The sequence below is a fragment of the Lacerta agilis genome, chromosome 6 (assembly GCF_009819535.1).
Source record: "Lacerta agilis isolate rLacAgi1 chromosome 6, rLacAgi1.pri, whole genome shotgun sequence".
Classification (NCBI taxonomy): domain Eukaryota; kingdom Metazoa; phylum Chordata; class Lepidosauria; order Squamata; family Lacertidae; genus Lacerta; species Lacerta agilis.
Window position 1 is genome coordinate 1,431,162 of NC_046317.1, and position 134,183 is coordinate 1,565,344.

At 44.7% G+C, this 134,183-nt stretch overlaps 2 protein-coding genes across 2 annotated transcripts; one reads left to right on the plus strand and one right to left on the minus strand.

Moving 5' to 3' along the window:
• Positions 1-22,575: 22,575 nt before the first annotated feature.
• NMNAT2 (nicotinamide nucleotide adenylyltransferase 2) lies at positions 22,576-83,121 on the plus strand. The gene is made up of 11 exons (XM_033151177.1): positions 22,576-22,727; positions 57,183-57,271; positions 61,115-61,182; positions 66,506-66,584; positions 70,572-70,698; positions 72,718-72,798; positions 73,411-73,455; positions 75,770-75,846; positions 79,897-79,998; positions 80,629-80,696; positions 82,674-83,121. Exons 1-11 carry the CDS (start codon positions 22,643-22,645, stop codon positions 82,774-82,776), a joined length of 924 nt encoding a protein of 307 aa, XP_033007068.1. The 5' UTR covers positions 22,576-22,642; the 3' UTR covers positions 82,777-83,121.
• Positions 83,122-100,526: 17,405 nt separating this feature from the next.
• LOC117047933 (laminin subunit gamma-1-like) lies at positions 100,527-113,409 on the minus strand. The gene is made up of 10 exons (XM_033151180.1): positions 113,397-113,409; positions 112,870-112,949; positions 110,901-111,038; positions 109,294-109,438; positions 107,396-107,545; positions 106,021-106,135; positions 105,177-105,376; positions 103,942-104,100; positions 102,512-102,611; positions 100,527-101,110 (listed from the first exon to the last, which is right to left on the minus strand). Exons 2-10 carry the CDS (start codon positions 112,908-112,910, stop codon positions 100,854-100,856), a joined length of 1,305 nt encoding a protein of 434 aa, XP_033007071.1. The 5' UTR covers positions 112,911-112,949; positions 113,397-113,409; the 3' UTR covers positions 100,527-100,853.
• Positions 113,410-134,183: the final 20,774 nt, after the last annotated feature.

Below are 134,183 nucleotides of genomic sequence, written 5' to 3' on the forward strand. Positions count from 1 at the left end.
ATCCTAATCTCACAGAGGGAAGGGTGGTTCTTTGTTTTGCTCCACATGGCAAAGCTATGCACAAGGCTGCGAATGATGTCTTTGGCCAGCAGTAGCCATGGTTGGTCTGGAGTGCCTGCTGTTTGCCAACTGTTTGCCAATCCTTGGGGGTGGAATTGAGGTGTCAGCCCACTTAATCCTTCTGCTATGTGCTTTCCTGGCATGCTCTTTTTTGGCCCTCCAGCAACATTGTCATGCTGTGCTATTGCCATGCCATGCTAATTTACTATTTCCTATGCCTGAAACACTGTTGCCTTGTGTGATGTCACCTGAGAGCCAGTTTGGTGTAGTGGTTAAGAGCAGCAGACTCGTAATCTGGTGAACCGGGTTTGCGTTTCCGCTCCTCCACATGCAGCTGCTGGGTGACCTTGGGCTAGTCACACTTCTCTGAAGTCTCTCAGCCCCACTCACCTCACAGAGTGTTTGTTGTGGGGGAGGAAGGGAAAGGAGAATGTTAGCCACTTTGAGACTCCTTCGGGTAGTAAAAAGCGGGATATCAAATCCAAACTCTTCTTCTTCTTCTTCTCTCTTTGGCTGCATGCACACCATACATTCAAAGTGCATTTAGCACCCCCACCCCCAAAGAATTCATTTTTAAGGGTTCTGGGAATTGTAACTCTTTAAGGAGTGAACTACAGTTTCCAGGCTTGTTGGTGTGTGTGTGTGTGTGTGTGTGTGTGTGTGTGCTTGTATGGTGTACATGCAGCCTCTTTCTTACTTTGAAGCCTTCCTCAAAATTCACATTTTTCCTGAAGCCTATTTTAACCCATATTCCTTAAGTATGTGTAACTGCACTTGCTGACATTCATACTCCTCATTCTCCCTGTCCTCGCACCTGCTTTTCTTCCCCTCTGCTGTAACGTAGATTGTAAGCACCCTGGGATGGGGACTTGCCTTTTTTTGCAGATAAAACTCAGTAGAAAACAATGTACTATGTATATGTGTAAAAATAAATGCTAGCAATAATAAATTATAGCAATTTCAAAGGTGTTTTTTTTTAAGGGAATTCATTGTGGATATTTGAGGGGAGGAAATGGTAGACCTATGATAAAAGCAAGAGGCATCCCAAAGTTTCAGGATTTTGTTTTTCTACTTATGGCCTTCTCGCCCTTGAAACTAAAAATGCAAGCAGTATGAGTAGAATACCAGAGGCGGATATGGCTGTCCTGTGCTGTCAAAAAGACTTATTGAGCACAATGACATAAGTTTTAACCATGCATATTTAAAAAGTAAACCAAAGGGCTTTGGGGTGCCACATAGTCTAGGGGGGCGGGCTTGCCAATCTAGAAGGTCGGCGGCTCGAATCCCCGTGATGCGGTGAGCTCCCGTTGCTCAGTCCCTGCTCCTGCCAACCTAGCAGTTCAAAAGCACATCAAAGTGCAAGTAGATAAATAGATACCGCTCCGGCGGGAAGGTAAACGGCGTTTCCGTGCGCTGCTCTGGTTCGCCAGAAGCCGCTTAGTCATGCTGGCCACATGACCCGGAAGCAGTCTGCAGACAAACGTCGGCTCCCTTGGCCTATAGAGCGAGATGAGCACGCAACCCCAGAGTTGTTCGCGACTGGACCTAACGGTCAGGGGTCCCTTTGCCTTTACCTATAAATAGTCTAAATGCTCATGAAAGTTGTTGTTTCTGCACACATGCAAAAAGCTCATCTGATGCAATGTTGGAAAATATGCACCTTATTCAGGTAGTTAATAGAATCACAGGCTCTAAAACTATTAGAAGCATATCCATAAAATCAGATGAGTTGCAGTCCCATTTACAGAGCCACCCGAAAGAAGCAAGCACTGTATTCCTCACAGTCAGAGGCTTTGTACTAAAATATTAATTTCTTCTCTGGAGCCAATCAATTTAATACAGGTTAGAGACCTAGGCAAGTGTGTTCCACTCACCCTCCCTTTCCCTCAGTGTTCCCATTTCTTAACCAGCAGCATATTTTATTTTTCGGGGGGGGGGGGGAAGCACCTCATCCAGTTCTCAGAGTGAAAGTTATATGCTTTGATTTTGCACTTATTTTTCAAAGTTACCAGGATTGCTCTTAAAAAAACAAAATGGAAAGGTTATAATGGGTCTTCCATTTATGCTCGGAAGAGGAAGTGATAGTACAGCTTCCACTGTGCCACTAAAATAGCTCAGCTCTTCCCAGAACAGATGGGATGCTTGGTTTGGCCTTCTATACCCAATGTCCCAGAAACAGATTCTTCTATCTTCTACCAAACCAGCCTTCTGGTCTGTCTAACCTAGTATTGTCTATATTGGCTGGCATCATCACTCTAAAAAGTAGGGCTGAAGAAATTTCCATCCTGAGGGCCACTTTCCCTTCTGGGCAATGTTCTGGAGGCCACATGCTAATGATGGGCAGGGCCAGAAGCAAAAGTAGGCAGAGGTATGAATCCTCCACCCTTTGTACTGTAGACTAGCATACCCTCCAACATTTCCCTTATGAAAATAGGGACATCCTAAGGAAAAGCAGGACATTCCAGGGTCAAATAAAAAACTGGGATGGCTTCTGTAAATCCGGGACTGTCCCTGGAAAACAGGGACACTTGGAGGGTCTGGGCTAGCTCTGTAAGGGGAATGGGGGCCTCTCAGCATCCTTAGCAAATGACCCTTCCCAGGATTTCTTGGGGGAAGCCATGACTGTTAAGCATTTCTACTGCTTTAAATGTATAGTGCAGATGGAGACTTATTCTGACTAAGCATGTATAAGGTGGGACTAGAAGAGTCATACTAGGGTTCCCATCCTTTCCTCTGAGGGACTTTAGCCTGGCAGGCGGAAATTCAGTATGTGCACATTTCTCTATAGCTGCATTTCAGCAGGGAGCAATCTGTTCCGAAATAACATTTAAGTCTCCATTGGAGGGAGAACTCTGCCAACTGAAGGCACACTTTGCATGCACCCTTTTCTACACAGGGCCAAGCAAAATGTGGTGCTAATCTGGAAGTCCATGTCTCTCTCTCTCTCCCCCCCCCCTCTCTAAATAGCTGTGGGGTGTATGTGGCATGATCAGGATCTGGGACTAGGTGCAGAAGGAGGGAGCCAGATGGCCATGTGTATTACATCAACTGTTTAGCACACAATTAACATTTCTCTCCCCCCCCACCCCCGCTATTCCATGCTTTACAACTGCTTCTGTATTCCTAATATAGCTGTAATTAAAAAGAAAGTTCTGTTATAGTTTACACAATATCACATAATCCTGTATGAAGACAGCTTTAATTATTTCTAGTGAAAATTCATAAGATGGCATAAGAATGTGCTGATCAGGCATCAGTTGCTGAACGTGGGCAATATCGGTACAGAGGTTTATTATTGCTGGTTGTTCTCAAACCCTTAAGTAATCTAGAAAGCCTGTTAAATTCCAGCTGTGATTTTGGAACTTGGTTGTGCCACTAAAAAGGGAAGAATTTCTGAAATGTTGAAATGTGCTATTCCATTACCTGAAGTCAGATCTTCAGAAGGACTGTGAGTATATATCAGAGAAAATGTAAACCTAGGGCCACTGAACTTTGGAACATCATGCAATAAAATTTCCCCCATCAATGCACTCTAAAGGTTTCTATCACCAGTTCAACTCCAGCGGTCTACACATGGGGATCCATGCCCACTGGAATGTGTTTTATGACCCAGTAGCAATTTACTGAGCAACAGTGCATAATTTTAGAGCCCTTTAGCTTCTGTTTTGCTATGCTATGGAGATTGGTCCCAGTTTGAAGCCTGCATCCACACCAGGGGAATAATAGGTAAAGGTAAAGGTACCTCTGACCATTAGGTCCAGTCGCGGACGACTCTGGGGTTGTGGCGCTCATTTCGCGTTACTGGCCAAGGGAGCCGGTGTACAGCTTCCGGGTCACGTGGCCAGCATGACTAAGCTGCTTCTGGCGAACCAGAGCAGCGCACAGAAACGCCGTTTACCTTCCCGCTGGAGTGGTACCTATTTATCTACTTGCACTTTGTGCTTTCGAACTGCTAGGTTGGCAGGAGCTGGGACAGAGCAACAGGAGCTGACCCTGTTGCGGGGATTCGAACCGCCGACCTTCTGATCGGCAAGCCCTAGGCTCAGTGGTTTAGACCACAGCGCCACCCGCATCCCTAGGGGAATAATAATGACTCCCATTTATTGTACATTTTGCAGGGTGGTCCTGTACCATACCTTACAGATGATAAGCCTTTTTGAAGGGCTGTGAGAGCAGAGTCTCTATTCTTCCAATACTATTCCCAATGTAGTTTATGGCTAATCTTTTTCAAAGGATGCGAACTGTACAATTCTGAAATGAACAAAATAAAATTAATGTGTAAATGCATATTAAAAACCAATGTTAGTATTTTTCAGTAGCATCTCCCATAATAGATTCAGGTAGGTAGCCGTGTTGGTCTGATGCAGTCGAAATAAATATCAATCAATTTACTTTTTGCATTAGCCATATGGCCATAGCACATAGTAAAAGACCAGGCAGTGGCCTGGTGCGAATATACAAAGAATGCTACAGGTACAGTTAAAACATTGGAGGTAAAATCGCGCTGGATAATACAAATAAAATAGAGAATAATTGCAGGGCATGACGACAGTGTCCACGTAAATAAAATAAATAAAATAAAAAATGTCCAGTAGCACCTTAGAGACCCGGTAAGTTTGTTCTGGGTATAAGCTTTCATGTGCATGCACACTTCCTCAGATACACTGAAACAGAAGTCACCAGACCCTTATATAACAGTCGTCAACAGGTTTACCATACCCATTGAGTCAATCACCCATCCCTTCTGAGAAAAACCCCACCCCACCCTCTCACTATATACAGGTATAAGGGTCTGGTGGCTTCTGTTTCAGGGTATCTGAAGAAGGTTGCATGCACATGAAAGCTTATACCCAGAACAAACAATTGGTCTCTAAGGTGCTACTGGACAATTTTTTAATTTTGTAAATTTATCTCCCATAATATGAGTCTCAGTCACTTAATACATACTGTATGATTTCAGATAGGCTCTGGTAGGTATGGTAAAAATAACGTACTTCACACAACACAATTAACTCAAAGAATTCAGAATGTGTGTGGCTTTTAAATAAAATATTTTAAAAGAATTCAATACATTAATGGACCATAAGCATATGAATGGCTATTAGCCATGATAGCTATGTGGAATCTCATGTTCAGAAGCTGTATACATCTGAATATTAAGTGTGGGACCAAAGAACAGGAGCTTTTAGCTCACCATTGATGAAAATACTGGACTAGTTCCTGTTGGAATATTATTATACTGGCACAAGCCTGTAAAGCATCAAATTAATCAGCCAAGGGCAGAACCTGGCAGCATTCCTAAAGTCAAAGCAATAATTTTAGCTCATATTTAATGTTTGCTCTTTCACTCAATGACAAATAAGTAAAAGTGGATATTAGTAATAATTAGTGCTTTAGGGTTTTCTCCTATAATGATGAAACACACACCTTTTCCCCCCTAATACTGTACAAAGGTTGGTGGAGAAGCTCACCACCTATTACAGGTGTTAAATGGAAAAGAGGTTGGAAAACAGCAACCCACTGCTTGAAGCTAAAGTCATGAGTCAGCGAGGCTTTGTTCAAACAAGTCTGATAACAGTACTTCTGACTCGCAGTTAGGGAGACCGTACGTGAATGTGTCCAGGGATTTTTACTTTCTGACTCCACTGTTACAGCTTGGAAATGTCAGGAAAGTAGGAGGGTGGTAAGATTCCCAATAACAAATGGGCAAGAAAGGTCAGTTTCCACAAACCACTATGCAGCCAGCGGCTGAAAATGACATGACTCATTCTCCCCATCTTTCCAGAAAGGTTTAGGATCACTCGCTCCATGTTGTGGTATCCAGGGTTCTACAAATCCACTCATCAGGTTGACAGCACAGCAACTGTCCTTCCCCTAAGTTTTCTGTGAATTGAAGAGAATGCTACGAAGGAGACTGCCATATTTCACACTGTCTTTGGCTGTGCCAAAGGTTTTGAGCTTGAGCAGGACGCTGCTTTTCCTACAAATCTCCTGCATGTTCCAAAGGGCTTGCTGTTGCTGCATAAGGGATAACCAGTCTCATATAACCAACATGCTTAAGTCTAATGCACGAAGGGGTTAATGCCATAGAGTCCGCTGTCCTGCCAGGCTTAGCTAGGTCACTCCCCTTCACCTTGGGGGGAAGGTAATCTATTGTTGTTGTTCCAGCTCAGACCACGTGGCTCTTACAAGCCACTCTTGAGCTCCTAGAACAACGATTTAGGAACTTCCACCACTGTAACTAGGCTAAGTTTTACTTGCCTATGCAACTTTTTCTGAATGGAAAAGCACACAATTCTGACCTTTGGTAGGTTTGTAAGCCTTATGTCTGGAGTTTGGATCCTAGAATAATAGGCTGGGAGGGTTTTAGAATGTTGCATCTGATTGGCTGTTGGACAATCCAATCAGGCTCCAGAAGGGAAGTTTGAACTAGCCTATCAGGTGTGACCTAGGGTGTGATTACAGGATATAGGCTATAGCCTGGGTCTGGGAGGGGCCCACAACTGAGATGCATTTGATGACTGACTGATTTTATATGACAACACTGAAATAAACTACTGTACATGAAACTGATGACTTTTCTCTGAGTTTATTTCAGTAAGTAAACCATTTTAAACTAACCAAACATGTGGTCTTGGTGCTATGGAAAGAGAGGAACTTTGAAAGGAACTTAGAAGTGCACATTTTAAAGGTATAACAGCCTAGATTTCCACACTCTGCTTTGCTTTATGTTTTGTGATTTCAAATCTCTGCTGGGGCTCCCTCACCAAAGAGTAGCTGCCTCAAGCTTGGATCTTGGGAGTTAGTAATTTTGTTTTCTATACATACCTATTTCCCCCCCTTGAACCAGCACAGCCTTCGTCTAATCCAGCTTTGCAGGAGTCAAGCATCTCCCCTTAGCTCCCAGGCACATGCCGAAAACAAACAAACGCTAGTGAGCTAAGCCAAAATTGCATTAGTAATTAGTAATTGTATTGTAAGTTGGTAGTGTTATAATGAGGATATTATTGGATTGTAACTGAAAATAAAAATTATTATTACAAAAAGTCAAAATTGGTGGACTCCTAGTGGCTTCGATATTTTGTGTATTTCCCTGACAATATCAGCCAACATAGTGGAGCGAACATTGGGAAGTTCACAAAAGGATGGCACAAGGTACGTTGATAAATAAGTAAACATTTGTCTTTCACCTGCATTTCAGTTACCGTGTTGGTAGCCGTGTTGGTCTGCCATAGTCAAAACAAAATAAAATAAAAATTTCCTTCCAGTAGCACCTTAGAGACCAACTAAGTTTGTTCTTGGTATGAGCTTTCGTGTGCATGCACACTTCTTCAGATACCTGCATTTCAGTTACCCACCCCTGCCAAGTGATGTGTAGAAATTAAAATACAGAAGCAAGTTTTTTCCTTAAAACGAACAGGAAGATAAAACCACCACCATATCAAAAGTAATCAGTTATCATAAAAAGGCCAGAAGAAGAAGATGGTGGTTTTCACTATTCACCGAGAAGAGGAAAACAGGCCAACTACGGTGAAGGCCCAATCCGTCAAACCCACCAAGCTAACATCTGTTACTGGTACACAGATCAGAGCCTCCTATGAAGATCTCAACTGGTGGGCCATGTCTCACGGGAGGAAGTGCTTTTCAGGTGCCCTTGGTCCAAGCCATTTAGGACTCTAAAGGTCAAAAGCAACACTTTTATCTGAGCTTGGAAACAAATTGGGAGCAAATGCAATTTTAAAAGAGCAAGAATCATGTTTTCCACAAAACTGCCCCCCCCAACACCACCTTGACAGCAGCATTGTGTCGCAAGTGCAGCTTCTGAAACACCTTCAATGGCAGAACCACAGAGTGTGTTTTGTAGTAGTCAAGCTTGGATATGACCTAAGCATGTGCGATAGTGACCAGATCTGCTTTCTCCAGCTGCTCAAAAAAAGTTCTGGCCTCCATCAAATCATCCAGGAGGAAAGCCAGGCAACCCCCCCCCCCAATAACATGCACCTGATCTTTAAGGGGGAGTGCTACTTTATTCAGGACAGGAACTCACATCCAGATCCTACTGACCAACAGCTCCTCTGCCTTGTCTCAGTTTCTTAGACTACATCACAGTTGCTTTAAGCTGATTAAGAGTTTTCATTGCCTCATTGGAATTTAACATAAAAGATAATTAGAACTGGGTGCTATGTTACACCTTGAATTTTTTTACCTAATAGAAACCAGGCTATAAATATTGGGAAACAAACAAATAAGACCCAGCCCAAAAGATCTAATAATATTTAGAGTAATCAATACAATCCCCTTGTGAGGAAAGGAAATGGGTATTACTATTATTATTTTAAAAACTGAATTATACTCTGAGTGGAGTGCAAACTGAGACTGACTATAGCTCTAATATGGCACACTGAGCTCATATTTTAATAAGGCTCTTTCAACCACATTGGGCTGCCAGGGACTAAATGCTCCCAGCCATGTCCTCCATTCAATACTCGGGAGACATCTATATACTAATAAGGAACTCCGCCAGTTTCCATGTGGCACAGGGGTGTAGTCAGGATTTTTGTTAGGGGGCCAGAACCGATGTGATTGGTCAGTTAGTTAAGTATTTCTATTGTTTTAATTGATCTAGGGGGGCAGCTTTCCCTCCCTTGCCCCCCCCCCCGGCTATGCCTATTATGTGGCAGGATGTTAGCATATTTGCTGTGTTTGTAGACACAGTTCTAGATTTGGATCACACCAGACACGATTCAGTTGCATACAATGGACTGTGTGTCTCATCCATCAGCAAAATTCACCTCCCTCCATTTATTATTCTAATAAGAAAAAAGGTTGTAATGGTACTGGACTGCTTGGGTGGCTGTAGATTTCACACATTATGCTGCTCATTGCAACCATGTAAAATGGGAATGGCAGGGAACATATGAGCCTAAGGGGGTGCTTCTTGGAAAGCACCAAACAGTGGCCAGAATAGACTGGAGTGGACAAGAGGCAGGAGAGAGAAGGAACCCAAACTGAAGTGTAACTTAAGGTGTTTATCAACACATGGGTGTAGCCAAGGGGGGATGGGGAGGGGCAGCTGCCCCCCCAGTCAATAAAAATCAATATAAATACATAGCTAACTGAGGCTCTACCCCACCCCCAACAAAAGTCCTGGGTCAACAGCTGCTTTCTTCCTAATACATAACTGAACAAAGCCCAGATAATTGGTGCAGGTCTGCACCTGATTCTGGCATCAATCCTCTGCATGTTTAATGGGCAGCAGCAGGTAGGCAGGCTGAGGTGGAAGCCTCCAGGTAATTGATTTTGGGTGTCATGAAAAGGGCAGAAAAGTGTTGGTTCTCTCACTGATTACCCTTGTATTTTTATTTGCAGGGAGAGGCACTTATAAGACCTTCTACCTGGGGTGTTTAAGTAACTTTGCCAGCCTTGGATTCATTGGGAGGGGTTCAGCTCATGCACAGAACAAGGTCCACTACCACAATGGGACTTCCTTCCTCCCCTCCCCCCATGTTCATCTATATCTGCTCTGGAGGGTTGAGGAAAACTCCAGAACAGGTTTAGGGAGCGCGCAGGGGGCTTGCAGAGGGAGGAGAGAAGTTGAAGGTCCCATTGCACAAGCAGACTTTGTTCCACATACACATACCTCACTGGGCACTACCTTGAATTCCACCCTATGAGTCGTATTCAATGTTAGTTCTAATCAGAGTAGACTCATTGATATGAATGGTCCTAAGCTAGCCATTTCAATGGTTCTGGTCGGCATCCGTCTGTCTCTGGAGACAATGGAGGAGTGCACCTTTGAGGGTGAGATCAAGCTGTTGGACGACTGCAACTCCTGCTGTGGCTGTAGAGACCGATGCGGAAGAGACATGTTTAGTTGAATGTGGCCGGTTGTGCCGCTGCAGATGCATCATGGCGTTTCTTCTCTCTGCGCTCCTCCCAGCGGTCATGTCTCCTTTGGTCACTGCTATGGATACACTACTTGACTGGATCTACTAACATGTGAGTAGAACAAACACTGGAGACAATGCACCTTGACCGGGTAAGGGAGAGTACCTGCTGTTCTACCTCAGACGGCAAAATATATTGGGCTGACCAGTGGTGTGTGGTCAGTGTGGACTAGGTGAATAGGCCACTCCTCTAAACAGTCCCAGTAAATTAGAGTCTTAAAGTATTAAAGCCTGGAGCCTCTTCCCAAAGCCCTGGAGGCTTTTGCCTGGCTTAGAGAGGGAGGCGCAATGCTCATGGGCACAACGTTGTGACATCATGACATCATGACATCACACACACACACCCCAATTGCCCTCAAAAGCTGGTGCCTCTGGCCCTAACTATTCCCCTATGAAAAAATTCACCACACGCTGCTGGGGCTGACTCTGAAAAGGGGAAGAGTGGCCACTGAGAGTCTCCTATTCTGTAAAACCTGAACTGGCACTGCCTGGGAGATGGTCAAGTGAGCCACAACAGGTGCCTTCTCACACACCAAGTTATTTGTTTCTACAAATCTGTGGCCAGGTTTTATTTTGTGCTTCTGCGTGCGTTGTGTAAGAAGAGCTAAATTTTCTTAAACAAATAAATAAATCAGGGCCATCTGGCAATCATAGAATCATAGAGTTGGAAGAGACCACCAGGGCCATCCAGTCCAACCCCCTGCCAAGCAGGAAACACCATCCAAGCATTCCTGACAGATGGCTGTCAAGCCTCCGCTTAAAGACCTCCAAAGAAGGAGACTCCACCACACTCCTTGGTAGCAAATTCCACTGTTGAACAGCTCTCACTGTCAGGAAGTTCTTCCTAATGTTTAGGTGGAATCTTCTTTCTTGTAGTTTGAATCCATTGCTCCGTGTCCGCTTCTCTGGAGCAGCAGAAAACAACCTTTCACCCTCCTCTATATGACATCCTTTGATATATTTGAACATGGCTATCATATCACCCCTTAACCTTCTCTTCTCCAGGCTAAACATACCCAGCTCCCTAAGCCGTTCCTCATAAGGCATTGTATGCAGCACCACATGTGTGTGAATCTGAAACAGCAAACTAAACATGTGATTGTTGTCTTCTGATTGTAGCCCTGCAGGTGGCCCCAGGACCTAAGGGCAGCACTTGTTTCCTCCTTCTTCATCCCCCAAATGCATATGGCCGGGTTTGAGTTTGTTTCCTGGCTTGGGGAAAATAGGAAGGATGTTGGTGGGCAAAATTGCAGTGGCAGATCTAAGACCTAGATTTATGCTATGTGTTTGTATTTGTGCTTGTGCTTGCCAGAAAGTCAAGAAAGTTCAGCTGTGATCGAATACAAGCATGCTACTGTACCAGCATTCTGTCAACACGTTGCAAGGGAACATGTTTGTATGGAAACAATATACTGCTTGGGCATAATAAGTTACAGTATACTCAACGGAGTATACTGGGACAAAGGGCCACTGGGATATTGTCCCTCCTGTATCTCCCAGGAAAAGAACCGTCCCAAGGCATCTTGCACCGGGGGAGTTTCCTGGAGAGAGCATTCAACAAGTGGGGAGCCACTGCAGTAAAGACCCTTTGTCATGTTGTCTCCCTCTGGACTTCTCATGGAGGGGGTACACATAGATCGGCCTCAGGTGTTGGTCACAGGGTCTGGGTCAGTTCATAATGGGGAGAGATGGTCCTTGAGGTATTGTGGTCCTGGGCCATTTAAGGCTTTATAGGTGAAAACTCTCACTTTGAATTGCTGCTCTTCCTTGGCCACAATGGATGGGTAGCTGTATGCTGGGAACCAGCTTTGGCTGGCATAGCTAGATCCAATGGCCATTGTTTTCACAGCCTCATTCGGCAGGGATTGGGGTGGCTCGTAACATTTCCTAATATGTGAAATAAATAAATATAGAGCTGTCTCTGCTTTACTCCTGACAGTGATGTAGGGTGTTGTTCACCAGTAGTATAGAGGTCCAGGCCTTGTTTTTAAAGATTAAATCGGAAAAAGTAATTAGATGACCTACATAGCATTAGACTGTGAACTTCAGGTCCCCTTTTCAGGTTACAAGACCATCACGTTTCTTTCTGTTTCACTGCTTTTGGTCTCATTTGCCCTTTGCTCCTATTCAATTTGCTATTCGACTTGGGCTGAAAGTCCTGGGCTCATTTGAGTACAAAACCATTTAGCAATGTACATGTTCAGTCGTTGCTCAGAAGAAGCTCATATGGAATACGGCAGGGGTCAGCAACCTTTTTCAGCCGTGGGCCAGTCCACCGTCCCTCAGACCATGTGGTGGGCCGGACTATACTGTATTTTGAAAACAAATATGAATGAATTCCTACGCCCCACAAATAACCCAGAGATGCATTTTAAATAAAAGCACACATTCTACTCATGTAAAAACACGCTGATTCCCAGACCATCCATGGGCCGGACTGAGAAGGTAATTGGGCCACATCCGGCCCACGGGCCTTAGGTTGCCTACCCCTGGAATATGGTATGTGTGAACTATATTTTTTAATGAAGATGCATATGAATGGTGTGTTAAACAATCACATGGTTCCATTTTCTCTGCAGGGAAGGGGAAAGAGCAGCATGGTCAGTAGTCAGGAATTGTGAGATTTGAAGTCCAACATTTGGAGAGCCACATATTTCTCATTCCTGGTCTAAGGGTACCCTGGTTATATTCCATTCATCACAGGTAAATTCAGCTCCCCATAGAATCAGAATTCCCCACTAGCCTGTCTTCTCTCTTTCAGCTTTCATCTGATTCTCCGCAACCATTGTTCCCCACATCAAACGGGGTGCGCATTTTGCATGGTCACGCGCAGCCCCCTTTGATCCCAGGGCAGCACATGGTAGTTCGGGCTGGCACCACCTTTCCAGGTCAGATACCTGTGGTCTCTGCCTACCCAGCCAGCCATCCAATCTGCCCTGGGGAGGTGTTGCCAGGGGGATTGGCCAGGTAGGAGGAGGGACCACACAGTGCACACAATGGAAGGTGAGACATACCTGAGACATACCTGGGAAGCGGCAGTCTGCTCCAGAGCTTCCCCACCCTCCACTCCCTCAATTAACGCTTACTTTGCAGGTTAATCTTTTCTTTTCCACAGCCCTCACAGGTGTCAAGGCCGCTGTTGAAGGGCTGGAAAGGAATTTCCTTGCATTGGCAGGTTTTGCCTTTCCCGTAGCAATTCATCACAACTTTGGTGGTTGCAGGCCTTGGGCGCAATCCTTTAGTCATCTACCTAAATGGGGGGGCATGGGGTGGTGACCCCACGCCTCCATTGCGGTGGCGATACCAGGGTTCCCGTTAGAGGGGTCTTAGGGGGAGGCAATGGCCATACGCTCAGAGGTTGTCATTGCCCTCCTCCTCCAGCGGCAGCGAACAGGGGGGCGGGCTATCTGCTTGAACATATGTTCTCCAGAGCTAGCCCAACCTCCACACGTGCTGGATAACCCTGAATTTACCCATTTCCCCAGCTGGGGGGCTGGGAAGGATAAACGCCCAATGCCTGAGCCAAGGTCTCCCTACATCTGAATCTTAATAAAGTTGTGGCCAATTTTAATCCCACAGAACTTTGTCTTGTGTCATTATTCCGCTCAGGGGCTGACTGGGGGTTTGGGCACAGAGGGGTGCCTCCATGAGGCAACACCGCCCCAGGCACGCAAGAGGCTTCCTACGCCTCTGGGTTTGGGGGACTCCGCCTGACCACGCAAAATGTTTAGCCTCTTGAAATGCACAAAATATTATCGTGATCTCATGTTTTCGACTTTGAATATGTAGGCTTTCAGCATTTAGTGTTTGAATGTGCTTCTTTGTGTGCCTTGCAACGTTTGTCTTTGCCTATGGATCCACGCCCACCCCCATGAGAGACCAACAGATATTTATAACCCTAATTTCACTGCTGTTCCTGAGTGTTTTGTAAATTCCCCTCCAATCAAGCTTAGTTTAAATGCCTCATTTATAAGAGGCCAGGCTGATGCTTACAAACAGCTTGCTGTGCTTTGCATGTACAAGAGCTTTGTGTATCAGTTCTCATCTTTTAATTTTGGTAAACTAGAAATATGCAAAGTATTTCACAACTCTCTGTCAACCTACAGAGTTTATTCAAGCAAGGCTAGGGAACCATCAGGCACCACTAAGTTTTCTGAAGAAGCTTGTGAGGGAGACAGTATGAATCCCAGCTCGTAAAGGGCCCCTATTCTTCAGTATTTTCTATACTGCAGAAGAATGAGTCGGGAAGCAAAGAAAGAAAACTTGTACATATCCCCGCCCCCCCCGACAACTGAAGGAGGACAGGATAGAGCTACATAGTCATAGGTGGCATACAGAGACTGAATTGAGAACGTTATTTACCCATTTAAATTTTTTTGAAGATGGATTTGAATGGTTTTTAAAATTTATTTATTAAATTTGTCAGTCACTTTTTATTGCCCAGGGCAACTAAAAGCAATTTACAACTAAACAAATAGACATTAAACCCCACATAGATAACAATAAAACCAAGAGTAAAGAGAAATATATTAAAAATATCCCGCTAACTTCTAAAACGCCATAGATAGTGAAAGGTCAAAGGCCTGGTTATAGAGGAAAGTTTTTGCCTGGTGCCTAAAGAGATATTATGATGTTGCCAGGCAAGCCACCCAGAGGAGAGCATTTCACAAACAGGGAGGGAGACCCCTCAGAAAAGGCCCATTCTTGTGTTGCTGCCCTCTGGACCCCTCATGGAGCTTTTTCTCTTTGTGCTTCCTGAAAGAATAAAAGCAGGAGTCATGTGGCTTTGGCTCCCAGCTCAGCTGATCCTGCAAGTGAACTAAATCTCTCTAAAAATTGAGATTCTACAACCTCCATCTGTAAAAGATTGCCTGATCTTTTGGTAAGAAAACCAAGTGCTTTACTCTTTAAGCCATTTGGAACATTTTTCTTCTTCATTTTATTGCTAGTAAATGGAGACTTGTTTGTCGTCACTTCTGGAAACTGTGAGTAAAACATTCACTTATTTGTAAAGTTAGGTGTCTGTGATTTATTCCAGCCTAAGTATTTTAGTAGGCGTGCCTGGTGTGCTCTGGTCCATGGGGTCACGAAGAGTCGGACACGACTGAACGACTGAACAACAACAACAAGTATTTTAGTGGGGAACATTTATTTAAAGGTGGATTAGGGCAGATGCAAATCTACCCAAGTTTAAATTGGTAGATAGGGGTGATATGATAGCCATGTTCAAATATATAAAAGGATGTCATATAGAGGAGGGAGAAAGGTTGTTTTCTGGTGCTCCAGAGAAGCGGACACGGGGCAATGGATTCAAACTACAAGAAAGAAGATTCCACCTAAACATTAGGAAGAACTTCCTGACAGTAAGAGCTGTTGGACAGTGGAATTTGCTGCCAAGGAGTGTAGTGGAGTCTCCTTCTTTGGAGGTCTTTAAGCAGAGGCTTGACAGCCATCTGTCAGGAAGAAGAAGAAGAAGAAGAGAAGAGTTTGGATTTGATATCCCGCTTTATCACTACCCGAAGGAGTCTCAAAGCGGCTAACATTCTCCTTTCCCTTCCTCCCCCACAGCAAACACTCTGTGAGGTGAGTGGGGCTGAGAGACTTCAGAGAAGTGTGACTAGCCCAAGGTCACCCAGCAGCTGCATGTGGAGGAGCGGAAACGCAAACCCGGTTCACCAGATTACGAGTCTACCACTCTTAACCACTACACCACACTGGAATGCTTTGATGGTGTTTCCTGCTTGGCAGGGGGTCTCTTTCTAGGATTCTATGAAATGTGCTTGGAGCAATTGCCATTGTGCTTAACTCTGCTGCTGGTTAGTATGAATCTCTCTTCCAAGTCTCTCTCTCCAACCATTTTTTAGTATATATGATTGATGCATTGTTTGAATAATTGCTTTAAATAATTTTTTTCTTGATAATTTAGATGACACCTTTAGATTTTGTAATTAAGTTATTGTTATTTAGTGATAGTATTACAGATGGACTGTAAGCTTGTTTTTGTATGTGTTTGCTCTCTAAATACACACCCAAACACGTACTGAAACGTGTGTGTGTGTGTGTGTGTGTGCTTTCCAATACCAGAGTTCATGCAGACTACAGATTCTGCCTGGCAGCATGCTATGGTGTCAGTTATTTGGCAGTATCTTCGGTGAAGCTGTAGATTAGGGTCAACCAGGGTGAAGCTGTAGTTTGGGATCAGCTGGCTTGAGGCAGCAAAATCACAATGCTGCAGCAGGTGCTGTAATCGTAGCATGCACAGCTCCAATTGCAGCTGCAGTATTGCTTCAACAAGGCTAGGCCTCTGATGTTATTTCAGCTGAGCAAGTATAATGATTTGCAAAGGTCCACTCCCGAAACTGAAGATGCAAGGGTTGGGAGGAGGTGTTTCATTTGCAATTGCATATTGTGAGGCTGTTAGATAGCCGCACATTGTACCTATTCCGAGTGAGCAGACAGGCTTCGATGGACTGGCCATGCAGCTGGGTCTCCAGACGGATGGAAAGATCTCAACCACAACCAGGAACAGGTTCGATGTTTGCCAACCTGTCCTCTTCCTCTGAGGGAACTTCAGATGGTGGTTTAAGTGCTATAAGCTTTCTTGAAGGAAAATGCTTCCTTGCTGAAACAGCCATGCAACCAAACATAGATTGCCCCATATTGGCCGACAAACATAACTGTAGCCAAAGAGCTTCATGTATGCAATTCATGCACACAATTATTAACTCAGTGGGGCATGTGTTTATGTAAATGCCATCAGGGTTGAGTTGTAAAACGTATCAGGCAAAACAATGGACAGATAATAGGGAGAACAGGGTGGAACTCTGCAATGAATGAAACCTGACTAGTTCAGGACATTTACATTGGTTTCCAGAAGAAGAGGTTGTCTTATGTTCCCCAAAACTCAGTTAAGTTTGAAGCAAAATGGCCAACAGAACTGCCTCCAGAAAAGAGAGGATGGATTTGGAGCATGCATTGTTTACAGGTTCCTGAGAGAGGATATATAATATGATGTTTTCCCAAGTGTTATTGTCACTGCCCTCCTGTTTTAATTATTGCTACTGTTTCATTCTTGCAAGGATCGCTGCTTCTGTGATGGGACTCCCCTTCCTCTCCCTCCAGCTTGTGCCCTCCAAATCTGTCCTGGGGTTTCCCTGACTCTACAGAGCAGGTTTGGGGAGAGTGCAGAGAGGAGGATGGTTAGTTCTGTTGCGCAAACAGAAGTCTTGCCTTTGTTGGCTATACAACCCTATAATTTTATCATTTTGCTTTGCTATATTGTAATCAATCCATTAATCAAACGCATTTCCAGATTTCTAATTTTAGTTAAGTCCCTAAATGGTATGCAAAAATATGCTAGTTTATGTAGTTGTTGTTTAGTTGTGTCTGACTCTTCGTGACCCCATGGACCAGAGCACACCAGGCACTCCTGTCTTCCACTGCCTCTCGCAGTTTGGTCAGACTCATGTTGGCAGCTTCGAGAACAATGTCCAACCATCTCATCCTCTGTCGTCCCCTTCTCCTTGTGCCCTCCATCTTTCCCAACATCAGGGTCTTTTCCAGGGAGTCTTCTCTTCTCATGAGGTGGCCAAAGTATTGGAGCCTCAGCTTCAGGATCTGTCCTTCCAGTGAGCACTCAGGGCTGATTTCCTTGGGAACGGATAGGTTTGATCTTCTTGCAGTCCATGGGACTCTCAAGAGTCTCCTCCAGCACCATAATTCAAAAGCAGTACTTGATTGCAAGCTGCGTTGGTTATTATTCTATTAGAAAAGTTGGGGGTTGGACTAATGAGCCTCAGGAGTCCCTTCCATCTCTACAGTTCTGTATATTAGCTAAACTACATAGCACTGTATTATATGGAAGCCCATATACCGGTAATAGCTGCCGCTTTCTAGAACCTGTCAGATGCAGCTCCTGTGATGAGTGGGACTGAACTGAAGGCAAGGGCAGTCTGTAACAGGGAATAGTAAGGCAGGGGCGTAGCAAGGTAAATTGGTACCCGGGGGCAAAAAAAATTGTCACACCCCCCCAGAGGCGTAGGAAGGTCAGGTGGTACCCGGTGTGGAAAATCTATTGTCACCACCCCCCATTGATTCCCCCCCTGCAAAAATGGTTTTACGTTATTTCATATTTTCTTACAAAGGAATAATAACTAGTAATAATAATAAAAATAAATTATTTATATCTCGCCCTCCCCAGCCGAAGTCGGGCTCAGGGTGGCTAACATCAGATACATAACATTGGTATAAAATCAAACAATAATTAAATTACCTCCTAAAAACATCTCAAAATCAAATTAAAGTCTAATTAGATGGCTTTCCACAGGGTTAGGGTTGGGAACAGTAAAGTGTTCTCTGAACTGAAATTTCAGCCTTCACGACATAGGAAAACAGCCAAGTAAACAGCTATTCTGGTGGAGGAGGGCCAAGATATTAACCGATATGCATGAAATTTCATATATAGCTATATAATCCCCAGTAAAGTAAGATAAGACCTTTGGAGCAGGCATTAAAAAAAGTTTTTTTTAATGAACTGCCCTAGTAGGGCAGTAATTGTTCCTTGATAATTTGTCACTCCCTCCATTATGGAACGTGGGGTGCCCCCCCCTTGCTACGCCCCTGTAGTAAGGTCCTGTGTTGTTCACACCAGGGAGCAAGCTTCACAAATAGATTTTCAGGGGTTAAGCAGTGCCCTGTGCCCTGTAGCTCTTGAGAAGCTTCATTGGTAAGTCTGGCTGTTATTCCAGGAGTTCTCTTTGCAGACGAGAGAGCTTGGTGGCGGAACACAGGATAAATCCCTGCATGGAGCCCCTTGGATTCAGGATCTACTAAACTTTCTCGAACCCCGACACAATCTAGAAATAAAAACCATGTTGGTGGATGTCTTCCTTCATCTCTGAGACTTTGAAGGAACTTCAAAATGAACAAGAAAATCTGAAAACGTTTTGCCTGCCCTGTGCATGCTTGCAGTTTCCATTCAATGAAAGCTCATCATGAGCATTTTAAACAGAACCTTTTTTCTTTTCAGCTTTAATAGCTATGGAAATACTGGTTTAGAAGAAGAGAGCAGAATCCCTCTGATGCAATGTTGAGGGTTTAATAACACTCTCTGGCTTGGACAAATTATCTTGACTTTCTGTTTCCTGACGCTGATCTGTTGCCCCTAAGGGAAGCTTATAAAATAACAGGATGGAGGAGAAGAAAACCCCAACCCCAGCTTTTTCAGTAAGCTAAAAGGGATTTTGCTAATTTGGAATGAGAGCCATAAAGGGGGAAAGATAGATCAATAGCTCCATGCAGATCTTTATTGTTCTCAGAGATGAAAAGCCTGCAGCATTATTATTATTATTATTATTATTATTATTATTATTATTATTATTATTATAGAATAGAGCAATGCTAGGATTGGTAGAGGAGCAGTTGCTGCTGCTTACAACATGAACATTATAGGCTCTGTGCTTTGAAATTTGAAGGAAGAGATACTTGCAGTTCTTGTTTGAACCCCCCCCCCCAAATAGCTAAAGAGGGATCTGCATGACAACCTCTGGCTGTGGTTGAGAGAGCTTCATCCAGCAGATGGGAGACCACATTGCTACCAAAGACAGGGAATCCAAATACAGGTAGGCAGCTGTGTTGGTCTGCCGTAGTCAAAACAAAATAAAAAATAAAAAAATTTCTTCCAGTAGCACCTTAGAGACCAACTAAGTTTGTTCTTGGTATGAGCTTTGGTGTGCATGCACACTTCTTCACATACACTGAAACAGAAGTCACCAGAGTGGGGAGTGGGGAGGGGTATTACTCAGAAGGGTGGTGGGAATCCAAAGTTATACTGGGGGACAATGACTCTGATTTCACATACAGATTGCAGAACACCTCCTAGGTTTTGCTCTGAGAAGGCATGCAAAATTGTTGCTGCTATTATCATTGGATTTCTAGCCTGCTTTTTAGAGGGGAGGTATACCCCCACAATTGAGGGACCCAGGTGGTGCTGTGGTCTAAACCACAGAGCCTAGGGCTTGCCAATCAGAAGGTCGGCGGTTCGAATCCCCGCGGCGGGGTGAGCTCCCGTTGCTCGGTCCCAGCTCCTGCCAATCTAGCAGTTCGAAAGCACATCAAAGTGCAAGTAGATAAATAGGTACCACTCCGGCGGGAAGGTAAACGACGTTTCCGTGTGCTGCTCTGGTTCGCCAGAAGCGGCTTTGTCATGCTGGCCACATGACCCGGAAGCTGTACTTGGGCTCCCTCAGCCAGTAACACAAGATGAGCGCCGCAACCCCAGAGTCGGACACGACTGGACCTAATGGTCAGGGGTCCCTTTACCTTTTTATACCCCCACAATCTCAAGGCAGGTTACAACAGACCAATGCAAAGCAGCATGACAGTTCCAAAGTGTAAAACTCTCCCTCCCCCCCCCTCTAAAATAGCAGCAGATTTAGAAGTTCTTAAATATAATAACAATAACTACTCAAAAGCAAACTGGGATAATAAAAAGTTTTTGGAGATTTTTCCAGGGCTTTCTTGTGTGTGTTCTACACCAACAGCACCGCTTCTTTTGCAGTCCACAGTAGCTTTTTTGTCCTGGCACCCTTGGCACTTTTACCAATGTATGAGTACCAGCACCTCATTGTGGGCACCACAATATGTCCATTTCACAGGAAAAAATCTGGTGATGCTCAAATACACCCCCTCCCCCAGCAAGGTCAAAGTGCAGATGAAAAAGCAGGCAACACCCCCTCAGAATAAACAAAGCCTCCCACCAAACAACCCCCAATAGCAAAAACACCTCAATTTTTTTTAAAAAAAACACCAGTTGGGAAGATTAGTGGGCCTAGGCAAGTGCCAAGGTGTGTGTCTGAGGGAGTTGTGGGGGCTTTGGACACAGCATTGGGGAACCCAGGATTAAATGCTAAATCACACATGTGTGCATGCAGGTCCAACTAGATGTGGGTGGCGAATGAAAGGGAGGTGTATGAAAAAGAGACATTTTTGCCTCTGGAACCACCCACCACCGGCTTCAGTCCCACCAAGCCACCAAGATGTGGTCCTCAACAGTTCTCAGGATTTCTCAGACATGGTTCTCTAGCTGCTGTTGGATTACAACTCCCATCATCCCTCACTACTGGTCCAGTGAGCTATGGATGATGGGAGTTGTAGGCCAGCAACAGCTGGGGTCCGGTTCCCCATCCCTGGCCTAGACTAAGGGTGTCAGGAAGTGACAACACAAGGGAAAGTTATTAATATGCAACAGGCTACAGTGGTGTATAGGGATTTGGGTTTTTGAGCATAGGCAGAAGTACCCAGTTCAAATCTTCCCTCTGCTGTGAACTCACTAGCTGCCCCCCCCAGCCTCAAATGCATATCTGCAAAACAAAGGAGTTCCTCTTTCAGAATCCAATCAAAGATCCCCCCCTGCTTATTTTAAGACTAGTACTCTCTGAGGAGAGGAACCTGTGTGTGTGTTATAGGTAAGAATTTGCATGGCAGAATGCTGCCCCCCAAAAAAAAGAAAAAAGAAAAAGAATTAATTCCACAAAGAAAATTCAACACCGGCCATTCCAGCCTCATCATCTCCTTGACAGGCTTGTTTTCTATGTGTAGAGATTTTCATAGAATCATACAATTGTAGAGTTGGAAGGGACCCTGAGGAACATCTAGTCTAACTCCCTGAAATGCAGGAATATTCAGCCTTCCCATACAAGGATTGAACCTGCAACCTTGCCATTATGAGCACCACACACTAGCCAACTGAGCTATTCATTATTGCTGACGTTTAGAACATTAAAGTGGTTTAAAGTGATACAGCCTGAACAAAGGCTTATCACCTGATTGAGGTATAACCCAACAATAGTGTAATGAAGGTGGTTGTTGATTGGATTAAATTCTTGCCCATCTCTTTCTCTCTTGTCCTCCATCACCACTAGATCTTATAGGTAAGATACACACAGAGAGAGACACAGCACCTCTAGAACTGTGTGCTTCTGTAGTGTCTGAAAGCATGGCACTTGACAAGCCATTGGTGCAGCAATTAAACTGCTAGCACATTGGCAAAGCTGGGCAGGGTGCGGTCTGGTTTCAAACAGAATGGGGACCACATTAGTGCCAGATTAAACCCTGTTGAGGCCCCTAGGCAGTCAAACTCTTGGTGTGGGGGTGAGACAGGGCTCACAAATTATCTCTTAATATGTTTTTGATTTTACCAACCAACCATTTTAATAAAGCAATTTTATTTCAAGATCAATTCAATATTATTTTGATCCGTTGTCACAGGGCCCCTAAAAGGCACGGAGCCCATAGGCCTACTCTGCCTATTTGGTAATCCCGCACTCAACCGTGTGTTGAGATTGTTGCGTTGCAGGGGTTGGACTAGATGACCCTCGGGGTCCCTTCCACCTCGATGCTGCTATGAAAAGAGAGCTGCTTCAGGCAGCGGCGCTGCCCCTCCCAGAGCTCTAGCTTCCGCTCGAGAGGCCTGGGGAGGCGAGCAACCCCAGCCTGGCGCGCAATGCGTTAAGCGGAGAGGGGAGGGACGCTGCTTGCGTCTGGGAGCGCGCAGCCTTCCCTCCCTCTGCAGACCCATTGAGAGACACAAGAAAGGAGAGAGAGCGAGGCAGCGGGCGAAGGAGCAAGGCAGCACCATGACTGAGACGACCAAGACTCACGTTATCCTCCTGGCCTGCGGCAGCTTCAACCCCATCACCAAAGGGCACATTCAGATGTTTGGTGAGTCTTTCCTCCGTGCGCCCTCGCCAGGGCTATGAGGTCTGTTTGTTTGCGGGGCTCCTGCCTTTCTTCCCAGTGTGGCATTGCTTGATTTGCTGGCTCTGGTCCAGGAGTGGGGTGGAGGATGCTGGCTGGACCTCTTTCCGGGCTTGGCAGATCTGGAGGGGAAAGGAGGAGAGGCTTTCTTGCTAGGGCCAAACTGCCGCAGAGCCGGGAAGGAAGAGGGAGAGACCAGGAGAGCTGTTTTGCGCCGTGTGGCCACCTCAGGGAGAGCCGAGGCAAGGGAGGGGCAGCGGCTCTTCTGGACCCAAGGGAGGGGGGCGCAGGAAAGCTTAGGGGCTTCTTGGCTTGTGGGTGGGTGGGTGCGTGGGAAACAGGATAGGGAGCGTTTAGTAGCCGCGTCAGAGTAGAGACAATGTGGAGCTGTTTAGACCGGGAGTGCCAGAGCTCCCCAAGGAAGGGGCGTGAGAGAGGTGATGTATTGGTTGTTTGGTTCTTCTGGAGGTGGTTTTCTGCGGGTTGGAGCAGCCAGGAGCGGAGGTGGGGGGGGGGAGGGAGAGAGCAGGCTTGGGAGGAGGAGGATGGGGTGTGTGCGGCGGCGCGGGTGGGGGAAGATGAGATGATGGCTGATGGATACGCAGGAGGATGGATGGATGAATGAGAGGTTTGCCTGGTAGCTAAGGGAGGGCGGTTGGTGTCAGCAAAAGGGAAGGCGTTTGCGGAGCTTGTTGTTTGGGGGTGGGGAAACTCTTCTCCTTGTGGAAATGTCAGCCTAGTCACCCGCCACTGAATCAGTGAATGAAGAGCCTGGGATATGAGATCTCCAGCTTCCTCCTCCTGCTGATCTGGTTACCTCTTTTAGTGGGGGGTAGCGCCTTTATTAGCCACTGTGCTGGCAGAGAATGCCATCCAGCACAATCACACAGAGAGCCAGATTTGCCATGGGGTGTACATTCTGCAGGCAAGAGCTGAACCTTGAAAAGCCTGCTTGAGTGACAATGTGTGTTTGCAAACATGTACTTGTTGCAGTCAGGCGTTACATGCTTAAGAGATATACTCCACATCTTTGGCATACCCACAGAACAGCCCCATACTGTGTGAAATGGCCCTGCCCCCTCTTGCATACGCACACATTGAATTAAACCAGAGTATGCTTGTCTTTTGAACAGGGAGCAAACTAGGAGGAGATATGATGAGATTTTGTTGGGGGGAGACTATCTGAAATCTTGGGTCACAACCTCAAGAGGCAATTTCATGCCTATGGCTACCTCTAGTCTTAGGCTGGAGTGTCAGCTGTTGGTCGTTGTATTGACAGTGGCATGATGTTGCATGTGTGTTTGTATGTATGTATGTGTCAATCCTGTGTATATACAATGGCTGCTTCAGTTTTGGAGGGCATACTATGCAGTTTTAAGAGAATTAAAGGATGATAATGGGGTGTGTGGGTGGTGTCGCCTCCCCTCTTTTCAAAAGCATTTGTGTAGATATGGTGCACTGAATCTAAAAAATTATAGCTGTTTTGCATATAGAACCAGGCGCATTGAGTGTCATCTTGCATGTGTGTCTTTGAGGTCTGTATAAAAGAAGAGGCTTTTAAAAATGGGTCTTGTATGCATGGGCAGGAAGGTTAAGAGCTGTTTGCTGTCCATGACTGTAAGTGCTGAAATTACTTCACCGTTGAGAACAGGAAACACCAGGCCTTTTTTCCATCACTAGAAGTCTAGAGAGATTGTTGTTAAGAGCTTGACCGGCCTTGGAAATACTGAACGATATTGATGATCAGGTGCCCCTACTTGGCACAAGCTAAGCAGCTGACTCATTGAGAAATTAGTGAGGTCAAAGTGGGAATTGCGATAACGACTCATTTCTTAGAAAAATGTGTGCCTATAATCAGCAGTAGAAACACACAGGGTGGTGGGAAAATTCACCCTATTGTCATTTGGTTTGTAAATACACCTCAAGTCTCAAAAAAGCTGCCTGTGCAATGGAAATTCACCAGACTCTTTCAATGCAGCCAGAGGAGAAGACTTTCCACCAATTCATACCAGAAGGAAAAAATGCACAGAATTATAAATAATGCACATGTTGTGCATGTTAAACATTGATTTGTGCCTGCTCTGAAGACCACTCTGCTCCTTTCTTTTCAAGAGAAGGCCTGGTCATCTGTTTACAACACTGGGAACATTCTGTGATCCACCCCCCCCCCCAAGTCAATCAGAGTTTTGGTGAAGGTGAGATCAGGGTTGTATTTAAGACACAGCCCAACATTTAAAGCAGCTTCAAAAAGAGCCACTGCTCAGAGATAGGAGGATTTTGGCTTTGTACACCAGCATATGCTAATACTGTTATGTAGATGAAATAAATCTGAATGAATGCAATAATACGTTCCCTGATTGTAAAATGGCGCATAATGAGAACCAGGAAGTCATCCCCCCCCCCGCCAGGTGCCTGCTGGCTTACAGATGCTCCTATTTCCATTTAATATGAGCACTCACAAAGCTTCTCACATCTGCATAGGTTCCCTTTAAGAGCACATGGCACCGCTGTGAAATGCCAGGATCTGTGTCCTAGGAAGTGAGGGAACATCCTGTCCGCGTAGCCCTTTCATTTCCCATGTGTCAGCAAAGTGGATCAGAGGCCCTAGCCAGATCTCTTGCACAGCACCAAGTAGAAAGAGGCCTGCACTGCCCACTTGCTCGTTTCCAGCAGAGTCCTGATCTGTCTTCAAAGGCAGTTCCTGCAAACTTAAACCTAGGCTGAGGGATGCTGGGTTATCCTATTGAGATAAACCAGAGAAGACCCCAAATAATTCAGGGCTACGCAAGATCTGAAGACCAGATAGGGATGGGAACGGAGAGATGGCATATCATAATGTCTGAGATGCAATTGGGCAATTCCTTGATTTGTATGTGTATAATCCCACTTGATTTTCATACTTGCCCTCATGAGCCAATTTTACCTCTTCCACCTACGTTTCATTCCACCCTTTCCTAGCTCAAGATTTGGGAATGCCTAATTCTCCAGCAAGCTTGAGGTTCTTTTTAAAAGCCACATAGTAAATAACACCTGTCACTAAAGATTACTTTGTTTATTATATTTGTATACAACCCTTCATCTGAAGATCCAAGACAACAGAAAGCTATGTGTATTTTAAGCTGGAAGCTTATTGTAACCCATGATATTGTGGATTTTGGGGTGCTGAAGTGGGGAGAGAGAACAATTGTGAACTACCAGCTGGTAAAGTAAAATGTGTAAAGTAGACCCTTGTCTCTATCCTTGTCCTCTTTTGATTTGTGTATGTTGCAGGGAAGCAGCCAGGAGCCACCCACTTGTGGTGAACTTCATAATCCCCATCTTCCCATGCAGCTAGTCCCTCGCTCTTAGCTCATCTTCCACTCTTGTGAAAATGTACTCTTTGTAGGCTCCTTAGGGCAGGTGTGGGGAACCTTTGGCCCTCCATATGTTGCTGAACTACAATTTTCATCATACCATGCTTGCCAGGGCTGATGGGAGTTGTAGTTCAGCAACACCTGGTGGGTCAAAGGTTCACTGCACCATGTAAGTAATACCATTGGCATAAATAACAATAGAGGGGGAAATGCTCTGCATGTGTGGGGTAGTTACATTGACTTACCACGCAGGATTACACACAATTTACAATTAATATAGGGGCAGATGCATAGCTGTCAATTCTCCCTTTTTTTTGCGGGAAACTCCCTTATTCCAAGCCGTTTCCCGCTGCTATCCCTGATTTTTTTATATCCCTTAAATTTCCCTTATTTCAAAGGGAATATTCCTCTCCCCAGGCACGTCTCTACCCTGTGGCGTCTCTACCCTGTGACGACCCGGCCTGCCCAGGCCTGATGTGTGATGCTAATTATTTTCCCCAAGAGTTAAATGATAACTGATCAGAGGCAGCTACCGGAGAGCTATGAGATTCAGGTGAGGGTCAGATGACTTGTCAATCCCAGCAGGTATATAAGAGGGTCAGATGATCTGTCAATCCCAGCAGGTATATAAAAGGCCAGGTTGTGCAGTCAGCTGGGGCCTGTAAAAAGCCAGGCCGGGAGCCACCTTAAGTTGAGGCTGCATAGGCCTTGTGGTGCATGTGATTCAGATTCTATTCAGTTGAACCTCTGGTTACAAAGTTCACAAACAAAGTTCTAGGAGAAGGAAAATTTTGATCCTAAACCTCTGCTGCCTTGTGGGGTTATCTTTGGGGAAAGAAAAGGCTCAGGAGTAAACAGAAATCTGGAGTCCCTAGGTGGTTGGATGGCGCCTTGCATGCCTTCTTAGGGCAACTCCTGCATCCAAGTGGTGCCAAGCATCTTGCGCTGCTTCCCTTTGGACCACATTAGCGAGGCCAAGAAGGGGGTCTTTCCGTCTGGGCAGCCCGGGACCTCCAGCCCCACTGGCCAGGCTTGCGCCCCAGGGAGGTCACTTCAGTGCTGCTAACACATCAGTTTGACTTCACCCCCAGAGGTGCACTCCATTGTCTTTCAAGACAGATAGATGCCAACAACCAAATGATAACAACATAAAGAACAAAAGCCAGTATAAAAAAGATCCACTGAAGAAGAAGAAGAAGAAGAAGAAGAAGAAGAAGAAGAAGAAGAAGAGTTTGGATTTGATATCCCGCTTTTCACTACCCGAAGGAGTCTCAAAGTGGCTAACATTCTTCTTTCCCTTCTTCCTCCCCCACAACAAACACTCTGTGAGGTGGGTGGGGCTGAGAGACTTCAGAGAAGTGTGACTAGCCCAAGGTCACCCAGCAGCTGCATGTGGAGGAGCGGAGACGCGAACCCGGTTCCCCAGATTACGTGTCTACCGCTCTTAACCACTACACCACACTGGCTCTCACACTGGCTTACATTACTTGGTTGTAGAGGGGTGTGTGTGTGGCTAAATATGCTTTACTGCGTTAGGCTACTGTCATAAGACAACTGAGAAGAGAGCCATAAAATAATTCCTAATCCAACACTCCAAGCAAAACCAATAAACAGTTACATGATTTAAAACCAGCTCAACCTTTTACCTAAGGGAAAATAATTCTTTTGAAAAGCAAAACAGGGCAGAAACCGGCCCCACCTATGTTGGGAGGAAGTTCCATTGACATGACATGAGACGTGGCTGGTGCTGTGGTCTAAACTACTGAGCCTCTTGTCAGGTCGGTGGTTCAAATCCTGCTGCTCTGTCCCAGCTTCTGCCAATCTAGCAGTTCGAAAGCACACCAGTGCAAGTTGATAAATACGTACTGTTGCGGCGGGAAGGTAAACAGTATTTCCGTGTGCTCTGGCTTACATTACTTGGTTGTAGAGGGGTGTGTGTGTGGCTAAATATGCTTTACTGCGTTAGGCTACTGTCATAAGACAACTAGTAGCTGCAATTGTGGTATCTTCCCTGGCCTGCTATTCTCAGTAAAACTTCAACGTTTGATGTTTTATTATGTTTTATATTCAGCTGGAAGCCGTCTGGAGTGGGTGGGGTATTATTATTATTATTAATAATAATAAAAAATAGTAATAATATTTTTATTGCAAGGTTGCATCCATGACAAAAGTGTCTCTTGTCCATCTCTAGCTATACTGCTGAATCCCAAAAAAGCATTAGTTCTGATCCCAGAAATGCAGATCTATGCTATTTTTTTAAATGTCTTCCAAACATTAAACTAGCAAAACAACATTTTTCAGAGACTGGTCCAATGATTTCTGGAGGGGCTTTGGCTGTAACAAAGACCCACCAAAAGCATATTTTGAAGACATAATTATCACCGCCAAGGACAAAAATGTGAAAACTTGTCAACAGAGACTCTAACCTGCTCAGCTGTACTGCCCAAAGAGTACCAATGCTGCCAGAGTGCCCTGTGCCACGTTCCGGGTTTTGAACGTTAAATAATCCTTCCCCTCTTACAGTCGGTTCACCCCACGTCATCTTATTCTGCTATTGCAAGAGAAACTGGAGGTGAATTGAACTTGAAACCAGAAGTACTGCTCCGGCACTGGCCAATTCTGTTTCATTCAGTGCTTATCTGGAAATGGTGAAAAGTCGTTTAGATTTTTACAGTCTTGTGGAATCAGTTTGTAGCAGCAGAACAGTCTGATCACATGCTGCAATACTATTACATTAAGAGCTGGTTCATGCATTCATGTTACAACACTTGATTACTATTCACTTGGGGCTGTTTCACACACATTCATATTTTGATTTTTCTGTTCTTAATTATTTAGGCTGTAGCTGTATTTCTGCTAACTGGGAGTAAGTCCCATTGAATGGTTTCTGAAAACATACATTTTAGGCAAGCATTCTCCAGATATGAACTTCTGATTTTATTGTTTTAGAAGGTTTTTATTTTTTACCTGTCTTGTTACGCTTTTTATTGTTTGTTCTATTGTATATTTTACTTACTAATTAAATTTCTATACATATCTGAAGAAGTGTGCATGCACACGAAAGCTCATACCAAGAGCAAACTTAGTTGGTCTCTAAGGTGCTGCTGGAAGGAATTTTTTTTATTTTTTATTTTGTTTAAAATTTCTATAGGGAGGTTTACAGTACACACTAACAAACACAAACAATAATGCCCCCCAAGTATTAAGGATGTTTTAATGCCCAATGAATTTCTTATTGTGTATTTTAATTATGCATTGATTTTATATTTGTAAACTACTTTGAAGTCATTTTTGAATATAAGCAGTATATAAAATAAAAGTAATACTATAGTAATATTAACAACAACCACAACTTAATAGGATCTATTTCAGAGGAAACCTGTAAAGCATTCCACTTTTTCATATATGCAGAGGTATACTCTATGTTTCTACAATAGGGGAGCAAGGTATAAATCTGCTTCAGTAAATGACTACATGGCCTGCAGCTGACTGAGTTGAGTCCACCAAAAGGCACTATATTTAGAGGCAATGCCAAGTGAATCAAATGCTCCGTTTGTGGTATTAGATCTATCTATATGGGCTAGTTGTCGCTTAATGATACAGTCATCAAGGGATGAACATGGATTCCTGAACCAGCCTTTGATGACTGTGACTGCCGGATGAGTCAGTTTACAATCGATGTGTGGGTGCTGTTCCCACTGCTGTATTCTGCTGTGATTAAAAGTGATTTTATTTTGTTTCAGATTGAGTGTTGTGGTTGAAACTGGTTTTATTTTATCATATGGTGTCTGATTGTGAGCTGGCATGAAGACTGGCCTGGGTCAAAAGACAGGGTGTAAATGAAATAACTCAATGGCGAGTCAGCATAGTCTACTCTAGCAGTACGCATAGTCTAGGATTGTGGACTGGAGGGGCACCCTGCAGCCTCAGGCAGATACGGAGACTGGAGGTCCTAGCATAGAACCCAGAATCCTGTCTCTGCCAAGCACCGGATGTGGTAGAGCAGATGCTTCGCATCTGTGGGGTCCAGCCTTTGGGGCCACTCTCCAAAGAAGTCCTTGGATGTGGTTCCAATGGAAGCATGGTGGTGCTGGACATAGTCAAAGCTCCCTGTCTGGTGGCGTTTATTTGGGGTGAAGTGGGATGAGACCAGAGGCACATGCAAGTAGCTTTTCTAACCATTATAGGCGTGAGGGAAAGGAGAAGGAAAACTTTCTGGCAGGCTGCAGCCAGGATCTTATTCTGGCAGGATAGTCAAGGGTGAAATAGGCTGGAGGTCAGGCACAGGATCAGGCAAACAAGGACCATGGGATGGAGGAAGAGGCAAGATCAGAAGATGGGATGGTGGTCAGGTAATGGCTGGCCATATACCGTAAGAACCAAGGCAGGAATGTAGGCAAGGTGATGAATTTTGATGTACAAGTTGCTTCAAATGAGAAGTACAGGTTGGAACAGAAGTTGTATACAGGAACTGAGGTCCCTATTGGTTCCTCAAGTCACATGATCCTGGCTTGACTGAGGAGCTGCACAGCAATATTCTGTCCCTCCAGATGTTGTTGGACTACAGTTTCCATCGTTGCCCATGGTAGCTGAGACTGATGGGGATTGCAGTGCAGCAGCACCTGTAGGGTGGTAGTTTTTCCACCCCTGTTTTAGAATGAACTTGCTATCTGTAAAATGGGCTTGCCATTACCAGGTTTAGCCAACAGGCCACATTTTGTGGCAGCTGCTCAGCTTCATGTATTCTCTCTCATTTGAATACAAAGTGAAAAACAAAACCAAACAAGAGCAGACAGCACTGAGGAAGAAATACCAGTATGGAGCAATGCCACCATAAGCAGGGATCAAGAACTATTCTTGCCAGGGGGATGCTTTGGGGGGGGGGCAAAGATCCCTGCCCTGCCTCCCCAGTGGAGAGCTGCCTTATGCTGGTTGAGTCAGGCCACTGGGTCCAACTACTCAGTATTGTCCATGCTGGCCAGCAGTGGCTCTTTAGGGTTTCAGAGAGGAAATATTTCCAGCCTGGAGATGCTGGGAGTTGGCCATGATGATTGTAAGATCAATTGTCCAGATGCTAACTGGGGTTGACGGGGAACTTCAATGCCCCCTCTTGCTCCCCCCCCCATCTTTTGGCAATTTATCTTTAAACTAGATTTGGACAGGACAGGACTGTCCTCTGTAAAGTTGCACATGCAATCGCCCTTACTGAAAACAAAATAGCCATTCTAGCCCTTTCTTCTAGACAAGGCTTAAATCTCTGTGACTGCGCATTTATTTTTGTGTGTGTGCGCGCGCTCCATCCATGTCTTTCCAGTCTGCTTCCCTACCCCCAAATAGCCAAGCTGAAGACTTCCTTTGTTTTTTGAATGGCAGATTAAGCCAGCACCTTATCCATCTGAATCTACAACAGACTGTGCTGTTTGCTCTGTATGCCTAGATGAAAGTTGTGTAAGCTCGAAAGCTTGCAGCATTTCACATGGCAAGATGCTCCAGTGAAACAGAACATTTTACCTATTTCCTGACCCAACTCTGTCAGCCTAGCACTGGGTAAGAAAATTGCCATACCTTCAAATTAATCATCTTATCTGTCAGCCTAGAGTTTTGTTTATATAATATAATAAATATAAAAAGAAGCTGCATGTATAGCTGCTTTCTGGCAGAGGTGAATGCAGTGCAGACTGTCCTTCACACTAGGCGGGAGTTTCATCCTCTCCTAGCAAAGAGGTCGGTGCTTCCTCAGCCTTGTTCAGACCATAGAGCGGATGTTCCGACTTGCAAATAAGAGCACCGCAGTTATTAAGCCACAAAAAAATAAGTAAATTGCTTGCCAGCCTGCCTATGTATGACCAAATAATAGTGCAAGTCTATGCATATTTACTTGGATGTCAACCCCATTCAAGCTAAACAGGTCTTACTCCCAAGTAAGTATATATTGGATTGCATATGTAGTGAAATGTAGCCTAAAGGAAAAGAGTTTGTTTTTTTTGTAATGCGTAGCTATTCGGTTGCCTGGCAACAAAGCTGGCCACAGGAGACCACCAGCCCAGCGGCTATTTACAAGCCTGCATTTAGTTCTTCAAGCCAGGGCTGAATTGCCGAGCGCTGCAAATGACTGTGGAATTTCACAAGAGCACACTTCATAAGGCCAGAAAACAGTGCTGGCTTCTGGAGGGTGGGGGTGGGGGGGCTCTTGGGAAAGGCACCCTCAGTGGTCCCCTATGAGTCTACTCCATTGCTGCCATGGTTGGCAGAGGCAAAGAGTGGGCGGGCAGCGGGCATCTCCTTCATTGCTTGCTTGCCCATCAACTCTGGGCCAGAGCAAAAGGCAGGTGACGATGCAGGGGGCCATTGTCCGGGGCTTTGTTCTAAGTGGGAATCCTCCTGGGTTGTGGATTTTTGGCACTGACTCTGCCAGAAGCTCAAGTCTGCAAGCAATAAATAAATCTGAACTCTGCAACCTGAAAATCCAAATTATGCAAGTGAGGTAAATAGTGCAAATAGATCAGTTTGCATAAATTATCAAGTGAGCTTTAATTTGGTTTGGGGTGGGGGTGGGGGAATCAAACTTGTTTTGTCCCTAAAGGAGGAGGCAAATGTAGGGAAATGAGGCATCTCCAATTAACAGAGTTGGAAATAGAGGTCTATAAAAACTACAAATCATTATCCCGCCCCCCTCAGTCATCTTGTTTTTCTAAAACTTCAAGAGAATTATGCATTGCAATTGCTGCAGCAAAAAAATTGATCTTATAGTTCAGAGAGCTACCATAAAGTATATGGATGGCAATGTAAATTTAACCTTTGCTCTTTTTCCAGTGTTTTTTTAAAACAAATTCCACATCCCAAATCTTTATCATCTTTCTAAGTGTCAACAAGGGGATTAAACTCTGCCACTAGCTACTGTATTTCAGAGGGTCTTTGAAAAAATGTACATACTGTATGGTTAAATATTTATTTAGCAGTCTTTATTGCATTCTGTGAGATATTGTCTCTAACCTTGGCATTCAAAAAGTAATCCCATCTTTGCTTCATTTACATATTCAAAGAAACCAACGGTAATATTTTTTTAAAGGGCAACACTGCAAATCTTAAGATTGACAATATTTCCTGTTTGGACAGAGCATTACATGGTTATACCCCACAAGCAAAAACAAAACTTCTTGCACAAAGAAAAGTAGCTCATCATAGAAAAAGCAGGGATGAATTGTTCTGGTGCTAGTCTTCTTGTTTTGTGTTTGCTCTGTATGGGAGAGTGTTAAGACATGCCAACCCCTCCCTCCTCCCAATATAGCCTCAAGTGGCACAGTCCAAGATAAGATTTATCACGTGATTCTGCTGAAGATGTACACAGCCCATTATTGTGGAACATGGACACAGTATGCTTTGCAGCGGAGGCTGATCAATACCGGCAAATGCGGCATTGCCCCACCATCGGCCAGCTCCCAACTGCTTCCCTCCTTACTCACAAAGAAGCGATCGGCTCTGTCTGTCATGGGCTCTGGCTCTCCCTGCTGTTGACCTCCCTTCCTGCTGCCCTACCAGTCCCAGTGGCCACTAACCCCTAACTGATGGAGGTCAACTGTAAAATAAAAACAATATTCTTTGCACTCTGCCCTAAAAAAAAACAACAAAATTTCTGTACCAGGAAAAACTTAATTCTTTAACCTGTATAAATTATGCACAAGCACATTTGCATAATATCTCCTATTTCACATAAATGCATTCTGCAGTGTTTACAAAATTGTCTCATTAATCCTGGATCTGCTCGTCATTGGAAGGGAGGCACGGGGAGTTTTGCAGCAGCACTGAAGCGCTCTGTTCCCAGCCAGGCATGATCTTGCTCAGTTATCCCGCCAACTTTCAGTAAACATGGCCAGAATTTGTGATTTCATGCATCTCTTGGTAACTACAGGGGCAAATAACTTGCAATGCAGTCCTCAGTGTGTTTGCTCACAAGAAAGTCCCAGTGAATTCAATAGGACTTACTCCCAGGTAAGTATTTATAGGACTGAGCCTGGCTTGCACACTCTCTCTCTCCTCTCAAAAAATGGAACGCTTTGGTTCTCAGGAATCTTAGCCATACTTACTCTTGTGCTTGTGTAGTATCTCAGAAACCCAGGCCTAGTTAAGAGGGTGTGTTCCAGTGGCAACCTCAGTTGTAGAGGGAATTTTCAGCAGAGATCATTTGCATGACAGGCTTCCCTTGCTGAACATCCCCTTTCTGACCCCACTGCTAAAGGTGTCCAAGCCCAGTCCTCTGTTGCAGCTGACCACCCTAACTGCAGCTGAAGGATGGATAAAAGATGTGAGATTACTCTTTCTGTGCAGAATTATGCTTCGTTCTGAAATTGTTCAATATCTTTGTTGTTCAGTCGTTCAGTCGTGTCCGACTCTTCGTGACCCCATGGACCAGAGCACGCCAGGCACGCCTGTCTTTCACTGCCTCCTGCAGTTTGGTCAGACTCATGTTGGCAGCCTCGAGAACACTATGTTGGCAGCCTCGAGAATACTATGCTTCTGACTGAAGCCCTGCTACCTACAAATACATGCAAAGTCTTCTTTAAGAGCTGCACTGTATATCATTACCTTTTCCCATTAGAAGAAATTTTTAATTACAAGCTTCTGTAGATTATCAGAGCCTGTAATTCTTAAAATCTCCATCTCTCTCCATTATTCTTGGCAAAAACAACGATCAGCCAAACCATGGTTTACCAGGTTGACTCAAATATGCTTGCACTCACTCTGTTCCCCTCTGGTCTTTTTAGCTCACAGTGATGTAGCAGCTAAGCCAAGGTTTGCTTTAGTGTTATCTGAATCCTGGTTTATGGTTAAGGCAGGGGTCAGCAACCTTCGGCTCTCCAGATGTTTCGGACTACAATTCCCATCATCCCTGACCACTGGTCCTGTTAGCTAGGGATCATGGGAGTTGTAGGCCAAAACATCTGGAGAGCCGAAGGTTGCCTATGCCTGGGTTAAGGTCTCCCCTTGGGTCTCTCTCAGAACATTTTTTCCTAAAGGAATAGTATCCGCAATATACAAAATACTACTAAAGAATCCCACAAACCCCCTAGACACAATCAAAAGACAATGGGAGGACGACATAAGATACGAAATCAACCCCACCCAATGGATCAGAATGTGGTCTAAACCCCCCTTTAAATCCATATCAACAAAAAGAAGAGAACTCACCCTAAAACTAACCTACAGGTGGTATTTAACAACAAGAAAATTAGCACAAATACACCCAGGAACCTCACCAAAATGCTGGAGAGGGTGCACCACCATAGGCACATACTTCCATATGTGGTGGGAGTGCCCCAAAATCCAAACATTCTGGAAAACAACCATACGAGAAATATGCAAAATAACCAAACAAGTGCTAGAAACCACCCCAGAACTGGCTTTACTAAACATCTTCCAAGACAATAATGCCCACTTACAACACAAGGAACTCATAATCCATCTACTCTCAGCAGCCAGAAACATCATAACCAGACACTGGAAAGACCTGTCAGGAGTCAACATGGACCAATGGTACCAAGCAGTATGGGAAACAGCCCTACTAGAAAAATTAACCAGCAACCTAAAACTAGCACGGGGACAAACAGAAGAAGACACCTTCACCCCGGTATGGTTCCCCTTCATCACACACACAGCCCAACAAGATAATGACAAAAATCTACTGACAGCATACAAATCAATATGGCTAATCTGATTCAAAACACCCACCCACCCCACTCACACAGGAAACCAAAGATCACCACAGCCAACCACAAATGAACAATCACACCCTACGCCAAACCCGACCTCTCTCACTGCCAGAGAAACACAAGCGAACAACAGAGAACCAACACAAACGACGCTGACACCAAACCCTACATATATTAAGGAAAATAGAAACATCGTCTCCCCCCCCACCCTCCCCCCATCCCACCCACCTCTTTCCCCCTTCTCTCCCTAATGTCTCAACAACCAAAATTGATCTGTAAAAATGTTACATGGAAAAATATGAAAGAGACATTGCACACACTTTTGTAAACCAAGAAAATCTTTAATAAAAAAAGAATGTTTTTTCCTTTGCACATCACCAGGATTTTCAAGCAGAATACTTCAAAAGGAAAATCAGGACACAGAAAGATGGGTACTCTGCTAGGATTTCTTTTTCTTTTCTCATTTAAAAAAGCAGCAAAGTTGCTGACATCATTTCAAAACCAAGAGATTGGCTGCGATGCGAGCCAGAGCCTCTTGGGGGACAAGACGCAATAATTCTGCCCTCTCTCAGTTGCACACATGGGCTTTTTATGTTAAGCAGAAATGGCTGCCAGAAGGGTGGTAAGATGAATGCAGTGTGTGTGTGTTTTGCATTTACTATTTCTGTATACTTTTATGCTCAAGAAAAATCAAACACATTTCCAAAACAGAAACCAGCTGGGATTTGCATAAGCCCTTTTCCACAGGAGTCAGTAAGTTATTTTGTCACTGATTTGCCTCCTTTAATGGAGAAAATCTCGTAAATCACATAGAACATATAGTGCCTAGACAGGCCATCGGCTGATCTAAACCAGGATTTCAGACAAGGCTCCCTCTCAGCCTTACCAGGGGATGCTGGGAATTGAGCTTGGGACTTTCTGCATGCAAGATTCAGGAATCTCCTGCAGAAGCCACTCCAGGGTCAGATAGATAACTCTACTCTCAATATGTTAGAAGCAATCAGCAGCTAACATCTGGTGCTTATAGGGATTTTATTAGTCAATCACAAGGAGAACTTGCTGGGCCAGAGTTAGGGCTTGACCTCTCATGTGCTGTGCCATGTGGCTTGAGTAGTGAATCAAAATCAAAGCTACCATCCCTGCTAAAGCTATTTCTAGGTCTTTCCAATTCATCAAGTGTAACACAACTCAACTGTTATCTTATTTTGGGAGTATTTTTAATACAAAAATAAATGCAAAACCAAACAGAAAGAAGCAATTTACATTTCAAAAATTGCAAAAAGCCTCTGCAGTTACATGATTGTGTGATGATTTTGCTGGTTACAACCCAAAACCTTTTCATGGATATCATATCCATGGTGAAATATTGATCCAGATGCACATGGCGTTGAATTCACATTCCTTTAATAGTTGTCTAGCGCAGTGAATTTCAGCAAGTGCAATTTGTCTCGCAGGGGTGGGGGTGGGGGAAAACTGCATTCGTTTAAATTCCCTTTTTGTGGAATAAATGCTCTTGAAGTTCCTTGGCTGGAAGCTGTTGCTCTTAAACAGGCTTGGAAACTGGTTTGAATGTGTTGTGTGGAGATGCTCTCATATGAAGAAGGCAGCCGCTCAGGGAAGCGGTGGCCCAGCTTAGTGTTTGCATCCTTACTGCAAGCTGTCAGACTCTGAAGACTTCACTCAGAAAAAAGGTGAAACGAGGAGTGATGACTTGGGGTTCACACCTGAAGGAATGAGGGAGAGGCCCCACTGAGGATCACCCCCAAACACGAAAGCTGAGGTGGGGAAATACTTTCATCCCAAAGGCCACATTTCTTTCTGGATAACCTTCCAGATGCCACATGTTTATGATAAGTGGGGCCACAGCCAAAGGGGGGTGGAGTGGAGCAACGGGTATAAATTTGTATAGCAGAGTAGTTTCTACACACACACACACACACACACACACACACACACACACACACACACAGCTCTCTCTCTCCCATCCAGACAAAGAAAAGGCATCATCAGAGTTTAAGGACATGTTCCAGGTAGGCAAAAACACTTGGGGCATGTAGCAGGATCGATCAGTGAGGGGTTGCCTGGGGTTCCCCACACCTGTCCTAAAGCCAATGAGATAGATGAGGAAGGATAGTTTGCTTGGCAATTAGGTGGTTGGGTGTGGCATGGAACAAAGATGCCCAGTTACAAAAGAGGGCATGACTTCTGCACCTATAATGGTTGTGTGGAATTTGATCATGTGTGCACTTAAATTCCCTCTTCTACACAATTGCTAGAGGTGCAGAAGCCATTTCCTCTTCTGCATTTGACCACCCTGGCTGGAACACTTGGGTATAATAATAATAATATAATTTCCCCAGCCACTCTGGGCGGCTTCCAACAAAATATTAAAATACAATAGTCTGTCAAACATTAAAAGCTTCCCTAAACAAGGCTGCCTTCAGATGTCTTCTAAAAGTCAGATAGTGGTTTATTTCTTTGACATCTGATGGGAGGGCGTTCCGCAGGGCGGGCGCCACCACCGAGAAGGCCCTCTGCCTGGTTCCCTGTAACTTGGCTTCTTGCAGAGAGGGAACTGCCAGAAGGCCCTCGGTGCTGGAACTCAGTGTCCGGGCAGAATGATGGGGGTGGTATTTCTCCAAAGCCCCCCAAATGTATAAGGACAATCATCGTGTCATGTCTGTTTGACATCATTTGAAGGGCAACCATTTTGGGTCCCCCCCCCATTGCTTTGCTGGAAATGTTAAGGTCTTTATTACCCTAAGAAGCTGCACAAATAAATTCATCGTAGTATGATGTGCTCAGAAGCACATGACAGGCCAATATTATATATGGACTGTAATAGCGGGAAATAATTCTTCAGCGCATTTAATTTCGACATGAAAATTATTACCTGTCGCGGTTTGCAGGACATCTTCATTTAATCAGGGCATCCCTGAGCAAGATTAATTGGACGACTGAGGGCAGTGCAGCAGGTTTTTAGCCATTACTCCTGCGAGAACAGGATCTGTCCCCTTAAATATTTTCACCAGCAATGTATTATTGGTGTGAAATGAAAGATTTTCCACTGTGCTCTCTAATCTGTAAATCAGATTGCACGACAGAGGTTGGAGCATCCCATCTCTTCTGCCTATATAAATGCCGGTTCCCAGTATTCCACCCAACTCTTCCAATATTCCATTACATGGTGGGGAATCTGTGACTGCCGATGACCCACGTGATGGAATGCTTCTCTACGTCATGTCTTGCTGAATTCCTGTAACTTTCCAAAGAACAAATGTTCCAGAGCGGGGGGCGGGGTGTGTGTTGCTGTTGTCCTGCTTTTGTGCAAGAGCTCCTCTCCAGACGGCAGTAATGTGATACCACTGGGGAATCACTGCAGAATAACTAACGCAGTGGAATGATGTGTGGACAGCCCAGTATAAATCCACAACAAATGCACTGTGCCAAGGGTACTGTATGTTACAGAATGCACCTGCAAAAGAAACCCCAGTCCGGAGGGGTCCTGAAATCATCGTAGTATCCTTCCTTTAAACAGAGCTTGTGAGGAGGCGCTTCACAGTGAAATACACCCCATGGGTTATATATATGACTGACTGTCCTGCTTTACTAATTGTACTAGCACCCAAAATCCACTGCCTGAGGCAACCTTGCCTCATGTTAGGGTCCTCCTCATATATTTCTTCAACTTTTGCCCCTAAATGATGTGAGTTGACACTATAGAAAAATTGCACGCAATCCTCTGAACTCATTGGGAAGCAGTGTGATGATTTAAAACTGTCCTCGTCTAAGCTCCTGCCCAAGGCTGTAATTTGCCGGTAACTGGAAAGCAGTGCTGATTCGATAAACTGAGATCAAAATCTGCATCTGTGATGGAGAGAATCAAAGCCCCTGAAGCAAATTTCAAGTTTGGGTCCCCTCCATTAAATATTTCCTTTTAAAAAAAGCATGAAAACCATTTAACTTATACGTTGCGACAAGTGCGGCTTTCATTAGAAGCTGGGAAAGTTGCGGAAGAGGGCAGTTTTGCTAACTGGGAAATAAGAATTTTAAACACTGTTTTCACTGTGGTTGTGTGGCTAAATTCTCTAATTCAGGGGTTGGCAAGGTTTACCTCGCCTGGGCCGGTTCACTCCAGCGGAGATCCCTTCGTGGGCCGGATTGCAGGCCCCCGTCAGTGTGTGTGTGTGCCTGTGGTTTCTGGCGTCTGCATCTGCGCAGACACGATTTCCAGCGCCGCAGAAGCAAGTCCCCGTGCCATGCTACGCCGGTTTAGCGCAGCATACAGGGACTTGCTGAGTGGGCGGTTCAGTTTGGGGGCAACTCATGGGCCAGTTAAACAACCCCCGTGGCCTGCTTGTGGCCCATGGGCCTTAGGTTGCCGACCCCTGCCCTAATTAAAGGACGTTGGAAAATCTCAAAAGGAGCAGTGAAGTCCATTTTGTTCAGAATGATTCCTAATCATTAAAACATCGAACTTGCTACTAAGAAGTAAAGAGCATAATCGCCTCATCAGTGCCTGCCAAGATCAGATCTTACCAGGACATACAACTCAGTGGCCAGAAGGCAAATCAAGTCAGAAGACAATGAAAGCCTGCCTTATAGAACAGAGTGGGCTCTCTTTCAGCATTGCTAACCCCACTGAAACCCCATTAAGAGAACATAAAGTATTGAACGATAATGAGATTGGCTTGGAGCCATGGTTCTGAAATGGTGGAGCAGGCCTCCTCAAGAGGCACAAGCAGTTTTAAGACAGGGGGCGTGTGCTTGTCTTTACTCTCAGTAGTAGCACAAGGCCAGTTTATGTGTTCAGGTAAATCACATGCTACAAATATGTAAAACTCCCCTATTCCACAGTATACCTGGCGGAATGGCATGTTTAAGTGATGCACGGCTCGTGAGAAAATTTCCCTGCCTATGGAAAGCTGTCATGCCTCTGAGCTTCCGGCCAGGCCTAGGGCCCTTCAAATGGCAGGGGTGGACTTTGGACTTTCAGATTTCAGCAGCACCCCTGTGTGAGGCCAAAATTTGGTGCCCCCTCATCTCTTGTTGCCGTTCTGGTGAATTCACTGTGGGCGGATCTACACTCATGGTTTTTAACGTTAAGGAATGGTTAGGGAATGGTTTTGATAACAAAGATGGGCACATGACATCCTACTTTTTACGCTCACAATGCGTTGTTACCTTGTCATTTTATTGCTTAAATTTTAATTTTTCTATGCTGATATTTTGGTGGAACACTGCTCATATGCTCCTACGTGGCGTTTTACCATTTTTCCCCTGCATTCTAACACTGACTCCCCTCCAGTGGTATTCAAGGGGCAGATAGCAAAGGACACAGAGGGAGGGAGGAAGCATTAAAATGTGACACCAGAGGGCAGCAGCAGAGCAACTAGCAACCAGTAGCAGGGAAAGAAATACTGTCGTGTTTTGGAAAATGAGGTGGCCATGTATTACTTACATTTGACAAAAAAGACCAAAGTAAAAAACTGTTTTAATTAACAAGTATGCCCTGTGACGTTTTCGAACAACCTATCTAATATCGTTCTAATAGGTCAGTGTGGATCCAACCTATGTCCTAGTTGTGATGCCCTAGGCTTGGTGCCCACACTGTTGTGGAACCGGTTGTGCTGCCCTAAATCTGCCTCTGCAGGTGGCACCGGAGTCAAGTGTTGGTATATGAGCCCCTGCAGCTTGGTCTATAGTGGTCAGGGATGATGGGAGTTGTAGTCCAGAAATATCTGGAGGGCTGCAGATTCCCACAGAAGCTGTAGCTTGTCTTCAACTGGGTTTCATGAGCCATGCATGTTATTGAATCCTCTGTTCTTGCTTTGTAAATCAAGCCCACTGCTCAGTAGACATGGGGGACTGGCAGAGGGGGCTATACTGTAATGAACGTTCCCCACATCAAATGGGGTGCGTGTTTTGCGTGGTCACGAGTAGCCCCCTTGGATCACGGAGCAGCTCCTGGCAGTTGGGCCTGGCACAGCCTTCCCAGATTGGATACCTGTGGACTCCACCTACTCCAGCAGCCGGCCAATCCCGGCTGGGGAGGTGTTGCCGGGGGGATTGGCCAGGTAGAAGGAGGGATTATTCAGTACACACAATAGAACTTGAGTCATACCTGGGAAGCGGCCGTTGGATTCAGAGCTTCCCCACCCTCCGCTCCCTCAATTGACGCTTACTTTGCAGGTTTAACCATCTTTTTCTGCAGCCACACAGGCACACAGGCGCTGCTATGTCAAGGTCGCTGCTGAAGGGCCGGAAAGGACTTCCCCTGCATTGGCAGGTTTCACCTTTCCCGTAGCAATTCGTCACAACTTTGGCAGTTGCAGGCCTTGGGCGGAATCCTTTTGTCATCTACAGAGTTGGGGGGGGGGCGGGGGCGGTGACCCCTGCCCCCATTGCAGCGTCGATAACAGGGTTCCCATTAAAGGGGTCTCAGGGGGAGGCATTGGCCATATGCCCAGAGGTCGTCACTGCCCGCCCCCTCCAGCGGCGGTGAACAGGGGGCGGGCTATCTGCTTGAACATACTGTATGTTCTCCAGAGCTAGCCCACTCCCCACTCAGGCTGGATAACCCTGAAATTACCCAGAACCCCGGCTGGGGAGCTGGGAAGCATAAACGCCCAATGCCTGAGCCAAGGTCTCCCTACATCTGAATCTTAATAAAGTTGTGGCCAATTTAATCCCATAGAACGTTGTCACGTGTCATTATTTCCCTCAGGGGCTGCTTGGGGTTCGGGGGACTCCGCCTGGCCACGCAAAGGAAAATCAAGGAGGAGGTGGAATTGAATTGAGTGACCAGAAACCTGAACAGGAACATTTGTCATATTTTGTTGCAAGTTTCAGCCTCTTCCTGATACACTGATTTGTTGCATAATCACAAGTTTGATCTGCACTCTCATTTCCAGTCTGAAACTGTACAGTCCCCCAGGAAGTCTCTCCTCCTCTGAGCCATCTGTATGGGCATCTCAGGTCTAAGGCGAGTGCAAAAACCTGAGGGGAGCAAGCAGCTAATCCTTTTTCAGTCTCTGTGTTGGGGAGCACTTGAGCCTTCCACCATGTTGAGTTGATTGGGAATGCCGGGAGCAGCCTGTAGTACAAGCTACAAACAAAAAAAATGAGGGGGGGGGCGTTATATGGGGAGAGGAGGAAACACCAGGATTATTTAAATACCTCCAAGTCAAATGTTTGTCTGAAGCACTGTCCCTTTTCTCAAAACAACAGTAGCAAAAAACCCTGCTTTATTATTTGTTTGTTAAATGCATGTCCTGTTTTCCCACCAAGAAACCACAATAAAACAGCACTTAAAAAAGATAGATAATGCATTAATCAAAACAAGCAGTTGATACCTGCTTTTTCTATGTTGTATTTATTTTTTACAGTATTTGTCTAATGATAGCTTCTTTTTAAAAGAGAAACTTCAACCTATTTACGGCACGCTGTGTGTGGCTAAGCAGTGGCTTGGGTCGAAAGGCCCACCGCCCTCACTGGTGGTGAGGCATGACAGTTGCTGAGAAGCGACCTGCCACTGCACATGGCATCAGCAGCTAGCCTTTTCCAGAGAGACAGGCGGGCATTTCTCTAACACCTCGGCTGACTCACTGCTGTCACCCTAAAGCCATCAGATAGCAGGAAATTCCAGCGTTATAACCCAGAACGAGGCACCTCAGGCCTGTTCTGACAGCTTAGCAATTAAGTGTCCTCAAAGTAGACTTTGCCTCTGGCTGCCAGGACAGCTACTTCACATTCATAGTGGCCATAATTCTAAAATCTGACTACTTGTCCATCCATTAAATTATCCTCGTCTCTACTTTCTGCTGTGCTGTCTCCAGAGCTGGGATCAAAAACACTGAACCTGCCCAGTGGAACTTTTTCTTTGAACAGCTGCTTCACTCTTGCCATACTACAGATGGCTTTTGAAAGTTGTAGTTCACACTATGGGCTGCTCTTCAATGAAAAGAAGTCTAGCATTCCCATGGAACCCCTGAGCAAAGGCTTTAGAAGACTCCTAAAGGCATCCCTGTATAGGGAAGTTTTTTTAATGTTTTTTTTATCTTTTTCTATATGCTGGAAGTCGCCCAGAGTGGCTGGGGCAACCCAGTCTGATGGGTGGGGTATAAATAATGAAAATAATATTATTGTTATGGAAGAGGACGTCCCTATTTTCATCAGAGAAATGATGGAGGGTATGGGGATACCAGGCACTTTTCTCCTTTCCCCGTAATACTGACATTTGCGTGTGGGCGTATTCTTTCTTTAGCACGGTATTGCACACCCATGTGTTGTGAACTTAGCTATTTTGAGTCTTTTTGGATTGAGAGCCTTTTGGGGGGGCATTTAGAATGTAACTGGAATCTGGATTTGTATACCATATTTGGTTTCGATGGAGGAAGGTGCTGGATTCAGAAACAGTGAGGAATTAATATTGATTTTGGTGAGTAACACTAAGTTGCGTCGTTATGATACCACCCCACGGTTGTCTTAGAAACAAGGCAAGAGTGAATTCTAAAATGATCTACTGTGCACCTAATTTAGGCTCCTGTGGACTAATTCTTCTGATTCAAGCTTGCATTCCACATTGCAATCAAAGGCTTAAATTACGCACATGAACAGTTGGAAAGACAATTTTAGAGAAGGGGAACATATTGAGATGAGTAAGGAAGCACTATTCAAAACACATGGAATTTTTAGCAGAAAGGAGAAATAAATAAAATGGTGGGATGAAGTGAGATTTATTGTGTGCGGGGGGGGGGGGGGATTTTAGAAGCCAGCATATCAACGGGAAATTATTATGTTTAGTGGCACACAAAAAAACCTAAATGCAGAAACCTGTAAAGTGTGATTCTAACTTGAATTAAGTCTAGGGCCATGGTCCACATCTTCTTGGGAGTTCAAGCAAACTCAGTAGGGCTTACTTTCAAGTAAGAATTGAGCTGTACATATATTTAAATGCTCCAGTTGAGGCCTACTTCACATGTGTGCCAGATGAACGTGTACAGTTTCCTGAATTGTACCGATTCAGACATCAGGTAGGAGAAATCATATGACTAAATGCTTCATCAGGAGAAATATTCCCTGTACATATAAAGTTGGCATATTGGAGATATAAACCAAATCCTTTCCCGGGCATATTGTTTGCACACCCTTTGAGTATACAGTTGAAGATGCCACCTCTCTCCTGTAGTCGAAAATGGTATTGTCCGGGGACAATTTTACCATTTATTCTGCTATTTAGTGAACTCAGACCTCAGTAATCCATTCATATTTATAGATTGACAGATGGGAAACCACAGCATGTGAGACTGACTCCACCAATATCCTTTGTGACACAGATGTGCACATGCCTAGTGCTGCATTGCTTTCCAGCTTTGGGTAGCATGCTGGCCAAATGAGAAAGAGGGCAGGGTTTCTGCACAACTGTACAAGAGCTGCACAGGAGAAGAGATTACGGCTGGTGCAGTTTGCATCACAAGCTATACTGATGCAGATTTCTGCAGGCTTTACCTGACTTCTGCAATGCAGAGTAAGGACTTTTTTTGGGACGAGAGGCAATTTATTGCCAGGGAACAGGTTTTTTGGTTTGGTGATGGCATCTTGAGTTTGCCAGGTTGTGAATGAATCCCATCCAAAGAAAGCATCATCTAGAAGCACCTTCTCTCTCTAGGAAGGTTTGTGATACTAATTCTAAACTATGTACTGTATAATGTTTCAGATGTTTGAAACATGCTAAGTAAAGACAACAAGGAATTTCAGGAGAGCAGAGGTTTTCCAACCCTACCTTATTCCAACTCTACAATTCTATGATTCTGCAATGTTATGATTCTGGGAACCCTTTCCACATCATCTCACTTGCTTAGCAACCCCCCCCCCCCCGTGTCTTTCACAGCACCAGGGAATTTTAGAACATTCTGAGATAATCCAGAGGACATGGGGAACCGATGAAGTCTGTGGTCTCAACATTGTGTGTGTGCTGAAAGTGTGGTCTAAAACACACCTAACACTCCCCACAAAGGAGATCAGTAATGATGAGTGAACAGGGATGGGGAAAGTCTATGAATTTTGTTGTTGTTGTTGTTCAGTCGTTCAGTCGTGTCCGACTCTTTGTGACCCCATGGACCAGAGCACGCCAGGCACGCCTATCCTTCACTGCCTCTCGCAGTTTGGCCAAACTCATGTTAGTAGCTTCGAGAACACTGTCCAACCATCTCATCCTCTCTCGTCCCCTTCTCCTTGTGCCCTCCATCTTTCCCAACATCAGGGTCTTTCCCAGGGAGTCTTCTCTTCTCATGAGGTGGCCAAAGTACTGGAGCCTCAACTTCAGGATCTGTCCTTCTAGTGAGCACTCAGGGCTGATTTCTTTAAGGATGGATAGGTTTGATCTTCTTAAAGTCCATGGGACCAGTGGCGTCGCTAGCCTCTGCGCTGCTGGGGGCGGCGGCAGCGCAGAGGCACCCCCTGGGGGAGGGGCACGACACGCGCGCCGTGACGTCATCATGACGTCACGACGCACGTGTATACAGAAAGGGGGGATTTCCCCCTTTCCGAGGCTTTTTTTCGGCGGGGGGGGGTGGTGACCAGCGAGGAGGGGGTGACGGGTGACCCCCACCTCGCTGGTCGCCCCCCCCCGCCGGAAAAAAGCGGCGGAAAGCGGAAAAAGAAGCAGAGCGGCGCTTAAACGCGCCTGCTCTGCTTCCTTTCCAGGCTTTCCCCGCCCCCCCCCCGCGGTTTTTTCGGCGGGGGGGTGACCCGCGAGGAGGGGGTGACAAGGGTGACCCCCACCTCGCTGGTCGCCCCCCCCCGCCGAAAAAAAAGCGGCGGAAAGCGGAAAAAGAAGCAGAGCGGCGCTTAAACGCGCCTGCTCTGCTTCCTTTCCAGGCTTTCCCCGCCCCCCCCCCGCGGTTTTTTTCGGCGGGGGGGGTGGTGACCAGCGAGGAGGGAGTGACAAGGGTGACCCCCACCTCGCTGGTCGCCCCCCCCCGCCGAAAAAAAGCGGCGGAAAGCGGAAAAAGAAGCAGAGCGGCGCTTAAACGCGCCTGCTCTGCTTCCTTTCCAGGCTTTCCCCGCCCCCCCCGCGGTTTTTTCGGCGGGGGGGTGACCCGCGAGGAGGGGGTGACAACCCTCCTCGCGGGTCGCCCCCCCCCGCCGAAAAAAAGCGGCAGAAGCACCCCATCCATGTGCTGCTGCTCCGGGGGTGACGGAGGGAGCGGCGGCGCGTGGGAGTGGCGGGAGGGGCCGCCGCTTGACACCCCCACCCGCCGCTGCTCACCCTGTCACTGGGGGCGTCCCGCCCCCACCGCCCCTCCCCAGCGACGCCCCTGCATGGGACTGTCAAGAGTCTCCTCCAGCACCGTAATTCAAAAGCATCAATTCTTCAGCGATCAGCCTTCTTTATTGTCCAGCTCTCACTTCCGTACATTACTACTGGGAAAACCATAGCTTTAACTATACGGACCTTTGTCGGCAAGGTGATACCGACTTACTGACTATGAACTTACTGACTTTTATTTTTTTTCAGTCGTAATTTCACCTCTCCACATTTTTACATCTATTTGCATTTTTAAAAGTCCTTATGAAAATTAACCAGCATTTGCACATAAATTTCTCACAAAGCATATTCCCAATATATGCTAAATGCAATGATTCTAATATATCACGTTTGTAAATTGATTTCACTACCATATGCATTTCTGTGCACATTTTGGTATGTGCATTTTTTATACACGTTTGGAGTAGTGTGAACTTCAAAGCCTGGCTCTGTTCTGTTTGCGTATTGTATTGGAAAGTGCAAACTGTTGCACACCACCCCAAACTGAATGGTGAGAGATTCCAGGGGTTCCAGGCACTCAGCCAGGATCCATGTTTCCTTTTGGAAACAAGGCACAACAGAGACTGTGGTGTATTTAGGATAGATGGTTGATTTACACATATATACAACCTGAACCTACGATGGAGGGGTTCACAGCATGGACACAGCATGAACAAGAGGGTCTTGTTTCTCCCATCGCTGCAGCCTTGGATTCCAACAGACATCAGACATGGTTGGCTTTTTAGCTTGCTATCTTTCTTCTCAGTGACATCACACACACACACACACACACACACCTGTACTCATCTCATAAACTCTGGCTTTTTATGTTGAGGGAGGGAATCCTACCCATTTGCTGTCTTGCAGCAAGTCCTTTCTTCTCTTAATGGCCTATTGCCTAGGGCTTATCACCTCAAGAGGAAGGTAAGGGTAAAGGTAAAGGGACCCCTGACCGGTAGTCGCGGACGACTCTGGTGTTGTGGTGCTCATCTCACTTTACTGGCCGAGGGGGCCGGCGTACAGCTTGCGGATCATGTGGCCAGCATGACTAAGCAGCTTCTGGTGAACCAGAGCAACGCACGGAAATGCTGTTTACCTTCCCACTGGAGTGGTACCTATTTATCTACTTGCACTTTGACTTGCTTTCAAACTGCTAGAGGAAGCTAGCCTGACTTTAATTTAGCTTTTAACACTTGCTAGATCCAGGGATTAGAATAGTCCAGCACCCATCTCAACACCCAAGGCTTGAATAAATTCTAACACTTGCTGAATCTGGGGGTTATAGGAGTCTGGTACCCACAAATTCCTAACAATGCTAACTTTCTCCATTATTCCAAACTGCAGGCCAGTCTAGAAGCCCCTGTTGGGTTAGGAAATCACAGAGCTGCAGTCAGCTCAAGATGGTTGGGCATTGTATCTATTGCATGTTGATCTAGGTCAGCCAGTGTGGTGTAGTGGTTAAGAGCGGTAGACTCGTTATCTGGGGAACCGGGTTCGCGTCTCCGCTCCTCCACATGCAGCTGCTGGGTGACCTTGGGCTAGTCACACTTCTCTGAAGTCTCTCAGCCCCACTCACCTCACAGAGTGTTTGTTGTGGGGGGAGAAGGGAAAGGAGAATGTTAGCCGCTTTGAGACTCCTTTGGGTAGTGAAAAGCGGGATATCAAATCCAAACTCTTCTTCTTCTTCTTCTTCTTTCTGAACCTTGGGTCCCCAGATGTTGTCGTATTACAACTCCCATCATCCCTGACCAGTAGTCTTGCTAGCTAGGGTTGATGGGAGTTGTAGGCCAAAAACATCTGGGGACCCAAGGTTGAGAACCACTGATGAAGATGGTGAGCCACAAGAAAGGGGTCCTGTTTATTTGGCAATGTCTGTTCCTTGACTTTTAACCAACTTCATTTTGCTCTTTGATTCTAAACAAATCCGAAACTGAAATGCAGCAAGGCCTTATTATCTGAAGGTGTCAAAATGCCAGGAGTGATCTATTGCTTTTGTTCCAAGAATGTGAATTAATTTCCATGGCAACTGCAGTCCTATTCCTGGGTACCGGCTTCTGTGTTGAGTGTCCATCCAAAGCAAGAGCTCTAACTCTGTTATAAAAAGTACTTTTAAATAGGCCATGCTGACAGCTTCCCAGTTGGACCTGTGCCAGCTTGGGTCACTTTAATAGATTTTAAGATTCAGGGCCCTTACATCCCATCATAAATCTCAACAGAAATGGGGAAATTAGTTTGACTTTTAAGTGACCTGCTGCGCTGCATCTGGTAACTCCCGCACACAAGAGTTTTATGTTAAAAGCTATGCTTCTTCCCCTTCACTGCTGTATTATGGGGTGGAGGGTGAGTTTCTGCCCATTAAATCCTATCTTGAAGTTATCAGCTGCAGACTCAGCATTTCTCGGCGGCCAAAGAAGCTTCCGTCTGTGAAAAGGAAAACATAACTCCTGTCTGAAGTATCTGAAGAAGTGTGCATGCACACGAAAGCTCATACCAAGAACAAACCTAGTTGGTCTCTAAGGTGCTACTGGAAGGAATTTTTATATTTTTTATTTTGTTATAACTCCTGTCTGTTATTTCGTACTGCGAATGTTACTGCGAACCTTCTGACTTCCAAATGAACTCTGCCACCTTTGCACCAGTGGCAATCCTTGTCTGTTTTCTACTCTGCGCACATTCCTCCCTGACCCTGTGCTCTGGGTCACTTTCTAACAGCCCAAAGCATGGGATAGATATAATCCACAGTATCCTTTTTCTAGGGTACACAAAACTTAGAAGGAAGGCTGTCAAGGGGTAAGGACCAAGATGGGGAAAATGCACCTACCTGGCCTTGCTGAGGCAGCAGAAAAAATGAAATAAATGGATGGGTGCTGCAGTAATGGCAGGTGTCTACAAGTACTGGGTTGGGGTAATCCTGTGCTCCCAGACTGAGCATCCTGTGGGTTCCATATGCATGGAAAGAGCAAGTTGGGGGTGGGGAACTCACCATAACTCTCAGGTGGGTGCCATTGCCATTCTAAGAGAAAGAGAGAGATGTTCATGGTGAGTTTCAACACCTCTTTTTCTAGTAAAAGAGCACTGGCTAACATAACAAAGATGTGGGGGCAGAGTGGGCTTATGTTGGGGGGAATTGGGAGTAGGGAGAAAGAGTGCTTAATCTTTCCTACCACTCATTTCTCTCCCCTCCAAATTCTTGTTTTCTCTTCAGTCCAACTAAAATAAAAATACTCATAATTTTTTTGTCAGAATTTCATTGTATATTTAACTGGATAGACCCATTTTTGTATGCAATTTTGCTTAATAGACACATCCCGCTAATTTAATAGATTTTTAATTTTTTTAAAAATAAACAATATATGCATTGTTTATTTCCCACCCTTCACCCTAAGGTCCAAAGATGGGTTACAACACTAAAATGTGACAAACAGTTTGAAGCAAGTTATAACTTGTATGCAAAACAAAATGTAAAATAAAAAAATTAAAAAAATCCTTCCAGTAGCACCTTAGAGACCAACTAAGTTTGTTCTTGGTATGAGCTTTCATGTGTATGCACACTTCTTCAGATACACTGAAACAGAAGTCACCAGACCCTTATATATAGTGAGAGGGTGGGGAGGGGATCTAGCCGAGGTCTCCAAACTAAGGGTCCGCCGGCCGGATATGGTCTGAGGGGCTAATTTATCTGGCCCGCAGCAACCCCCGCTGCCGCCGCCCCCTCTTACCGGCACGGCTGCCAACTTCTGGGTCAGAGGAGCCCCAGAAATAGCTTGAGCCGGTGCACATCCAGGTCGGAGGAGGACCGTGCACATGCGCACAAGCTATTTCCGGTGCTCCTCCGACCCAGAAGGTATGGGTGGACTGTCTGTTGTGAGCCACATGGTATCGGTGGGCAGCTGCTATAAGGGCAGAATTGACACCACATAATAAATACGTAAGGTAAAAAAATAGTAACCGCCCATTGGGCCGCCACATGGCTTCAGCTTGCATACTCTGTTCCACCCCTTCCGTGACCTTCTTTTACTGCCCGCTGCAAGTGCATTTACTGTGGGGCAAATCAATGCGTGTTTATAGCAATTAGCACCTGGCTTTTAATTGCATTGTTTGCCCAGGACTGTGGGCAATATCAATACTGGTTACTTCTATATTATTGAATCAGAAAGTAATAAATAGTAAAGATAATAGGTTCTACACACACACATATATATACTCAAAATAATTAGACGAATAAATAGTGTAGGATTATGTTCATGTTGGCGCTGCTGCGCGCAACCGCCATTGGCGGGAAACGATCCTGCTGCGTCTGCCGCGAGTGACGGAAGTAGACACGGAACGATCTGTCAAATAAGGCGCTGCGCATGTACAGAGTTGTTCCCGCCAGGAAATGCCTGTATGTGTCCTGTTGTTATTGGTTGACTGTGTATGACCTATGTGGCTACGTAGGCAAAAGGGTAAAAAATAAAATTCCCCGCCTCGGTGTGAGCGGGAGGATTCGTCCGCTGTTCTTTGTGTGCACCAGATACCCGACTGCAGTCTCCTGTTTTTTCACTCTCAAGTCTCCCGTTCTTTTACCCTCAAGACCGCCGTTTCTTTCACCCTCACGACCTATTCTCAGTTGTTGGAGCAGGTTCTCCGACAAAATAGATTACACACATATGCATATATATGTGTGTGCGTGTGTGTGTGTGTGTGTATAAAATATAATTTTATATTCGGAATTATACTTATTCCGAAGGGAGTACTTTGTCTTTTCCCCCCTTCCCCCTTTTTTCTTTCTTTTTTTTTCTTTTTTCCCTTCCCCCCGAAGGGAGTACTTTGTTAGCATTATCAGAGCTTTGATTTATGTTTTATAATTTATTATTATTATTGATTAAACTTCTTATATTACAATAATAAAGAACATTATATTAGAGTACTTTCGTGTCTCTTATTCATTCATTTTAGATTACATTTTGTACATTTATAACAATCCAATCTTATCTGTATAATATAGTAATCCATGTAAAACATATTCATATTCATATACCTATTCATATACATGGTATGTTAATAAATTATCAATTTTTCTTTCCTTATATACTGCCATTTCTTATTTCTATATTGATTTCTCAAAATATATTACACCTCAAGAAAGAAAAGAACTCTGCTAAAAACAAAGGCCTTGGACATAAATCTGATATCAGGAATCACAAGACAGAGAAACCAGTAGGAGAACACTTCAATCTCCCAGGACATTCTATACAAGATCTCAAAGTAGCTGTCTTAATACAAAGGAATTTCAGAAATAGACTGGAAAGAGAAGTTGCTGAATTGCAACTCATTACCAAACTCAAAACCATGGAGAGACCTGGTCTGAACAAAGACATTGGATTCTTATCTCATTATACATGACAAAGCTATCTTTAGCCATCTTTAGCCTTGCTTTTTCCTTTAGGACTAATTGCAGTCCTTAACAGTCATCCACAGGTTTTCCACACCCACCAGCCAATCACCCCTTCCCACCACCCTTCTGAGTAATACCCCTCCCCACTCTCTCACTATATGTATATATAAGGGTCTGGTGACTTCTGTTTCAGTGTATCTGAAGAAGTGTGCATGCACACGAAAGCTCATACCAAGAACAAACTTACTGGTAGTTGGTCTCTAAGGTGCTACTGGAAGGACTTTTTTATTTTACATTTTGTTTTGACTATGGCAGACAAACACGGCTACCTACCTGTAACTGGAACTTGTATGCACATCTTGATATAAATGTCCATGTACATATTTGTGTATGTTTGTGCACACATATATCTGCATTGTGAAAATTTAGAGAAGCAGGAACTTTGAAAAAAATAGCTGCCTTTCAGTTTGCATGTTGTTTTCAGAAGTGCAAATAAGGTAATGTAATTGCTCCCCCATCGTTATCTCCCACCCCAGACCCAACATTATGTTGGAATTCCCTGCCTGCCTTGTAATGTGTATAGTTTCTCCCTTTATTTTTATTATAGGTAGTTCCACAACCTGTAGCTACCCACGAGCTCAAGGAGCTTAGTAGGGCCTGCAGACAGATAATTATTTGATGCTGCCTCCGCACTTCTTGGTTGCTGTCTTTGCAAATGAAGAATGTCAGTGCTGTTGGGGTTTGGGGTGGGGCCCTTGGCCACTCATTCTTGGTACCTCCAAAAAGGCACTTGACCTTGCCACTCTCTAAAACTGGCCTTTCTTGTGAGTTGTAGTCAGACACTGTTGTGCTGTGTTATGCATTACAGCGAGCAATTCCTAGCTGCAGGCTGGTGAAGGTCCATCTGGACCAGGGGTCAGCAAACCAAGGCCCATGGGCCACAAGCAGACCACGGGGGTCATTTAACCGGCCCCGAGCTGCCCCCGAACAGAGCCACCCACTCGACAAGTCCCCCCGCGCTGCACTAAACTGGCACAGCACGGCGCGGGGACTCGCTTCTGCAGCACCGGAAATCGCATCTGTGCAGATGCAGACACTGGAAATCGCGAGAGCGTGCGGGATCCAGCCCATGGAGGGATTTCCGCTGGAGTGAACCGGCCCAGGCAAGGCAAACCTTGCTGACCCCTGATCTGGACAAAGGACAAAGAAAAGTGGGTAGAATTTAGCGTCGTGCTGTTCCAGTTATTCCATCTGCGTAAGCATTGCAGCTTGGCAGATGGATTGACCCCCCCCCGCCATCCTCCCTGACCTCTCCTCTAAGCCAATGGTGGGGCAAGCCCTGTTGTGCAAGCAGAGGTCCTTGCGCAGGGCTTCCACTTAGGGGGCTGGTTAGGGGAACCCTCACCCTCCAACACTGGGGTGCACATCTTTTGGTGGCGCGCTGCTGCGTGAGCGAAGCACCTGATGGGAGCCGTGACATTCCCTCCCTGGAGGTCCGAGGCGAGAGAGGAAGGGAAGCCAACGCCACCCAGGACTCTTGCTCCTGGTAGCCACCGTGTGGCGAGGTGCCAGGGGCACGGCTGCTCCTGGGAATGGTCGTTTCTCCCTACCTGCTCTCTTACTCCCTGCCCCACCCTGCCTCCTCCCTCAACACTCCCCATTGCTTGGGGTCAAGTGGAGGCTGGTGTGAGTGAGCAGGTGGGGAAGGAGTGTGGGGCAGGGGGAGCCACTGCAGCCCAGCAGGCTTCACAACTCAGGAACCACAGCAAGCCCAGCGCTGGCTGCAAGGAAGGGCCAGCTCCTCCTCCTCCTCCTCCTCCTCCTCCTCCTCCCTGAGCCTGGTGGGGCTGCTGCTGCTGCTGGAGGGGGGTCACATCAGAAGCCAGGGGGGGTGCCTTCTCTAATTCCAGGAGCACCCACCCCAGGGAAACCGGGACACTTGAAGGGTGTGGGTGAAGCCCACCCAGAGACTGTAAGGCCTAGTGAACTCTCTTTCCCTCCCTCCCTGCCACCCGGAGAGAACCAGTAGCCCCCATTCCCGATATAGAAGCCGGCCGGCCAGCCGGCCGGCCGGACAGTGAGGAGAGGGCACCTGCTGCCACTGCGCCTGAATGGAGGGAGACCCTGTCAGAACACACCCGTTTGGCCTCCAAGGCTTGGCCCCCGATTCCCGTCCTGTGCCACCCCCAAGAATCTGCTGCCTGAGCCAGTTGCCTCACTCGGCCGGCCTCATGGAAAGGTCCGCCATGCTATTGCCTGCTGCTTTAGCCACGAGTTGTGAGATTTGTGACAGGGTGGCTCCAAGAAAGAATTCCTTTTCTCTGGAATCTCTAATCCCACCATGTTGAGGGTAGGAAGCTAAGAAGAGCTGTGGGACAAGTGCAGGTCTTTTAGGCTCAGCCCCAGAGTGCAGAGGGTGGTCTCTCTCTCTCTCTCTCTCTCTCTCCTTGGGAGGCCAATGGCAGCCAGAATTAAGAGCAGAGATCCAACTTGGGGTGAAGGTTTGGACATGGGAAGCTACAACTCTGACTGAGATCGAAGGCCGACAGTCTGACTGGCCTGCAGTGCCTGTCCCCGGAGTTTGGGCAAGGACAGTCAGCCGGGATCAAATTCAGGCAGAGGGACGGCCGGCCTGAGCTTTCTGAATTCAAAAGCTGGAGAAGATTGAACGTACAAGCCTTTTGTTCTGTACTAGGCAGCAGCATTTTGGTGGGACTGAACTCCAAGTTCTCTCTGTCACAGAGTCTCTCATCAGAAATGTACCGTGTTTTGTTTGCTGGTGTCTTTTTGCTGTAGTTCCGAGGCCTCAGCCATTATCCAGATACTGTAGTCTTGCATTTGAAATAGCTTGCGTGCGGATGCTCAAAATACTGACGACTTCTCTAGTGCTTTGCTATTCAAAGCGCTTTGCATACACTCTCTCCATCATCCTGACAAGAACCCTGCAAGGTAGGTCTGCACTATCATCTGCAGATTGCAGGGCTGAGGCCCCTAAGAGAGAGCAGTTGGTGTAAGGTTACCTGGTCAGGTGAAGGGGAAGGGAGATTTGGACTGGTGATTTCCCAGTTCGCTCTCTTAGCCAGTGGTTTGTTTATTTAGATTAGGGCCATCACCTGATGAAATAAAACATTTTTATTAAAAAAGAGATCTGCCCAATTTAATCAAGGGCAGTGTTTTGTTGATGAAGAGTTTTTAATTAAACTGCTTTGAGGTTTGTTCATTTTTTTACTATCAATCAGTATGTAACTTTTATGAAAAAGATGAATAACATTGATTAACCAATTAATAAACTAACCAGTTAATCAACTAAAGAATCCTTTTGACTCCCATGAAGCTTCCCCTGGCTTTGCCCCTGCAGCTTCAGTTTGTTCTTGTCCTTTTGGTTTGAAAATTACCATCATATATTGCTGCTTCTTGAATATTTGCAAAGCAAAGTGTATTATTATTCAGGTTTGTCCCATCATAGTTGTGATGCCTGGCCTATATTTGCTACTAAGCAAACTGTGTCAGTAGGATAAGGCTTTGTGGTTTGGTTTGGTTTTAAACTGCACAGACGTTGCTTTAATGTGATAATTGAGTCGGCAGACGAATGCAAAGGAGTGTCTGGCATGATTTTGCCAACTGGACAATACGTCACTCAGTTGCTATTTAATTTATATATAACATTCATTTAAATTAAAACTGGTGTTTTAATGTATTTTTAATCTTTTGTTGGAAGCCGCCCAGAGTGGCTGGGGAAACCCAGCCAGTTGGGTGGGGTATAAATAAATTATTATTATTATTTGCAAATTTATCTTTGCAACAGAGAGAGAGAGAGAGACACGGAAAAAAGGACCACTCCATCAACTTGAATCTGCTATTATTTTTGTGATTGGACAACACTTAACTTGGCAAGTCTGTGTTGGAGGAAGAAGCACATAAACTGCTTTTGGAAAACCAAATAATTTTATTTTTACCCTTTGAAAATGTTAGGTAATGTGAAATAATAATAATTAATCATAGCAACAACAATTGTAAGTACTTGGCAATCTTTTTAAAAATATTTCTAATTTTACACACCTTTTCCTTACCAAGCAAAACTACATTTTATTAACTTAATCAAAATATCTTTTGAATTCCAAAGTCATGTTTCAAATTCCAAAAATGAGGAGTGCTAAAAAGTTTAAAAATTCAACATGCCCGCCATTGCAATGGGCACAATGACTTTAGAGCTACCAATATTGCCTTGCTTAATTGGGGAAATTAACAATAAAACAATGAACAGGGTGGTGATACAATGACTACTGCAATCGATACTAAGGAAACTATCTGTAGACAAACAGTCAATGTCCATAAAAATGGCAAAAGTGGTTTCTTTTCAAGATAGGTTTTATCTTAAACAACTGCAAACATAGTAAATAAAGAGTTTCCTCGATTTTAAAAAATTATCTTACAGAGATAAAGATGGGCAGAGAGATTCCTTAGTGCTGCATGCAGGTGGGTCCTAGGGAACAAGGCAGAATTCATTGATGGCTTTTGTACAGATTTTGAGATCCATTGTTTTTGAAAAGCGTTGCAGTCCTCTGTCCACACATATTTGGACTGGTTTGGCCTGCTTTTTCATATCTGGTGAAAAGAATTTAAATACTCCTTTGTTTCTCTCTCCCCCTGCCGCCTTTTCCTTTCTACTAGAAAGAGCCCGGGATTATCTGCACAAGACAGGAAGGTTCATTGTCATTGGTGGAATTGTCTCACCTGTACATGACTCCTATGGGAAGCAGGTGGGTAAGCCCCTTTATTCTTTCCAGTGTTTGTGATGCTGCCAATACAGTACAATATTCATTCATGACTAGCTGGCCCGGCCACGCGTTGCTGTGGTTTTTTTGCTTTTTTAAATCCTGACCCCGAAAGTATTCCGAAAGCTCCTGTTTTCATTCTTCCCTGTCCCTCTAGAGCAGGGGTCAGCAACCTTTTTCAGCCGTGGGCCGGTCCACTGTCCCTCAGACCATGTGAATGAATGAATTCCTATGCCCCACAAATAACCCAGAGATGCATTTTACATAAAAGAACACATTGGTGGGTGGTATTGATCACTTGGGACTGTGTGTGTTGAACACGCGAAGCTGCGGCGGCCATTTTAGGTGAGGGCACTTGGGAAATTTTAAAATGCCTGCAAGTGTGCAGCGGCCATTTTAAGTGAGGGCACTGGGCACCTTATGGAGGCCTACTGCGGGCTCTGATGATGTCAGCAGGCAATCTGCCTTTCTATTGAATGCTGTTGGAGTCTTCATTCCTTTTGCTGGTGAGGTATAATAAGCGCAGCACTCCCCCCCCCTTATCCTTTATTTTAGGTATGGCAGGTGTGGTTTGTCCTCATTTGATGCTGTTTGGTGCAGCGGTTACATATGTTTCCGGCGTACACGCAATGGGAACATTTTGATATATATAGATGAATGCGAGTGGCACCCAGAAGCAGTTGCTAAGGTTTCTAGCTGAATAACTGCCACCTTTTTTCTTTTACAACGGTGGTAAAACAGGCAGAAATTCTCAACAGGTGCAATACTTTTTGTCATGGAGATGCAGCAATGAGATGCTGTACCTGCTGAACATTGGCCTGTCATGAGGCCGTTAAGGTTCAGATTCCCTGTGAGGTAAAATAGGGCCGTCCTTGCGCAGAAGTGACGTTGTGATAAGGCTATGAACAGAGCGGGAAAGAGCTGATCACAGCTGATACTAAACCTCTAGAGTGAGACGGAGTGAAGGTGGCGGCTTTATGGACCAGATAATCCTGTGCATGGTGTGCATTTTTGTTTGTTTTATGGCCATCCTTTGAAACACAATTTGGCATACTACCATATTAGTATGCAGGATTCAAACAAACACCCTGCAGGAGCCCTAGCTGAGAGGGTGGAGGTACCTATACCATAGAAAAATGTATAAGTAGTGACTCCGTCATATTTTTGAAATATAGTTCTTTGCTAAATTTAATTTTAGCTACAGATGGGGCTTGTCAACCTGGGAAGGGAGCCCATCTAGGACAGGGATCAGCAGCCTTTTTCAGCCGTGGGCCGGTCCACTGTCCCTCAGACCATGAGGTGGGCCGGACTATATTTTGGGGGGGAAATATGAACGAATTCCTATGCCCCACAAATAACCCAGAGATGCATTTTTATTTAAAAGCACACATTCTACTCATGTAAAAACACGCTGATTCCCAGACTGTCCGTAAGCCGGATTGAGAAGGCAATTGGGCCTCATCCGGCCCACGGGCCTTAGGTTGCCTACCCCTGATCTAGGAGAAGGAAAACTCTGATCCTAAACCTCTGTGCCTATACTCATTCATGAGAAAGTCTTTCAGAGGAAACCCTGAGGAAACAAATCCAGAGTGGAGTCTCTAAGATGGTTGGATGGTGACTTCCGGCGGCGACGCCATTGCGGGTGGTCGTGGGTCGCTTCGGCTGCGAAGCGCCCAGTCCATCCCGGGGGTTAGGAGCCCCGCTACCGCAAAGCGGGGCTCCGGTTGGGGTGCGGGAAGAGCGTCCCGCACCCTGGGCTCCCCGGCTGTGCCCGTTGTGGCTCCGAACCCTTCCCTCGCCCCCCCTGTAAAGGGGGAGTGGGGGTGAAGGGACGACGGAGCTGGGCCATAGGGGATATGCCCCAACCGGGATGTAAATGCGGCGACAGAGCCTGTGATGAGCGTCTAAGTTCTACCTTTGATGTATGGATTTAAAGAAACCCGGTAGTCGTGAGTATTTGATTGGACTAGATACTGTGCTTTTTGGACGATCCGGGGGGAAGGAGAAAGGCAGCCTGCCTCCCTCCCTTCGAGTGAAAGAAGCTAACCAATTTGAGTGACTGCTGCTACAGAACTGGTTACAAAGTATCTAAATTTGATACATGAGACTGTTGAAATTTTCTTTTGGGAAGTAAACTAGCGGAAAATATCTCCGTTTAAAGCTGCGGTATTTGCGCTCCGGCTTAGGAAAATGGCGACGAACATAGAGACAGGAATAGTAATCTGACACCCACTCCCTCCCCCTCTACCATTATGCTGGGCTTCGTCTTTGAACTTGTTTTGAACTCTGGACTAACGGATGAACAAAGGCTCAATGCTTTGAGGCTGGAACTGCTTTATCGGAAAGTGAAAGTCTTGTGTGGGGGTTTGAAAAGAAATCTATTGCCCACAGAGGAGGCTTTTAAAATCTTTGATACTATGGAAGAAAGCCTTGCTAAGGAGCTGAGAGGGTTGTTGGAAGGATGGAGAGAAATGACAGGGCTACTCCGGGAAAAAGATTCGTTTTTTGGGGGTGGCAGCCCCAAGACGACGACAAGATTTGTTATATCCAGTCCCCGAGGTGTGAGCTCGGGGGCAAGGGACAAAGAATTAAGATATTTACAAGAAGAAAAGGAATGGTACAAAGAAACGGAGCAGCTGAAAGAAGATGAGATGGGTACCCTGAGGCTCGTTACAAGGAGTGTTCTGAACTGTGCCTGGATCTGTGGATATTTGGAAAAAGAAGACATTTGGAAGTTTGGTTCTGGCGTCACCAGGAGAAGGACAATGGACAGAGGGGGAGTGGGGTGAAGTATTAAGTAAAATCTAAAACAGTCTGTTATGGCATTTTGAAATCGGAGGGTGAACACTGTCAGCTATATTTAGTTTTATTTTTTGTTTGAATAAGAAAGGAGATATTTGTAGTTTCTATGTTATTAGCAGCAGTTTAAAGGACAGAGGAGATAGTGTAGATTTGATAAGAATGATTTATGAAGATTTATGATGATGTGTTATAAGTAAAGTCAATATAAGCCGATTGAGTTTATAGACTAAGATGATCAAGATTAAGATGAATGTTTTATTCTATATATATAATTGAGTTTAATTTTTAAAAGAAGAGGTTAAAAAGTAGATTATGGGTATAAAATCGAAGGTGAAAAGGCAGGGGAAGTCAACTGTCAAGATTAAGAAAAAGAAATTTTTTATGAGATGCTTAAATAAGAAGGAAAATCCTGGCAATGTATGTATTTGATTTATAATTGTATTTGTTTTGTATGTGTATAAATGTAGGTGTGGTTATGGGTGTATGCTGTCATAAGTAAAAAATGTCAATAAATTCTTATAACTAAGATGCTTGGATGGTGTCCTGTTCACCTCCTTCCAGCAATTCCTGTAGCCAAGCTTGTGCCAAATGCATTGCTCTGGTTTCCTGAGTGGGGGACGGGTCTTGGTGAGTTGCCAATCTCTACAGCCTCAGCAGGTGCTGTGATTTTCCAGCAGTTGGACTTCACCCTTGGAGGTGCACTCCATTGTCTCTTAAGACAGACACATACCACCAAAGTAATCCCCTACAGAAGATCCAGGAGCTGTTTGTGTGGAGCAACTCTGTGAAGCAGGTCTGCCTATGAATTGGCGACCACTTAAGACTGCTCAGTGAACTTAATGACTAATGGGAACTTAATGGCTAACCCAGGTATCCCCAGTCCAACTCTTACCCATTAATGCCACAATGGCTTCCAGGCCCAAGTCTAGTGAAGCACGTAAGTGAAGACATATTTAACTTTAGACAAGTCCAGTGCTGTGGAATCTCCCTCCATTTCTTCTGCTGACACCCTTATGTTCTTTACAGGGTCTGGTCTCCAGCCGACATCGCCTGACAATGTGCCAGCTGGCTGTTCAGTCCTCTGACTGGATAAGGTAGGATAGGGTACCGCGTCAAGCATGCTACCTGCAATGTCTAAGTGGTTGGAGCACAGGAACATGTTCCCTCCATGATCTAACATCCAGGGCTTTCTGACTTGGCACTACCTTTTCTCCTAATAGAAGCAGAAACATGCAGACAGGCATGCAAGCAGCAACTTCAGATGCAACAAACGATGTGGGGTCAACTTTATTCAATTGTGCAAGAGGCAGTGCACATGTCACCATCACCAAGTTTCTGGCCTGAGCTTATAATTCATTAGAGCGTGTGAATCAGCTTTTACACCACAATTTAAAATTATAGACACAAACATGTAGGAAAGACATTTTTCAGCAGTGTACTGAGCAAGCTCCATTGGTGTTCAGAAATAACTGTGAAGCTAATTGGACCCTTCCTTTTAGAGTACAGGAAATGTTTTTTTACATATTCTTCCGTCAGATGTGTGAGGCAACCGCCGTGAACATACACAGTTATTGGGGAGAAATCTTCACTGAACGTAGTGAGGCTTGCTTCTGAAAAACCATGCATAGGCTTGCTCTGTAAACAAGGCTTGACATATTAGGGGCTCATCCAGACTTCCTTTAGTGCTGTGTTTCTAGGCACAGGACCATGCTTTAAATCTGAATTTCTGTTTGTTCCAATTCAGCATTAAAGAGCAGGTTTTCATGGGGATAGCGCCAGGGCAAAAGGTAAGGGTCGATGAGCCCTAACTTGAGGATGTAATGAAAAAGTACTGAATTCCTTAACTTGTCGTAGAAGAACCATCAAATATATGTTTGATTTGTACATGAGCTAAGGAAAGTGGCAATGTAAGCCTGCCTGAGTATTATGATAATGAACAGAAGCCCTTCTCCCCGCCCCTGAAATTCATGCAACAGAGAGGTCCTTTCCCCAGTTCTGGAGCTTGCAGCCTAGAGAGGTCTGCCTCGCTTCTTCCTTGGCAGGTCTTCTGCTGCGGTGTAAAGAGACCTTTCCTTTTAGGAATCTTTCTGTTCTTCCTGCCTTGGTTGCTTTTCACTGATGTTCTTAATTGTTTCATCTGTTGGTCTTCTCCTGTTTTATCTGCCCTTTAGTGTTCTATTGCATTTGTCATTCTTTTGAACTATTGTTGTATTTGTATATTCCTTTCTCAGCTGCTTTGAGCTGTTGAGGAAAAGGGATATAAAGGTTTTCAGTAGAATAACACCTTAAAGAACAGCTAGAACTACGGTAACTCTTTAGCAGGCAGTTTTCTCATTAATAGTAAATTTCCAGTACACAGAGAGTAAATAAATCTTTGTGTAACAGATGATCTCAATTCATCATTCTGCAAGCATTTTCTGGCAGGCAAATCAAAAACTTTTGGCTTTAGGTTAGACTTGGGATGGCCAGAGCAGGAGATCACAGATCTCTAAGGATCAAATGGAATATGAAGATATACATTCAGATCCGTGTTCCTACATCGAGGCCAAGATTGGCCAGCAAGGGAGACAAAGCTAGCTGTTGGCAAACACTTATTAGCTTGTATGGGAAACAAAATTGCCACACATAGTTTTTTCTTGCTTAAACACACACACACACACACACACACAGTAAAAATTAACATAAGAGATAAAATAATAACAGAAGAAAAAACAAAAACATATATACAAATTCCCCCTGTGGCTTCCCTCTCCCAGAGCTCAACATTCTTTATTTTTTACAGTCTTTTTAATATTGCGTCTTTCATATCTTATCCCTGATATTCCTAATATATTAAGTCTATCTATTTCAGCTTTACATACTTAATCTATGCATCTTTAGACCAGTGTTTTTTCATATAGTCTTCAAAACATTGCCATTCACTCCTTAGTTTCTGATTTGTCTGGTGTCTTATGGCAGCTGTTAACTTTGCCAGTTCTATATAATCACACAATTTATTTAACCAATCTTCTTTTGCGGGGATAGTACCTCCTTTCCAATTTTTTGCCAGTACAGTGGAACCTGAGTTTAATGCAGGTGGCCTGCAGCAAGTCTGTAGATTTGTGAAGGGAGATAGCACATCCCCCGTTGTATTTACTTTTTATGTTGATATTTTAATTGTGTTTTTAGTGCTTTTGTTTATTTTATTTTATCCTAAATTCTATATAATTCAAGTTGTGATGCAATAAAATACAAGGGGGGGGTGGAAATACAATTAAGAATCATACAACATCTGGCACAGCACACTACAATTGCGCAGCAGGCAGAAAAACCATGTAGTGGTCCATCGAGACCCCCCAAAGGTTCTCCAGCGGTTTGTGATGAAATGCTTTTGGGAACCCCTCACCTCTAAGCTCTCCCGGAACTGGAGCAGCCCATCTAGTAAAGGTCATTTCAAATGAAGCATGCTAAAAGTTGAGCCACTAGCTCCGTGGTGGGCAACCTATGGCCTTGCAAATGCTGCTGGATTCAAACTCCCAGAAGCTCTGGCCAGCATGGGATGGCAAGATTTGCAGTCTTGCAACTTCCAGGCAGGTTTTTCATCCCTGCACTAACTAAGCCAGTAAGGACCAAATTTCTAATTTCCATGCCTCTCTAGTTCCTTCAGGAGCATTTACAGATAATTAAGTGCTTTCTTTATATTTCACTGCTCTTTAATTTTACATTGATAAGAAAATCTAGTGCTCATTTCCCAACTTGTGGCTCACCCAGTGTTCCTCACTAACCATGCGCCACCACGACCTGCCCTTTGCATCCCCATCCCCTGTGTTGCAGGTGTTGGTAGGTAGCAAAGCTAGGACATCTATTGAGTCCTTGGCAGTCTGTGATCTATGACTGGTCAGCAGCAGAGTTTGGTGTGGTGCTTTATGGAAAGATTTTGGAAAGACGTGAGTGTAATACCATATAAAAAGAGGATGCAAAATAGATAGTGGGCATCAGCACTTTTTTTGGCCATGAATTCTGTAAGTCAGTCTTGATTGCGTGAAGTCATTTGCATTGTTGGCGCAAGTGAATTTCATTGGGTGATCCTGGTCCTTATCAGAGAGAAATCCAAATCATCCAAACTTGACATGGGTCAACAGTGTGATGCAGCAGCTAAAAAAGCCAATGCAATTCTGGGCTGCATCAATAGGAGTATAGCGTCTAGATCTAGGGAAGTAATAGTACCACTATATTCTGCTCTGGTCAGACCTCACCTGGAATACTGTGTCCAGTTCTGGGCACCACAGTTCAAGAAGGATACTGACAAGCTGGAACGTGTCCAGAAGAGGGCAACCAAAATGCTCAAAGGCCTGGAAACAATGCCTTATGAGGAACGGCTTAGGGAGCTGGGTATGTTTAGCCTGGAGAAGAGAAGGTTAAGGGGTGATATGATAGCCATGTTCAAATATATCAAAGGATGTCATATAGAGGAGGGGGAAAGGTTGTTTTCTGCTGCTCCAGAGAAGCGGACACGGAGGAATGGATTCAAACTACAAGAAAGAAGATTCCACCTAAACATTAGGAAGAACTTCCTGACAGTGAGAGCTGTTCAGCAGTGGAATTTGCTGCCAAGGAGTGTGGTGGAGTCTCCTTCTTTGGAGGTCTTTAAGCGGAGGCTTGGCAGCCATCTGTCAGGAATGCTTTGATGGTGTTTCCTGCTTGGCAGGGGGTTGGACTGGATGGCCCTTGGTGGTCTCTTCCAACTCTAGGATTCTATGATTCTATGATCATCTCTCTTAAATCATTCAGTTGCATAAACTTTTGCCATGTCCCCACTTTGCAGTTTCCCCATCTGCTCCAGCCTTTTCTTCTATGGGAAATGCCCCAGTGCCATCCCTTTTGTTACCTGTTACAGGTGCAACCCAACATAGCCAGCTAGGAAGACATGATGCCACTACTGTCGTTCCCTCTCCATTCTCCTCTTTTGCCTCTGAGTTCAGCTGGCTCTTCCCAGAGGTGGGAACATGTAGCATCTCTCTGGTAGCCTGGTTTGGTCCAAGGGCTTCCAGTTGCTGAACCCAGTTTTAGAGTATTCCTTGTGTCTCGCTATTTCATTCTGTTTCAAACTTGGTTTGTTGACAGATCTTACTCTTGTCAAGTAGCCTGTTAGCAGAACAGTCCTGTGCAGAGTCCTTCCACGTTCCAGCTTGCTGTCAGGTTTGCTCATCCACTTCGGAGTTGTCTTTCTGGAATGCAGTGCACCCCCAGGAAGCATTTTATTCGCACCATTGGCGAATGTGCCTGGCATGGTGATGGGCAGAACTGCCCCAGATGACAAGCCCCAAGTCACCTGCCCTTATTCATCTCTGAGCTGCAACACTTGCACAAAAGGATGATATGTAATTAATGGTATTAATTGCTGGGAATCCAGTACATGTAGTCCTTCTTTGCTGCAATGAATTATTTCTTAAGCCTGCATTTTGTTTTCATTCAGAACATTCTCAATATTTTGCAGATAACTCATTTTTCATGAATTTAAAAATCATGAGATCAATTGATACCGTTCGTGTTGCATTTTTTTATTTTTACAGGACTTGACCTCTGAAAGTTCTTTTTTTGTCAGAGGGGAGAGGAGAGAAGAGAAGGATAGATCAACATAAATATACACTTTGTTGTTGTTCAGTCGTGTCCGACTCTTCGTGACCCCATGGACCAGAGCACGCCTATCTTTCACTGCCTCCCGCAGTTTGGCCAAACTCCTGCTAGTCGCTTCGAGAACACTGTCCAATATACACTAGTAAACATGAATATCATTGGCTGTGCTGTCTGAGACTGATGGGAATTGTGTTTAAAGGATGGGATTAAAGGCTAATCACCCTGAACCTGGGAGGGTTGAATGCTGCAGGTCTAAGTAACTGGGGAATATAGATATATTTCACAAAAGTGAAAGTTAAGGAATTGGAAAGCCAGGGCAGTAAAGGCCAAAACAAAGGCCTAGATTCCTTCTGAGACTGCTGGGACTGTCACCCTCCGATTAATTACTTGACGGGAGTAGAGATGACACCTGAAATTTATGCTGTGTTTAATAATCAGCAATCAATTGGAGAGTAGAGACAACAACACAGCTGACTGATATATCCCTGTCTCCCCTGATAAGGTTTTTAAAATTAGTACTGCTGTGTGTGCATCAGATGAATATGAAGCCTTTTAACCACCATGGAGCCTTGCAGAAGTGGCCCAGCATTTCAGAAACTCCTGAAGCTACCTGAGTGTGGACCTAATCAATAATCTGGGTGGGAGACCAGTGGGAATCTCTCGGTCCAACTAGAATAAATGAATATTTGTAAATGGACAAGCAGGTTATATATTTGCACTGTGGTCTATTCAATTAAAATAACCAATTATCATCGTCCCCGATTGTCAAGGCAGCCTTTCTTTTCCTTTTCCCCACTGCAGGGTGGACCCCTGGGAATGTTATCAGGATACTTGGCAGACCACCTGCAGTGTACTGGAACATCACCGGGATCTGATGAAAGTGAGTTGATGGCTAAGAAAGAGAGTGGAGGCTGGGGGGAACCGGGGCAGGCAGCTGAATAGGTGAGGGGATTTGTTTTAAATATAGACTTAGGTATCGTTGCTTCACTTTCCACTTTTACTTTAATCACAAATTATTAGAATGTGGAGGTGTTTTTGGCCTGGTGTACATATCTAATTTCATTTCATTGCTGCTGCTGCTGCAAGTTGAATGGATTCCTAGGCAATGTTACGTAATTCTGCACAAACACAGAATGTTTCATTAGACATAAAAGTTCAGTATGCAGAGAATTTTAGCTTTCTTGTAAAAGAAAGAACTAAAGAGAAAGAAGGAAAGTTTCTAGCCCTTGGGCTTGAAAACACTTGGGAATGCCTGGTGAAAATGTAGTATATTCAGTACTGTCCAAACAAACAAACAAACCCTGAAACCTTAGTACTTTACTATATATATATTCTCTATAAGCATTCAGCTGGCATAAAAGCAGCTATATTGTATTGCAATGGTGGCAGTGAAACCTCTGATCCTGAGTGGTTGAACCAGCATAGTTCCACATGTTCAGTTTGCCAGAAAACAAAGCAGTTTTATTAAGTGAAGGAACAGTTGCTAGTCTGGCTGGGATTAAGATGTTTACACAAAGGAGTTCTCAGTGTAGGGAAGAAATGCCAGGGCATGCTAAAGTACAGGGTACCCAGAGGTAGGGAGGTCTAAACCACAGAGCCTAGGGCTTGCCGATCGGAAGGTCGGCGGTTTGAATCCCCGCGATGGGGTGAGCTCCCGTTGTTCAGTCCCTGCTCCTGCCAACCTAGCAGTTCGAAAGCACGTCAAAGTGCAAGTAGATAAATAGGTACCGCTGTGGTGGAAAGGGAAACAGCGTTTCTGTGCACTGCTCTGGTTCGCCAGAAGCGGCTTAGTCATGCTGGCCATATGACCCGGAAGCTGTCTGTGGACAAACGCCGGCTTCCTTGGCCTATAGAGCAATATGAGCACAGCAACCCCAGAGTCATCCGCGACTGGACCTAACGGTCAGGGCTACCTTTACCTTTACCTTTACCCAGAGGTAAGGAAGCTGAACAGATGGTAAAGAGTAGAAAATGAAGTGAGGAAGGGTAGCTGGTGGCCAAATTTCACACACAACACATACAAGGACACACACATTTTTTGCTAGACTGTTCTTACTGTCACTTGCAAAAGTCAGTGTGTAGGATTTTATTATTTGGCATGCACTAGCAAAGTTGTGAGAGGCAGTTCCCCAAATTACCTTGTTCCAGCCCAATTGGGACACTTTGCAGGAACGCTTCATTACTGGGGGAAACCCAACTCATATTAACAGTTTGGACGTAATGCCAATCCAATCCATCACTTAGCACAAAGCAGCCAGTGAACAGGTTCTCAGACTGAAGATAGTGACTGGCTTCGTTCAGCATCCTCCCTCTGTACTGCTGCTGCCGTGCTTCCCAGGGCTGCACCCTGGTTTGGCTTCGTATGATGTCCGTACCTCACACAGTGAGCAGTAAATCAGGAGCAAAAGTTAGGCTAAATCTTGTCTTAGCTGTGGGTAGCATGGCAGTAGCAGGACTGGGGAAGGAATACTGCAGCACTACGTCAGTAGTCTGGGAACCTGCACATGTGCACAATAGATCTCTCTCCCTCTTCTGGAGACTGTAGCTCTGTGAGGGAAAGAGGTGTCTTCCCCAAAACTCTCAGCACCATTACCAAATTTCAACTGCACGACTAAAATGGTCTGAAACTCCTCCTCCTTAAAATACCCATGCCAACCACCCAGTGCCATTTCACATCTTTCCTACCATTCATTAATGACAAAGACTCTTCCCCGGTGTGCTGCTTTAGCTCTTAGAATTCATGCTCCAGAAAATAATTCTAAACACCTTTATTCTGTTCCTTGATCCAGTCCTGGCAAGGAAGTGGGGGGACGGGAGCAGGCAGCCAAGAGTGCCAAGCCCAATGGCATTAGGGAATGCATCCGAGAGGGAGAGGGCACCAAATCCAGTGCTTCACCTGCCAGGCATCATTTAGAAGGATGCATTTGCTATATAATCCTTGAGCACTTATAGACTGAGCTCTGCACTGGTGGAAGGCATCAAACCTAAATCCGTCCCTGTGTCCAATATATCTGTTTCCTCTTCCTTGATGTCCAAGGGCATGCTCTGTGGACTGGGCCAACCTCAGGCACTTTGCCGCCCAGCAGCAGTGTGGTGCTGCCCGCTGCTCCCCCAATTCCACATACAGAAGTCCGGCAGGCTTACACTTGAATCTTACTTCATTACTGGCAATGAGACAGCATCTCTCTCTCTCCCCCCCCCCCAGCTTAGGGGGCACAGGAGAGGCCGTGCATGGTGTGCATAGCTGTGTCTTTCAGCACCTCACCTCACTTCCCCCAACACCCCCCCCCCACCTGCTGCCTGAGATGACCACCTAACTCTGCCTAATGGTTGCATCAGTCTTCTGTTTGGAGAGCTGTGGTTTCTTCCCGAGATTCGGTAACACTGCAGTAGTGATTCATGCTCACTCTGCTTGATGCTCGGGTGCCGTGGTGAAGTTTTTACAGTGTGTGACATTTCATTTCTAAAGCAGTAGGCTCACCTACCATTTTATATGCACAATGCATTGGATCTTCTGTTTCTTCAACTACAAAAAGAAGGAAAGAAAGAATTGAGTGCCCTCTGGTGGCCAGAAGAAAGACTGCTTCCTCCAGAATGCATTTTTTAAAAAATCATTTGGTTTAAGGATTTATTCATTGATTATTATTTTTACAGAGCAGCTGTGCTGACTTCAGTCATGAGAGATCAATACTCCTTCCTTCCCCCTTCCCCCCTTTCCCTTTTCCCTAGAATCTTCAGGGTCCACCAGTGGGTCATAAATTTAGCAAGCAAGATTGCATACTTGAGATCTCTCAGGAGTGAAGGCTTAACTAATCTGTGTTAAGCAGTCTGGAATATGGACTCTTGCTTAAGAAATGCCTTGATGTATCAAATCAACATCCATTTTGTTCAATGCTCTTTTTAAGAATACCAGAACTATGTTAATTATGCTTTACCAAAATCTCGGTACTTTGATCCATCTCTGGTGGGAATGACCAAAAGCACATTTTGGTGGCAGGTCTAGTTGAGATTCCTGCATTGCAGGGGGTTGGACTTCACGGTTCCTTCCAACTCCACAATTCTGTGATTCTATCATTGTCTGAAGGATAGAAGGGTTTTTGTAGGTACATGAGATATTTGGATAGTGATGGAGTGAGCATTCTAAGTTGAGGTGTTTGGATATGCAAGGAGAATTGAGGGAGGCACAGGCCACCTCCAGTTGATCTCCCACCCTGACTTCCGCTTACAGTTCCACCCCTTGGCAGTCTCTCTTCATCAAGGCTGGGCTGGGCTGAGCTGCCTGCCTGCCTGCCTGCCTTTTGCAACCTGAGATTATGGGTCACTGCTGCTGCTGTCCGTGGTATGAGCTTAGGCTGGAAATCCTGCAGCTCCCAAAAAGACTGGTGCAGAACAAAAAAGCAACCCAGTGCTGAAGACCCTCTTGCCACAAAGATCAAAGATCAATCCAATATCTTGATGGATGAGCTACTGTTTGCTGCCGCTATCCACCTCCCCAGGAGATGCTTTCAGGCATGCAACAAGATTACAACTACCTATTGAAGCCAGTGGTGATCTAGAGGTCTCCACTGGTTTTATCAGACAGGTCAGAACTTGCAAAGAGCCCTGGAAGTGAAGAAAAGGTTTCCAACGACCCAGATTCTTTTGAGCCAGACATAAGGCTGTTCCTCCACCCCTGCTTTTGGGTGGCCAAGGGGGGTGGAGTTGGACGAATGAAGGTCATGGGCAGGGACTTGTCAGGAGAGCACTGGCATATTTTGCAGGTCAGAAAAAATAACTTGGTGAGTACAGCCACATAGACATCCCTAAGATTGCCGATGTATAAGCAATGAATGCATAAATACCAACTGACACTCAGCATTTCTTCTAGCGAGTGACTGGCTGCATCCTCTCCAACGTGAACACACCTTCCTTGACGCCAGTGATTGGGCAGCCTCAGAACGAGTCCCCACAGCCTATCTATCAGAACAGCAACCTCTCTAACAAGCCCACCGCAGGTAGGTTCCAGCAGAAGGCAACCAAGTTCTGGGGGAAACAGCAGGGCAAATGGGAAACCGCTCAGACTCGTTCCTAGACTCATTTCCAGGCACAGGACAAGCAAAGTGTGGACGAGCCCTTTTGGGTCACCTGCAGTTGCTCAAGACTAGTTGCATGCAGCTTTGAATCAGGGTCTAAAATTAGATTATTAATTCAAACGATGTCTATACAAAATAAATGAAGGCTACAATGCTACACACACTTTATTGAGAAGTTAATCCTGTTGAATCTAGGACTCACCTATGAGTAAACAAGCATTGGGTCAGACTCTACATTGCATGCAAATTATGTAGAAAAGTCCCAGCATATTTTTTTTGATGAAACGGGAGGCATGGGAGATTGGGGTTTTGCGTAAATGAGCAACAAGCTGGAGGGATGCTGAACTCTTTCCCACTGGCCATTTTTCTGCTCCCCAGCTGCTTTCCCCCCTGCAGACTTCCAAATGCCCAATCACCCATGTGGGCTTGTAGCTGGGACCCCAGGAACTTCAGGGAGGAATTTCTGAGAGCAATTTTGTTCAGGAAAAGGACTGGGCTCCCAGAGAAGAGGCACACTTGAAGGAGAAAACCATTTATTGCGTGCTCAGGTGGGATGCAAGTAGCACAAACCACACCAATACACGAGAAAGCAAACCATTCTAACTTCATAAACCCACAGAAAGATTCAAAACATCCAGTCGTAGCATTCTGTGTCATAGCACACGTGATCTCTTCAGGCACTTTGTGGATATCCCCCCAAGTCTGGGGCATGCGCCCTGTGATCAGGCAGTCTTCAGCATACTTCCTACATGACCAAACGTGGACAGTTGCCCATATCTTAATCCATGCCTGACATTCCCATCCAAAACGTAATTGCCATTGTTTATGCTTCTCATTTTGCCTCAAGAGCTAGATATTTGTTTTGCTCAGCCAGCTCATCCTGTAGCCGAAACCACATCATTTCCCTGCCATTTTCTGCTTACCTACTGTCTCTGCAATTCAAGCCAAGAGGGCAATTTTCAATTAAAGGTATTTTATTTTATTATTTTATTTTAAATATAGGTCTTTTCTCTAGCTACATATACACATGCAGCCATTCCTCAGCTTATAAAGGTTGTTTTTCATTTCTTCATTTAAAAAAGAAAAAGACCTACTAGGTTTTAGTTCTATATATTTTTATGTGAAGTATGTATTGTGTTCATCAGCCTGGAATCCAGTGTGGAATTTACCGGTATGTGGAGTAACTTCTGCTTTGGACGCGGGTGGCGTTGTGGGTTAAACCACAGAGCCTACAGCTTGTCGATCAGAAGGTCAGCAGTTCGAATCCCCGCGATGGGTGAGCTCCCGTTGCTCGGTCCCAGCTCCTGCCCACTTAGCAGTTCGAAAGCACATCGAAGTACAAGTAGATAAATAGGTACTGCTCCGGCGGGAAGGTAAACGGCGTTTCCGTGCGCTGCTCTGGTTCGCCAGAAGCGGCTTAGTCATGCTGGCCACATGACCCGGAAGCTGTACGCCGGCTCCCTCGGCCAGTAAAGCGAGATGAGTCCACAACCCCAGAGTCGTCCGCGACTGGACCTAATGGTCAGGGCTCCCTTTACCTTTTTAACTTCTGCTTAAATCAGTGTAACTTGCTTTCACGGAGAGGACTGGGTTGCTAAGCAGCAACATTGCATATCTGCAGTTACTCATGCTTAAATCTCATTCTGCTGTTTTTTACTCAAATATAATAAGCATTTTTCACTCTATGATACAGTTCAAGGAAAGAAATGTGGTGATGGAAAAAAACTAAGTTTGGCCAAAACCCTCAGAGACAAACAGTGATTTCAAAGTTTTGAAAACGTGCAAAAAAAACCTGGTTGTTTCCAAAGGTGTGGTAAAGCCGTTGAATTGAGGCAAATATTGTTTCCTTTTGAATCACAAGGCTGCTGTCGCCCTGTATTAGCTGCTGAGCGCTCTCTCTCTCTCTCTCTCTCTCTCTCTCTCTCCCCTTGCCTTTTTCAGCAAAGTTTTTGGGGAAGGTGGGAGAAAGCCTTAGCAGGATTTGCTGTGTTCGTCCACCGATGGAGCGTTTCACCTTTGTGGGTATGTTCCAGAAATGCAACTGTTTACAGCCAGTTTGAAGTTGTGACCTGTTATTGGAAAATATATTATTCTTGCCTGGTTCTCATTTCACCCAGCTCTGTTCTTCATCCTCTCCCCCCCCCCCATCAACATAGCAGTGAGCTGGTTTGCACCAAAGTGCAGCAGATGATAAGAGCCTTTTGTGGTAATGGCAGTGCCTGTCACAGCACATTCCTGATTTTAGGCTAGAGATCTTTCCTGGAAGTCATACAACCTGTCCGAGTGCTTGAGCATCTGGTTGAACATCTACACACTGGTTGAAATTTTGCTCAAGATAGATGAAATTCCCTTTATCTGCTTCAGAAACATTCAAACAAATCAGAATAGTTACTCTGAACAACCTTGCTTTAATTCAGGTTGTTCTAAACAAACTTGCTTTCGTTGAGATTCCTGCATTGCGGGGGGTTGGACTAGATGACCCTTGGGTCCTTCCAACTCTATGATTCTAAGCAGAGTTCTGAATTAATTCGTGGACAGAATCCCTCTTTCCAGCAGGGGCCTCCCTGCTTGCTGGTCTTCTGTGAAATCTTAGCCCTGACATATATTTCTTTTCTTTTCTTCGCGTTTCTCTAGATGAAAATGCAAATTTGGGAACAGTGATGAGATATGAAGAGATTGGTAAGTAAACATTATCCATGGACAAATGTGGGTACCGTTTCCAAGGGGGGGGGGGTTGCTCTCTTCACCAGCAGGGTTTCACACAGGCAAACCAAGTGATGGAGATACTCAAGGATGAAACGGCTTGTGATGTGAGAATAGGAATGGGGGATAACTTTCTTCCATTCCCACTTGAATGTGGGCTTTTCTAATTTCCACTTATCCTTCAAATTCCACAGTTCTCTCATTTTTTCAAGGCAGTTCTTTATTTAAATAATGTGTACAAAATGCCCATATTTCTAAAAATAATGTACAAAAAATGCACATATTAGTGGAAATGATATGCAAAAAATGCATCAGGCATGATTCACCTAATGAACCCCCCAGTGTAAGCCCTGCACAAGGGTTTCTGCTTGTGATCTGGGACTTTCCCCACCTCTTCCCCTGGAATTGGCTCATAAGGGGGCTAGGAAGAACCCCTAGAGAAGTGCCCGGGGGAGAGGGGGGTCTTGTTCCTCCTGGCAAGCTGACAGGCTAACCCCACCAGAACATCTGTTAGCACAGCGTCAAATTCCACCCATTATATTGGGGGGAAATTGTAAAGGATTCTCCTTGAACAGCATGTTCTTCAACTCAGTCAAATTGTGCAAAAGCTCTTAATAGCAAATTAACTGCGTACAGCTGAACTTATACATTGGATGAAAGTATCATTATTATCTATTAAATTTCTATATCACCCATCATCTGAAGATCACAGGTCGCAGCCTACAATGTAAAAACACGAAAATACATACCATAATAACAAACAAAAACAATACCCCCCCCCCTGTTTCAATGGCCATAGATTGTGTAATTAACTAAAGGCCTGGGAGAAGCAGAATGTTTTTGCCTGGCGCTGGAAGATAGGTCACCAAGGGACCAGGTGAGCCTCCTGGGAGCAGCCAAATGAGTAAGAGAATTCACATCAGATTAGTCTGCACAGGAACACCAAGCGGTGCTGGGTGTAATTCTGCAGGCCGACCCTGCCATTCGTAAGGCTGAGGCAGCTGCCTCGGATGGTTTATGGTGAGCTAGGGTGCAGGAACTACTCGCCACCCACCTTTCCCCCGGAGTCCCCTGCCCTGTTGTCACTGTTGAAGTCGGATTCAACTGCTGTCTATAGAATCGGGGGTGGAGGGGGTGGAATCTTGTCCCCCAGGCATCAAAATATCTTGGGCTGGCCTTCTGCTGCTGATATGCACAGAATGGTCTGCACAATGTGCATTGACAATCCCAGATTAATTTCATGAATGACTGAAACTCAATGTGCATTCCCCTATTTTTGGAACATATACCAGAGAATGCTGCTAATGGCATTGAAATGACTGGCAACATTCATGGGTATAGCTCTTGAGTTTGGAACTGTTCGCAAAAGTTGGCATTGATTCCTAATAGCTACAGGTTGCCACAGAGATATCATTTGGAAGACCCAGAGTGACAGGAGTGGCTAAATTGGCAACTTGGAGGGAGAAATTTCCGTTCTCCTCAAGCTCTGGAAGAGCAAGGGTTGCATTGGCTTTAAATGCCAAGGATTGTTTTTCCACGATCGCGCAGTTCGGGGCCTGAGAACAGATATAATCAGAATCATGCTGATTTAGTCCAAGAAGCGAAAACTCATTATTAAGTACTTTGTGCAAAAATAAAACAAAATCGGATGTGGCTTGGATTATAGGACATTCCCACAGGAGTCCCTGGTTAAGCAGTGACTAATTTTGATTCTACATTATTTTCACAGAATGGATATGGTAGTTTCAATAACTCATGGTCTCAAAGCACTTTGTAAACAGATATCCTTTAGGTTTAAATAATTTTAGTAGACAATTATACAAAATGGATACTGCAGCTTTTTAACAGCATAGAATGCTACACAAAAGAACTCTTGCATGTTTTATCCATTTGAAGCTGTAGGGAATGTTTCAGGAAATAAGTTTCTCTCTTGAGCTGAGGTGAACTTTCCGTAGGAATACTTCTTTTGTTCCATAAATGGACCTTGAAGTAACGCATCCTGCCAGAAGTGGGCAATATGCCCAACTGGCTTTGCCAAATACTTGCTCCTTCCATCACTCCAGAAGTAGGTCACAAATTGGTCCAAGAGAGAGATATGGCAACACTGTGTTCACCTGAGACATTTTTATATGTGTGCATGAGTACATGCAAGCAGTAGCCCACTTCTGAAAACAGAATCCAAGCAACAGCTTGGTGTCGAAGCCTCTCCAGGCACCTCTCTCTCCCTTTCCAGGCCTTGGAGTCTGCTGTGTACTGTATCTGAATATCATCTGTGTACCTTTTTCTCCAGAGCTCCGAATCTTGTTGCTGTGTGGAAGCGACTTGCTGGAGTCCTTCTGCATTCCGGGCCTATGGAATGAAGCTGACGTGAGTTGTTACCGGAACATGGGTGAAGCTGTGCTCTGTTGTTCTTGTGGGGTTTTCTCCCTGCTGCCTGCCTCTCGCTCCATTTTCACACATACCAGTGGCCATTCATCCATCCTAATGTTCTCACCAAGGATTCTTGCTTTTAGTTTCTTAGGCGGTGGGAAAGCACAGACCATAGGTTTGCTTCTGCCTTTCACTTCAGTGTGCATGACATCTCCATGGCAGAGGGGCTGAATGCAAGGGGGACACACCTCTTGGACAGCTTGTCTTGCAAACAAGGGTGCCGCTTCAAATCTCACTGGAGTTGTGCAGATGCAAAGCAAGGTCATGGATCTCATGAAATGGCAAGCGCACAGCACCTGCTGCCTCATAGCGCAGGAAGCCATCTTTACTCAGATTTATTGCTCATTCTGAACCATCTCCAAACATGGCACCGGTGTCCCAGTCCCAAGCAGGTTGCAGTCTAAGTATAATCAGTTTTGCTTTATGCACCATTCCAAGGACTCTTCTCTCTTCATCTTGGAGTTCTTTCCGTGTGAGACTAGGTGGTTCTGCCACTCAGCAAGGCTGTTGGTCGCAAGAGTGTACATGTGGGTGGTTTTTGAAAGGCTCCATCCCAAACTGCTGCATTAAAAAAGAGACGTTCACATAATTTTAGCCTACGAGCCAAGAGAGCCTTACAGACCCTAATATGGCAAGAAATGTTTCCATCACACTGCAAGAAATAAAGATTATTTAAGAACTGAAGTCAGCCTGTTAATAATAGCAGGGAGGGTTAGACTCAACCCCTGCCACTCTGAAAGGAGCCCGGAATACCTCTGAGATCCACATCCAGGGCTACCCACATTCAGGGTATTCTGCAACATGTTCCTGGCACAATAATGGGGGTGAATTTATTCTGTTTTCGTTTGTTCTGCAATGCCTGCCCAGTGCTTCCACATTATTACTATCTGAAGGGACCACCCTGCAACAAAGGCAGAACAAATGTATGTGGTATTAGAAAGTTACAGGATTTCAACAATACGTTACAAGCTATGCACTCATTGAAATGGTGTTTGGTTTTTTTGGAGGGGGGCTATTGGGTTGTTGTTTTTATTTTTATTAGGTATTTTGTGGTTTTATATCTTGATTTTATTCTGTGAACCGCCCTGAGACCCCTGGGTATAGGGCGGTATATAAAGTATAATAAATAAATAAATAAATAAATAAATAAATAAATAATAGTACAGTGGTACCCCGTGTTACGCACGTGATCCATTCCGGATCGTTCTATGTAACACGGGTGGGCGTAATGCGAACGCCCCTCCCAAAAGAAAAAACCTGGAAGTTGTGCGATTTGAGCGTTTCTGCGCATGTGCGAAGTGCGCAGAAGCGTTCTGCGCATCTGGGGGTTGTGTGTGCTCCGGAAACGCTTCTGGGTTGTGGGCGTTCTTAACTCCACAACCCGGGGTTCCACTGTAGTAGTAGTAGTAGTAGTAGTAGTAGTAGTAGTAATAATAATAATAATAATAATAATAATAATATTGCACTAATTGGAAACGATGCTGTGTGAGAGCCAGCCCCAAAACCTTTGCAGGCGCAAAAGTGGGGTCTCATGTGACCACCCTAAGAGCATGATGAGCATGAATACACAATCGAAAGGGAGTCTGGAGGAGTGCTCCATTGCACAGGCCAACCCAACACATCTGGCTAGGAGAGCAAATGCTGTCACTCCGCACCCCCACCGCCCAGTCAAAACGCATAATACCCAAAGTTGGCGAGTTGTTAAGGGCACCAGTCATGAAATCTGTAAGCCCCTCTCCGTAAGCAATGCGGTTGGCATCCATTTCTGTGTCTCCAGAGGTGAAGTCCAACTGCTGCACCCAAGTGACCTCCCTGGGGCGCAAGCTTGGGCAGTGTGTATGGTGGGCTGCCCAAAGGAGAAGACCCCTCCCTCTCTTGGCCTCGCTGTTGTGGGCCAAAGGAAAGCGGAGCAATACGTTTGGCACCAGTTGGGCTGTCAGGAGTTGCCAGAAGGAGGCGTACAAGCCCTATCAACCCCATCTGCCCCTCGCTTCCCTCTGCAGCACTGCAGAAACCACCTTCTTGACTGTTGGACCCACACTTGGTCTTGTCTGCTTCATCTGCCGCAGCCTGTCTTCACATGCAGGGGAAGTTGCTAACACACCGAGGGTTTGAGACCCATCGTCTACCCTCAGCTGTGTCCACAGCTGCATGCTGACAGCTTCTAGGAGCCACACAGTTGAGAGCTGAGTGCAGGGTGGGGATCAAAGGGGAACAAACAATCCCAGAAGGAGCCCAAACAATTTTGACCCCTAAAATCAGGTGCTGCTTGGAAGGACAAATAAGAAGAACAAGAGAGGATCTGTGAAAAGTCACCGGAGACCATAGTTAGTGTGCCAACTTCAAAGACGGAGAGAGAGAGAGAGAGAGAAATCCCCACTTCCTTTTCAGTTTTTTAAATGAGTGCTATTTCCCCTTTCAAGACACTTCTTTGGAGAAGCAAAGAGCAAGCCTGCTTCCCAAGGTTGTGGGAGTGGTAGAGGACATTGGACCCAGAGGATGGATGCATGCCAAGCTAAGTCCAGTCCCTTCCCATCTTGATCCACTTCGCTGCGCCAGTGAGATAACAGCCAGGAGTGTCTTGAGGGCATTGAACAGGAAGACTCCAGGCAGGTGGAGCACAACACTCTGGGCTGTGTGTGGTGACTTGCTGGGGACTGGGGAGGTGGCTGTCCCCTGCACATTTATTTTGTACGAGGGAATGGGGGTTTTCATCATTGGCAACCCCCCTTTCCCTTTCCTATCCTGACTGAGCCCCTTCCCTTTGCATGCAAAAACGCCCCATGAGATGGACAGACAGAGAGATGCCCCTGCTCTTTGTCTTCTTGGGCTGTTTCCCTCTCCCCTTTGCACAGGCAAATACCTCACAGCATAGGAAGCAGGAGGCTTGTATCAGTGGAGGACAGAGGTTTCCCAGGATTGGAAGACAAAGAGAGCAAAGCAGGAATGGTTTCTCTCAGAGGAGTGTCTGAAGACTGTAGAGTCCCCCTCCTCTTTGGAAGAAAAACTCCATTTCCTTAAGGAAATTCTGTTCACTTGCCTTACTGTTGTATTTTTTGGAAACAGATTACAGGCCAGAGTTACCTCTAGCATTAATGTGCCAATCAAAGCCATTCCTTCCTCTTTCCACCTTTCCTGATCCAGTCTGTGACTGGATAAAGCAGAACCTGAATTTGGGCTGCACCCACTCAGTGCTTATATATATATAACAGTTTAGGAGTACCAGTACTTTCATTTTCCTACTCATATTGAAATACTGCCCCTCAGTGAGGCCACACTTAGATTCACAAAATGTTTTGGGGTATGTGTACCCCTGCGCCCCCCAGAAGAAAGCACTCCTCCCACTGTACATATTGCCTGTCACCGATGGGTTCCTGCAATTTCACACCTGCTCAGCATGCTGTAACAGTGTCTGTTGTTGAGCAGTGTAACACCAGTGCTTTCTCTTCGGAGTGCTGCCTTTGGTATATAAAAGCCAGGATTTTTCACACGGAAGTCTCACACGCCCCTGGCAAGGGATGGGTGGAGGTTATGCTGATTGCTGATTAATTTCATTTATGAATTGATTATTCAAAAATTATTAAGCATCCCAAAGTGATTTCAAAATGCAATAAAATCACATTTAATACAAAATACAAAATAAAAAAATCCTTCCAGTAGCACCTTAGAGAATTAAAAAAAAAAAATTAAAAATTTTATTTTGTTTCGACTGTGGTAGACCAACACGGCTACCTACCTGTAATATTTAAAACAGTTGCATATATAAAAGCAATTTCAAATCCAGTACAGATACTGACTGGAATAAAAAAAAACCCACCCAATTAGAAGGCTTGTTGAAAGAGGGAAGTCTTCAACAAGTGCTGAAAATGCAGTAGAGATGGTGCTTGTCTCTAGCTGCAAATCAGGAACCCGAGAGATTATTCAAGTTTTCAGGAATATAAACATGACCCCACAGTTGTAATGCATGTTCCTTTTGCTTCACAACAGATGGAGGTGATAGTTGGGGACTTTGGCATTGTTGTTGTGCCACGAGATGGAACTGACACAGACCGGATCATGAACCACTCCTCAATACTCCGGAAGTACAAAGTAAGTCCTTTTGCAAAAAAGGCATTGGTAAATCACTGTTTTTCAAGGAGTTCATAATACCACTCCTGTAATATGAACTTGCCTTCATTGACTGAAGCCTGCTTGCCTTTCTGTCTCATCTGGGACATCTCTCGAGTCAGACTACCGATTAAGCAGTGTGAGCTCCCTTCAGCCATGCCAATTCCTGGAAGCACCTCTACTTTTAACAATCAAGTGTGAGAATTGCCTGTCCTGAGTTAGCCAAAATGGAAGAGGTCTTGCCTTCATGCTCACCTCAGACAGAGACCAACATTTTAGGGCAGAGCATCACCTGATCATCTTGTGGGAAAGGGCTCTTGTCAATGTTCTTTCTATGGCGAGAGCCAGTGTGCTGTAGTGGGTAAGAGCGGTAGACTCGTAATCTGGTGAACCGGGTTCGCGTCTCCGCTCCTCCACATGCAGCTGCTGGGTGACCTTGGGCTAGTCACACTTCTCTGAAGTCTCTCAGCCCCACTCACCTCACAGAGTGTTTGTTGTGGGGGAGGAAGGGAAAGGAGAATGTGAGCCGCTTGGAGACTCCTTCGGGTAGTGATAAAGCGGGATATCAAATCCAAACTCTTCTCCTCTTCTTCTTCTATGGTTCCTCCACAGAACAATATCCTGGTTGTGAAAGATGATGTGAATCACCCCATGGCCATTGTCAGTTCAACTAAGAGCAGGTGCGTCAGGTCAGGGACTGTGGGTAGGGGAAGGGCAAAAATGTTGGTCAAACTGTGGGGAGTTTTTTTTGGTTTTTGCCAACAAATATTTCTGCAGGTGTTTGATTGCAGAGCCAACAATGTTTACTAGTAGTTCAGAAAATGGTGGCAAAGGATAGGTTTTCCCTGTTCCCCACCTCCTCCATCCCTCAACAGGGACTGCAGTCTTGGATGTAAAGTACCCCATTGGCCATTAATGTTCCTGAGCAGTCCATTCCTCCTCTTTCTCAGCTGCTAACATGACAATCCATATTCCACACACACACACACACACACACACACAGAGAGAGGTCAGTGTGAAGGTTTACCAGGGTTATGTAGTTAAGGTAATCAGAAAATAGAATCTACACCACATAAGATAAAGATATAACTCAATTATATGAATTACAAGGGCAATACAAATGATCCAAGACTACCACACAATTCAAAACAAATCAAAAAGGTAAAGGACCCCTGGATGGTTAAGTCCAGTCCCAAAGGCGATTATGGGGTTGCGGCACTCATCTTGCTTTCAGGCTGAGGGAGCCAGCATTTGTCCACAGGCAGCTTTCCGGGTCATGTGGCCAGCATGACTCAACCGCTTCTGGTGCAATGGGACACCGTGATGGAAGCCAGAGCGCACGGAAATGCTGTTTACCTTCCCGCCTATTCATTTACTCGCACTGGTATGCTTTCCAACTGCTAGGCTGGCAGGAGCTGGGACAGAGCAATGGGAGCTCACCCCGTAGTGGGGATTTGAACTGCAGACCTTCTGATCGGCAAGCCCAAGAGGCTCAGTAGTTTAGACCACAACAGGGGACATAATTATCAGTCCACAATGGCTTTCTGCACCTGAGCTTTATACTTTCCTTCAAAGGGGATGACCAGTCCTGTAATCTTCAGGTGGAAGTGAGTCTTGGACCTTTTCCAGTCAGTCCAAGTCCAAGCTTTCACAGTGGAACACCAATGGAAAGCCATATTTCCGTCTGTTGTCCAGGGAGTTCTTCAAAGCAATGGACACATCTGGAGCTAATTGTGCTTCATTGTTGTCTCTCACTTACATTAGTGACCTTGTGGTACCCTTGCATTATTTCTTTTGCTATATGCTATAGAATGTATTTGTAAGCATCTGGGTGAAAAGAGTAAAGATATGGAACAAAGTAACAATCTTTAACCCACTTCACCACACAACTTGAATACTCCCTATCGCACGTTGTATTCTTGACCTTTAAGATTTCACCCAGATTGTGACAACTCTCTCTTAGTTTAGCTCAAATTTTGACTTGCTGACATGTGATCAAGACATGACCTGCGTCCCATATTTTTGTTCGCTGCAAGTGGATGTATGAAGCTTCACACAGATTCAGAGCAAATCATGACAGACCAGCTTGACTATGCAGCCAAACCAATTAGCAGATTACAGAATGGAAAGTTCTGTTGAGAAATCCACCGTGGTAATTTTTGCAGAATCCTACAGCCCTTTCAATGGCACGGGCAAATGAAATAATTCACAAGAACTCTAGTGGTAGAATATTATCTGGCTTTTCCTTGTTTATTCCCATGAGTGCCAAAGAAATCTTAGCCGACGGTTTTGTAAACTGTTCTGAGACTTAAGATTGCAGTTTAACCTTGGAACTGCTGTTTGTATAGACCAGCTCTTCTTATTTGTGTAAAGAAAAGAAAATGGGCCTTGGTGTAAAAACTCCCCTTTCCTTTTCTGTTCAAGAGACACCTTGGATATCATAAGCAGGGGGGCTGAGATAAGGGGACAGGTCTGCTTTCTCTCCTACCTGTCTCTCCTCCAGTCCCACTGCCCATCTAAGTGGTCCCACCCGCCAAGTCTGCAAGCCCCCAGCCTCAGGAACTATGCTCCATCCAAGCAAATGGGCAGCTTAGCCTGTGCAGCTGCTGTCCAGCTTCTGAACTGACTGCCTCCCTCTGCTTCTGTTTCTCCTGCAGACTGGCTCTTCAGCATGGTGATGGTCATGTGGTGGATTACTTGTGTCAGCCAGTCATTGATTACATCCTCCAGAGTCAGCTGTACCTGAATGCCTCTGGCTAAAGCTGCCTTGGAGTTGCAACGGGGCAGCCCTATTACTCCACTCTCCTACGGTTGTTCATCCCAATTCTCTCTCTCTCTCTTTCTCACTCTCGCCTTTCTTTCTCATTGCCTCTTGTGTGCATCTGCCCGTTTCACTCTGATGCCCCACCACCACCACCAAATGCCGGGAAGTGCTGCATACAACAACCAACCAAGTGCACACGCCGTCAAGTCAGCTTCCCCCCTTCTAGTTAGGAGAGAAGATGGAAGAGAGGATCAGATGCCATGTGCCTAAGGGGGACAGCTTGGGTGTCTACCTTCCCAGCATGCATTATTAGGGGGTGGAACATTGCATACCTTTCTAGCACGCCTCGGAATGTCTTTTCATAATACATCAGCTAAATAAATTTCAGTGGGCCTTTTTATTTTTAATGCAGGGTTTCCCCCCCTCTCCCTCTCTTTTTGGCTTTCTAAAAAATTGCTGTGATCCATTCAAATTAGAATGTGGTTGGCAGGAGGAGATTCTGACCCACTTGGTACAAAGCCCAGACTTTTTAGGTCAAGCATGGAAGATTTATCTTGAAAAAGAAAAGAAACTGCCCCAATTCTGGATTGTGTTATATGAAGGAGGGGAATTGCTGGGGAAAGGGTGCAAGAATGGCAGAGAGGCAGAATTGTCCTTTGTAAATAGATGCTTGTTTCTAAGGGCAGGGGATTTAAATGGGTTTCCTGTTGTGCTTTAATCCCTTGTTAAAAAGGAGCACTCCCTAGAGTAGAGTAGCCACACAGAGCACACCTGCCTGGGATGCTACAAGTAAGTAACCCACCTTGCTTCCTCGTGGAATGCCTTCAATAATTTGCCCCAGATTTGCTGTGTCCTCTAGGTTTAGAGTGTTTAATTTTCTGCAGAAACTCATTTGTTGTTTCATCCCTTGTGGTGTCCACTGTACCCTTGCTAGTGTGATTAGTTCAGGCTTGCTCATTCGCAGCTGTTTCCCTCTGTCAACATGCCTGCCTCTTTCAGCCTTGGGGGGCAACTGCAGTTAGTTCCACACTCAGGAAGAGGCATTCCCCCCTCACTCAGGCAGCGCTCTCCCCTAAACCTCCAGGAAATACCAGCAGCTGCACTAGATCTACCGGGCGTCAGTTGTGATGGTGTTACAGCTAGGGAGAGGAATCAGCGAATGTCCGTCAGAGAGGAAGAAATGCAATATGGTTCTTCAGAAATAATGTGTCACAAGAAAACCATGAGTTGCACTTCCTCACCCGGCCCCACTAAACAGAGTTAGAGGATAGAGAAATGGGCCAAATGTCTGGGGGGTTGTGTGTATTTGCTTGATAAAAGGCTAGAGTGGTCAAGCCTCAGGAAGGCTGTTCCATGTGAGATTTCTACAAGTGTAGATCAGCTATTCTTGGCTGGAGTGAAAGCAATGCATACTTCATTCTGAGCTCTTGCTTGGCTACATGTTTCTCACTGGACCATCTGCACTGAATACAGGGAGTGTCCCTAGAAAAATCAGTATTTAGAATCTCTGGCTGCTTCCACATTAGTGACCCTGAGTGCTAATGCAAACTACAACCAGAATTGTAATTGTCTTTCCACACTATTGGGGATATTTCGCTTTTCTTTTGTTTGTTCTGCTGTGTGACATAGCTGCTCTGGATGAGGGAGAAGGTCCAAATAACCTGTACAGTTATTTGAGAGGGGGGAAATCCAGTTGTTGTTGTTGTTTTAAACAAAGAGTCATTTATTTAGTACTAAGCACTTACTCATTTGAGTGTGATTGTCCATTATTACTAACAAAATGTCAAATAACCAAGTATTTAATGTTTCCTTTGTGTTGAAGGTGTTGAATCAGGGGGAAAACTCATTGAGGTGATGAGTGGAAAGGTTTCTGTCTTCTTTTCCTTTAGTAATTTATTGTTAGAGTACTAAAACATTTTTTTTCATTTAAGCAGTATTTTGCTACTATTTTAATATTATATACCCAGAAAAGCATTTTAGTGCTATTTTAAATATTGACGTAAAATACTGTCTGATTTATAAAATGGTGCCCACCACAAAGGTTATCATGAATGATGAAGTCACTGACCCCATCAAAACCACATCTCTTTTTTAAAAAAAGAGGATAAGAATAACACTAAGGGCATCCATCTATGTGAAGACTGCACAAGAAGATAAAACTCTCTGCTATTAGAAAAAAGATGAAAGAAACACTGAGAAAACAAAGGGGTTATAAATGGGAGATGTCATGTGGACTGGTAAAATGTGAGTGAATGGGGCATGGGGATTCCACCCTAAATACACCCTCATTTTCTGTTGCACATTCTCAGGCAGCTGCTACCCATACAAGCGTTTGGCAACCAGAGAGGATGGTGGCACACAGGGATGGCTCTCTGAGATTTGTGTCGCAACCTGGCATTATAGACCCACACCCCAAAGCATTCACTACCCCTTAGACACTCACTGCCGTCACAGGCAGATGTACAGAAGAGACCGTCTCTTGGATGAGAATTTTTCTACTCACAGAAGGCTGAGATATCCTACATGACTCTAGATAAGTAGCCATTGCTGTCCTGTTCCAAGTTACCAACTACTATTTCCAAAGCACTCTCTCTTTCACATGCCTCCGTTTTAAGAGCAGCCACAACCTCTTGCTGGAACCCACGATACATCTCAGTGCTAAGCTGCAGAGTGCAAAGCCAAGGACGTATCTGACAGTGTGTATATGTCTCTGTGTGTGAGAGTGAAAGGCAGAAATGGTGGCCTTCCAAAAAGTTTTGAAGGACACTTTTGTGGGGAGGATAAAAAAAATGAGGTTAGCAAAGAAAATAGAGGGATGAATTCTCCACACTCTGGAACAAAAGATGGGTTATTTAGGCCACTTTCCAGTTTCATCCAGTTTAGGACAGCATGCCTTAGGAACATAGCATTGTGGTTCAGATGATGTATATAATGTCTTCTTTGTCCTATCTTTGCCTTCATGTGCTCAGTTATGGTTGGGGGGGGAGAGCAGGGGCGTAGCATAAATTTGGGTGGTGCTGATGGGATTGGTTTGGAAAGAGTTGGCAAAAGTGTCAGGCTTTGACCCACTCATTAAAGGAGTGGGTTTTCATTGCAGGGTGGGGATGGGGGGAGGGAGAGGGAGGGTCGGAAGGTGACTGTTTTACATTACTTGCAATTTTAAACCGTAAAATTCGCTTTGTTAAAAAAAAAAAAGTTTTAAAAGGGGAAAAAAAGATTTGAATATGCTAGAGTTAGATCATTGTTGCTAAAATGGTCATGGCCAAAAACAAAACAAAATGTTTAAAAGGATGTAATAAAAGGAAAATTACACTAATGAAATTTGTGTTGATCTTCACTACTGCTTCCATTTACTAGGTAAATTTCTGTGGTTTGCAGCATTGCAACTAGTTTATGGGACTTTAGAGAATAGTTTGCTGGAAACAAGCACAGTTTAACCACCTTATTTTATTTTCACTTCGCAATTACAGCAGTACCTCTGGTTGAGAACTTAATTTGTTCTGGAGGTCTGTTCTTAACCTGAACCTGTTCTTAACCTGAGGTACCACTTTAGCTAATGGGGCCTCCTGCTGTGGCTGCGCTGCCATCGTGCGATTTCTGTTCTCATCCTGAAGCCAAGTTCTTAACCTGAAGCGTTATTTCTGGGTTAGCGGAGTCTGTAACCTGAAGCGTCTGTAACTCGAGGTACCACTGTATATTCAAATAGAATTCTGCCGTGCTTGCTTCATTTGTTGTAGCAAAGGTTGAATGACCCTATTAGAGAAATGGCTGGTTGTTGTTAAAGTAGCCCGCTGACTCCATCGGCTGCTGCTGCCTCTTCTTCACAGCACAGAATCCCATGTGGAAGGTCTGGTGAACAGGGAAAGGCAGATGAGTCCTAATCCAGAGAAGTATCCAGTCAGATTTTCATGTGCACCTGGGTTTTTATTGTACTTTTATTTCTGTAGCACAACAACCCTCCCATGTAGCACCAGAAGCTGATTTCAAACTCTGGTGGGAGAGCAGTTGCTAGAGCAGGGCCTTGGTGTGTCAAAAAACAAGAAGAGAAGCCTCGACCCTCTTCTAGACTGAAAGTGAATCATGGTTGTCTGTTTTGTGGACTGAGCAAAGAAGCTGGCCAGGCTGAGGCCAGGACTAATCCCTAGTGGTAGAACGGCTGAGGGGTGTTCACAGAATCAAGGCATGGACCAGGATCCCTCAGTCGCTGGGCCATGCTGCAACTACCTTCATCCAAAGTGAAAGTCGATTTCCCCTCCACTCAAATGTCCACACTGTACGGAGTAGGGAGGGGGGAGAGATGTTTCCAGAATGAGAAGCACAATTAAGGAAATAAACAGCCTTATCAAACAAGCATGGGGATTCATTCTTTATTTGGCCCTTTTCACCCAACCACAACAGAATACTTAATATTGAGCACCATTATACCCATGTATGAAGTACTGTTTGAAGCAAGGGCGTAGTTCATGTTTCTTTTTCCAACTACAGCCTTGAACGATAACTTAAAACCGAGTTAGTTATACAATGGAAACCAACAGAATTATCCAGAGGGATTTTGTCTGTCTCCCACAAGAAAGTCTGTCCCTCCTTTGACTGAGATGGTGATTCAAAACAAGAAGCTTAGGCTGCCATCCTAGACCCAGTTACCTGGGGGTAAGTTCTATTGCATTCGATGGGACTTTCTGATGAGTATACCGGTATATAGGCTTGCACTGCTAGGCAATTTTACTAAGCTATAACCCAAGGCCGGGTAGGTGGTTCTCACTATATAGCCACATGAGGTTCACAAAACACTCTTGAGCTTGTTGTAGATAATCTACCAGAGACACCCCCATATTCATTGTTAAGTATGGGAGGAGAAATGAAGCAAGAACATATTAAAGCACCATTTCTGCCAGAGGCTTCTACAAACCTATATTTATTTTCTACAAGTACCGTAACTCAGGGCTTCCCCTTGGACTGGGAACTGTAGTTTGATTAGAGTATTGAGAATATGCTGTTTGATATCACTGATTTCCCAGAATTCCTGTGGTGAGGCAATGCTACTGAACCAGTTTTAGGCCTATGCAAGCTTTCAGAGGCCCACACTTATCCCTCCTTGAGGTTAAGGAACATTAGATGCTAAGAAAGATTTTCAGAAGGAAAAGCAACCTGCAAGATTCAAAGTGGGAGGGTGAGAGTTAAGAGTAATTCATGGTAATAAAAAGGTTTTAATGGAGCATAAGTTAATTTAGCTGGGTTTAACTTCCATCTTATTACATTAGATCAGGCTGGGAGAAAGGAAGGCTAGGATGGTGGAGACTTAGTAGGGAGTTCAGATTCAGCTGCTGGCTCCGAGCTTTGAACTGTGGCCACACACTAACCCAGGGCACATACCTTCTCCTAATATATTCAGCAATAATCATGTCTCTCTGCCCACCAGTTTCTTTAAATTCAGCTGCTTTGTTGTGCAGCCTGCAGGTTTTCCTCTTGCTTCCCAGGAGTGGGACAACTAGGATAAACTTTATGTCTCCGTGCTTGATGCACCAAAGCGGAAGAGCTGCAGCATAAACCAGAATGATGCACCTGCTCTTCCAGCCTGATGAACGGAACTTTAAAAAGATCTATTCAGCAGCCACATGTGGCTTTTGGAGTCCTGAGAGGCTTGGCTCTTTGGAAGCACTCAAAACCGTTTGCCTAACTGATGCTTTGTGTATCCAAGATCTGGCAGAGTACACGAAAGTCTTCTGTCCCAGCTTCCAAAGGCTTCAAGGTCTCTCAATGGGTGGTATGTTGTAGCAACTTGGGGGAAGACTATCCCGGATTTCTTCCAGGTTCTTGATGTCTGCAAGGATCTCAGTAATGCTCCATTCCAGTGTCTGAATCCGAAGTTTCTGACGCCGGGCTGTTTCCTCCAGATGCGCCATCAGTTCTTTCAACTGGTTGTTTCTTGTTCTGACTTTACTTAGGTTCGTTTCAAGCATGATCACACCTTGCTCACCCACAAACTCAGGTTGGTCTATACGAGGAGGTAAAATAAAAGGAGAACTCAATAGCAAAACCTTCTGAGCAAGCATCCCTCAATCTAGTTGGCTGTTGAAGGAGCTGTCCCATAATCCACAAACCCAAGACTTTATAATAGTGTTGCCTAAACTTCTGGTAGCTAAGGCCCACTTTTGTCTGAATTAAATTTAGAGGCAGGTTCACTCTACCTTCAAAACACTGACTTTTAGAGGCTGAAGGCAGTAGGTACCTCCTATACCTTCAGAGGACTGTGTGTGAGAAACTGTTCAGAGTATGACCCCTGGTTGGAAGAAGGCACATCCAGAGCAATGACTCTTGCAGGGATGCAATGGACAGTTTCCTCTGAAGGCAGGTGATCGAACCACCAGGTAATGCAGAGATGCTGTGTAAGTTTCCAGAGAATGACGGAAGGGGCAAGACCAGGCAAAGACACTGCAAGTAGCCAATTTAGGGATCAGAGAAGCATTCACTTAATTCCAGCTTCATTCACAAATCCCAGTTTGACACAATCACTTACAGTAATTAAGCCTATTGTCCATGGATAAATCTGCCATTGGAATGTTATTTATTCACTTATGGATCCTGGATTCTAGAAGGAGATCGTCAGCTTTATTTAATAGGTGCACATCGTGATTCAGAAGTGGTCAAAAACCCCGGATTTTCTGCTACCCCTTGCTGAAAACTGACCCTAAATTAGAAGATCTTAGAAAGGCTTTCATTAAGGTAAGTTTCCAAACAATGTTCTCCATTGTATGTGGGAATTTTTAAAATGATACTAAGCAATCTATGATCTTGCATTTGTGGATAGATTTTGAATTGTAGACCGTTATTTGTTTAATCAACCAAAAACAGTCTTCTTATAGTAAATATGCAACCATAGACAATGAACAATGTTGTCGTCAAATTGCGAGAAATTCATAACCCATACGTCTCTCTGTTTGCAGTTGCAGCCAAGAAAACCCAATCAAAGCTTCTCCAAAGGGCTTAAATTGATTGTGATGGAAATCACGTAGTATGAGTGGTAAAATTTATGATAGGAATTTCCCTATCAGTCACCCGAGCTATTTATAAATCCAGTCTGAGCTACCCTCTGATGTTTAATTCGGTAATTTTACACTCATAAAATTTCTAACAGACTGCAATTTGTGATGACTAACGTTGTTTAAAAAACTTGATACAATCTTTTTTATTTAGTGACATTTGCATTCCACTCTGCTCCTCACTTGCTGGCAACAGTGCATTAGCTTTACGGAAATATACAAGGTAAATGATGCTAAGCAATTTCTCCACAAGTGCCTGCATTTCCCCATAGGTAACTGGATTTCCCCTGTCCAAGTGCAACACTAATCTCCAGCCATCTGTCCACATTTGTCTCACTCACAGAAGCCCCCAAGCTGTGTGGCAATTTGAGAATGTTATGACTCCACCTACTACATGTGCTTGCCCCATTTGACACCCACAGCCTGGATGGGATATCATAATTTCCAAAGGCTCTGTGTGTGATACCTGGGTATCAGACAGGACAGGCATGCAGAACTCCTCCCATGCAAATTCATGCATACCTTAGGGGACTGTGTGAACTACTTTGTCACAGGGGTGTGATCATGGGTGTCATCTTATAACAGAAATAAGCTAGGTCTGATTAAGGACTTTGCATGGACCAGCAGCCTCAAAAGATTGCAATTTATCACACAACAGCATTCAGTCCTAGATTCATAGAGTTGGAAGAGACCACAAGGGCCATCCAGTCCAACCCCCCGCACCCTCATGAACTGGTCCTGGTGCATGTAACGTGTGAGGACTTCAGATCCAAGATCTTTTCATTTCTAACATCGGTAACGTGTTATGCTTTGACACACCGCAAAATGCTGCACATGTTGAAGAGCAGCTGGTATGTGGAAAAATATAAGGCCACTCCTAGGGCACAGAAATATGTTACCACAGCAAACGTATGTTTGCAATCCCACATTTGCCAAGATAATGTGAATGTGGAGTGGGAGGATCAACAGGGAGTAAGCACTCCAATCTCCTGCTTGCCTATTCTCCCCACATACAGCCTGGCTCTCAACAACTGGGATAGGGACTCTCTCATGATGTGTAGTTCATAGATCACATGGTTTAATCATACAAGGGGAATAGAAAGCTAGCAGTTAAATTTTATGTCTGTATTTGAACCCATCATGTTTTGTCCAGTTGTGTTTTAGACTTATTCAACCTATGAAGAATGGAATAGTAGCAGCCTCTAGATTTCCCTCTGCAACAGAGGGGGCATCAGTGCAGGACAATACACTACAGGGATTTTCATTGTGGGACAATTGCATGTGGTGCCTCAATCTAGGCTGTCAGTGCCCAGCTAATCCTTAAGTACAGTGGCACCTTGGTTCTCGAACTTAATCTGTTCCAGCAAGTCCGTTTGACTCCCAAAACCGTTCAAAAACCAAGGCACGGCTTCCAAAAACGTCCACAAACCAGAACACTTACTTCCAGGTTTGCGGCGTTGGGGAGCTGATTTGTTCAACAAGTTTTTTAAAAAATAATAATAATAATATTTATTAAAGGTTTTCCAATTAAATCCAAATTACAATACATGATTACATTTTTCTAACCCCCCTTTCTCTCACCAAGAGGAGCATACTAAACAAACCCCCCTCTCACTGAGGTAATCAATAATACTTTCTCAATTTAACCACTTACATTACTCATATCATTTTTACATTCGCAGACTTCCCCGACTCCCCCCCAATGATTCCCAAATTAACCCTAATTTACAGTTATTGCCAATTAATCCCCATATTATTTTTTCTCCTTCTTACATTTTCCATATATCTTTCACTAAATACTTTTCCAACTTACAAATCTAATTTATCGTTTTAAATTATCCTCCACATTCACTGTATTTCTAAACTTCCATTGTCTAATCCCAAATCCATTACAGCAACTAAATTAAAATTAATTTTACTTTAACTCTTTCCCCCCCTTTCCCTCCTATTCACCATTCATTTAAACACATTAGCCATTGTCCATTACCAGCCATATGTCTATACCATAATGCAAAGAGAATTTCCATAAAACAATAATTTTTTCAACCCACCCCCACCCTTTCAAAATCCAAAGTTCCACTGTCCTGGGAAACTGGCCTCTGCTCCATTCTTATCTCATATGTCCTTGAGAGTTTTTCAACAATTTCCAAAGTCTGTACCGCCTTCCGTTGAACATTCTTCTTTCCTGCAGTTTTCCCATTTTTTCCTCTCGTTGTTTTGAACCTCCTGATTTTTCTATCTTTTTCCAACGGGTTGAATCTACCGATTTTTCCCTGGATCTTCTCCTCTTCTGTCTATTTATCCTCATAGCTTTCGCAAAAAGTTATAAATCCATTTTCCTGCACAGCCAAGTCCGCAGCAACCACTGTCCCCGTTAGCTGATTTAGCTGGTTGACTCCCACTGTTAAGTTGTACAAAAGTTCCAAAACCTTTGTTTTGAAGTCCTTCGTCCGTTTCCCTTTGGGCATCCTCAAAGTCCATAAAGTCTGTAAAGCTTATGCAGTCCAAAATTATCATTCGTTGCCAGAGCAACCAATCAAAGTTTCCACAAAGAGAGGGTAATTGTATCTTAAAAGCTTCAGAAATTTCCTTGTCTTAAAGTCAATAGATTGCTTCGGAATTGAAAATTACACTGTTTCCTCTTCCATCAACGCTCAGGGAACCGACTTCCGTTTTTAGAGTTCCCAAAACATCCAAATTTAGATCGATTTTCTTTCTTTCTTTCTTTCTTTTTTTAAAAAAGAGTCAATACTTACAAAATCGAATTAGCCAAGTCTTGAAAGAATTGGACGCTCTCTCTGATGGCAGCCGCTACTTCTCGCTGCGAGGCTAGTGGTGGATCCTCAGCCCTCACCTCGCCCATCACAGCAGCCCTTACTAGGGCTTACCGGAGAGCAAGGATCCCATGGCTCCAGGACACCCTCCTGGAATTTCTGGGGGGTCGAGGCGCAGTCCCGACTCCCCCCTCCCTCACAGTCACATCTGGCCTTGTCCAGTCTGCTGCCCCTTCCTGCAGAAGGACTCCTCCTTCCTTCCCTCTCAAGATTAAAGGATCAGTTTATTTGCCCCTCTGCATACACATTCAATTTTGGCCCTTTTAGCCTCTTTGTTGTAACTGTCAGGAAAGGAGCATCAATGGAATTCCTTGAAGACATTCCTCGCATTTCCTGATTAATATGGAGAGGGATTTTGTCAACTCCTGAGCTGCCAAATGAGCTTTTAACCAAGAGTGCATTATACAGACACTATTTTCATAACACACTCCAGCAGGTCTAGACAAAGGTTTTGTGGTTGTGGGTGAGAATGAAGTTCATTCTGGGGTGATATTACCCCATCATCTGCTCATGTAAAGCAAGCAGGATAATCATTGCTAAAATTAATTCTCCAGCAGACACAAATGTTTTCAGTAAGGCCACAGAGTTTCGTCAGTTCGATTAATCAAAGGAACACATTTTGATCATAATGATGCTGTTAACTGGGCAACAGCTTGGGAAGGGGAGCTGAAATTCTTCAACAGCTTTTTCCTCACAAAAAAAAAAATATTTTAAGAGAAATTTCGGCTCATGTCATTTTGAATAACACTCTGTTGGAGGATGAAGGGAGCAACGGGCTAAGAGATGAAGGGAGCTAAGGATGAAGGGAGGAACGGACTAAGAACTGTAAGGAGGAAAAACCAACAGCATTAAACTAGACCCACCATTACATTCATATACAGGTAGGTAGCCGTGTTGGTCTGCCATAGTCAAAACAAAATTTAAAAAATCATTCCAGTAGCACCTTAGAGACCAACTAAGTTTGTTCTTGGTATGAGCTTTCGTGTGCATGCACACTTCTTCAGATACCAGATATTTCAATCTGGTTTATGGTCCATGATTTTATATAGTTCCAGATAATAGTTGAGATGGGAGATGGTGATACTGTTAGTTCTACTGGCCTGCTCAGTAGCTTGCAATACCATCAACCATGGAAGGAAGAGGAATATTAAATTGCTGACTGCATGTTGGGGGGTTGGGTGCATGCACATGAAAGCTCATACCAAGAACAAACTGAATTACATTCCTAGACAGCAAAATTGGGGAGGCTAATTTTCTAAATATTCCCCAGGGGAGGACTGAAATTCTAACAGTTCAGGAGGAGCTCAAAAAAGTGTAAAATAGTAATTGGCAATTGCTCAACAGGGCTGCAACTTTTAAAAGCCTAGCTCTGCTTGGCTCCATATTGTTCAGCTGTTGTGCCCAATCTTGGCCAAGTAAGAATTTCACGGGAAGTACTCTTATTGGACTCGTGAAGTAAATTTAGCAGCCACAGAATGAGAGGACATTGCTTTTCATGAAAGGCTGATTAAAGTAATGGGTAGGACTAAGTGACCAACTTTTGACAGTGGAGGGAAGAAAATAGTGGGATTTCTTGAGGATCTGCATTGCAACTTATTCATAAACCCTGTGTCTGAGGTAAGGAATGAGTTCTTAGATGATTTGGAGTTATTTAGGATGACACATTCAAAAGCAGACTGTGAACAGTTCCAAAATGATCTAAGCTAAGCAAGTGGCCAATAAGATGGCAGATGAGATTCGGTGTTAAGAAGTGCACAATGATGTGAACACTGTGGTAAAAAAATTCCTATCAAATATATACTGATGGGGTCTGAGCTGGTTATGGTTACCCAGTATTGTTTCTTTTTAAAATTCTCATTCCCTTTTTTCTTTTTTCTCAATCTTATCTTCTTATAAATGAAATTTTCTTAATAAAATAGAAATAATACCCAGGAAAAAGTTTTAGAGGTCATGGTGAATCAGTCACTGAAATCTCCAGTTAACCCAGAAGTCTCTAGAATTCAAAGTGAGCATTTTAGCCACTACAGAGGGGGATATTTTCAAAATGTGAAATTAAATCTTGAAGCCGTTTAGAAATTGGTTAAAGTTCCATGCTAAAATCCTTTTTTAGCTCAGGTTTCCTTCCACAAAAAGGTGGTAAGGTAAAATGAGACCATTCCACCCCCATATTAAAATCAGATAGGAAAAGCAAATATATTTGGACAGCTGGTACATGTTCTCTCTCTCTCTGTCTCTCTCTCTCTCACACACACACACACACAGTAAATACTCAAGAACCCAGCATATGAGGGGTTACAAATATTCAGTCTTTATTATAAATAAGAAATACTGTTTTATACATAAAACTGCCAAGTGTTGCATTTTTGTTGTTCTTGTTGTTCACTGCCCCCAGACAGCAAGACCACAGATTTAAGTCCAAAACTGGACTGAAGGCACTTTTTGAGGTGCTCACAGTTGAGAATAAAAAATAAAATGAAGGGAACTCTTCAGCAGGTGTCTCCCGTGAACAGCTGTTGCATCGCTTTGTTATGCACGGAAACAATAACTTGGACCTATACAAACGTGATAATAGCTGTTAACGCAATATTCGTAAATTCTTATAAAGGCCTTTTTATTTATTTATTTAAAATTTAAAAAAATCTGTTAAATCCTGTTTAAGAGAAAAGGGGGGGGGAATACTAGAAAGGCAAGGAAAGAACTAGGAGACTACGGAGTGAACTGTAACCATCCCCTTCTATTTGGCAGAGAGGAGATACTGTTAGGATCCAGCCATCTCAAAAATACTGAAGGGTCATTCCATGAAAATGAGGGGAAAAAATTTAATATTTTTTTTTTAAAAAAATAATTTTTTTACATGTTAAGTTTGTGTACACATATCAAATTGTTTTGGCAACAAAACAAATTATTCCCAGAATGCTTCATTCCAAGATGGCCACCACCTGAATGTAGCACATGTTGCAAATGAATTTGTTTTTGAAGTTAGACATACATTAAAGGTAAGATAAAATCTATTCAAACCATGTAAACAATTATTGTAATATGTATACTGAAAGCTTAAAATGTCATCTTTTGATTGCAAATAATCTATATTGCTCCAATTACATTTTTCATTGGTATTGATTGATTCTAATTATTGATGATGAAGCTGTAACGTGAGTTACCAAAACAAGTTATTTTTAGAATATCTTCCTGAATTGGAGCTTCAGAATTAAACTTTTCTGCATTTTCCTTCTAGGCAATAGATGCAATGTAATCATGTAAACATTATAATTTTATGTTACAGTTTGTGCCCTACACACACTATCAACATGTATAACGCGAGTTACCGCAATTATGGTAACTCACGTTACAGTGCTCAAATTTTGCATTCTAATTGCTCTTTTTGGAAAATTACTTTTTGGAAAATTACACCTGTGTGGCACAGGATGAAATTCAAAGTGCTCACTGGAAACAAAACCAAGTAAGCTTGTTTACTTGTTCAATGTGGTATAGTGGGAAGCACCACCCATTGGTTCTTGCATTTGACAATTCTGATCATTCAAAGGAGACAGTGGTATGTTACATAGATTTCATTTTGCAGCAGATTCGTAAAGAAGTTGACATAATTAATGTATGGTCTGATGGACCAAGCTCACAATTTAAGAACAAATATGTTGTGGCTGCAATTGCTGCTCTTGAAGAAAAGCACCACAAGAAAATAAGGTGGAACTACTTTGCTACATCGCATGGCAAAGGCCCAGTTGATGGCACAGGAGGGACCATTAAGCGTCAAGTTTGGAATGCAGTGAGAGCAAGAAAGCAAATAGTTTTCAACAGTGGCGTAGCAAGCCTCTGCGCTGCTGGGGGCGGCGGCGGTGCAGAGGCACCCCCCTGGGGGGAGGGGCACGACGCGTGCATCGTGACGTCATCGTGACGTCACGGCACACATGGATGCAGAAAGGGGGAATTTCCCCCTTTCCGCGGCTTTTTTTTGTGGGAGTGGGCCAGCGAGGAGGGGGTGACAAGCGTGACACCCCCCCTCGCTGGCCCACCCACCCCCCGCCGAAAAAAACGGCGGAAAGGGGAAAAGGAGAAGCAGAGCAGGTACTTGAATGCGCCTGCTCTGCTTCCTTTCCCCCCCCCCCAGCGTTTTTTTTTGGCGGGGGTGGGCCAGCGAGGAGGGGGTGTCATGCCAGTGACAAGCGTGACACCCCCCCTCGCTGGCCCACCCCCCGCCGAAAAAAAGCGGTGGAAAGGGGGAAAAGAGAAGCAGAGCAGGCGTTTGAATGCGCCTGCTCTGCTTCCTTTCCCGCCTCCCAGCGGTTTTTTTGGCGGGGGGTGGGCCAGCGAGGAGGGGGTGTCATGCCAGCGTGACACCCCCTCCTCGCTGGCCCACCCTCCGCCAAAAAATAGCCGCTGGGAAGGGGGGAAAGGCGACATGTTCTCGTTCGGGGCCCGCCCGGCGGGGTGGGGTGGGAAGGGCCAGCCAAAGTGTCACCCCCTCCCCTGGAACTAGGGGCGGCCCGCCTCCCGTCCCCCCTTGCTACGCCCCTGGTTTTCAGTGCCACTCAGTTTGTCACCACAGCAACTAAAGTCTCTATGGTGAAAATAGTGATCACACCAGGCCAAATCGTTAAAAGAAACGCTACGCAGAATACAATGAATATTTTCAAAAGTGCGCAGCCAGTGAAGGCCATATCAAAGATGCACCATATTAAGATTCTGGAACACAAACCTATTTGCTCCATACTTTCTAAAAATAGTGATGCAGTAACTAAGCAGACCTATGAAGTGGGAGTTCTACCTTCATTTAGTTCTAACCTTCCTACTGTTGCAAGTTCAACAGTTCCTGCTGATATTAAGCTTGGATCTTGGGTAGAAGTGAGTTATGAGGGAAATGTTTTTTCCAGGAACTGTGAAAGACATTAAAATTGTTGAAGAGCAGCAGGAGTACAAAGTTAGTGCTATGAAAAAAACTGGAAATTTCTGGACATGGCCTATGCCTGCTGATGAAATATTTTACATCCGATCTAAAGTCATTGGCGTAATTTCCCCACCTACTGTGGTTAATTCAAGAGGCTATTATAGATTCTAAACTGTCTCTAACATTCATGTTTAAATAAATATTTGTCAAAATTTCCTAAGTGACAAGAAAATAATTATTTACCTTCATAAAATTCCAATGTATGAAATTATTATTTGAAAAGTAACGCGAGTTACCATATTATGTAACGTGAGTTACCATAAGAAAAGTTATTCAATTAATAACCATTGAAATTTGAAATGCCTGACCACTATGCTATGAAAGGCAAGATTTCTGTAATACTATTGCCTAAAAAGTTTTTTCCTAAATTCCTCGTAAGAGGAGGAAAAAGAAAAAACGTGGGTACATAAAATTAGGCTGTCCAATTCATGTAACGCGAGTTACCACACAAAAATAATTTTTATTTTTAATATTTTGAAATTAATATGAAAAAGGTAATAGGTTTTTAAAATAACCAGGTATGTATTATATACACAATTATTTTATTCAAGATTGCTTCTCATTTACTATGTTTAGATATTACTTAATTGTAGTAATCATAAGTCAAATGTAACGCGAGTTACCATGGAATGACCCTGAAGTCAAGTGCGACATGCCACAGCAAAAAGCCATTTCCAGTTAATGGCTTTAGGTTCTGCTTGCCTGGATGCATGCCAAGTCGGCTTTATGTAAACTGTTGAAGAAGTTGCTTGGATAAAGTTAAGATCCGGCTGGAACTTCTCTCTCTGGCCCTGCAGGTGCTGTAAAAACCAAGGCCAAAGCGATTTTGCCTGCCTACCTGTAATGGTCTAGCTCTTACTGGGCTGGAAAGTATGTGGCTGGCTGGCTCCCACGATTGAATGCTCCTTAATTTCCCTACATGTAGACAACGAGCCACGTCTGAGAGAAAAGTTTTTCTCTTGCATGGAGAAATGGTACCAGCTCAGTCCTAGGTTAAAGCACCTGAGTAAGAACTAGGCCCGTGTCGCATTTCCTCTTCAGAGCCAGCAGGAAGCCTATAACCATTCCTAATACCAAGGGCCAGTTTGGGTGATGCCTTCACCCCCCAAGCAGGAGAGCTGGGGAGGAGGAGGCCTCAGGCCTGGGGGTCTCCTTCCTGTACCCCCTCCCTGTGCAGGCCAAAGTCCGCTGCTGAGAGAACTCTGAATGGATGAGATTGTGGTTCTCCCATTTCTGCTCACAGTGGAGGAAGGAGGTGTGGGGCAGAAGAGGCCTGCTCCCCATTTCAGCCCAGGCAGAGTCTCCCAGGGCAAAGTATCCCCCGAAATGGCCTAAGGCACCATGACTGAATCCTTGAGGTGTCAAGGGGCTTGAGAAGAGGCAAAGGAAGGGCAACTTGCCTCTCAGCTGCTGGCAATGCAGAGATATGGAATACTATTAGCTCCCAGTACGGGAGGGCAGAGAAAATGCCTGACGCTGGCCCAGCCTGCCCCTCACTGCCAAAGGAGAGGATGTAGGCAGCAGTGTGGCGGGCGGTTAAGAGGAAGCCATGAGAGAACAGGGCCACTCTGGAAGCAAGGCCAAGCATATTTACATGGGGGAAGGGAGAGAGAAACAGACTTTTCCTCACACTATAATAATCATGATAAAAAAGACACAAAATCCCACATTCACACAAAAATATAAATTTGAAATAATTAATAGCACCAGTGTGTGTGTCAGATAATAAATTTCTTCCCCTCGACGCAAACGTACAAAGTTGCATAGTGTTGAAGGGTGGCTATATGCAGATCTCCAAAGGCAGGGGGTGTGTGTGGAAGCATCAGACCTCTCTCTTGAGGAAACTGCAGAGGCAGATAATTTCCTCCAGTTCAGAGTGGGGGTGGAGAAGAGAGACAACATGGAAGGAGAGATCTTCTCCCCACAAGGAAGCTGAATCAAAGTGGGAGAGGGGACATTCTGAGCGGGGCAGAAATTCATACCAAGCAACCACCAGCTCAGTTAGTCAATACTGTGAACTCCTGGAGTTATTTACCACTAGAATTAGGCCTGACCAATTATGTTTCCTAGAAAGATGGATCAGCTATAATTTGTGATTATTCTTCTTTTACACAAACGGTAAACCTACCAAGGCAAAATGATATGATTCAACCTGCAGAAAGAGAGCTCTGCAAACATTTTGAGTTAATTTTCTACCAGAGAAGATTATGTTGACTTCAAATTTCACAGGCAAGTCTAGCAAAAAAAAAAAGTACTCTCTGGATAGTGGATGTTTCTTTCAAAAAAGGGGGGAAAAGAAAAAGTCCCATGGCCCCCAAGAGAGAAGGACAGAATCTGTTCATATTAAATTATCTGTTCTTGGAAGATACCCCTTGATTATTACTAGTGACTGGCTGGTGACAGGAACAATTCTGATCACAAGTAGACTCTTCCATCTTGAAGAATTAAAATTTCTGCCTGTGTTCTCAGAGGTCGAAGGCAGGCCAAGGTATAGCACCATGGAGACCCAACACACCACTCCTTCCTTGTGACTCCCCTAAAACATTTCTGAGAAACTGTTTCTCAGAATCAAGATATACATATACATATTGCACTCTAGAAAGTTTCTTTAAAATTGGCAGCTGGCTACCAAAGTGGTAGTTTAATTGGCCACGAATATATGAATTAAGTTGATTTTTTCTTCTTTTCTGATTCTGAAGGCCATTAGCATTTCTTACAAATTGTAGCTATACTGGCCGTTACAATTTAATACTTTGGTAGCCAAACCTTTTCCTTCATAGAAACAAAAAGAACAGAGAAATTGTGAGATGGGGTACGGGAGAGAGATACGGGGGAAAGAAAAAAGGAGAAGCCTGTGACTGCCCCCAGTATGTATCAGTTCTTATGGCCCTTTCTGTAATTCAGCGCAACAGTCCATAATATTTCACATCATTATGCAAATCAAAGGGGAGTCTTTTCTGGGAGAAGAGGAGAAAAAGGAGTGTTTTGAGCAAGGAAGTGTATACATTTCATATCTTTAAACCCTTCTGATGCCCAAAGGCTGGATATTCAATTTGCGTTCATTCAGAAACTTGCAATTTTCTCCCTTGAATTGGGAAAGAAAGGACTGATAGCTATGTGGGAGATGAGGTGGGGGTCCTGAAGAAGGTAACCTAGGAATTAAGGCACTCCACAGCCAAAAGAACTGCTCCACCAGTCATTGAGGTAACGCCCCCCCCCCGGCCTTTAGCACATCCTTAGGGTTTTTCAATGGATGGGGTGTTGAAACAGCCAGTTGGTAAGGTCTTCTTGATGTCCTCTAAATTGCTAATGTCTTTCCTAATGGTGTTAATGTCCCTGTCATATTCACTGATGGCACTGGCTTGCTTTTCAGCTGCCTTCTCCAGATCAGAGACTTTCCGGTCCAAATCATTGTCCCTCATCTGGTTTTTGGCAGTGTTCAAAGTATCCTCAATCTCATTCAGTTTGCTCAAGTCCACAGGTTCCACACGCCCTGTAATAGGAGCAACACACAAAATTGGAATGTTTTTTGATTAAGGCCCACTTCATTCTGATACAGAAATAATTTCCACTGGTCAAATGCAAAACAGAAAGAGATTAAAGAAGCAAAATAATTTTAAAAATCTTATCTTCCTAGCTTGCCAAATCGTCTCTAACTGCTGCATTCAAATTGTTTAAATTTGAGAGATAAGTTGTGTATCAAAATTCAGAAATGTGTAACATCGGAGCACTCAGTTCAGTGTCTCTTAAACTGCACACCCAGAAATTCACATTATGTACAAACATTTTACATTGTGAAATTTAAATGTTATCTGAATTTTATTTCCGCTGTTTGAGAAAAGGTTCTCTATACACATACATCCTTAACTATTTTTTCCCCTTTTTACAAAGCCAAGATTAAACAACAACATAAACGACTGATTGCCCATTCCCTGCATTTAATCATTCATCCCACCCGTTCTTTTTTACAGGCCAAGTCTATGGACTTACGAAGCAGTAAACTGTACAAGAAATTATTGTTGTGGACATAAAGGTGAAAACAGGTGCAAAATGTGGCTGCAAAAAAGGGAGAAGCTTGGATAATTCTTGATTGGGCAGCCAATTCAGCAAATAAAGTGTCTTGTGGACTGGTTGGTGAGTAGGGGTTGTGGGGGTTGGCGAGTGGAGCAAACAGGGACAGAGCCACCTTAGTGCTATATGCACACACTACAGTAATCCAGCTATCAGTGTACCCGTTAACCTGGCAAGCATGTCGATTTGCAGAGTGAAGTCTTGCATACTGCAAGGGCCCCCAAGGGGGTGCTGTACAACTTTCTGTGATTTGAACACAAAAACATCCCTACCCTGTATGGAATCCCTGACAGTGGAGGCCTGGACACCCTTTGTCAGGGTTAGCTGGCAGGTTTTGCCTTCACAACAACATGCCATTAAGAGTAAAACAGCAATGGATGTAAATAGACAGCGCTGGGAATGGGAGTCAATCGTTGCACATTCATAGATTTGTCCATCTAGGTTTTGTTTTAGACAGTCAGATTGTATTGGATACTGGGAATGGACTTTGAGACAGACGCCAGACAAATCTTAATATGTAAAATAAGTATGAGTGCAGTTTTACATTAAGCCCCACTTGTCTATCATAATTTCAGCTTTGACAGCTCAAGTCACTGTACACTGTACACTATAAGTATTTTATTGAAGTCCTTTGAGTAAGTCCACAAAAATTATTAGACTAGATGCCCAGCTACACAAACCTATGCTAGCCAGGTATCTTCAAGCCAGGCTTGAAAGAACAAACAAACAAACAAACAAACAAACAAGGCAATACCCCAAATGCCACACTATTCAGGGTGAGAAGGTCAAACTCTCTAGCAGTTTACCAGCTGAAGATACATACCCAGCTTCTCAAGGAGGTCATTAATCATGCTCAGCAAGCTGCTAACAGAGGTCTTTGCTTTCCTTGCATTGGCTTCTGCTTCCTGAGCTGCCTCTGAAGCCTGGGGAATTAAAAAAATAAATTCAAATGGATATTACAACTGAATTCACATATGAATGTGTGTAATTCCATATCAATTACTTGTCGCTGACCACATGAACCAGCTAGTAAGACACTACCTGTGGTGTTTAATTTGCAGTGAGTAACTCTACACACATAAGTCACTGAGTAATGAGCATGCATGTGTCAACTCTGTCTTGAACACTGCAGCATCATGCAATGTCATTTCTGCTGGAAGACAAGGGAGTCGCCCAGGAAGACAAAGGTGAGAGGATGAGAAAGAGAAAAGAAGAAAATGATTTCCAAATGGCATGAGACTTCTTTGAAGGGCAGGCAGCCATGCATGGTTTTTGTAAAATCTCTTTTAAAAAAGAGTCCCAAACATACAGTGGTACCTCTGGGTTATGAATGCCTCGAGTTACGTTTTTCGGGTTATGAACGTTTTAAACCCGGAAATGAATGTTCCGAGCTCTCTACGGAGGCTCCATCAGCAGGAGCACTCCAAGGCCTCCACGAATGCCCGGAGCCAGGCCCCAACATCCTCAGGATGCCCAGCAGGTCACATCCCAGCCCCAAAGTTAGGTAAGGAACACTTACCTAACAAAGACCAAGATCAGTGAACCTGTTAAGAAAACAAAGATGTGCCTGGGCCGAAAAGCCCTTTACCAACCCTTGCCCCATCTCCAGCTGCAGCAAGATGGGTGGCACCAGCCAGGTAAGCCCACCTACCCTGTGGAGGGGGGGGGGAGTGGAAGATTTTGGGATGGTGCAAGGGATTTTGGGATTTGTTTCTGTGAGTCTGCCCTGTGCCTTTGTCTCTGCTTTGCTCCTCTGCTTTGGGTGACTTCTGGGGGACTCTGACTTCTGCCATTGTTTTGGGGATTGTGTGGAGCCCAGTTCAGCTACTGGTTAATTGTGTGACTGCAGAAATGGATAAAAGCCCCCCATCCAAACAATAACTATCATCAGTGCATGTAAGGAAAAAAATGTTAATTTTTTTCATCTACAATACTGTCTTATTTATTTTATAGTACAGTACATTGACTATCACCTTCATTTTATGGATCAATGGTCTCGTTAGACAGTAAAATTCATGTTAAATTGCTGTTTTATGGGGTATTTTTCATCGTCTGGAACGGATCAATCCATTTTTCCATTAATTTCAATGGGAAAGTGCACTTCAGGTTAAGAACGCTACAGGTTAAGAACAGACTTCCGGAACCAATTAAGTACTTAACCTGAGGTACCACTGCATGTGCTGATATTGCAGATTAACAATATGCCAATCTAACCCTCCAAAGTCAATGGTTGTTGTTTTTTTCCGAACTCACCATTCCTGCCATCATCATATCTTGATCAGCGCTTTCCTGTTTCGCCTTTAGCTCTTTCTCTGCTGCATCCAGCTGCTGCAACATGTCACCCACTTCTTTGTCCAACTCGGCAACAGTGGAGAAGGTCTTGTCAGCATCAGCTTTTGTTGAAGCAGCATTCTAGAATGGGCAGAGACCAAAACCATTTTAAAAATAAATGAAAATACCCAAACAAAGCAAGTATATATGAAAGGCTGAAGAGCCTGCACAGCTGGTCCAAACATACATGCAATTTGTTCCTGAGTCCCAAACAACACCAGCACTGGGCTCTGCCTAATGAAGTCAATGCAGACTCGTACGTGTTTTCCCTCCAGTTAATTCCTTCACTGCTCTTAAAGCCTCACTGTAAAACTTCATTTGAAGTACGAATATTGTTTATATGTGACTATATGAGGTTGCCCCGTACAGTTAGAATGATCAGTGGGTCCACAGTCTAGAACTTGTCCCAATGTGCCAGGACGCACCTTTCTAGTGACTCATGTAGGGATCATTCCCAGCCTTCATAACCATCTTTACCTGGAGCCACAACGGATTAATACCAGGGGTTTTCCACATGTAAATCACGTGCTCTGCCACTGAGCTGTGTTTCTCAACAGGGTAAGAAAGAATACCCTGCCATGGTATTTGGCCCTTTAATGTTATAGGAAAGCTCTCTCTGTTCTGGGCAGCATTAAGAGCAAGACAACTGAGCAGGCGTCTTTACCAATTGCTTGCCAGTAGAGAAACGTCAGCTTTTGACTTCCACTAATGCTAAAAGAGCAGCTGGTCTCACAGAAGACAGCTTCGTGTCTATTACATATTGCCAGGAGCTGATCTATTTATGCAGAATAATTATGTGAATGACTATGTGCTGTTGCCACTTCAGGCTGTGGACAGGAGGCATGATGTGCTTGGAAAATGGAGAAAGTAAATTCCACACACATGAAAACTAGCAAATTGGGAACTTTTGTCCCGACGTGCTAGTATTCTGTGTACTGAGAGTTCATTTCATGAACTGTTCAGACACGCTATTCACATCTGCGGTCTGAGGACAGATAATTCAGGGAAAACTGTACCACAAAAAAATACTTTTGAACAAATGAAGCTCCTCAGTATGTTGCTTCAGATCAATGGTCCAGCTAGCCCAGTATTTACTAGAGATTGAAGATGGAGCCTTACACAAAGGATGTACTTTAACACTGATGCACAAGACTCACCTTCTGCACAGAATTAGCAATTCTCTCAGAATCAGCAGCTTTGTTCTTTGCTTCTCTGGCATCCGCAGCAGCGTTGCCTAGTGCCAATTCCGCTTGCCGTGTCTTATTGTTGGCCTCCAAGATGGTCTGGGTAATGGCAGGAATTCTCCTTAGAGCCTCCTGAGCGGCAGTCTTGTTATCATTCACTCTCTTGTCGAAGTCTGGGGGGGGGGGGATGGAAGAGAAGCCCCACTGGATCAAACAAAAATCCATCTGACCCAGCCTTCTATTTCCATCTGTGGTCAATCAGATGTCTCTGGGAAGCCCATAGGCAAGACATGAAAGCCACAGTGCCCCCCTTGCTTTTCCCTAGATCTGATATTCAGGGGTATATTGCTTCCAAACAGGGAAGGCCCAAATAGCAACTGTAGCTAACAGCCATTGACAGACAGATCCGGCATGAAACACTGTTTTGTTTTATTGGAGTATCAAAGGTCTTAAAAACCCACTGGAATGAAAGTGGATGAGAAGAAACTGGTGTCGTCTCCCCCATTTAAAAAACTTATAATATGCTGTTGACCCTGAGAAGCTTTCAGAGGAGCTTACAAAAGATCCTCACAAGTGATTATCTTAGCCTTTTCTGTCTTGTCATGTACACGGCTACAATAAATTTGTCAGAAGGAAACATGTACAAGGGCTGAAATGTATTACGGTTAATTTACACCTTGGGAATCCTGCTACACTGGTTGGCGTTTTTGACCAAAGTTCAAATCTGTGTCCAGTTACAAAGCATGCTAAGCTATTTGGCAAACCCACCAGTTTCCATGCATTTGCTCAAACCATTGACTCAAACCATGCTGCCTACCTTTCAAGTTGCTGAGAATGTCATTGGCCTCCTGGAGTGTGTTGCTCCCCTTCTTGGCGGATTCTTCAGCCAGAGCCTTGGCAGCATCTGCTCGAGCCAAGAGCTGATCAGCAGTCTGTGCAAACAGACACAACACAGCAGGTGACCCATATGCTCTCTCCCTCTCTCTACAATGCCCTCATATAGCGAGTATTATGCACAGACTGTTTCTATTTAATTTCAATTTTTTAATTTAATTTATTTTTTTAAAAAATAATACTGCTTTTATTTATTTTCATGGTACAGAAGACAAATTTTGAGAAAACAATTGTAACAACAGTAAACAACAAGTAACTTGTCCTAATAAAATTACAGACTTTTATCATGCCATGTGTTAAAAGTTTCACTTGATTACTCTAAGAGATCACACCACATTTCCCCATGAGTGCTGGGTGGATTCCTGCCACAGTCTGAGCATTGTTGTTGTTGTTGTTGTTGTTGTTGTTGTTGTTGTTGTTTTATTTGTACCCCACCCACTCTGGGCAGCTCCAATGTTTTCCCAAAGGTGCAGGGGCAGGAGTCAAGTCCCTAGTTTCCCCACCTTAATTCTAGCCCCACAAGGCAGCCCAAAGCTTATGGCTTTGCAATGCTTCTGAAATACACTCCGGCTTGGATTTCGTGAGTCTTCAGTGGGCGTGAGTTCCAGCAGAGAGGAGAGAGCCACTGACAATGCTTCTTTCTTCCGTGGATTTCAAGGAGGGTGTAATCAGACACAACGGAGGAAGCGGCCTCTAAACCATGCTGAACCTAAGAGTCTCTGATTATCACGTGACTAAAGCAGCTTACAAGGAAGTTAAACAGTATAGGTTGGGAAGTACAGTTGCACAGTCACAAGAACAAAATCTAAACCTTTTAAACAGTTCATATATTTTAAGGACAAAGATGCTAAAGAATGGGAAAGGTTCTTCATCCTCCCCAACTCTGTTTTTAACTGCTGATTCTGCTTTACTAACAGCTGTGTATACTAGTTTACACCACTATGGTCTCTTTTGGCTTGGATACTAAAACCTTCACTTACCTTTTACACCAAATTGTTTCTCCCTTACTGCCTACTATCTCTCCACCTGTGCTTTCCTCGTCTCCAGGCCACTTTTCCTAGGCTCTGGGGCCCATGTTGTCTCTCCATGAACACTTTGCACCTAGCTCTGTCCTGCGCATGGTGCAGCCATTCTACAGAACACATGATCAAAAAAAGCCCGAAACACATGTCCACCATACCTCTCCATGAATCGGTTAACACAAGTTTTCAAAGGTTGAGAGCAGTTAAGCCACCCATGTTTTAACCTGCATTTATGGCTTTTGTCAGGGTAGGAGCTTACATAAAAGTAGAACTGACCTGCTGTTCAGTCTTGCCCTTCTCCAAAAGGTTCTGTACTTCCAGCTCTTTCCCTTTCATGTCTTCTCTTAGGTCCTCATAATCCTTCAGCTTCCTGTTAATGAGCTGATCCAATTCTCTGGCTTCCTTCTTGATCTTATTCGCCTCATTCTGCACAAGAAGAAAACAGGAAGAGAAATGGCTTTTGTGAATGCAGCAACTGTGTATTATACATTTTATGGCACATTTCCAAGGGGCTGAATTTACAAACATCAAACCCACCCTTTAAACCAGGATCAGATACCGCAGTGCTATCTGCAGCACATCCTTATATCTGGTGATGGCTGGACCACCACTGCTTTCTGCTTCAGTTTTGATTTTCCCAAAATGTATTGCAGAACGTATTTTAGGTGTCTGACAATATAATCCAATTTCCATATGGGGGACGGTATTCAACTAAATTTTACCCAGAGTAAACCCACTGAAAATGGTGAACCAAATTTAGTAGTGTTCATTAATTTCAGTACATCTACTAGGAAAAGAAAACTTAGTTGAACACCTTGCAGGGTAAGGAGTGGATCTGGCCTTTGCTATAGTGCTCAACATGTGCCTTCCATTCCACTCATCTTCTGCCTGACTTACTAAGTTGGTGGGAAGAAGGCACATCTGGGTACTGCAGTGGGGCCTTTGCTGCTGCTGCTGCTGCTGCCAGCATGTGGAGCAGAGGCACTGGCAAACATAAGAAGTTCGTTTCTCATGGTTCCCAGCACCTCTGTACACCAGAAGTGTGTAGGAAAAGACAGGCACTGAGTGATAGCGCAGCCTCCTCAGTATGGACCGTGGATCCTTGGAATCACTTACAATAGCCTTTTCCTATCTTTTTTTAAATGTGTTTGATTGACATAAAATATAAAGAGTCCTGTACTTTAAACCTTTCTTATATTTTTTTGTCCACCAGGGTTACTCAAAGTGATTATATTTCAAAAAGAATTAAACGAACAATCTCTTAGCTGACACCAAGAGCTTGAACCATTTATTTCTGGTGTCACCCACAAAAGCAAAACAAGTTTCAGTTTTATTGGTGCTTTAAAGCTCTTCCAACAAACTCCACACAAAGCCCAACTCAGGATATCTCTAGCTCAGAAAGATATGCAACCTGTCTCCTTTATTAGGTGTTTCAGATTACTCTTAATCAACACAAGCTATAAAGTGATGCTAATTTTATTGATCATGGCAGCATGTTTGGAGATAGCCACATGCTGCCACACCACAACTAGCTTATCAAGACTCGAAGAAGAAGAAGAAGAAGAAGAAGAAGAAGAAGAAGAAGAAGAGGAAGAAGAGTTTGGATTTGATATCCCGCTTTTCACTACCCGCTTTTCACTACCCGAAGGAGTCTCCAAGCGGCTAACATTCTCCTTTCCCTTCCTCCCTCACTACAAACACTCTGTGAGGTGAGTGGGGCTGAGAGACTTCAGAGAAGTGTGACTAGCCCAAGGTCACCCAGCAGCTGCATGTGGAGGAGCGGAGATGTGAACCCGGTTCACGAGATTACGAGTCTACCGCTCTTAACCACTAACACCACACTGACACAAGAATAGTCAGTTGCACTTGTAGAAAAGTTGACTTGCCAAACAGGGGTGGCCAGAGGCAAACTGGGTCCGATGTCCTTCTATGCCACCTGGCCGCTGTTCCATTTCTTACTTGCAATGGGATAATCAAGCATGTCACCCACCTTGAATGCATTATAACGTGTGGAAACACTTACTGGACTGAAGAACTTTAAAAATGAATATACATGTCCTATTGCACCTTTGAAATCTATCCCCCTTTGGGATCAGCCATGATGTTGTTAGTGTCGACTATGTTTGGTTGCTGTATGTATTTCAAAAATAGTAAGATGAGAATAAAAAACATACCTCTAGCTCCTCAGAGTCTATAGATGGCAGACTGGTGAGGTTGGCATAGATCTGCAGGGCCTTATTCCCAGCCTCCTCAGCATCTGCATGGACTTTGTTTGCCTGCTTTTCTAGATCTCGGGAAATGTCTTTTGCCTGGTTATACCTAGGAACCAAAGATAACCTTACTATTGTTCCTCTGGCCTGTTGGTCTAAGGTACTATTTCTGCTTTGGATGCAACAGGTCTTGTGCTCAAGGAGTGGGTAGGTGGGTACGGCTGCACCAGATGGAAAGGGCCTGCAGCTCAGTAGCTGAACAAACTTTTGCACACAAAGAGCCCCTCATTTAATCTCTGGCATCTTTTGAACGTAGATCTTTGGGAGCAGAGCTGGGAAAGACTGGTGCCTGGAGCAGTCCTGAAAGACTAAAAAGACTTAGAAGAGCTGGTGCCTGTCAGAACACATCATACTGAACTTGATGGATCAATGGTTTGGCAGTATAGGGCAGCCTTTTGAATAAAGTTATTCAGAGACGCTTTCAGATAAACAATTAAACAGTTCAATGCAAATACACACAAATCACTCAATTACATATGGAAACTGGCAGGGAATACACTGCACCTATGGATGGACAGCTGCACAAGCAACCAGTCAGCTTCCATTTAAAAGGTACAGGTCATGACCTTAGTATCCCCAAGTGGCCTGGCCCTGGCCCATGCTTTAAAATTGATCTTTGGGGCAGCCGTGGCAGCGGATTGTGGGGAGGGGGACTGGACCAGGACTCCACAGTTATGAGAACTGAAATCTGAGTTGCTCTTGGTGGTGGCCCTAGGAGTACAGGTCAGTTTCCTCAAAAGAAGCATATCTGATAACTGAACTTTGCCATTTCCAGCACCAAGTTAAAACTGTTGTATTCAGCCAAACTTTTAAGTTCTTTAATGCCGCCTTGTTTTAACCCTTCAGCTTTTAACCCTGCACCTTTGTTGCTAGTTCTGCATCTAAGGAAGCCATTCCACACAAACTGCAGCAGCACATCCAGGAATGCCACAAACTGTACACTGAATGGGGAGCTACAGTAAATCCTGGGAATGTATGTGAATGAACCATATTTCTTTAAAGACACTTTGGCCTCATTCACACTTTACAATTGTAGATATACTCTTCGTATGTGCACCTGAAAACTTCCCTAAGCCTAATACTGATAAAGGTTTTATGCCAGGGGTCAGCAACCTTTTTCAGCCGTGGGCCGGTCCACCGTCCCTCAGACCATGTGGGGGACTGGACTATATTTTGGGAAAAAAATATGAACGAATTCCTATGCCCCACAAATAACCCAGAGATGCATTTTAAATAAAAGGGCACATTCTACTCATGTAAAAACACGCTGATTCCCGGACCGTCTGTGGGCCGGATTGAGAAGGCGATTGGGCCGCATCCGGCCCACAGGCCTTAGGTTCCCTACCCCTGTTTTATGCCTTAGGCTCCTGGATATAGATTCCTGACATCTCTTTTTGCATAAACAGTAACTATTTTAGCTATTCTGCTTCTTATGATCACTGCGGCACTTTGGACAGCTGAAACGTTTTAAAAATAAAGCACCTCAATTTCTGTCTTCACTTCATACTTACTTCCTATTAAGGTCACCGATGTCATTCATGGTCTGATTCTCCCCTGCCAGTGTATCCAAGAGCAGCTTATATGCTTGTGTCGACGTGTCGTTTGCTTCTTTAGCCACACGAACAATGTCATCTGCTTCTTGCTTGTGCCTGGAGCAGTATTAGGAGAGCAGAACTAAATGGTCAGAGAAACACCATCGTTTTCTCTCCATACATTATAGTAGGAGTTAGACGCTAGGCATCATTTTCAAAGAGAATGATAACATGCCATAAATCTTCAGTTTCAGGAACACGGCCTGAATTGTCCCTGAGAATGAAGCCAACACAGCCTATTCCTAAAACAGCAATAGCCAGCCTCTTTGTCAAGTGCACCTCAAGGGGCTGCTGCATAAAGGCAATACTCCATGTTTTCTGCTGGTAGCCAAGTAGCAGCACAACATAGGAGAGGCAGGCAGGAGTAGAGGCTTGACTCCATGCCAAGGCCAGGCTCACTGGATCCTCCTGTTCCTCTTCAGAAGATCCATGCTGCCAATGCCACTGGCCGGCCATTCATGATAGCTAGAGGTGGGTGCTCTCCACTTCTGGCAAAGGACTGACATAATAGTTCTCTTTCAAAAGCTTGTAGAAACCCACTGTTTTCCAGTTAGTATTCTTTTTTCTTTAAGGGGTGGGTGGGAGGGAAAGATTCACAGAACCCAGGTTAAAATTAAAAAGGGAGGAACTTAAAGAAGTGGTTGAAGCACTCTAGCTTTTCATGGGCTTGTGGTGGATGAAGGACTTCCATCGTTTTGTGAGTTGGTTGACCAACAGTCTCTGTTCACGTAAGGGGATTCAGATCCTGGTCTCTCCCAAATAACTGCCTGTTTTCCCATTACTCAACAAGACTGTTCAAACAGGAAGTGACTAATATAAAAGTGGAACGGGGTGGGGAGGGGAAGGAAAGAGACATACAACAGACTAAGCTAGCAGATACTTGCCAGTGTTATCAGAACAGAAGGTGGGGGAAGAGGACAAACTGTGACATACTCACTTTGATCAGACAGGTAATATACTCGCTTATCTGGCCAAGACTGCACCCTTCAGGGCCAGTTCTTACAAAGCATTTTGTATTTACGTACAGATATACCTGAGCACAAAATATATATGTAACGCATTAGTTATGCTTTCATGTATGCTTTTTGTAGGTTTTTCTTTAAAAGAAGCACAATGAGAAACTGCACACCATGCGTTTCAAAAGTAGAAGCTGCTGTTTATACATGCACACACCCCTTTGTAACCTGAACAGTGCTTAAGTGCATTCTGTACTGCAGAAAAGATAAATATGCCTTGTTAAGGTGCAACCCTCAGTTAAATAATTGAAAGCAACACCATTCAAGCAGTTTATGACTACGCTAAGACTGCTCCATTATGGGCCGTCCTTGTTCTATTCCCCTTAGGGCAAAATGGAAAGGTAAGAACAAATGGGGAATGGAATGGGAGCAGGGAGGAAAGAGTTCCCACAAAGGAGAGAGGGGCTGGTGGTTCAAGTGTGGAAGAACAGTAAAAGGGAGGGTGGTAGGTGTGATCTTAAGGTATGCTGAAAGAGAGAAAGACGAAAGTGACTTGAGGAGGGACAGCCTTGTGTTTCTTGACAATGTGTTGCTGTATTATTTATTACATTTATAAAACTGCCCTTTCCCTGCTCAGAACAAATGGAGAAAACAAGGAAAAATAGGCTAAAATGAATCCATCAGGCCAAAAAGTGCAACCAGCAGCCGTCCTAAAAATTCTCAATTTCTACTCAAGCTCCTTCCTCAAATACCTGTGTAAAGAAAGTAGTCTTCACTTGCTGGCAAAAATAAATCACGGAGTGGGACAACTGAACCTCCATGAGGCAGTGGTTCCATCACGTGGGATCCTTCATGAAGGAAGCCCATGGTATTCACCGACACCAAGAGAGTGAAGAGTGAAGAAGGTATGCTAAAGATGCAATGGGCCTTACCGAGCAGCTAGCTGGCGGGCTTCTTCTGCCAGGCGAGTCATGTTGTTGGGGTCACCGGTTGACTCTGGTGGAGTAATAGACTGGAGAAGAACCAAACAGAATTTTAAGGTCTTCTATATTTTTAAACAAATGAGCAGTAGCTACTTGCCTTCTCAGACTACTACTGGGTCTAAAGTGCGGACTGGAGCTAGACATGGTGAGAAATATGGGGCCCTTGCTGATACAGGCAAGTCTTGTGTGGTTCTCCCTCTTCCCCTGGCCTGTGTAGGTATGGAAATACGCAGTGAGGCCCAAGCAAACACTTATTCATGACTCAACATGTGAGAGAGAGAAAGAGGAACTCAGAACAAGGTTGCCAATATCTCAAAGCTGACGTGCAACCACACTTGCTCTTTGATTGCCAACACCTTATACCATTTTTCAACATTTGACACTGGGCCGGTATCAGACAAACTATCAGGAAATATTCAAGGCACTCAAATTCAGTAATTTTAGCTCTTTCAAAAAGGAACACAAGAACCACTCACCACATTAGCAACTGCCCCCCCCCGGCCACACCCTTGAGTTTTATGTTCACATGTTTCAGCGCAGAAAATGTATTTCAGTTAGGAGAATATTTAGAGAGGGACGGGAGACGGCTCTCTCCTCTCCTCTAGAGCACATTCAGACAGATGCTTTTTCGCAACTGCCACAGAAACTGTACAGAAAAGCTATCGTTATTTTCATCTATCCATTAACTGATATGGTAGAACTCGAGATTAACGGGGGGGGGGAAACTTGAACTTCAAAGAAACAGGAACCCAGGTGCATCACAGCGGTTAGGGCTGATAAGAATACAAAGGAGCCGCCACCCTTCTCAACAAATCCAGCACTGAGATGTAAAATTTCTTTTTGTGTTGGCTTGCACAACTCTTACAAGCTCATTTATGGAATGCAGACAAGTTGCACAATTATTTGGGGGTTGCCTTCTCCTCAGATGAATCAGACAATAGTTGAACTGGGGGCCAATTCTAAACTGCCCTGCAATTCACTAATACAGGAAGGAGAGGCGTGTGTGTGTGTGTGAAGTCTTCTACTTGCTGTAATGGTCGATGAGGCCAGTGACCAAATGGGACAGTTCCTCTTTGGTGTTTGTTTGTCTTCAGCTTTCCTGGATACCTATTATCCACAGTTCTTAAGCAAAGGTATCACCCCCAGATGGGCTGCAAAGTCCATTTCCCCAATCAAACAATACCCAAAGAATTGGCCACAGGGAAAGTAAACTCCACCACCAATTCACTACTGTGCACTTCACCCTAAAACAAGCAGCATGTGACATCAGCTTCTGTTTTAGAGGGAGCTAACAGAGGATTGAGGTAGGATACTAGCAACAGCACTGAATTCAATAATCTGTAGTGGGTGTGTAAGGGGTACCTAGAGGGCCCTGCTAAAGCAGCTACGCTTTATGCTGCTGGCACATACAATATTGCTTTCTCCACCTCCTTTTCTCTCCTTGTTCCCAGATCTGGCATGGAAATCTTCATTTTCCAGCTTGGTTGCATTCTATGGTAATTCACTATTACCCATGGGAGGGCATAAACAGTTTCGGCTACCCACCACCTATAAAAGGAGGTTCAGTATAAATGAAGCTTGCAAAATCATGTGCTTGAAACGTTAAACGGAGGTGGAGAACCTCGGGGCCAAGGGCTTTCTCAACTGGTCCTTGCAACTCTCTCCAGGCCACACCTCTCACTAGCCCCATTCCATACCCTTCCTTGAGTGCTTTTGCCTGACTGGAATTTGCCCCATAACTGGCAGGATGCCTCTCTGCTTGCTTGGGCAGAGGATTAAAACCGCTGGCTTTTTGAGTGGCTGGAATGTAGTCTATTGTAGATTTTAAGGAGTTCTTGGAGAACAGGTGAGGTCCCTACAGACTGGAAGCAGGCAAATGTTGTCCCCATCTTCAAAAGGGGGGAAAGGGAAGACCCAGGTAACTACCAACTGGTGAGCTTGACGTCAATACCAGGGAACGTCCTAGAACAGGTAATTCAACAGTTGGTCTGTGAGCATTTAGAAAAGGATGCTGTGATTGCTAAGACCCAGCATGGGTTTCTCAAAAATAAGTCATGCTAGACCAATCTGATATCTTTTTTTTATGGATCAGGGAAATGCTGTAAACATAGTGTATCTTGATTTCTGTAAGGCTTTTGACAATTTCCTCCATGATATTCTCTAGAGCAGGCATGTCCCAACAGGTAGATCGTGATCTACCGGTAGATCACTGGACGTCTGTGGTAGATCACCAGTAGATCAGTGGCTCCCCCCAAAGAAGCTAAAAAACTTTGGCTCCCCTAAAAAATCTCAACATCTTTGCCCTGCACCCCTAAAATGACCTGAACCACCAAAAACAGGGCTTTCCTTCCTAAAAAAAGCTCAATGTTGCTTTCCTCTTCCCTAAAGAAGGTCAACAACTTTTACGTGAACCCCCCAAAACAGGGCTTTCCTTCCTATAAAAAAGCTCAACAACTTTGACCTGAACCCCCAAAAGGGGGTAGATCACTGCCAGTTTTTAACTCTCTGAGTAGATCACAGTCTCTTGGAAGTTGGCCACCCCTGCTCTAGAGGAAGCTGATAAAATGTGGGTTGAATGAGGGAACTGTTAGGTGGATTTGTAGCTGGTTGACTGACTGAACCCAAAATTCATGGTTTCTTGTCATCCTGGAAAAAAGTGACAACTGGGGTGCCACGGGGTTCTGTCCTGGGTCTGCTGTTGTTTAACACCTTTATAAATGACTTGGGTGAAGGAATTGAGTGGATGCTCATCAAATTTGCAGATGACACCAAACTGGGACGGGTAGCTAATGCCACAGAAGACAGAATCAGAATACAAAATGACCTTAACAGATTGGAGAACAGGGCCCAAGCTAACAAAATGAATTTCCATAGGGACAAATGTTAGGCCCGGCACTTTGGCAGGAAGAATCAGATGCACAAATATAGGACGTGAAAGGGATCTAGGAGTCTTGGTGGACAAGCTTAACATGAGTCAACAGTGTGATGCAGCAGCAAAAAAAGCAAATGCTATTCTAGGCTGCATCATCAGAAGTCTAGTGTCCAGGTCAAGGGAAGAAGTAATAGTACCACTCAATTCTGCCTTGGTCAGATCACATCTGGAATACTGTGTCCATTTCTGGGCACCACAATTTAAGAAGGATGCTGACAAGCTAGAACATGTGCAGAGGAAGACAAGCAAGATGATCAAGGGTCCAGAAACGAAGCCTTATGAGGAACGGTTGAAGGAGTTGGGTACCGTATTTTTCGCTGCATAAGACGCACTTTTTCCTCCTGAAAAGTAAGGGGAAATATCTGTGCGTCTTATGGGGCGAATGGTGGTCCCTGGAGCCAAATTGTCCAGGGGCCAAAAGAGGACCATGCTTTTTATTTTACAAAGAGAAAAGGGGGTGTTGAAAGGACCCCGCTCAGCAGCTGATCAGCAAGAGATCGGGAGAGAGATAAGAGTCCTGGCTCCCTTTCAGCCCCGCCTTCCATTGTTGAATGTACTGCAGAGGGAGGTTGTTTGTTTCCCCAGGACATGTGACTGGCTGATTAGATTATCTGCCTGCAAACTGTAGAAATGGCTCCCTTTCCTTAAGATTTTTCAGAAATGTGAGTAGAACCCCATAAAAACCGGGCTTTTCCTCTTTGCTTTTCCCCCTTTGCAAAAGGAGCTTTGCTTTTTCCCCTTTGCAAAAAAGCTGCAGAACATTTAGCTGATCCTTTAAAAAAACCGGGTTTTTCTCTTTGCAAAAAAAGCTGCAAAGCTTTTAGCTGATCCTCAAAAAAACAGGGCTTTTAGAGGAGGAAAACCAGAAAAATATTTTCTTCTTGTTTCCTCCTCTAAAATCGAGGTGTGCCCTATGGTCCGGTGCGCCTTATGGAGCAAAAAATACAGTATGTTTAGCATGGAAAAGAGGAGACTGAGAGGAAATATGATAGTCATCTTCAAATATCTTAAGGGCTGTCAAATAGAAGAGGGAGCATGCTTGTTTTCTCCTGCTCTTGAGGGCAGGACTCGCGGCAATGGCTTCAAGTTGCAAGAAAGGAGATTCCAACTAACTTTCAGAAAAACTTGCTGACAGTAAGAGTTCTTCAGCAGTGGAACAGACTCCCACGAGAGGTGGTGGACTCTCCCTGCTTGGAGGTTTTTAAGCAGAGAATGGATGGCGATCTGTCAGGGATGCTTTAGCTGAGATTCCGGCATTGCAGGGGGTTGGACTAGACAACCCTTCCAATTCTAAGATTCTATGATTTTATGTACAAAAGTAAGAGCATGTGCTTGTCATTGGAAGTCCTTGTCAATATCCCCCTCCCTGAGGGGTTCAGAGGGCGGCAAAATGAAAAAGGGCCTTTTTGGTGGTGACTTGCCTGACGTCATCATTACGTGTCTTTAGGTGCCAGACGAAAACAATCCTTTCACCCGGGTCTTTGGCCATTATATAGTCTATGGTTTGTTAAAGGTGTGGGGGGCACCTTTTATTGTGATTATTTCATTATTATAAACATAGCTTTGTGCTATGTTTTTCTTTTTATGTCCTGTAAAATATGTTTTTAATGTTATATACTGGCCTGGGATCTTTTGATAAAGAGCAGTATATAAATCAAATAAATCATCACAATCTATTGCTCCATTCACATTCTGGACCCCAAAGAGTTGTCAATAGAGGTATGTGGAACTTGAGCTGTGAAAAGTTCCCCACCCCTGTATTTTAAAAAAATAATAAAGTCTGTGGAACATCATTCAACCAGTTCCCCACCTTGAGAGACCTCTGGCAAGTAGCATGTGAATATGCAAAACTGAAGTTTCATGCATGGCAGCATACCTGTAGAACCAGCTGGGCAATTGGTGCACACCACCTCCTTGGTTTTGGGTACTATGGCACAGCTTGATCCCCCTGGACATGGACACGGCTGGCAATCGGAAGAGCTGCCTGTGGTTGCATCTCCATAATAGCCATCGCTGCACTTCTCGCAGTGAGGACGTGCTGTGTTGTCTCTGCAGTCACAGGCTCCTGTTTTTAGGTGGGAGAAAGAGGGTGGTTTATTCCCCAGATCTATGCAGCCAGTGGGCAACTGCTTTACAAGAATCTCTCCTGGCCCAGACTAATTTCTCAGCATGTGGCCTTTTCCGGAAACATTATGTGCTTAGGCACAGGGCTGGATTTATTTTTTTGCTTTATTGCTTTGTCTTTCCAGTGACTGCTTGCCATTCCAAGGACAGTATTACCAAAGGAGAGGGAGGGAGGGAGGGAGGGAGGGGGGGAGGGAGGGAGGGAACTGAAAAGTAAAACTAAATGAGGAAGAGGGGAATTTCCTCTGTGAACACTGTCATGGTCCAGAAGAACTTTCAACTCTGGCTGCTGGCTTAAATCTCTGTAAAGTGCCACAGGCCTCAAATTAGAGACTGGGAAACAGATACAGGCACCTTGCCAGAAGAGGGATGCAAATACTGTTGACCTTTCTTGCAGGGTTGCTGTTAGCGAATGTGGAATACTTGGAACTTTCTTAGATTCTTGAGTTCAGTATAACTGCTATTTCATTTCTAGTCCAGAGATGAACCTGCACCAGGGCATGACAGAATTTGAGGTCAGCTACCCTTGGCTGTTTGAGAGGCTTCTCTGTAAAACTACAGAGCTGGGTCACATATACAGTGTGTTACTTCACTCTAGTTCAGGGTTTCCCAAGCTTGGGTCTCCAGCTGTTTCTGAACTACAACTCCCTTCATCCCTAGCTAGCAGGAACATTCATCAGGGATGATGGGAATTGTAGTCCAAAAAGAGCTGGAGACCCAAGCTTGGGAAACCCTGCAGTCTATTGCTTATTCATCCTGAACATTTTTTGTTCATTTTATTTGTTGATTTTATCTTGCTGCTCCACATGTCCAAACTGCTCTTTATCCCTTCATGTAACACCTAAGAAGCTATTGCACACATATATTTTACTTTTACTCATTGATATGTGGCACACTTCCCTTCGGATTCTTTTCCTTATGTGTCACGTGCAACTAAACTGCAAGTCTGTACCACCTCTCTCTTAATTCATGTATGGCACCTGGCATGGCCATAGGCACTGCATAGCTAACAGACACATGTACCTGTGACAAGTGCCTACATAATGCTGTGCCAACTTTGTCGTTCCTTTGCTCTTCCTTGGACCAGGCATATAGCCCTTAGCACACAACCATGCACCCATCAGTGGATGCAGTTTCACACGGCAAAGGATAGTATAGTAAGATCATAACCAGCAGAAAGCATGGTCAGAGACACTCTCCCTCCAACTTCCATTAACAATTTCCATTAACAAGGGAATGATTTTCACTTTGTTTGCTGCAGGTTGAAAAACACTTAAAGCTAGCGCTGCACTTTGCACTTAGCCAGAGGTGCCACTGACAATACCCCCCCCTTTCCTTTTTTCTTGTGTCTATTTACATTGTAAGCCTGGAGGCAGGGTTCTGCTGTTTTTTATTCTAATTGCCTTTTAAAAGGCATTTATATACCACTCCTCATAATATTTATTCCTCAGTGGGGCAGGGTGGGTGAGGGAAATGTTTTCACATTACATAGTGCAGCGTGTAACATGTATTAAAAAGCACAATTTATACACTACACGGCACTAAGCCAATGGGGCACATAATAATATTATTAATAATAATACCATATTTATTTATACAGGTACCTACTGAGAAGATCCATTAAAAGGCAACTATACCAAAAAGGAATCATTGTGAAAAGAAGGTTGGGGGGAGGCCTCAAATTTTGTCCCCTCAGGGTGCTATATGACCAAAGTCCACTCCCGATTCCAGGACGGGGACAATATTTTCATAACGTTCTTCTTCAACCAACCCTTTGACCGATTAACACCCAACACCTTTTAAAATGTGTTGGAGGGGCGTTATTTGTTTGTTTTTATTGCGTATTTTGTGGTGTGGGTTTTTTTTTAATCTTGCCTTTTTATGTTGTGACTCCACCCAGAGATCTACGGATGAGGGGCGGTATACAAGCTTAATATTGTCAATAACTAATCAGGATATTTTTTTTAAACGGAAATAACTGCATTGCACGTCAGTGCCACACACAGCCACTGCTTCCAAGTCCAGGGCCAGGTCAGCCATTGGCGACCCTTGCCAACCTCTCCGCCTGACCCGCTTCTCAGGCTTGTCGTGGGGATGCAGCAAGGAGGACGGGGAAGACCAGGGGCGAAACGAGGAGGAGTATGGATTTCCTAGGGTCGGGTCGGGCCACGGCGCTTGGCGGAGCTTTTCGCGCGCCCACGATACACCCTATTTGGCCATTTCCCCGCCCGGCTATACCGACCGCAGGGTGATCCGCCCGCCTGGCGCCCTCCTCCTCCTCCTCCGGACGGGACTGCGCGGAGCAGCCGGCGGCGCCCTCCATGGCCTCTCCGCGTGCCCCGCGGCTTCGTTCCGCGCGGTGTCTCAGCGCTGCAGGGTCCGTCCCCCCGCCCGGAACACGCTGCCGAGCTCGAAGGTTCCGCCCGGGTCTCGGCGGGTTGAGAGCGGCGTCAAGTATCCAAGGCCTTCTGAAGAGATCCGAACGGAAATGGAGTTTTAAAGGAGGGGGCCATAATCCTTTTATGAGGGAGCCAGGAGGAGAGTAGTCATTTAGGGGGAGAAAAGTAAATTTTGCAACAACAACAAAAATCAGCGAGTGGTCTTAAAAATATGTTTTGAGTGTGAAGAATCAAAATCTACTATTATTTTTGTGACTGGACAACATTTAGCTTTTTTTTATAAAAAAATTACATTCTGAAATTGTAAATAATAATAAATACTGATAACAATAACAATATATAATATAACTGAAAGCACTTGGCAAAACCTTTTTAATGATTTCTATGCATTTCTACACATACTTTAACTTAACAAGCAAAGCTAAATTATATTAATTTAACCAAAACTTCTTTTGAATTCCCAGGTCACGTTACAACTTTTTAGCACCCCACATTTGGGGAATTTGAAAGTTGAAAAACTGAATGCACCCTAGCAGGGAAGCAGAAACAGCCCCCCACTTCACCCAGCATCATTTCTGAACTAATATTTATAAATTGTCCCTAAGGTTTCTGTAAAATGGTGATCTGCCAGTTTAGGATTGGCAGCTAACCAGACAACCAGCCCTTTGATCTGCCAAACTCAGCAGGTGATATTTTTGATGGTGTGACAAATGAAGTAAAACCATGCTTCTCATTGGGGTTGTGCTCTGTCTGCAGAGATCCTTGCATGTGGCATGCAGTTGTGCTGATTGGGGATTTCATGGAAAGGAGGCAAACTGCTTGCTTTTTAGTTTATTGTTGTAGATTTACTCCCAAGGAGAGGTGCTTGTGGGCTATTCTGCCTCAGATGCCAAAGCAACTTGGCTATTCTTTCAAACTATTCACCTTGAATTATGCTTTTGAATTATGGTGCTGGAGGAGACTCTTGAGAGTCCCATGGACTGCAAGAAGATCAAACCTATCCATTCTCAAAGAAATCAGCCCTGAGTGCTCACTAGAAGGACAGATCCTGAAGTTGAGGCTCCAGTACTTTGGCCACCTCATGAGAAGAGAAGACTCCCTGGAAAAGACCCTGATGTTGGGAAAGATGGAGGGCACAAGGAGAAGGGGACGACAGCGACAGAGGATGAGATGGTTGGACAGTGTTCTCGAAGCTACTAACATGAGTTTGGCCAAACTGCGAGAGGCAGTGAAGGATAGGCGTGCCTGGCGTGCTCTGGTCCATGGGGTCACGAAGAGTCGGACACGACTGAACAACAAAATTCACCTTGAGTGGGGTGGGGGTGCTCGAGGTACTTGAGCAAAATGTCTATGTCATGAGTGGCCTTTTGAACCAACTCAAAACATTCTGAAGGCATACTTTGAAATGCAGTTTGGTAGACAAGCTTCTCAGCAATAGCAGAGTTTCTGCTAGTACTTTTTTGGAGTGATAAGTCTAATAATACCAATGTGAGAAGCTGGTGTATTTGATTTTTACAAACATAAAACAGCAGCACTTAAAACATCTGTAGCTTCACCAGTCCCCCATCCCAAATCTGTGCTATGCCTAAAAAACAAAAAACAAAAACCTGACAGATTATACGCTTAACACTTTAACAGATTATATACACTTAATATACTTAACTGTTAAGTTGAGACCTAGTGGGTTGCAGCCTGATCTAAGGTGGCTCACAACAGGAGCAATACCACTATGCAAATATATGGTAAAATATTCAGAAAGGGGTCTCCAAATGCATGCTTGGGTTAAAAGGCTGTTGCGGGTCTGAAATGGTTGAAGATACATGCTCTTAACATCAGTGCCTCATTGCTGTATGATCTGCCTCTTGAGTGTACATTTCACATACATTTTCTCAGCAGCTTGTTTCCATGGGTCATTATTATTATTCTTGTGCCCATGCTGCAAAGTGTCTTCCTTAATTCTGTCTGCTGAATTTCATGGCAGAGGAAAGTTCTGAGCCAGAAGATTCCTAGTTGATTAGACACTAGTAACTCTGGATACTGACAGCTTTACTGCTATAGATAAATAGGTCTTCTCCACCTGAGGATGAAGAGGATGGTGCAAAGCTGCCCATGAACAATTTTTGAACTGCTCTGAGTTCAACTTGAGAAAGAGCATAATAAATAAATAAATAAATAACATCTGTCAAGCCCTGTCATTGCAGCAGACTTTACTACTTCCACAAAAAGTGAAGCAGATTGTTTAGTTCACTCAGTTTTGTGTTTCATGAAAGAAATTCTAGAAGTGTGATCTTACTAAGTGCCTCCTAAAAATAATCCCACAAATTGACAACTCTGAAAAGGCTCCTTTTTGGCTTCTGAGTGCCATTTATTGAAAACATAGTGAGAAGAATGAAAACATGCTACTGTTTCTTGAAGGAACTGTCCCATACATCTGCTTCCTGTTGCAAGGACTGCCAAATATTTTAGTGGTTCCACAGAAATCTGAATCTTAGTCTGCAATTCTATACAGGCTTAACTGGGAGCCTCATGGAACTCGGTGGATGGTGGTGGGGAGATGCTTCCTTCTTAATCAAAATTCTCGGGTCATTTGCTTGGAGTTATCCGTCTGTACTTACGCTGCAGTCCTAATTACATTTGTTTGGGTGAATGCATTGGGTATGCATGCATAGGATTGGGCTATAAACTGTAGATCAGTGCTTTCCAAACTCTGTGTTGCGACACATTAGTAGTGTGTCGGCCGCAGTGTGTCGGTCTGTCGCACGAACATTCCCCACACTCCTCACAGGGCTAGAAAGGGGTTAGTTTAACCTCCGGTTTGCTAGAGAAACTGAATTACTGTGTCGCGAAATGATGCATGTCTAAAAAGCGTGTCACCAACATGAAAAATTTGGAAAGCTCTGCTCTAGATTATGATTGCTTTCTAGCAGGGAGTAGACTGGGTAGGTGGGCTTAGCTAGACAAGTACTGTAGGCCAATGCCATGCATGCTTCCTGGAAGCAGTGATTCCCAACAACCAAACACAAAATCTCTACAGACAAATTAAGAGTGAATGCTCATTAAACAGCAACCACGGTCTAGTTTCCCTACAAACGTATCAGGATGTATGTTCAATAAACAGGTTGATGGGAATCATCCATTATCACATCCTTACAGAACCATGAGTTCATTGGGGCTTGCAATGTGCATGGGATTGCAACCTCAGTGCAGGGAAAGTATATTATAATCCTTAGCCATTGAGTCCGCAATGTCTCAGTCACTCTTGCAGTCCTATATCCCTACCTGTGGGAGTAAATTCTGTTGAAGTTACAGTTACAGGTGGGTAGCCGTGTTGGTCTGCCATAGTCGAAACAAAATAGAAAATTCTTTTCAGTAGCACCTTAGAGACCAACTGTGTTTGATCTTGGTATGAGCTTTTGTGTGCATGCACACTTCTTCAGATACACTGAAACAGAAGTCACCAGATCCTTAAATATAGTGAGGGAGTGGGGAGGGGTATTACTCAGAAGGGTGGTGGGAATGGGTGATCAGCTGATAGGTGTGGAAAACCTGTTGACGACTCTTAATGGCTGCAATTAGTCTTGCAGGGAAAGGCAAGGGGTGAGATGGCTAAAGATAGCTTGGTCATGTATAATGAGATAAGAATCCAATGTCTTTGTTCAGACCAGGTCTCTCCATGGTTTTGAGTTTGGTAATGAGTTGCAATTCCCCTGTAAAGGGGGAGTGGGGGTGAAGGGAATGCGGAGCCGGGCCATTAGGGGAAATGCCCCAACCGGGCGGAAAAGCGGCGAGAACTGGCCGTGGTGAGCGAGACGTTCTCCCTGAGAGATGAAAGAAAAAGAAGCTGGAGGTCGTAAGTACTTGATTGGATTTACTGCTGAGTTTAAAGACTTAACGACTTAACGACCCTGGAGGCTTTAGATAAAGGAGTCTGCCTGTCTCCCTTCGGAGGCGAGAAAAATAACAGATTGTGATACTGTTGCTATCGGATGGATATATTGTTAAGACTTTTTGAGGAGTGAGACTTTATAGATCTCCCTTGGGGGAGGAAGAGGATGGAAAATATCCCAGTTGAAAGTTTTGGTCTTTGCGCTCCGGTTTCAGAGAAAAATGGCTGCGAAGACTCTGAATCAAAGTGGAAAATTACTGCTATATGATGAACAACACTGAAACAGAAACTGAAATCTGATACCTATGCCCGTCCTCACCATGTTGGGCTTTGTTTTTGAAACTGTTTTGGACTTTGAACTAACTGATGAAGAAAGGATTATTATATTGAAACTGGAACTGATCAATCGGAAATTGAAGGTTTTGAGTGGGGATTTGAAGGAAAATTTATTTCCCACAGAGGAGACCTTCCAGACACTTGATACTATGGAAGAAAATTTGGACAAAGAGCTGATGGAGCTGATTGAAAAATTGAGCGAGCTGGCATGGCGATCCCCGGAAAAAGAAGCGTTCCTCGGTGGTGGCAGTCCGAGGACGGCAAGGAATATTATATCCAGCCCCCGAGGTGTGAGCTCGGGAGCGATGGTCAAGAAATTAAGATATCTACAAATAGAAGAATGCAGCATTGAATGGGAGAAGCCGAGAGACGAACAGTGTATCCTGATGCTCGATGCAAGGATGGTCGGGGAAGGTGTCTGGTTTTGTGTCTGGTCCTGTGGATGTATAAGAAAAGAGGACAATCTGAGGAGCGGTTCCGGTGAAAGATGGAGAAGGACATGGGACAGAGGGGGGATAGGGTGAACTATATTAAGTATAAAATATAAATGCGTTGTTATGGTAATCTGAAATCGGAGTGTTAAGACATTAAGTTTTATTTTAATTTTTAATAAGAAAAGGGATATTTTGAAACTTTTTGATATTAGCAGCAGTTCAAGGGAAGAAGAATAGTTTAGATTTAATATAAGATTAATTTGTTAAGATCCAAAGAATTGTTATTAAGATTGTTGTTTAAGGTTTGAATTTTATTAAGTGAATAAAATTTTTAGAGAAAGGAAGTTATTAAAGCAGAATATGGATATAAAACCGAAGGAGAGAGGGTGGGGGAAGTCAATTGTCAAGATTTGGAACTAGGATATTTTCTTAAGTGTATAAACAAGAAGAATTGTATTTGTGTTTGTATTTGATTTATATATGTAGGTGTGGGTGTGGGTGTATGTTTGTTATGAAAATACCAATAAATTCTTATTAAAAAAAAAAGAAAGAAAATCTTTTAAGTTTGTTTCTAACATGGCAACAATTAGTACAAGCATGCAGTTGCCAGCTTTATATTGCTCATATTAGATCGCATCAGTCCTTTCCTGGACTTTTATCACAAGGCAATGCTAAGGCTGATGTGGCCACAACAGAACAGATTTGTGTTATCACACCATGGGACAGTCATGCTATGTTTCACCAACATGCAAAAAGAGTTGGAAAAAGGTTTTAGCTTCTTTAGAACATGCAACAGCTATCTTACAGCAGTGTCTTCAATGTTCTCAGACTGCACCATCACCTTCTACTGGTTTAAATCCCAGAGGGTTTACAAGCAAATGTAATTTGGCAACACAGTATTTTTCCTTTGTTTTCTTTGGACGCATTCTCATTATATTTGGACAACTCCTCAAGAAAGGAGAAGCCACAAGGCAAGTTCTCATAACCTGCTTACTGTAGTCATAATTTTGCAGAGTTTTGTCAACAATTGGAAATTTATTATTAATTTGGAATATATTGAGAGATTTCACAGCACCTTAAAGGCTGCTTTTGTTAAAATTAAAAGGAAAAAAGTGGAAATGGTTTCCCCGCAAATCAGGAATGGTAGCTAAAGTTTCTAAGTTCTAAATTTAAACATCACAAATTTATTTAAACATTACAAATTTATTAATTCAAATTTATTAGCTCCAATTGGAAATCATTTTGGCCAATCCCAAACCACAGGGGAAATGGGCGGGGCTACGTTTTTGTGCTTACTTTTTCAGATTTAGTTTGGTTCCAGCTCACTGTGTGTGAACAGCTCGCTGCGTGAAACCATGGAAAGATGGATTGGCGTCAGGATCCAATGTTCCACCTGATGCCCAACCTAGCATCACTGCAGATCCAGGACTCTCACCCAGACCTGATGCTCAACCTGGCCGCACTACAAATCCATGACCCCCAGAGGGACCAGAATCGCGTGTCGCTACAGCACTCCAGATTCAAGACCCACAGAGAGCCACTACAGCATCATCATGTCACTTGGGGAGAAATCAAGGCTCTCTCATCACATCATGGCAACTTTCACTTGTTTAACCACTAACTCGTTGCAGACACATGAACATAACTATGTACAACATTAATGTGTCAACAACACGTTTATAGAAGACACCACCCCTCCATTGAGGAACAAGTTTATTTTGTTGAACTTTTGACACAGACATTAAGATATTGAGCCCTCACTTTCTGAGAGACTAAAATAATAATAATAATAATAATATTTATTATTTGTACCCCGCCCATCTGGCTGGATTTCCCCAGCCACTCTGGGCGGCTTCCAACAGAAACCAAATACAACAATATCAAACATTAAAAACTTCCCTAAAAAGGGCTGCCTTCAGGTTTTTTCTGAATGTCAGGTAGTTGTTTATTTCCCTGACCTGTGATGGGAGGGCGTTCCACAGGGCGGGCGCCACTACCGAGAAGGCCCTCTGCCTGGTTCCCTGTAGTTTTGCTTCTCGCAGTGAGGGAACAGACAGAAGGCCCTCGGCGCTGGATCTCAGTGTCCGGGCTGAATGATGGGGGTGGAGACGCTCCTTCAGGTATACAGGACCGAGGCCGTTTAGGGCTTTAAAGGTCAGCACCAACACTTTGAATTGTGCTCGGAAACGTACTGGGAGCCAATGCAGATCTCTCAGGACCGGTGTTATGTGGTCTCGGCGGCCACTCCCAGTCACCAGTCTAGCTGCCGCATTTTGGATTAATTGCAGTTTCCGGGTCACCTTCAAAGGCAGCCCCACATAGAGCGCATTGCAGTAGTCCAAGCGGGAGATAACCAGAGCATGCACCACTTTGGTGAGACAGTCCGCGGGCAGGTAGGGTCTCAGCCTGCGTACCAGGTGGAGCTGGTAGACAGCTGCCCTGGATACAGAATTAACCTGCGCTTCCATGGACAGCTGTGAGTCCAAAATGACTCCCAGGCTGCGCACCTGGTCCTTCAGGGGCACAGTTACCCCATTCAGGACCAGGGAATCCTCCACACCTGCCCTCCTCCTGTCCCCCAAGAACAGTACTTCTGTCTTGTCAGGATTCAACCTCAATCTGTTAGCCGCCATCCATCCTCCAACCGCCTCCAGGCACTCACACAGGACCTTCACGGCCTTCACTGGTTCTGATTTGAAAGAGAGGTAGAGCTGGGTATCATCCGCATACTGATGAACACCCAGCCCAAACCCCCTGATGATCTCTCCCAGCGGCTTCATATAGATATTAAAAAGCATGGGGGAGAGGACAGAACCCTGAGGCACCCCACAAGTGAGAGCCCAGGGGTCTGAACACTCATCCCCCACCACCACTTTCTGAACACGGCCCAGGAGGAAGGAGCGGAACCACTGTATAACAGTGCCTCCAGCTCCCAACCCCTCTAGCCGGTCTAGAAGGATGTTATGGTCGATGGTGTCAAAGGCCGCTGAGAGATCCAGCAGAACTAGGAAACAGCTCTCACCTTTGTCCCTAGCCCGCCGGAGATCATCGACCAGCGCGACCAAGGCGGTTTCAGTCCCATGGTGAGGCCTGAATCCCGATTGGAAGGGATCCAAATGGTCCGCTTCTTCCAGGCGTGCCTGGAGTTGTTCAGCAACCACCCTCTCAATCACCTTGCCCAAGAATGGTAGATTTGAGACTGGGCGATAGTTGGCCATATTGGCCGGGTCTAAAGATGTTTTTTTAAGAAGCGGTTTAATGACCGCCTCTTTCAGCGGGGCTGGGAAGGCTCCCTCACAGAGGGAAGCATTCACCACCCCGCGCAGCCCATCGCCCAGCCCCTCCCGGCTAGCTTTTATAAGCCAGGATGGGCAAGGATCAAGGAGACAGGTGGTTGGTTTCACTCGTCCAAGCAGCCTGTCCACATCCTCGGAGGTAACAGACTGAAATTGATCCCACGCAACTGGACTAGACAGGACTCTGGCACTCTCCCGCCCTGGCCCTGCTCCCACGGTGGAGTCTATCTCTTTCCGAATCTGAGCGATTTTATCTGCAAAAAACTTTGCAAACGCATTGCAGGAGATCTTGGGGTCCCTACCAGGCCCCGATGACGAAGGTGGCTCCGATAGATTCCGAACCACCTGAAAGAGTCTCCTGCTGCTATTTTCCGCAGATGCAATAGAGGCGGTGAAGAAAGTCTTCTTCGCCGTCGCTATTGCCACTTGGTAGGCTCGACGTTGAGCTCTAACCTGTGTTCGGTCGGATTCAGAATGGGTTTTCTGCCACCGGCGCTCTAGCCGTCTCAACGATTGTTTCATCGCCCTCAGCTCCGGGGAAAACCACGGGGCTGTCCGGGCTCCATGCAACCGGAGAGGGCGCTTCGGAGCCAAACAGTCAATAGCCCTGGTTAGCTCCACATTCCAGCGGGCCACCAGGGAATCGGCTGAAAGGCCATCAACATGGGATAAAGTATCCCCTACCACTCTCTGGAAACCATTTGGATCCATTAAGTGGCGGGGGCGGACCATCCGAATTGGTCCCACCTCCCTGCAGAGGGGAAGGGTTGCGGAGAAGTCCAGTTGTACCAGGAAGTGATCTGACCATGGCACTTCTTTAGTTTCACTTTTTTTTAATGTCAGATCACCAACATCCATAGAGGTGAATACCAGGTCTAAGGCATGTCCTCGGCTATGAGTTGGACCAGACTTATTCAGGGACAGCCCCATGGAGGCCATGCTTTCCACGAAGTCCCGAGCGGCCCCTTGTAAGGTCGTGTCGGCATGGATGTTAAAATCCCCTAGGACGACCAAACTAGGTGACTCCAGGAGAACATCCGCCACGACCTGAAGCAGCTCGGGCAGGGAATCCTTGGTGCAGCGGGGAGGTCGGTACACCAAAAGGAATCCTGTACTGCCCCTATTGCCCAACTTCCAGAACATGCACTCAGAGAACTGGGTCTTCCCAATAGGACGCCTGGTGCAAACTAATGACTTCCTAAAAATCACTGCAACCCCCCCTCCCCGCCCAGATGGCCTGGGTTGCTGTGCGTAAGAGAAACCTGGTGGACAAGCAGCGGCAAGGACAGGCCCATCCGCTTCATCCAACCAAGTCTCTGTTACACATGCCAGGTCAAGTCCACCATCCACAATCAAGTCGTGGATGGCAGTGGTTTTATTCAACATTGACCTGGCATTGCACAGCAGCATCTTCAGGTCATGTGGGTATCCCTTGCTGAATCCAGTATCCGTCCGGTCAGGACCAGACCCGGAGGCAGGAATAGTCCTCAGACAACGACTAAACCTGCCTCCTCGGCAATGACATGGTCTGGTCTTAGCGTAACTCCTCCTCCTGCCCGTGATCACTGAGATCGGTTGTCCCAGTGCATCCCACCCTGTGGAACCTGCCCCAGCCATTTTGTTGGCCGGGACCCCCTCCCAGGCAGCCCTGACCCCACCCCTTAAGAACAAAATTAAACCTATATAAAAACAGAAAACAAAACACAACAATACAAACCAAAAACTATAAAAATTACAAGTAACCAAAATTATACAAAACTCAAAACCCCACTAAACATCTATCCCACCCCCACAACAAGAAAACTTAAAAAGATGAAAAGAAATAATAATAATAATAGAAACATTTTAAAACATTTAAGAAAAAAAAGAAAAAAAAACATTTAAAAAAGAGCTGGACAGCAGCAGCACTCAGGCACTCAGGCAGGGGGGTCCTCCTGGGCAGCAGCAACCAGCAGCAAAGCAGAGGTAGCAGCAGTCCTTTTGAGGCCTTACCAGGCCCCGCCCTGGGCCAGATGGTGAGTGGCAGGAACGGGGCCCTCAGGCACTCAGGCAGGGGAGTCCTCCTGGGCAGCAGCAACCAGCAGCAGTGCAGAGGTGGCAGCAGTCCTTTTGTAGCCTTTTCAGGCCCCGCCCTGGGCCAGGTGGTGAGTGGCAGGAACGGGGCCCTCAGGCACTCAGGCAGGGGAGTCCTCCTGGGCAGCAGCAACCAGCAGCAAAGCAGAGGTAGCAGCAGTCCTTTTGAGGCCTTACCAGGCCCCGCCCTGGGCCAGGTGGTGAGTGGCAGGAACGGGGCCCTCAGGCACTCAGGCAGGGGGGTCCTCCTGGGCAGCAGCAACCAGCAGCAGTGCAGAGGCAGCAGCAGTCCTTTTATGGCCTTACCAGGCCCCGCCCTGGGCCAGGTGGTGAGTGGCAGGAACGGGGCCCTCAGGCACTCAGGCAGGGGAGTCCTCCTGGGCAGCAGCAACCAGCAGCAAAGCAGAGGCAGCAGCAGTCCTTTTGAGGCCTTACCAGGCCCCGCCCTGGGCCAGATGGTGAGTGGCAGGAACGGGGCCCTCAGGCACTCAGGCAGGGGAGTCCTCCTGGGCAGCAGCAACCAGCAGCAAAGCAGAGGCAGCAGCAGTCCTTTTGTAGCCTTTTCAGGCCCCGCCCTGGGCCAGGTGGTGCGTGGCAGGAACGGGGCCCTCAGGCACTCAGGCAGGGGAGTCCTCCTGGGCAGCAGCAACCAGCAGCAAAGCAGAGGCAGCAGCAGTCCTTTTGAGGCCTTACCAGGCCCCGCCCTGGGCCAGATGGTGAGTGGCAGGAACGGGGCCCTCAGGCACTCAGGCAGGGGAGTCCTCCTGGGCAGCAGCAACCAGCAGCAAAGCAGAGGCAGCAGCAGTCCTTTTGTAGCCTTTTCAGGCCCCGCCCTGGGCCAGGTGGTGCGTGGCAGGAACGGGGCCCTCAGGCACTCAGGCAGGGGAGTCCTCCTGGGCAGCAGCAACCAGCAGCAAAGCAGAGGCAGCAGCAGTCCTTTTGAGGCCTTACCAGGCCCCGCCCTGGGCCAGATGGTGAGTGGCAGGAACGGGGCCCTCAGGCACTCAGGCAGGGGAGTCCTCCTGGGCAGCAGCAACCTGGGCAGCAGTATTCTTATTGCTAATTGTTTCATTGTTTGATGCAAAGTGTACATAGGGTTTTATATAAAGTTTATGTTTGTATAATGTTTCATATGAAAAGGTTTACAAGGTTAATGCAATTGTTGCACAGGTTTTGCCTCATGACATACACATTATGCCCATAAAAGCGGCATTCCTTACCCTCTCACAGAAGTGACTTTCCACGCTTGACACAGATATGCTGACACCCTTGCTCATCTAACTGATTTGGCCTTTTGCATTTAATAAATTAAAAGGGGGGAGATGTGGGAATTATAGTTTAGCCAGGCGTTGGCATACCACGCCGCTCTTGTCTAGATAGAATAATTAGAATAATTAATATACAGTGTTGGCATACCACACTAAATTAGGTAAGCTACAGAGCTTCATTTGGCATACCATTTGGCTCTGTGGGCACCAAGTTGGGAAACACATGTTTAGGCAGAGCAGGAGAACAAAGGAATAGGTGGAAAAGTACTGGAGATCATGAGGTGTTTAGAGGAGGGGGTGAGTGATAGAGCTCTAAGCATGCATCAGGTCACGTACTCAATGAAGGGAGGAAAAGGGTGTGTTATTAGGAGGGGCTTTCCATATTTGGTATTGGAAGGTAGCACCTTTCCTTATTTGGTCTTTGGAGTTCTCTGTGTATGTTAATGTTTAACTTAGCTGTGAGTTTTCAATAAAAGGAGCCCCCTAGAATGCTCTGGGCGGCCTTCCCTTCACATCATCCTGTTCATCGCGTCAGTTAATTTCCTACAAGCAACAATATCTAATATTGGTTTTAATATCTAATATTCCATATTCCATAACAACAAGCAACTTCTCTTTCCAGTCTATTTCTGAAATTCCTTTGTATTAAGACAGCTACTTTGAGATCTTGTATAGAATGTCCTGGGAGACTTAAGTGTTCTCCTACTGGTTTCTCTGTCTTGTGATTCCTGATATCAGATTTATGTCCATTTATCCTTTGGCGTAGGGTTTGGCCTGTTTGTGCACTGTTGGCATTTGATGGCATACACAATGTTAGAAGATGAGCAATTAAATACTCCTGAGATGGTATGTTTGATGTTGTTGGGGCCAGTAATGGTGTTGTCCGGGTTTATGTGGCAGCACCTGCCCTGAGCCTTATTACTGCTGTTGGACCTCAGTGGTACCTGATTTTTAAGTATCTGCTACACTACAAGCCTTTGTGCAAAAGCTGCTTTGTGGGAAGTGGACAACAATCATATGGCCTACCCAAAACTTAAGAGCAAGAGAAGATAAAGTGTCTTGAGCAGTTGCACTAGAAAACCTGTTTACTCAAAAGTAAGCCCTTCTGTGTTCAAGAGAACTTACTCCCATGTAACACAAGACTGGAAGCCGTGAGGTGGCATGGTGCCAGTGCTGAAGATAAATAAATATGTCTGCTAGAAAGAGTTAATGGGCAAATGTCTTTTTATTACGCTTTGCTCTGAATTTGTTGCCTATCCTAGGTTTTTGGTTTAGGCACCCCTATATCTCACAACATTCCTTTTTATTTTATGTGTTTGCATGTTTGAACAAAGCCAACTGTATGCATTATGACTCTTCTTCTAGGCCCTCTACCTGCAACAATAGCTCTTGCTCAGGTCATCATGATCCATGAATTCACAGCAGCCTCACCTGTATTTCACTTGTTAAAAGTGGCAGCCCCACACAGTTCCTGCCAAGCAGCATGTGAATCCACATGCAACTGCATGCGGTCCGCCACAGATCTAAACTGGATTTTATACTTGCCAGGTCTTAAAATATTTAGGCGCCAGGTAGAAACTTTCTTCTATAACCAGGTCTTTGGTGTTCAACTATATGTGACCTTTTAGAAGTGGGTGAGATGCTTTTAATGTACAGGTATTTCTCTTTTCTCTCTGCTTTATTGCATCTGTGTGTGGGGTTTGTTGCCTTTTTGTTTGGCTGTAAGTCACTTTGGGCTTCCCTGGGCAAGATAAAAGAACTGACAAATTTAGTAAATAATAAAATAATAATAAAACCAGCCATAATATCATGCAGCAAAACTTAAGTGCATTTAAAAGGTAGATACAAACAGAAAGGCAATTTCTGATCAACTCTATAGCATTAGAAAGAAGCAACATGAAGTGCAACGTATATTTTGGATCTCATTACCTTTTCTATATACGAGCCTGCTCACAACAACAACAGTTATTGTGCTTTTATCTCTTCTAGATACATCTGGAGTGAAGTCAGTAGGATCAACGGCATTAGGAATGACAGAAACTATTTCAGGATTCAGTGCTGCTCTCAACACAGTATTTTCCTTGCTATATGACCACATATGATGTGGTTTGTATCACATAGCGATACAGTCAAGAGTTTGTTTGTAAGCACCGAACTAACATCAGCAAATCCAAAAAGGGAATGGTCTGTAAAAACTGTCCAAAGTTGCATTGTCTTGGCATGGAACAGGGCATCATGAGCCATAGCAGAAAACAAACTATGGGCATGGACAATGGTGACTCTTTCACGTACAAATATATACCTGAGCAGAGGCAGGCTATGGAAGAGAGTTGTTGCAGTAGACTGGTTGTACAGGACTTTTTATTTTTTATTTTTTTAACAAGATTTTATTAAACATCATTTATAAACAAAGATGGAAATGCACACAGATTGGAAGCATGCAACTGACACAAATGTAATTTCTTGCTGCACTTTTGCTGCATTCACAGCATATAGGAAAAACTTCAAATTAGTG

Bases quoted from the DNA above. Each gene is read 5' to 3' on its own strand.
- NMNAT2 (XM_033151177.1), top strand. From the start codon at position 22,643: ATGACTGAGACGACCAAGACTCACGTTATCCTCCTGGCCTGCGGCAGC. The intron at 22,728-57,182 runs GTGAGTCTTTCC...CCTTTCTACTAG, and splicing joins AGGGCACATTCAGATGTTTG to AAAGAGCCCGGGATTATCTG. The intron at 57,272-61,114 runs GTGGGTAAGCCC...TGTTCTTTACAG, and splicing joins ATGACTCCTATGGGAAGCAG to GGTCTGGTCTCCAGCCGACA.
- LOC117047933 (XM_033151180.1), bottom strand. From the start codon at position 112,910: ATGACTCGCCTGGCAGAAGAAGCCCGCCAGCTAGCTGCTCG. The intron at 105,377-106,020 runs GTAGGCAGCATG...CCCCCCCCCCAG, and splicing joins CATTCTCAGCAACTTGAAAG to ACTTCGACAAGAGAGTGAAT. The intron at 104,101-105,176 runs GTGAGTCTTGTG...TGCCCATTCTAG, and splicing joins TTGCTAATTCTGTGCAGAAG to AATGCTGCTTCAACAAAAGC.